At 42.3% G+C, this 144,179-nt stretch overlaps 4 protein-coding genes, 1 long non-coding RNA gene and 1 other non-coding gene across 12 annotated transcripts in view; all 6 read right to left on the bottom strand.

Annotated features, from left to right (window-relative positions):
- NSFL1C (NSFL1 cofactor) overlaps positions 1 to 6,197 on the bottom strand; it is a 24,366-nt gene extending 18,169 nt beyond the window's left edge. For both annotated transcript variants that reach the window (XM_003904953.4, XM_009216429.3), the window contains exons 1-2: positions 6,079 to 6,197; positions 3,692 to 3,789 (exon numbers count right to left, since the gene is read on the bottom strand). In XM_003904953.4, coding sequence (XP_003905002.1) covers positions 3,692 to 3,789; positions 6,079 to 6,183 — 203 coding nt within the window. In that variant the 5' untranslated portion in view covers positions 6,184 to 6,197. The remainder of the gene's footprint in view (positions 1 to 3,691; positions 3,790 to 6,078) is intronic.
- A 4,276-nt stretch (positions 6,198 to 10,473) lies between these two features.
- On the bottom strand, positions 10,474 to 31,406 carry SIRPB2 (signal regulatory protein beta 2). 6 transcript variants are annotated; one of them, XR_004179040.1, is made up of 6 exons: positions 31,085 to 31,360; positions 19,464 to 19,835; positions 18,038 to 18,379; positions 17,116 to 17,181; positions 13,585 to 13,662; positions 10,474 to 12,819 (listed from the first exon to the last, which is right to left on the bottom strand). XR_004179040.1 is itself a non-coding variant. In XM_031656637.1 (5 exons), exons 1-5 carry the CDS (start codon positions 31,242 to 31,244, stop codon positions 13,652 to 13,654), a joined length of 951 nt encoding a protein of 316 aa, XP_031512497.1. In that variant the 5' UTR covers positions 31,245 to 31,360; the 3' UTR covers positions 10,474 to 13,651. The 6 variants fall into 6 exon arrangements, 5 of the variants coding, with proteins under 5 accessions (XP_031512497.1, XP_003905004.2, XP_009214694.1 ...); XM_031656637.1 differs by having other exon boundaries at positions 10,474 to 13,662; XM_003904955.5 differs by lacking the exons at positions 10,474 to 12,819; positions 13,585 to 13,662 and adding an exon at positions 13,982 to 16,119.
- A 24,310-nt stretch (positions 31,407 to 55,716) lies between these two features.
- On the bottom strand, positions 55,717 to 73,763 carry LOC116270798. The gene is made up of 3 exons (XR_004179039.1): positions 73,459 to 73,763; positions 56,199 to 56,279; positions 55,717 to 55,875 (listed from the first exon to the last, which is right to left on the bottom strand). It is a non-coding gene; the product is annotated as an uncharacterized LOC116270798 (long non-coding RNA).
- Positions 69,377 to 69,480, bottom strand: LOC116270857. The gene has a single exon (XR_004179163.1). It is a non-coding gene; the product is annotated as a U6 spliceosomal RNA (small nuclear RNA).
- Positions 73,764 to 81,890: 8,127 nt separating the features above from the next.
- LOC101021900 (signal-regulatory protein gamma) lies at positions 81,891 to 105,570 on the bottom strand. Its single transcript, XM_009216433.3, has 5 exons — positions 105,115 to 105,570; positions 100,935 to 101,282; positions 98,695 to 99,042; positions 82,542 to 82,856; positions 81,891 to 82,309 (listed from the first exon to the last, which is right to left on the bottom strand). Exons 1-5 carry the CDS (start codon positions 105,185 to 105,187, stop codon positions 81,990 to 81,992), a joined length of 1,404 nt encoding a protein of 467 aa, XP_009214697.1. The 5' UTR covers positions 105,188 to 105,570; the 3' UTR covers positions 81,891 to 81,989.
- A 6,053-nt stretch (positions 105,571 to 111,623) lies between these two features.
- LOC101012744 (signal-regulatory protein beta-1) lies at positions 111,624 to 135,967 on the bottom strand. Its single transcript, XM_031656635.1, is given in 8 exon segments — positions 111,624 to 113,102; positions 113,706 to 113,820; positions 119,348 to 119,665; positions 122,498 to 122,507; positions 125,940 to 126,123; positions 126,125 to 126,187; positions 126,189 to 126,270; positions 135,410 to 135,967. Coding segments are annotated over 7 exon segments (843 nt in total). The 5' UTR covers positions 135,483 to 135,967; the 3' UTR covers positions 111,624 to 113,102; positions 113,706 to 113,707.
- Between the last annotated feature and the right edge of the window lie 8,212 nt (positions 135,968 to 144,179).

The raw sequence follows: 144,179 nt of genomic DNA, 5'->3' as shown, positions 1-144,179 counted from the left end.
GGGTATTCAACAATCTAGTCTTAAGGAGCCCCTGAGGTAATTTTGGCATACATTCAAGTTCAGAACCACTGTCTGGAGTAATGCTTTCAGTTACCTTCTGGCATGGGTGTCCTAGGGATATCACCAATTGCTGAATACTTTAGTCCTATGGTCTCTATAAATCAGCTAAATATCTCAGAAAGTTCAATTTTTCAATATTAGAACTATCTCCCAGGCTACTCTGGCATACTGAAGTGGCACAAAGCTCCTTCATCAGATGACATTTTCTGTTTTTAATCTGGTTACCCTAGCTCTGCCTCTCTCTGATGATGGAAATGCTCTATCTGCACTGTCCAACAGAGAAGCCACTAGTCACATTTGGCTATTAAGCATCTGAAATGTGGTTAGAGCAAATGAGTAATGATGCTTGCTTAATTCTAATTAATTTAAATAGCTAGTGGCTACCTTATTGGATAATGTAGTTTTAGAGAATCAGACAATGGTAGTCCCTGAAAGTTTCAAGTGTAACTTTTGCTGGATGAAAGGGGGGGAAAAAAGGAAGAAACTGTTACCTCTTGCTTGACCCTGCATACAGGGGTGGGAGGTGCTGGCAGGGAGGTAGCATGTGGCAGTAGAAGCAGCTTTGGACTTAGGCAGACTTGGCCGTGAATCTGTGGTAACAGTAGCTGTAAGTTACTTGACCTTTCTAAGAATTAGCATCCTGACCAGCGAAATGGTGAGCACCTTACCTACTTCAAAGCTGTTGAACAGTATCAGAAGAGAACACAGGTGAGAAATATGGCTAGAAGGATGGTGACTGCTCCTGAAATACTAGCCCTCCCACTTCCAGGAACTTACAATTTACTTGGGGAGAAAAATTAAGTATCAGGAAAAGAGTTCAGGGCAATGTGGGAGAGATGCCACCCAGTAGTATGTGGATATAGTCAAAGAACTGAAGGAGTGATAGTTGTGATTGGGGTTCTGTGGAACAGAATTATGGCATGCCGCCTGGTCACGGGGTTAGGAATAACACGCTCAACAGAGGAGTGGGGATGGAGATGAACATGGAAGGATGCATGGGATCTGTATAGGCAGAAAGCAAGAGAGTGGGCACACCTGACCAGGTGAGAGACTCAAACAAAAGCAGGAGAACCAAAAATAAGGAATAATTAGAGCACCAAAGAAATCAGTTTGGTTGGAACAAAGGATTTAAGAAATGAGGAAACGGAAGTCAGATTAGGAAGGTGGGTCCAGGGTAAACTCTGGAGGACTTTGAATGTCCACAAGAAGAGGCAGAACGTCGTTGGGGCTGAGAGCTGAAATGCTGAATGTAGAAACAACCCTACATTTAAATCTTTGTTTTACTAGCTCTGTGATCTTGGAAAGATACCCCAACTTCAGTGTCCTCATCTGGAAAACAGGAATAGTACTAACCTCAGTGCTAACAGTACTAACAACAGTACTAACCTCAAAGGGTTGCTGTGAGGACTAAAAAGGTGTTCATGTAAAAGCTTAATCCAGTGCCTGACTCCTAAATACTCAATAAATGGCAGCTGTTATTACTGAGTTTAAACTGTCTCCTATAGCAATGGTAACATTTTTATGTCTGTCAGCCCTTCGAGAATCTCATAAAAGCCATGGACTCCACAAAAGATACCTGCTAACGTGTACACAAACTTTTGCCTGTAATTTCAGGTATTAATAATTTAGAGACTTTCTCACGCCCATTCCATAGATTCCTCCTAGGGTTCTGGGGCTCCATATTAAGAATCCTTATTCTAGAGTCGGGTGTTGCTCTGAGGCAGCAGTGACAACATAAAAGGGTATGTGAGAAGTCGAAAGTGGGGGATGGGGAGAAGGCAGCAGCTGGCTAACTGTCCTGCAACACCCAGGTCGAAGCAGAGGCACATCCCACACAGAATTCCTCTGAGGTGCTAGCACAAGTTTGGCTTTTCCTGAGAGTGTAGTCCTAGCATTTGCTTTCCTCCTCAATAAGGACAACCATGCAACAGACTGCATCCTCCTCCCTCCCTTTTTCTTGTCTTCAGTTCTTTTCTAGGCCTACTACCAAGTCTGAGCCTTAACAGAGCAATAAAGCAATGCCTCTTGGACTGAATGTGTGTCCAGTCTTTTTACTCACTTCAGTTCTAATATTAAACCCTATGTCTTTGATTCTTTTACTTTTATGCCTATTCTTAAATAAACATACTTGTTGGGGAATAGACAGAGTAAACAAAACAGGTTGAGAATGAATGCTAAAAATGATAATACTAAAATTACAATAACAACACATACTGTGTTCTACTTGCTTGTGGTAGCAATCTCCTATGTGGTAGGCACATTCAATCTCCTAGGTGGTAGGCACTATCATTCCCAATTGACAGGTAAGGAAAATGAGGAACTGATACATTAAGTAACCTGCCCAAGGTCACAAAGCTTTTACTTAAGTGGCAGAGCTGGGATTTGAACCAAGGCAGTCAGGCTCCTGGGCCCATGCTAATAAACCACTGCCTTAATAGAACTTTGGGACTACTGGAGAAAAGAGAGGAGTAAACATGTAACTGGCATTAGAGACTAAGTTTCAATCTCTCCCCCTGTATAATTCTGACATGCCAACATCCCAACAACACCCTAAGGTGGCTGTCAAAGACTCATACCCCAGAAAATTAGCCATCTCTACTAGCAGCTGCAAGAACAGCACTTACCCTAACATGTCCCAAGCAGTAATACCCAGATGTGCCATCACCAATATCTCATAGGTTAGCACGTGCAAACAGTTACAAGATCACTTTCCTCCTACCTCTTTTCTCTGGATGGGAGTGAGTGAAAGAAGTTAATAAAGCAATGAGATCTGGGGTTAGTGCTCCTTCTTTAAAGGAAGGAAATATATTTTAAACCTCAGTTGCTTTTAGAGAGAAACATAATTTACCACTTCATGGCAAAGAAACACTATTGGTTATATTCTGGGGTTGAATTCAAACCCAAATAAAATTTCCTGGCTTTAACATACACTAGAGAGTAGAAGCAATCAGGCTAAGGCAGAGAAGGGAGACACCTCTGCCGTCACACTCTCTGTAAAGGTTCAGACACCTTTACAGGAAGCACCCCTGCCTGTCTCCTGGAAGACCAGCATTGTCTCACTCTGCAGAGCACAGGAGCATTCTGCTGTGGGAGCCAGGGAGGCGGCAACAGGGGATGCAAATGGGATCGCAAAGGTTAACACTGTTTTACCTAGTAAGACAAGGTCTCCCTAATCAACTTGGCCAAGGGTGGGTTACACAGGTTTATTTTGTACAAGACTTCTTAATAAGGTAATGGGCATCCTAAAATATCAAAACAGCTTTCCTAAAGTTATTTCGCCTAATCTTTCACATCTATAGCACCCTTGAAAGGAAGTTTTTTGGCTTTTACTTAAAAACTTTAGAGTTGCAGTGGTCATTCCTCATATTACATATGTAAAAGACCCTCAAAAGTCTTAAAAGTAGATTTGTGGTTTCCCCCAGAATTGAACCATAAACCACACCCAGTTAAAAGTCATGCATCTCTGTACTGGAAATGACTGAGGCTTGCTGGGAAGTACTACCCATTGACACAGTCTAACCTTCTCATTCAGACCTGGTCCACACGCCCAGGCCTGAACCCTCTGGTCAGAAAATAACTCCTCTTCACTGCTGGAAACACTCATGTAGCAATAATTGAAGTTGGCCCTTACCTGGGGGCTGTGCCTCTGGACACTGAACTGGGGGTTGCCTGCGAAATGGTCACAATGTCTTCATCCCCTCCGTCCTCATAAAAGCTCGCTAGCGCGATCTGAAACAGAGAGGTAGTACCTTGGGACCCTTAAACAGGCCTTCACCTAACACATATCTCCTCTGAGCACAAAGGAGTACAGACATGGCCAACACTTACAAGGTAGCTTGCATCCATGGGCCAAAGAAAATTAGACCAGAAGGTTAACAGCTCAACTGTTAGTCTTTGTGTCAACTGAAACAAATTCCACCCACTACGGTGAAAAGAAGGCAGTAAGAATGGCTGGGGTGGAAGACACTCCTCATTCTCATTTTATGAAGAAACGTGATCTAGTAAAAGTAGCACACATTTAGCGAGCATTGTGCCAGGTTGTTCTGAGCATTCTACATACGTTAATTTGTTTAATCCTCACAGAACTCTATGCTATTAGTACTATTATCATCTCATTTTATAGTTGATACAGAAGCACTGAGAATTAAAAATAATTTGTTCAAGTTTACACAACTGGTAAAGAGTGGAGCCAGGTTCCATCCCTGCTAGTGTGCTCAGGCCCTTACTCTTAAGTGTTTCCAGTACAGACAGGAGTCAGGAACTGTGAAGTCAGTCCAGGTTGCTACTTTTCCATTCTTTCAAGTTGTTTCCTAATCTGTGAAATGGGGGTACCTATCTCACCAACCTGCACAGTGGATGAGATAATCCATTACGATTTATGCATACTTGCATGCCAGGTCTACACATACAGAAGGAATATGGAATCTTTTGGTCATTTGTGACATCTCGCTCACCAACTCAACAGACAGGCATTTACTAATCACTTGCTTTGCACAAACACAAGAAAGCACTGAGGTCACAGAGATGAAACAGACATTGCTCCTGTCCTCAGGGTCACCAACTTTACAGGAGACAGTGAGCTGTCACGGGATAAAAGTAATCTGCTGGGAGGCAGTGTGCTGTCTCAGGACATGTAGTGAACTGGCATTCTCAGGGAGCCTACCTTCAAGTCCTGTTCCTGCCAGGCAAGTCACATGCATGAGTTTCAGTTTCCCCACTACAATGTGAGGCGAACGAGACAGAAGATCTGTTGGTCACAACACTGTGTGCTTTTATGTCTTTCAGGTAGAAACTTTTTATTTCTGCCCAGCACAGAGGCTTCCCATTGTGTCTAGGTGTGATCTAGGTGTGATGCTTTACCTAATTCTTATGTTTGGGAAGCAATTTACGTTTGGCAGCAGACCCAGTTCAAATTCCAACCCCACTACTTACTGGCTATGTGACCTTGAGAAAATTCTTTCCCCTCTGTGCTTCCAATTCCTCATCCATAAAATGGGTCTAGTCTTTACCTCACAGTGTTGCTAGGATTAAACGAATCATATTACGTAAAGTGCTTGGCACATGGTGGTTTAAAGCCTGGGCTCTGTCTGCTTGGAATCATACAGAACTGAGTTCCACTTCTACCTCTTCTGCCTGGTAGCTAGTGAGGCCTTGAGCAAGTTACTTAACCTCTTTAACCTCAGTGGCAAAATGCGAAGGTTAAATGACAAAAGACATGTAAAGCAGTTAGGACAGCGCCTGGCTCATAGTAAGTACTCAATAAATATTAGTCATCATCATCATCATCTACCTAAGACGAGGCTGGCCAAGAATATTTATGCAATTCTTTCTATAGTTAATTACCGAGTGCTTACTATGTGCCAGGCATTGTTCTAGGCACTGGGAATTCATCAGTGTACAAAAATCCCTGCCTCCTGAAGCGTAAGTCTTCTCAGCGAGTATTTAGTTTATACTTAGTACGTGCCAATGAACTACACAGTAATTTCCACGAGACTCCCATTTTACAGATAAGTTAACTACGAAAGGTGAAGAAGCTCCAACCTTGCGCCACCACCCCAGAGGTATTCTCCCAGCAATTAGGAAGGCGGGGCGGGGTTCAGCTCCCGGGCTGGACTTCGGAAGTGGAAATCAGCGGCCACCTAGTCCCGAGTGGGGCTTCACCCAAGAGCTGCTCACTCGGACCAGCTTGGCCTTCGGCAGACATTCGGCGCGGCAGCCACGCCCCCAGGCGCTCCCTCTCCTCGCCGGCTGCTGCAGTGCCCGAAGTGTCGCTGACGCCGCAAGCGGGAGAGGCAGCGTGAAACTGGCACGGCAGAACTGGCTGGGGCTGGCCCGCGTTCCCCCACTCCCAAGCCGAGCAGGCGACGCGTGACAAGCGGTCCCGGGACCATGAGGCCTGGGTCGGGCCGCGGTAGAGCGGGGATGACTGTGCGCTTCGGCCGCCGCGGGCTTAAGGCACCAGGCGCCCGTTCCCAGCAGTCCCCGGCCCACCCGACACAGCCCGCCTCGCGGCGCTACCTGCAAGTCCCAGCCGGCCGATTCCAGAAAGAAGCGGGCCCGCTCCTCCTCGGCGCCCGTCACCGCCACGAACTCCCTCAGCGCCTCCTGTCGCTCCGCCGCCATCTTCGACCAGTGCGCTTCCCAAAGCGCTCCGGCGGCCGCCGCGCAGCCCAAGCCCAGCTGCCGCGTTCCGCTTGCCGGTCGACGAAGCCCAGCCGGTGGGAGCCCGCCCGCAGCCCCGCCCCACGTGGTGCCTCACGCAAAGCGCTCCGTGCGGGAAACCCCGCCGCTCCGCGCCCTCTGGCGACTGCAGCGCGAACCGCAGCCTAACGGCGTGGGTGGGAGCCCGAAGGATGAGAGGCGGGGCGGGTCTTACATACACCTGTGGGCTGAAGAATCCCTGCAGGAGTCAGATTCCCAGTTATTCATTGACGCAGCCCTCATTTCATTAATTTATGCATTCGTTCATTCACTTACTTGTCAAGCATTTACTGAGAGCTATCAATGGCCCGATGTTTTTCTAGGGCTGTGGATATGGCAGGGAGCAAAACAAAGTCCCTGCTCCCTTGCTTCTTACACTCTGGGGGTAAAAATTCAGACCTTGAACAGGCTAGGCCTCCGCTCACAACACGTCCATGCCTCGCTGTCTCGCCCCGCATGAAAGACTGTCTCAGGGCCTGCCTGCAGGACCCATGAGAAATGGGCCAGTTCCTCCATCTCATTAGGGATCCGCTAGCTTCCTTTGCTCCAGGCGCCTTGCCCTCCTTGCTGTTCCTGGAACTTGCCAGGTATGGTGCATTTGCCTCAGGGCCGTTGCATTAGCTGCTTCTGTGCCTGGAGCACCTTTCCCTTACCGATGGGCAAGGCGCTCTCTCCGCTTTCTTTGGGGCTCTGCTCCAAGGCCACCTTCTCAGGCACAAACCTGTCTTCTGGGTCCTCAGCTTCTTTGCCATCTTGCCTCTTGCTTCTTGCCACTGTTAGGTACAGTAAGTTCCTCTCCAAAGAGTGGGCTTGTTCAGCTTACTTGTTCTTTGTTCTCTATTTTCAAAGCCTAACTTCCTCGTTCTTTGTACCTCCTTACCCCTAGTTAGGGTAAACAACCTTCCCGCGGGTCCTAACCTATAACCCACATCTGTTCCCTTGGATACCCTCGCTACAATTGCCAGTGCTATGGAAACTCTTCTTCCCGCCGAAACCGGTTGCCCTACCACTGTAGCCCACGTTTCTGCTCCATTTGAACTAGCCAATAGGGATTAGCTTAGATTGTGCAGTCCAGCCCCAGCCAATGGGAACAGGACACAGAAGCAGGGACTAACCGCATTAGGGATAAAAACCCCTTCTCTCTTTTGTTCGGTGTGCCTTCTTGCAGACCAGATGTGCGAGTGGCACCCTTCTGCAGAAGTGAATTGGCTTTGCTGAGAAATCTTTTACTTGAGTGCTCGTTTTCCTTGCGACTTCGAGCTTTAATTTCCAACACCACCATGGGACACTCTTCCCTTCCTCTTCCTCTGTCGGCCCCTGCTCATTCTTCAGCTCTCAGTTCAGGTGTCCCTTTCTCAAGGGGACCTTGAGAAGGTCTCCAGGCTTAGTCAAAACCCCTCTTAATCAGGTTATGAACAGCACAAAATCCAGTCTTCCTTCAATTGAGACAGTAGTTGCTTTCCTGGAAAATGTGGTGTCTTATTAACACTGTTCAAGAAATCCTTTAAGTTTATATGACAAACGAGTTAGGGTTTGGGTTAGGTTGTTAGGAGCGTGGTTGCAGCACACTAGGCCCTGGCAGGAGGCATGGGAGGAGGGTCCTTTCTTTGTGGTGTGAGACTCTCCTTTCTATTGCAAGGCCACCCAGCCCCAGCCCCGGTCCCTAGGCCGTACCCCTTTCATCATTGTGTCAACCCGAAATGCACCCCAAGTTTCCAGGAAATCCAAGAAGCTAGAGGCTCACTCTGGACCTTACGATTGGCAACCAGCAAGGTCTTTCTACCTTGGAAACTGACAATGACTTACGCCAGCTTAAAGATCTGCAGGTGATCAGCTCCTCAAGGTCCAGTTCCCTGGCTGGTATTGGAGCCATTGAAACTCATTGTCGCCCCCCTCTTCATTGTTGTGCCATCAGGGAAAGCTCTTTGTTTGGCCAGAGGGTCCCTGATCCCTCCTCTAGAGGCCTTGAGGGCATCCTTTCCCATAACACCACTGTCGTGGGTATCCGTGTGAAGAGACCACCAAACAGGCTTTGTGTGAGCAATAAAGCTTTTTAATCACCTGGGTGCAGGCGGGCTGAGTCCAAAAAGAGAGTCAGTGAAGGGAGATAAGGGTGGGGCCGTTTTACAGGGTTTGGGTAGGCAAAGGAAAATTACAGTCAAAGGGGGGTTGTTCTCTGGTGGGCAGGAGTGGGGGTCACAAATTGCTCAGTGGGGGAGCTTTTTGAGCCAGGATGAGCCAGGAAAAGGACTTTCACAAGGTAATGTCATCACTTAAGGCAAGGACCGGCCATTTTCACTTCTTTTGTGGTGGAATGTCATCAGTTAAGGCGGGGCAGGGCATTTTCACTTCTTTTGTGATTCTTCAGTTACTTCAGGCCATCTGGGCATATACGTGCAAGTCACAGGGGATGCGATGGCTTGGCTTGGGCTCAGAGGCCTGACAACCACCTGGCAGCTAGTGTTTATTGAGCACTTACTATGCCCCCAGACACTCTACAAAGAGCCTTAGATACACTAAGTCATGCATCCTATGAAGTGAGTTCTATTGTTACCATTTCCATTTTACAGATGGGGAAACCTAGACTTCTCAAGAGTTTTGAATCCAGGTATTACACAGCTCCTGAGTCTGCTTCTAACCACTACACCACACTGTCTCTCCTTAGGCTACAGGACTGTGCTGGTCACTTCCTATGGTTGGTTTCTGGAGGCAGCTCCAGATGACCTGACTGGAGTTTAAAGCAGGGGATGTGAGGGCATGAACTTGAAACTACATTACATAACACTTATCTAAGCGTCCTTAACAAAACTAGAGAAGGCGGTGCTGAAGGCCCAGCTTTAGCTCCACCCTCCTACATCCAACCACACCATCCCCCAACCTCCAGCCCCATCCCATCCCAGCCCTATCCCCAAATTCTACCACCACTACCACCTCCAGCCTCACCTCTACCTCACAGACCCGCCGCCAGCACCTGACCCACCCAGCCCCACTTTCCCTTCTAACTCCACCCTCAGTACTAAATGCACCCCCACCCTCCAAAGCCCACTTTCACTCCATTTCACCCCAGCCCCCCCCAGGCTCATCTCCATCTTCCCTCCCACTCCAGCCTCTCCCCAGCCCCTCCCTTTAATCCCATTTTCCACCACCTCCTGCCCCACCCCAGCCTTCCTTTGGCACCCCCTCTGCTGTGTCCTCACTGGTGGTGACTTAACTTTGGGCAGGAGCTGTGTGTACCCAGGACTGGTGTCTCCTCTGACCCCCTACTCCAGTCCCCTAAACACTAGACCCTCTATAGCTTAGTGGCCCAGGGGAGCTGCTAGGTGGAGCAAATGATTGATTTCTCAACTGACATTCAGACCTTCCAGAGGCCCCTATACATGGAAGCTGCCGGTACCACTCCCCCTTCTCTACTACCACTGCCGCAGCAAAGTTGGGACTATTCGTCTCTCTTTTCACAACATCTTCAACTAATGACAATAGTAATAAAATAACAGTACTGCCAGCTGGAGTATGGAAAGATGCTTGGTTGCATTAGTCAGCAGTGAGAACCAATGAAAGCTGCGATGAGATTCCCTTTTGCCTTATCCAACTGGTAAAACATTTACAAATCTGACTCTTAGAGTAGGCAGATAGCCAGAAATAAGCAGGCAAAGGAGCTTTTGGGAAAAGAAATCTTGAAGACTCCGTTCTCTGATAGTCAGCGCCACCCACTGGCAGCCAGCAAAAAGACAATGGCTACACTGGCCACTTCTGGCCTTGTTGTTGGGCTCCTCTGGCCCTAAAGGGAACTTATGAGGCCCTACCCAGAGATAACCTTGGTAGGGGCTTTCCCACTGATGAGCATGCGCACTCCTGCACTAACTTGCCCTACAGTAGCCTTTTGCTCATTATAATAATAAGCTGGGCATAGTGGCTCACGCCCGTAATCCCAGCACTTTGAGTGGCCGAGGTGGGCGGATCGTGAGGTTAGGAGTTCAAGACCAGCCTGGCCAATATGGTGAAACCCTGTCTCTGCTAAAAAAAAATACAAAAATTAGCCAGGCATAGTGGCACGTGCCTGTAGTCTCAGCTACTTGGGAGGCTGAGGCAGGAGAATCGCTGGAACCTGGGAGGCAGAGGTTGCAATGAACCGAGATCGTGCCACTGCACTCCAGCCTAGGTGACATAGCGAGACTCTGTCTCAAAAAAAAAAAAAAAATATATATATATATATATATATATATAATCAAAACACACCCCTGAGTGGAGACTTTAAATGCTAATGAGACATGCAATGTGTTTACTAGCATGTACAACCACAGAACATTCATGGCCAAAGTGACCACCTAAAACATGATTGTAAGTGACACTCACTCATGCCCCTTCACAAATAATCATGTAAGATTCTCATAAAGAGGGTCACCCGGCACCAGCTGCTGCTGGCTCATTCTTTCAGAGTGTACTGTCTCTTTAAATAAACACTGCTACTGCTATTTTTTGCCTGATGCTGTTTTCCAGCGGAACCAGCCCACCGGCTGTTTTCCAGCCAGGTCAGCCCACTCCTTTCTAGGAATGTACTCTCTCTCTCTTCAGTAAACTCTGCAACTTAACCTTTGATGTATGTCTCTTGGCTGAAATCTTTCTTCCAAGCAGACAAGAACTGAAGATTCCCGCACTTACCTGTAATGTGACCATAGGAAATATTGGCATAAGCATGAAACAACAGGAATTTTCCTGTGTCTGCCAGCAGTATATGTTGGCTTAATGGCATTGGGGCACGATTTGGCAAATTTAGTGGAGTTGAAGAAACACAGAACCTGTATAACCCTCCAGTTCTACTTGTGGGTATGTGCACTAGTGCATGCATCAGGAGACACAGTGAAACTGTCTCTATTTGGGATAGTGAGAAACTGGAATAACTAAGGTCTCCATCCATCAACAGAAATCACAAATGTAATATGTTGATACAATGGAATACTATACAGTTCTGAAGATGAATGAATTAGAGTTACAGGTAACCAACCTTGATATAACTCAAATGTTGAGTCAAAAAGCAAGGTTGAGAATGATCTGTGTAGCAAAGTGCCATTAATCAGTGCCATTTAGATAGAATTTAGAAACGTGTTTGACTAGACCTGGCATCCCCCACTTTCCCAGCCCAATGACATGTAGCTGCACTCTGGGCAGTGTGTCTTGTGGAGAGGATGGACTATTCTTGACCAGGCTGGCACCTCTTCTCACCCCACCCCGATACCACCACCCCAATACTGCAGCAGGGCTGCCATCCTTGGGTTGTCAGGATATAGGAAGCCGCTGTCAAATAGTGCTTGCTCTTCTTCTTCCTCCAGCTCTAGGTCTTACCTGTGGGGGGAAATGGAGGGTCCTCAAGGCCTGAGGAGAGTGGTGTGAATAGACCCATCTCTCACAGTGAGCTGTCACAGAGGCTGGGACTTTGGCAGCCTTGATGGGGGTTCCTTGAGGCAGGAGGAATATGGGACAAGAACCATGGGAAGAGAAGGAAAGAGCTGAAGAAGAGCTGCAGGAAGGAGAAAACAGAAGGGGAGGGAGAGAAACGGATGCCCTGATTCAGGGATCTTGGAGTGTAGCCATTGACATCCAGGGGTCAGATCTGAAGGCCCAGGCAGGACATGTAATAGTGGCCTGTTTGCCCTTAGTGGGGGCTGTGTCCTCTCTGTGGCATGCCCCCTGCTCTGTCTTTGGTGGGTCATCTCACCTGTGCAATGCCTGGGGCCCCAAAGCAGAAGAAGGGCTGGACTGAGGAGTTCTGTCTCCCATCCATTCCCCACCCTTTCTATCTGCGGTCAGCAAGTTTCCCAGAGTCCCCATGAAGGGCCTTAAATTATTCATCTTTTGTTATATTTGTCTTCTTTAGTGGACTTACCCCCACCTTGCTCCCCTGCCATGTCCCTATAAGGTCGCTAGACCCAAGCAGGGCCAACTTTCTATAGGATTTTCTAACCGAGTCTGTGGTGAATAGGGCTGTCTGGTGTCTGAAGTTGCCCGATAAGGGGCCCAGGCACTGTGGGCTGCCGTGCTCCTCGTCATGGGGAGTGTAGTGACTACAATTTACTGTCAGAATTGCATGACAATCACCTAATGAAATAATGTAACCGCAATTATTATTTAGGGCTTCTTACATGCCAGGTGCAGTTAATGCTGCACATATACCAATGCATTTTAGCCTTGAAACTACCTAATACGGGAGACACGCATGTTATTATCAGTTTACAGACAAGGAAACTGAGAGAAACAAACTCACCCAAGAGGTAGGTAGGAGAACTGGAATTTGAACCTGCACGGCCAGATTTCCCGGACTGTGTACTTCATCTTTGCCATGTAAGCGGTTCAGATGCTTCCGGCGTCTAATACAGGCCAGGCATTCTGCTTGGTGTTTGCTGTTCTTGTGCCAAGTCTAGCACGCTCCTGCCTCAGGACCTTTGCATTTACTGTTCCTTGTACTTTTCGGCTCTTCCCCTGGGTATCTGCAGGCCTCCCTTTCTCACTTCCTTCAGGTGTCAGCTCAAATGTCACTTTATCAGGAGGCCTCTTCTGTCCACCCTGCATAAAACAGTGTCACTTCTCCTTTGCTCTGGCAACTTCCTTCCCCCATCTCCTGCGTTGTGAAGGCCCTCAGCACTCAGTATATCTAGGGTTACTTGCTCATTGTCTGTCTTCTTTCAGGAGGAGGTAAGCTCTGAGACAGCAGACTTCTGTTTCATTCTCAGCACACTGATTAGGGCCTGGCACAGAGTCAGGTTTCAACCACGTTTCAGGATTGAATGAGGGTGGCTACAATAGTGGACCGTTAGCTTCCTGTCCCCAGCGAGCTCAAATTCTAGTAGGGACAACTAGCAACCATCAAGGAAGCAGACACACAAACCCACACACATACACACACACACAGACACGCACACATGCACACACTCATGCACACACGCACACATGTGCACACACAGGCACACACACAGACACACGCATGCACACCCACACTCACATAGGTGAACACACACACACATGTGTGCTCACACACACACCCCCACACACGTTTTCAGGTAGCAGTAAGTACTATGAAGAAAACTTAAGTGGCGTGGGGGAATGAGAGTGATGGAGGTGCTTTTATGGATAGAGTGGTCCAGAGAGGCCTCTTGAAGGTAAGCAGAGACTTGAATGAGTTAGGGAGCTTTGTGTGGTCAAAGCCCAGGGAGGTGCTGGAGCAGAGTCAGCTTACGGGATCTGGGGAGATGAGGTCAGAGGGGGCGGCAGGGATCAGCTCACGCAGGGCCCTACAGGGCGAGGGGGCTTGCAGGGGCAGATGGGACCCACCTCCAGTTAGTGGAGAACCAGCTCCATGCTTTTCTGCTGTTTAGCTTCCTGTGGCTGCTGAAACAGATCACTGCAAACCTGATAATTTAAAACAACAGAAATTTATTTTCTCATAGTTCTGAAGTCCTGAAGTCTGAAATCAAGGTATTGGCAGGGCCACGCTTCCTCCGGAGGCTCCAGGGGGAGAATTTCTTCCTTGATTCTTCCAGCTTCTGGTGGCTGCTGGCATTCCTTAACCTGTGGTCACATCGCTCCAAACTCTGCCTCTGTGGTCACACTGCTTTCTCTTCTTCTACATCGAAGCTCCTTCTGTATCTTTCTTGTAAGGATACTTAACATCTCTTTTAGGGCTCACTTAGATAATCCAGGATAACCCCCCACCCCTATCTCAAGATTCTTAATTTAATCACACCTGCATAGTCTTTTTTTTTTTTTTTTCCTTTTTAACATACAAGGTAACAGTCACAGGTTCCAGAGATTAGGACATGGATATCTTTGGGGTGGGGGTTATATTCAGCCTACCTTCCCTACCCTCTCTAATGTCTGGTAATTCGGTGGTTTATTCCATTCTCAGACTAAATTACTGTTCTCTCTGGCTTAGTCCAAGCTGTTTTTCTGTTTGTTGCAATGAAAAACATCTAGACTCATCTACTCCCCGCTATAGTGCTAACAAATGTTTGCCTGGAAGGAGAAAAGGGAATTTACATGTATCGAGTGCACGCAGTGCATACAGCACATAGTCGGCCCTCAGTAAATGCAGAATTGAATTGGTTCTTTTTTTTTTCTTTTTTTGAGATGGAGTTTTGCTCTTGTTGCCCAGGCTGGAGTGCAATGGCGCTATCTCAGCTCACTGCAGCCTCTGCCTCCCAGTTCAAGCGATTCTCCTGCCCCATCCTCCCAAGTAGCTGGGATTACAGGCGCCCGCCACCATGCCTGGATAATTTTTTATATTTTTAGTAGAGACGGGGTTTCACCATGTTGGCCAGGCTGGTCTCAAACTCCTGAACTGAGGTGATCCACCTGTCTCAGCCTCCCAAAGTGCTGGGATTACAGGCATAAGCCACCGTGCCTGGCCTTGAGTTGGTTCTTACACAATGCAGAAAAGTCCACATTAGTATCCTGGATGTTCTGTGATGTGAAGAGACTCTGATTAGTCACTAAGGGCGCACAGGGAGGGGGCAGAGGCCTCGGGGTTAAAGGCAGGTGTGTCTGACTCCTGGGCATAAACACTCTTCCCCATGTCAGGGCTTCTCAGTCCACTAGATGGTGGTAGCACCCCCCAGGTTGTGCCAACCAAAAACATCTCTAGACATTGCCAAAAGTCCCATGGGGACAAAATCACTCTTCTTGGGAACTACTGCCCCACATCATGCTGCCCTAGGGGAGGTGATGGTGGGAAGAAGTGCTGGCCAGCTAGCTGCGCATTAAACTCAGGTGTACCACAGGGCAGGTGAGAGGCTGCCTGTATGCCGCTGTGGCGGAGATAACTGGTTATCTCCTGATTTCTACCATCCGGTTTCTCTAGTGAAAACTTGCAGCCGGGCGCATTGCTGCCAGAAATAAAGACTACATTTCCCAGCCTTTCTTGCAGCTAGGTTGTGACCATGTGACCCCATTCCAGCCAAGTAGAGGTAAGTGAGGTGGCCAAGTTCCTGACTGTGCCCTTAAAGGGGAGGGTCCTGCTCCCCTTCCCTGCCTTCTTCTTCAGTCTGGCTGCCTAGAAGGTGGACCTGGTAGCAACGAGATCAATGAATCCTGGGTCTCAAAACCAGGGAGTCTCTGTATTGCTTGGCCTGCTGATGGTCAACTTTCTGGTTGATTTCCACTGGTTTAAGCAACTATTTAAGAGCTTTGTTATATTTGTTGAACCTGCATTCTAATATTACACCCACCCAAGCCAGCCATGAGGGGGATGGAAGGAAGGCAGGAAGGGGTGGGGAGAAGGGTGTAGATGGAGGAGCACAGATGGTCTGGCTGGTTGAGCTCAGAGATGCTTAGGGACACCTCCTGGGAAGAAGACTCTGAGTTGGATGTTGGAGGCCAAGAAGGATGTGGTGAGGTGGGGAAAGGGGCAGAGCTCACCAGAAAGGGCTTCAGCAGGGGCAAGGGTGTTGAGGAGAGACTGAACCAGAGACTGAAAAGCAAGGAGGTCTTGAACAGGCCAAAAGGAGAAAGGGAGACACTTTAGAGGGAAGCCCAGTGCAAAGAGGGGAATTTCACTGGGTGGACCAAAACCAGATGTAGGGATCTAGGAGTTCGTCATGAGGCCTGAGGGCATCTGGAGGCTGGGACTGGAGGTAGGGAAATGGTTGAGGAGCCCTGGCTCCTCTCCAACTCAGAGGATCCCCAGTCTTGGGCTGACCCCTCACTCTTGACCCTTGCTCCATGCTAAGGTGTTCATGGCTTCTGCTGGGTGTGTGGTCTTGACATCTTCTTGCCCAGGGCTCCTCCGAGAGGTAGCCAGAGCCAGGAGGAGTGCAGCCAATGTAATTGCCTTCAGCCCCAGGACCACAGGTGCAAACACAACCAGGAGGCCTGGTAGGCACAGGAGAGAGCTCAGGCGGGACCCATGGTGAGGGCCCCACAGCCCACACCTCAGTGCTGCCCATGGGCAAGGTCACATCCTGCTGCTGTATAACCTCTGGAGCTGTATCCTTTCTACATTGAAAGACGAGATCAAAGACCATCCTTCCCTCTGCCCTGGGCCCAGAGAAGGGTTGCCCAATATTCTACCTGCACCTGTAATCATCTCAGTCACACCCCTAACCTCTGCTCTTCCTGATTGCCTAATGCAATCCTCAAGGTAATCCTACAGTGTAGGATAGTGATCCAATTTTTATAGATAAGGAGACAGACCCAGAGTGGGGAAATGATTTTCTCAGCGCCACACGTGTTAAATAAGTCACGGGACCCAGGCAGTCTGGCCCCCATGAATGGTAGGAGCAGGGCCGAGCATCGGGAAGGCAAATCTGACCACGTCTATCACAAGCTCCCAGCAGATACTGAGAGCCCTCGAATGTTAACAGGAGATGTTCCAGGCACAATTCTGGACACTTGGCATGTGTGATCTCATTGAGTGCACACACAACCCCATGAAGTAGGCTCTCTGATTCTTGTCCTCTCCTCCCTAGTTCATAGAGTCAGATACCAGATTCAAGGGGCAAGAACCTGCGCATCACATTAGGAAGGGGCTCCACCCAGGAGGCTTAGCTACAAAGCCATGTTCTCCAGTGTTGCTGTGCATAGCCTCACAGCCCTACACTCAGATTCACAGGGAGCTCACCGCCTCTCAAGCAAAATTTCCCACTAAACAGTTACATGGCCCTGGCTATGAGAAAGTTCGTTATAACTGAGCTGTTATAACATGGTTCTCTGGGGTCCTAGTTCTGCAGTTGAGATGAAGTCCTGGGAGCTTTCTTGGTGGCAGATTAGCCCCAGGAGTCTGGGACTGCTCCCTTCCCATGACCAAGCCACTCATGGCCCCCTTGCCTGTGGGGGACTCATTGACTCCACTGAGGTGGGTACACTCACCTGTTGGAGACATCTCAGTTGCATGTTCACTGGTGAATTCTGCCTCTTGGGAAGAGGTAGATTTTGCTGCAAGGGAGAGAGGCTTTCTCATACTTCCCTTTATCTCCCACCACTTCCTAAGTCCTAGGAGCTGGGGTCTCTGGGATGAGTCTGCCAGTTTCTACCTGGGTGCGGGCTAGAAGTCAAACCCTGCAGCTAGGAAGGACAAAGTTAGACTTTCTACTGGAGCACCTTTTGAGTATGGACATGTCTAATTCATTGCAGTGTCTCCAGTACTTAGTACAGTGCAGGACACTCAACAGGCATGTAGTAGATGTTTGTTGAATTATTATTGTTACTATTATATTTTGAGATGGAGTTTTGCTCTTGTTGCCCAGGATGGAGTACAATGGTGCTGTGATCTTGGCTCACCACAACCTCCGCCTCCCAGGTTCAAGCGATTCTCCTGCCTCAGCCTCCCAAGTATCTGGGATTACAGGCATGCACCACCATGCCTGACTAATTTTGTACTTTTAGTAGAGATGGGGTTTCACCATGTTGGTCAGGTTGGTCTTGAACTCCTGACTCAGGTGATCTACCCACCTTGACCTACCAAAGTGCTGGGAGGTCAGGAGTGAGCTATGGCACCTGGCTGATGTTTGTTGAATTGTTAATGATCTATACAGAGTTCTGTGGCAACCAGAATGGGGAGAAATTAACTCTGCTTGAGAGGAGAAGGCTTTACAGAGGAGGGGCCATTTGTGCTGGTCCTTGAAGGATGAGTAGGAGTTTTCAGAGAAAAGGCGAAAGCATTCCAGGTAGAGGGAAAAACTTATGGAAAGACATGGAGGCTGGGAAGAACTGACTTGTTCGGGACATGTAGAAAAATTCCTCATGAATACCTGCTCCTCTCCCCCGACAACTCCAAAACCAATTGTCTCACCTTTCACTTTGAGCCTGGTGCCCTGTCCAGACAGGTATTGCCTGTTGGGTTTCCTCTGAAACTTTACACAGTAATAGGTGCCTGCATCCTCACTGGAGACGTTTTGCAGAAGAATGCTGAAGTCATTGTTGGAGGCCCGCACTGCTGTCGCCTTGGGGTGGGAGATGCCTCCAAAGTTGTAAATGGCCTCCCGGCTCACACCAGCTCCCTGGAACCACCTGATGGGTCCGGGGGGACCGTCTCCAAGCACTGTGCAGTTCAGAAAGACCGTGCCTCCAGTGGTCCCCAACACCAATTCCTGGGGCTGGATGATCCACAGGTCTGGTTCAGGGTCCCCAGCTCCTGAAGCCAAAGAGGAGGTCCTTGTTGGATTCCATCTCCTCTTCCATCGTTCACTCATTTCCTCCCTGGTGTTTTCCCTCCCTTCCTTCTTTCCAGATTTCTTCACTTGGCCACTCCCTGCTGCTTTCTTTATTACTCACCAGTTGACTCGTTCAGTAAAAAAGCTCTGAGTACCTACTACATACCAATGGTAGGACTGGGGAACATGAAACTCAGGAAGACACACAAGTGTCCAGCCCTGAAGCCATTCTCTGTCTTCCAGTGGAGACGGTCAAAAAATTGCCCAGAGGTGGAAACCCAGAAGACAGCAGGACTACAGAGGAACCATTATGGCTTGGAAGAAGCCAGTGAAACCTTCCTGAATCTGGCATCAAGTTAAAATGAACTCCCACGTACAGATACTCTCCATGTCACCAGTTTATGGGGTGGTTCCACAAGCATCCATTCTATTTAATCACCCGAATGACTCTTGAAGTACAAATTGTATTGCCTGTTTTTCAAGCATAGCACTTGAGGCATGTAGAGCCAGGGTAACTGACTTAAGAAGGAATTGCTATTCAATGACAGGCCCAGGATTTGGGTATTCAGGTCACCATAGGTGGACTTACAGATGCCATGATTGATTACTTGGGGAGTGTGGTAGATGACATGATCAGCCTCAGGTTTTGACTCTGTGCTTGTAATAGGGTACATCCACACTCTTACCTTGGCTGCATGGTGGAAGAGTATTCTTCCTTGTCCCTTGACTTGGAACTGAGCCACGTGACTTGCTTTAGCCAATGGGCTGTTAGCAGACATAATGTGAGCAGATGCTTGAGGTGTACTTGAAGAGTTGGGACTGGGCTTCTGCTTCTGCCATCTCTATGAGAAAAACATGCCTCACGTAGTTGCTACCTCTCCAGCCTGGGCTCTGGCATGAGACATGAGGAGTGGAACCACCCAGCCACATGTAAATATGCATACAAATATGTATTGTTGTATGCTGCTGCAATTTTGTGTGATACAGCATGATACAGTGGATAAAGGTGACTGTGCAGGGAAATAGACCGGAGCAAATGTGTGGTCTGCAGGGCCTGATACTCACCCTTCACAAGCACTGAGGTGCCTTCATCCGATTTCATTTCTGAATATTCACTCAAACCATCAAACCTCACACAGTGGTAGGTTCCAGTATGCTCCTTGGTGACATTGTGGATATAGATGGAATAATCGCAATTCAGTGGTTCTGATGTCCGTTGGATCATGGGCATCACCCCGGGGAAGGAGCCACGTTTAAAGTTATAAATTTCTTGTTGGTCCTTAGTGCTCACCTTGACCCATTTTATCATACCATCGGCATCGGCGCAGGAGCTGACCACCATACACCTCAGTAGGAGTGTCTCGCCTTCTGCCACCAGCATCGGGCCCTCGGGCTGTAACACCTGCCCGTCATTCCTGCTGCTCTGCCCAGAGGCATCTACAAAAGAGGAAGAAAGACCTTGCACTGGGCAGGAAGGACTTGGAGCACTAAATGACAAGCTTAAAACAATCAAACCATCATCTGGCCAAGAACAATGGCCCAGGACAAGACAGGAGTGTCATTAGAGAGGGAAGGGAAAGAGGGGACAAGATGGCTGGCTGCAGAGAGAGAACTGAGCTATGCAATGGAAAAACCTACAAAGAATAAATAACACTCAAGTGCTCACCATGTGTTGGCTCCTGCATGCATGATGTCACTTATTCTTCGCAATGCTCCCGTAAGGTAAACGGCATTATTCCCATTTTTCGACAGAGGAAACTGAGGGCCCAGAAAGGTTAGGCAGCTGTCCTAGGATCATCTGCTAGGATTGTGTCTCCCAAATGCACATGTTGATGTCCTAACCTCCAGTACCTCAGAATGTGACGTATTTGGAGATAGGGTCTTTAAGGAGGTAATTCAGTTAAAATGAGGTCATTGGGGTTGGGCCTTAATCTCATCCAACTGGTGTCCTTATAAGGAGAGGAAAGTTAGACACACACATACGGGGTAAGACCATGTGAAGATACAGGGAGAAGGCGGCCATCTATAGGCTGAGGAGAGAGGCCTCAGACAAACCAGCCCTGTAGACATCTTGATCTCAGTTTCCAGCCTCCAGAATTGTGAGAAATTACATTTATATTGTTCAAGTCACCCATGCCATGCTACTTCATTATGGAAGCTCTGGCAGACTCATACATCACCCAATAGGAGAGTGACAGGCTTGATTCAAGCCCTGTCAGCCTGTTTCTGGAGCTCTGGCTGTTAATCTTCAAATGCCACCCTTCAGAGACGTAGGTTTGTATGTTGCGGGGTTCAGTGTAAATACCCTTCCTGCCTCCTGTGAATTCTTCAGCAGACTGCAGTTCATGTTAATGTGTTGTGAAGTGAGTCTATTTTGAAGACAGGTTGAACTGTTGAGTGTGTCCTCAAAGTGCATACAGAGAAAGAGGGCTGAGGCCTCCCATGGGTGTTCTGGGTCAAAAACATCATCACATGTACTCCTTCTAACAATTCTGTGAGGTAGATGCTGTTATAATCTCAGTTTTAAAAACTTTTCCGTTTATTATTTATTTTTAATTTTTTTTTTGTAGTGATGGGTACTCACTATGTTGCCCAGGCTGGTCTCAAACTCCTGTGCTCGAGTGATTCCTTCCCCTTGGCTTCCCAAAGTGCTGGAATTACAGGTGTGAGCCACCATGCCCAGCCTATAATCTCCATTTTTGAGATGAGAAAGAAAACGAATGCTCACAGTGGTAAAGAAACATGAGGTGAACCATGCATTCAGTAGATACCATGTCCAGGATTTGAACTCAGATCAGGTGACTTAAGATTCTGCTCAACTCAAGGTCAGCAGTTTTGTATCCCGAGTTTCCTTTTTGTCTGTATTCCCATCAGCCTTTGTGAATAGCTCAGTCACACTCCACATATTTGTTTGCAGTATATCCTGGTGTTTCTCAGTCGTGAATGAGGCAAGGAGAGTAAGAAGGTGAAGCAAACATTCCCTTCTAAGAGGATCTAGGAAAGAGTTATGGAATTCTAAATTCTATTTCTACCTATCTTCAGCTAGGCATGTGCTGTTAACCACCAAGAAAAACTTTCTCACAATTGTGACGAAGTGATAACCGCATGTTGAATCCTAGGGATTGCTTTTCTCCTTGATGTCCTTAGTTTCAAGAAATTCAGCAACATCCACCCTCAAGCATTATTTGAGCCAGTCAGATCTGTTATCACTAATCCTTCCTGTTGTTTTTTTCCCTGGCCTCGGGGAATTTCCTCACACACATGCACAGAACTGTGCCCATCTCTCAGCACAGGGCTAAGAATGGTGCCTGTTCCCACTAGCCGTACTGGTAAAACCCATGATTGTCAGGGCACTGGGGAAACTCCACAGAAGAGAGTATGCAGCCCAGAAAGAAGTGTTCTGGTCCACCCAAGAAATCCTAAAAGCAAGGCCCCAAACGGATTTAAAAAAATAACATTCTATTGTGAGGCTTCTGACACATGTATAACTAGAAGTTATGACATCAGTAGAATAAAGACTGGGAGGGGAGAAATGTGAGTTTACTATTGTAAGTTTCTTTTTTTTTGGTATCCATCACCTGAGTATTTATTATTTCTATGTGTTGGGTACATTTCAGGTCCTCTTTTGTAGCTATTTTGAAGAACATAATACATTGTTATGAATTATAGTCACCCTACTCTGCTATCAAACATTAGAATTTATTCCTTTTATCTAACCGTGTGTTTGTACCCATTCACCAACCTCACTCTTAATCCCTCTCCCTCAGACCCATCACCTTTCCTAGTCTTTGGTATCTGTCATTACACTCTCTACTTTCATGACATCATTTTTAGCACCTGCATAGTTGTCTTTCTGTGTCTGGCTCCTTCTTTCTTTCTTTCCTTCCTTCCTTCCTTCCTTCCTTCCTTCCTTCCTTCCTTCCTTCCTTCCTTCCTTCCTTCCTTCCTTCCTTCCTTCCTTCCTCTCTCTTTTTCCTTCCTTGCTTCCTCCCTCCCTCCCTTCCTTCCTTCCTTCCTTCCTTCCTTCCTTCTTTTTTTGGAGTGTGATGGCATGATCTTGGCTCACTGCAACCTCCACCTCACAGGTTCAAGAAGTTCTCCTGCCTCAGCCTCCTGAGTAGAGCTTACTTCACTTAACATAATAATCTCCAGTTCTATCCATGTTGCTGTGAATGACTACATGATTTCATTATTATGATTTTTTAATGGTGGAATAGTATTCCATTGTGGGTGTGCTTGAGGACACCATATATATATATACACATTTTTTTTCTTTATCAATTCATCCGTTGACTGATGCATAAATTGATTCCATACATCTGCAATTGTGAATATTGCTGCAATAAACATAGAAATGCATGCACTTCTTTGATATATTGATTTCTTTTCCTGTGGATAAATACCTGTTCTAGGATTGCTGGATCATATGGCAGTTCTATTTTTAGATTTTTGAGAAATCTCCATACTGTTTTCCATAATGGCTGTACTAATTTACATTCCCACCAATAGCATATAAGAGTTCTCTTTTCTCCTCATCCTCATCTTTTTTTTCTTTTTTTTTTGAGAGGAAGTCTTACTGTGTCACCCAGGCCGGAGTGCAGTGGCACCATCTTGGCTCACTGCAACCTCCACCTCCTGGGGTCAAGTGATTCTCCTGCCTCAGCCTCCTGAGTAGCTGGGATTACAGGAACATGGCACTACACTCGGCTAATTTTTGTATTTTCAGTAGGGACAAGGTTTCATCATATTGGCCAGGCTGGTCTCGAACCTCTGACCTTAGGTGATCCGCCTGCCTCAGCCTCCCATAGTGCTGGGATTACAGGCATGAGCCACAGCACCTGGCCTGTTTTTGTTTGTTTGTTTGTTTGTGTGTCTCATTATGGTTTTGATTTGCATTTCCCTGATGAGTGATGTTGAGCTTTTTATCATATATCTCTTGGCCATTTGTATGTCTTCTTTGGGAAATGTTTATTCATTCCTTTCCTTTGCTCATTTTTAATTAGATTCGTTATTTGTTTGTTTGCTTTTTAAACTGTTGTTTGAGTTCCTTATATATTCCAGATATTAGTCCCTTGTCAAATGAGTACTTTGTGAATATTATCTCTCATTCAGGAGGTTGTCTCTTCACTCTGTTGATTATTTTTCTTCAGTGAAGAAGCTTTTTAGTTTAATATAGTCCTATTTGTCTTTTTTTGTCTTTGTTGCCTGTCTTTCTGAAGTCTTAGCCACAAAACATTTGCCTAGAGCAATGTCTTGGAGTGTTTTCTGATTTCTTTGTTTTGTTTTCCAGAATTATTTTGTATCTTACTGAGCTTCTTCAGTATTAATATTTTGTGTTCTTTTTCTGGGATTTTGTTCATTTCTTCTTCATTGGGATGTGGTATTGGTATAATAGACAAATGGCATAGAATACATAGACAAATGGTTTAATAGACCAATGGCATAGAATAGAAAACACAGAAATAAATCCATGTATTTACAGCCAATTGATTTTTGGCAAAGGTATCAAGAATATACATTCAATAAATGGTGCTGGAAAAATTGGATATCCATATGCAGAAGAATAAAAGTAGACTGCTATTTCTCACCATATACTAAAATCAACTAAAGATGAATTAAAGATCTACCTGTAGGACTTAAAACTATAAAAACTACTAGAAGAAAACAGGGAAGGCACTCCAGGACACTGGTATAGGTAAAGATTTTATGACTAAGACCTCAAAAGGGTCAGGCAACTAAGACAAAAATAGAAAAATGGGACTATATTAAACTAAAAAGCTTCTTCATAATAACAGAAACTATCAACAGAGTGAAGAAACAAACTCTTGAATGAGAGAAAATATTTGCAAAGTACTCACCTGACAGGGGGCTAATCTAATATCCAAAATATACAGGAAACTCAAATAACTCAACAGTTAAAAAAATCTCATTAAAAAGTTGGCAAAGGAAATGAATCAACATTTCTCAAAAAAAGACATACAAATGGCCAACAGGCACATGAAAAAAATGCTCAACATCACTAATCATCAGGGAAGTGCAAATCAAAACCACAATGAGATATCATCTTACCCCAGTTGGAATGACTATTAAAAAGGCAACAATAAAAAATAAAATAAAATAAAATAAACAAACCACCACAAATATATGCTGGTAAGGTTGCAAAGGAAAGGGAACTTTATACATGGTTGGTGGGAATGTAAATTAGGACAGCCACTATGAAAAACAGTATGGAGATTTCTCAAAAATCTAAAAGTAGAACTGCCATATCACCCAGCAATACCACTACTGGATGGCCAGTATGGAATACTATTTGGCTATAAAAACAAATGAAATTCTGTCATTTGCTGCAACATGAATGAAGGTGGAGTTCATTATGTTAAGTGAAATAAGCCAGGCACAGAAAGACAAACATCACATCTTTTCACTCATACATGGGAGCTAAAAAAATTGATCTCATGAAGGTAGAGGATAGAATGATACTTACCAGATGTGGGGAAGAGTGAGTGTAGGGAGAGGGGGATGAGAGAGATTTGTTAATGGGTACAAACATACAGTTAGATAGAAGGAATAATATCCTGCCATTTGATATCAGAGTATGGTAACTATAGTTAACAACAATGTATTGTACATTTTAAAATAGCTGGAAGAGAGGACTTAAAATGTTCCTAACACAGATAAATGAAAAATACATGAGGTGATGGATATCCCAAATACCTGGACTCGTTTATTACACATCCTATTCATGTAACAAAGTATTACATGAACCCCATAAATATGTACAAATGTTATGTATCGATTAAAAAAAGAGAAATTAGAAAGTATTTTGAACTGAATGAAAATGAAAACATAATATAAAAATTTGCGGGATCCCATTAAAGCAAGGGGAAATTTGTAGTATTAAATGCCTATATTTGGAAAGAAGAAAGGACTTAAATAAATTACCCACTTTCCACCTTAAGAAACTACAAAAAAGGCCAATAAACTAAACCCAAAGTAGTGAAAGAAAGGAAATCATCACGCTCTAAATGAAACTCTGTACAGAACACACACACACACACGCAGACACACACACACACAGAAAAAAATCAATGAGAAGAAGAAAATCTTTGAGAAGATCACTAAAGTTGATAAATCGCTAGTCATATTGAACAGAGGGGACACACACAGAAAGAATCTAAATTATTAAAATAAGGAATCAGATTGGTGATACTACTACAGATTTTACTCTTATTAATATAATAATAAGGGAATATTATGGAAAACTTCAAGTTATGTATGTTTGACAAACTAGGTAACATGAACAAATTCCTTGAAAAAGATACACTGCCAAAGCTTCCTCAAGAAGAAAAAGATAACCTGGTTAGCCCTATTATTTATTAAAATGTTTAATCTGTTGTTAAAAATCTTCCCGGAAATAAAGCTCCAATCTTAGAAAGTTTCATTCGTGAATTTTCCATATCTTTTTTCTTTTTTTTTTTGAGACAGCCGCACTCTGTCACCTAGGTTGGAGTACGGGGGTGTGATCTCGGCTCACTCCAATCTCTGCCTCCCAGGTTCAAGCGATTCTCCCGCCTCAGCCTCCTAAGTAGCTGCGATTATAGGCATGCACCACCATGCCCGGCTAATTTTTATATTTTTGGTAGAGGCAGAGTTTCGCCATGTTAGCCAGGCTGGTCTTGAACTCCTGGCCTCAAGTGATCTGCCTGCCTCAGCCTCCCAAAGTGCTGGGATTACAGACATGAGTCACCATGCCTGGCCAAATGTTCCATATCTTTAAGAAAGAAATAATACCAATTTTATACAAAACTTTTAGAAAAATTGAGAAAAGGAGTATACTTTTCTAACTGTTCTATGAGTCCCTGTGTTATCTTGAAACCGAACCCTTTTCCTTATGAGGAAAGAAAACCGATCTCTCTCATGAACATAGATAAAAAATTTTAAACAGCATTTTAGTAAACTGAATTCAGCAATCAGCAATATTTAGAAAGTATAATACATTATGATCAAGTTGAGCTTATCCCTGGAATATAAAGTTGGTTTAACATTCAAAAATCAATCAATGTAATTTACTGTATAACTAAACACACACACACACGCATATGCATGCACTCATATAATCATCTCAACAGATGCAGAAAAAGCGGTTTTCAAAATTGAACATGGATTCCTAATAATAACTCTCAGCAAACTAGGAAGATAAGGAAGCTTTTTCAAGTTGATAAGGGGCACCTGTGAAAACCCTACAACAACTATATCAAGCTTAGTGGTGCAAAAATGAATGTTTTCCCTGCTGATCAGGAACTAGACAAGGAAGCCTGTTTTTACCATTTCTATTCATTATTGTACGGTAGGTACTAACTGTGCTAAAAGGTAGTAGGAAATAAAAGACATCCAGATTTGAAAGAAAAAATAAAATTGTCTTTATGTGCAGATGACATAATTAAAATTGCAATGAAAATTTCTTAAAAAGGCTACTAGACCTAATAAATGAGTTTAGCAAGGTTGACGATAAACGATCAATGTACAAAATGATATGGATTACTATATACTAGCAATAAACCATTTGAAATTGGAATTTAAAAATTTCCAGTCATCAATATTATAAAAAATAGAAAATATTTAGCCAAAAATGTGAAGAAACTGCAAACTGAAAACTTACAAGACATTACTAAGAGAGAGAGAGAGAAAAAAATCAAGCCTAAATAGAGAGGTACACACTGTTCATATGTTGGAAGATTCAATATTGCTTAGATGTCAATTCTCTTAAGTTGATATATAACTCAATGCCATTCCTGTTCAAATCCTAGCAGGCTTCACTTTAGAACTGATATACTAAATCTAAAATTTATAGAATAGCCAAAACAATTTGAAAGAGAATAAAGTTAGAAAGCTAACACCACCTGCTTTCAAGACTTGGATAATGTTACAGTGATCAAGACAGTGTGGTATTGCAGAAAGATAGATAAACATACCAGTGGAACTGAATAGAGAGTCTAGAAATAGTCCATGCAAACAGAGGCAACTGATTTTTCAAAAAGAGATGAGGTCTCACCATGTTGTCCAGGCTGGAGTGCAGGGCTATTCTGGGTGTGATCATCATAGCACACTGCATCCTCAAACTGCTAGTCTCAAGCAATCCTCCTGAGTAGCTAGGTACAGGTGCATGCCATGGCTCCTAACTATAATTATCTGATATTTGACAAAGGTGCAAAGACAATTCAATGGAGAATGGGGAGTTTTTTCAACAATGGTGCAAGAACCATTGGAAATACATGTGGAAACAAATGAACTTTGGTTTATACCTCAAACTATATAAAAATTAACTCAAAATAGATCATATAAGTAAACATAAAATGTTAAACTATACAAATTCTAGCTGCAAACATGGAAAAAAACTTTGTAACTTTGGGCTAGGCAAAGATTTCTTAGATGTAACACCAAAATCATGATCCATTAAAGACAAATTGATGAATTAGACTTCATGAAAATTAAGAACTCCTGCTGTTCAGAAAACACTTGTAAAAGAATAAAAAGACAAGTCACAGAGTAGGAGAAAAATCTTTGCAAAGCATATATCTGGCAAAATATTTGTATCCATAATATATAAAGAACTCTCAAAACTCAATAATAAGAAACACACTTAAAAAATGGGAGTCGAATAGACACTTCACCAAAAAGGGATGCATAATGTAAAAAATGTTCAGCATCACTACAAGTCAGGGAGTTAAAATCACAGTGAGAGGTTGGTAATCCCAGGACTTTGGGAGGCTGAGGCAGGTAGATCACTGGATCCCAGGAGTTCAAGACCAGCCTGGGCAATATGGTGAAACTTTGTCTCTACCAAAACAAAAAAAACCAACCAACCAACCAGCCAACCAACCAACCATAAAAATTAGCTGGGCGTAGTGACATGTGCTTGTAGTCACGGTTACTTGGTAGGCTAAGGTGGGAGGATCGCTTGACCCAGGAAGATGGAGGTTGCAATGAGCCAAGATCAAGCCACTGCACTCCAGCCTGGGCAACAGAGTGAGACCCTGTCTCAAAAAAAAAAAAAAAAAAATCACAGTAAGATATTACTATATACCCATTAGAATGACTAAAATTAAAAAGATTGACCATAATAAGTGTTGGTGAGGATATGTAGGAACTGCCATCCTCCTACATTGCTGATGAGAATGTAAAATGGTACAACTCCTTTGAAAAACAGTTTGGCAGTATCTGAAAAACTTAAACATACGGCAACCATATGATCCAGTCATTTTATTCTCAGATATTTCCCTAAGAGAAATGAAAGCATATATCCACACAAAGACTTGTACATGAATATTCATAGATGTTTTATTTATAATAGCCCTAAACTGCAAACAACCCAAATGTCTGTCTGCAGGTGAATGGGAAAGGGTTTATCCATACAATGGATAGACATGAGAAGAAATGAACTATTGACATATGCGACAACATGAATGAATCTCAAAATAATTATATTGAGTAAAAGAAGCCAACCAAAAAAGAGTACAACTGTGTGATCCTTGTTATATAACATTCTAAAAAATGCAAACTATAGTGACAGAACACAGATCCATGTTTGCTTTGGAGACTAGGAGGAGTGGCAAGGACGAATCACAAGGAAAGTTTTGGGTTCTGGATACATTCATGATGCTGATTTTGGTGATGATTTCACAAGTGTGAAATATACCCAACACTCACAAAACTTACAAAATTGTCTACTTTATATATGTATGGTTTAATGTAGTCAATTACATTCAATAGAGCTGTTAAAAATAAATTATTTGTAAAGATGAAGCCTGTGTGTGTGAGGAGAAAGAAGCAATGGAGGAGAGGAAGAAGGAAGGACTCAGGAAGTCTTATCTCAGCTGGGAGTGAGTCTGGGGAAGTGAACACCAGGGAAGAAGCTGGAGCCTGCACTCAGTCCTGGTGCCCACACCCCTTCCCTCGCTCTCCCCTTCTGAGTCTCCTTCCATGTTGTCATTTGGGCTTTAGGAGGTGTCCTAGGAGGTTTGCCTCTGCCTTGTTGGTGGAGCTGGACCAACCCTGGGCTTCCTTCTTATCTATTTTCCATCTGCATCCTCTGCATTTCATGGTTCCTGTACAGGGGCTCCCTTTAAAAGCCTTATAGAAAATTTGTTAGCCCCAGTCTCCTCTACTACAAAATAGGGGCACTCATAGGACCTTTCTCTAGGGCTGCTGTGAGTATTAAATAGAAAAGTGGTGAGGCTCAACCCTGGGCCAGCTGCGTAATTTGTGAGGCCAAGTGCAAAACGGGAATGCAGGTCCCTTGTTCAAAAACTGTTGAGCAACACAGCAGAGCATTAAACCAAGCATGGGGCCTTTCTAAGCAGGGGGGTCTGTGCCTCTATATAGAGGGCACACCCATGAACCAGCCCTGACTCAGCTTGAGATGCAGCTGGACTCAAACCTTCCATCTGACTGGTTTAAGCAACTTCTCTTATTTTCCATCTATTCTATTCCAGCAATCATTGGGAATATTTTTTATTCTGGGGTAGTTTAGATTTCTGATTTCCTAGTCTAGTGCCTAAAACAGCAGACACTCAAAAGTACTTGTGGAATGAGAACTAGGAATTACGATTCATATCTTACAATTGAGGAAATCACCTCAGAGAAGTGAAGTGGTGTCTCGAGTCATATGGCCAATGCGTAAGGGAGCACCCAGGTCTGACCCCTCACCTGGGTTCTGCCAGGATCTCTCCTGGGGATGGCCACCCTGGAGGACCAAATATGTGATAGACACAATCTAGATCTCAGTAGAGCCTGGAGCAGGGGCCCAGATGGGCAGGAGATGGAATGAGCCCACTGAGAGCCAAGTATTCCTGCCTGGTAGATCAGACGGTTCTGGACTCGGAGACTGAGCTATATATTCAGGGGTCTCAAGACTCAGGAGCTAACCTGGCCTGCCCCTGAGTTAAAGGAGACATGGGAATGATAATAATAATCGCCAACAGTTATCAAATCTTTGTTATGCCAGGCTCTTATGGGCATAATCTTGTTAAATTCTCCTAAGAAAGTCACAAGGTGAGTCCTATTTTAGCTCCATTGTACAACTGGAAAAATTGAGGCTCAGAAAGAAGTTATTTAAACTGGTTAGTGGTGAGGTTTGAGCCCACTGAGTCTTAAGCTGAGTCAGGACTGGTTCCTGGCTGTGCCATTTATACAGTTGCACAGGGCCCTGTGCTTAGAAGGATCCCATGTTTAGTTTAATGCTCTGCTGTGTTGCTCAATACTTTTTGAACAGAAGACCACAGTTTTCATTTTGCAAAGGGTCTCATAAAAGATGCAGCTGGCCCAGGGCTGAACCTCACCACTTTTCTATTTAATACTCGCAGTAGCCCTAGAGGAAGGGCCCTTGAGTGTCCCTGTTTTGTAGAAAAGTCTCCTGGGGCTAAAAGAGCTGCAGCATCTGACGTGGGCATAGGAGCATCCAAGCTGGAAGCCAGTAGGTGTGAGCGCAGAGCCTGGGAGCTTATCACTTCACTACGCTGCTTCTTGGGACGCTGGGTCTGCCCTCTGCCGGAGACAGGCAAATTTTCAGTGTCCCCCTCTCTATCTTCATTGGGGTCAAGTTTCTCCAGGCATGCCAGAGCACTTAGCGCCCCTCTAGGGACTGATCAGCCGGGAGTGGACCCTGTTCTGTCCTAGATTCCACTTACCTGAGGGGACAAGGACCAGTACCAGCAGCAAGAAGCAGGGAGACAAGCAGGCCAGGCAGGCGGGGGCAAGCATCATGGAGCACATGGCATCTTCTGTGGTCCCCGACACTTGGGGCTCCTCTGCTCTTTGGTGAGTGTTGGAGTCTGAGGTGGGGCCCATGGACAAGGCAGTTTCTGTGTCTCTTGGCCACAGCTGTTTAGGGAAGTGTTTTCATTGCAGCAACACAAGGCTGTTGGTGCAATAGGAAGGAGCCCGGTCAAAGGGTTTCCTGCTTTTTTGTCTGGGCTGTGGTTCCTGTAATCACTGTGCTAAAACCTTGATGACCACTTGCCATAGGCTCCATCCTAGGTGCCCGGGAGGGAGGTGGGCAGTGAGGTCATAGGATGCACTCTGGAATCAGCTGGACTTTGGAGCAAACATTGGATCTTCCTCTTCCTGGCTGGGCAAGATTTCAAAGTCACTTGCCATTTCTGAGCCTTTGTTTCTTCATTTGCAGCATAGGAACAGCAGCAGTCCCCGCTTCAGAAAAGTTTTGGTGAGACTATGAGAAAGAATGTGTGCGAGGGCTATGTAAATGCTAAACATATTAACCATTTTTATTTATGTATTTATTTTTTTGAAACAGAGTCTCACTCTGTCGCCCAGGCTGGAGTGCTGTGGCAATCTCTGCTCACTGCAAGCTCTGCCTCCCGGGTTCACACCATTCTCCTGCCTCAGCCTCCCGAGTAGCTGGGACTACAGGCGCCCGCCACCACACCTGGCTAATGTTTTTTGTATTTTTAGTAGAGATGGGGTTTCACCGTGTTAGCCAGGATGGTCTCGATCTCCTGACCTCATGATCCGCCTGCCTTGGCCTCCCAAAGTGCTGGGATTACAGGCTTGAGCTGCCGTGCCCGGTCATATTAACCATTATTATTCATGATATGCAGAAAATAGAGGAGGTGACATTGCTTAAGAAGAAGGATTTATTATAAAGCAAGTCCCATGGGGGCCTCCTTTTAGCACTGCAGGGAGGGTACAGGACTAATTCCTAAAAGTATAATCATGGGCAACTCTCTCAGCTTCTGTTTCCTGGGGTCCGAGTGAAATACCCAGATTGTGCAAACATTTGTGTTTGTGGCATCTTTGTTTCCTGTAAGTGATCTGAACTTCCTCAGGAGCCTCCTGGAGCTGGCTATCGAGAAGGAAAAGCTTAACCTTGCCAATTCATGCAATCTAGGCAGTCTCTTTAGCCACACTGTCTGGGTTCAAATCTTGGCTTTACTCAGTCTGGCTGTGTGACCTTAGGGCAATCATTTGACCATTTTGTGCCTCAGTTTCCTCATCTGTAAAACAGGAATAAAAATATGGTAGCATGTGTGGGGTGCAGTAAGCACTCTATAGGCTTTCACCGTTGTCTTTTAGGTTAACTCAGTCTTTTAATTAACTCGGGGAAAAATACAAGAACAACTCAGTCTTTCATTATTTCACTTCCTCCTTCATGCTTCAGAAGGTTCTGGGTGCAAAAAAAGCTGAAGATTCTCCTGCAACAGGGTGGCAGGCCTTGGATCTGAGTATGTCCCCTGGGTCCCAGGGGTCTGGTGTCTACTATGAGGAGATTAGTCTGGCCTGGTCCCCAAGGACTTTGCACTGGGTCTGTGACTGGTCTTTTCTAGACTTTTGAGGCCTTGCATTGATACCCCTGCTCAATTCCATTACTCCCTCTACTTGTTCTCCTGTCAATGAGATCTATATAGTGAAGCTTCTTTGAAAGCGTCACAAGTCTAGATGATTCCACCAGACCCTCAGTACCTCCATGTCATTCTTACACGGAAACTTCTGAATCATCTGCTCATCTATGCAGATTTCTTTCTCAGCTATTTGTTTTTTTCTAAAGTTTCACTTACAAATAATTTTATTTATTTTAATAGGCAAGGCATTGTATTGGTTAACTATTGCTGCATAACAAACCACCCCAAAATTTAGAAACTTAAAAACTGTTTAGTTAACTGACGATTTTGTGGGTTGACAATTCAGTCTGGGCTCAGTTTGATGGTCGGGTCTTCTCATCTCAGCTGATTTTGGCTGGGAATGTTCATGCACTTGAGGTCAGCTGCAGGTTGGCTAGGTGGCTTTGTTACTGCAGCTGACTGATTGTTAACCTGGGTACCTCAGCTGTCCTCTATGTGGTCTCTCATCCTCCAGGGCACTCACTTAGGCTTGTTCACATGAAAGGGGCAGTTTTGAGAGAGAGTGCGAGGTACAAGGAAACTTCTGCCATATTCTTTTGGCAAGTTACAACACCAGACAGGATTCAAGGAATGGAAAATAGGCTTTGCCTCTTGTTAGGAGGAACTGCAAAGCCTAATTGCAAAAGGTGTGGATACAAAGAGAGGGTATAGAATTGTGGACATTTTTGTGATTTATCTGCCATGGGCATCTACAGAGTACAAAATTCAGAGGTCTCAGTGTCTCATTTACAGGGCTTCCAGACATTACTTTCCTTAGGGTTAACTGCAGTTACCAGTTTTTGAAGACATTCAATTTCTCTACTGTTTGTGATCTAGTGCTCAAAAGCCAGGTTGGACATGGTTTCTTTGTGATGTCGTGGACTATGAACACCCTGGGAAGCCAGGCCATGATCCTTTATGCTATAGGAATCCCTAAACTCCATTCCCACCCCGCCCCAGCATTTGGACCTCAGGACTGTGGGGTTGGCAGGACTCTAGCATCTCAACCCCTGTCTTCTCCCTCTTTTTCTTACTACCTCACCAGGTCATAAGGGGAGGAGTTCCCCTTCTTTCCCTTCTGGTAGGGACTTTCCTAACCTCAGTCCTCTTCCTAACAGCTGGACTTCTTTGTTCTAGATGGAATCCCTCCTGCTCCTTTCTCAAGACAACAAGTCTCACACTCTGGCTTTAGAATAGGAAAAAAGAGCTTCCAGGGAAGGAATTAAACTACGGTGAGGTGGAAAAACGCAAAAGGAAATAGTTAAAAATGTTATATCTGTCACATCATCTATAAAACACATGAAATGGGATTGCGCGTGAAGCACTGGCTCCCAGTAATTGCTCAGTAACCAGAAACAGTGGTATTTCTTCTGGTCAGTGTGCTGTCACACGAACCGTAGTGTCTATTACTAGCCTGAGTTAAGTTATCCTCAACAAGAGCACCCGAGGTATATATAGAACACAAGTCTACCCATACAGCTTTTCTTCCTTCTACTACAAAAATGGAACTTTGTTGAAACAACAGCTTTTTCATTGTTTACCATAAAATGGAAAACATACTATGCAAGCACAGGGAAAGCGTTCAACCTTAGCAGCAATCAAGTAAATACCAATTTTAAAAAGAGCAATACTGTTGTCTTTCCAATCAGCATCTATCTCCACTTTCTCTCTGCTCTCCTCTTTTTTGGAAGTTCTAAAAGCCTGGGAACTACATTTTCTGTAACTCCTTACCACCGTTATTCTAGAAGTTCTACCAAGGAGAGGTTCTTGCTTAGATTTGGAAGGTAAAAGGAGAGGCATGCTTGCTTCTCTAGCCATGAAGAGGGGGCAGATACGTGAGAATTGGTGGATTTAATTTACGGAAATGTGAGGTTTTGCAGTGCTCCCTGTCCTTTATAAATCACCTCTAAAGCACAGGCAGCTGGGATCATTAGTGGCAATTTCTGTGAGTCTCTCAGATTCCTGATTTTCCAAGAGCTACCAGTGAACTTGGGAGACAAAGCAGTGAGCATTTACAATGGTCTGGAAGCACCAAATGCCACAAGTCCCATGAGAACAAAGCTTGGCTTTTCATGACCTAACACGAAAGTCATCCAGCCTCATTTCTTCCCTTCTTTTCATTTAGGAGGAAGTGTTTGGTGTCTCAATACTAAAGCCTCTAAGGTCCTTGAACTTGATTTTCTGCTATTGGCAATTTGTCCTGCCTAATGGCTTGGTTTGCCTTTCTTGCTCCCTTTTCCTATTTCATGTCAAATCCCATGGTGTGCTTTTTGGTGTTTTTGTTTTAAATTTTTATTAAGGTCTGACTTACATACAGAAAAAGGCACAAACATTAAATATGTAGTTCGGTGAATTTTTAGACTTTTGCATCTGTATACTTCTGTGTAATAACCACCTCAAGATGTAGAAAGTTACTTCTTGTTTCATTCCATTCAATCTCTGGCCCCAGAAGTAACCACCTCTGATTTCTATCACCATAGATTGGTTTTGCTTGTTCTCGGAGTCTTCAGGTTTTTCCAAATATAAGATCATATCATCTGCAACCAAGGATAATCTGACTTCTTCCTTTACAATTTGGATGCCCTTTTTTCTTTCTCTTGTCTGATTGCTGTAGCTAGAACTTCCATTACTACACTGAATAACAGTGGTGAAAGTGGGTATCCTTGTCATGTTCCAGGTCTTAGAGGATAGGCTTTCAGTTTCCCTCATTCAGTATGATACTAGCTGTGTGTCTGTCATACATGGGTTTTACTATGTTGAGGTATAGTCCTCCTAAATCCAGTTTTTTTTTTTTGAGGATTTTTATCATGAAGGGATGTTAAATTTTATCAAATGCTTTTTCAGCATCAGTTGAAATGATCGTATGGTTTTTGTCCTTCATTCTGTTGATATGGTGTATCACATTTATTGATTTGTGTATGTGAACCATTCTTGATCATTGCATCCCAGGAATAAATCCCACTTGGTCATGATGAATGAGCTTTTTAATGTATTGTTGAATTCAGCTTGCTAAAATTTTGTTGGGAATTTTTGCAACAATATTCATCAGAGATATTGGCCTGTAATTTTCCTTTTTCTATGTGCTTTTATGTGGTTTTGTTATCAGGGTAATACTAGTCTCATAGAATGAGTTTGTAAGTATCCCCTCCTCCTCTATTTTTTGGAATAGTTTGAGCAGGATTGGTATTAGGTCTTCTTTAAATGATCGGTAAAATTCAGCAGTGAAGCCACTGGGTACTGGGGTTTTCTTTACAGGGAGTCTTTTTATTACAGCTTCAATCTCGTTACTTGCTATTGGTCTGTTCAGGTTTTGGATTTCTTCATGGTTCAGTCTTGGTAGGTTATATGTGTCTAGGAGTTTGTTTATTCTTTCTAGATTTTCCAATTTATTGGCATAAAGTTGCTCATGGAAGCCCTAATGATGCTTGGAATTTCTGCAGTATCAGTTGTGATGTCTCCTTTTTCATTGCTGATTTTATTTACTTGGATCTTCTTGCTTTTTTTCTTAGTCCGGCTAAAGGTTATTTCCATTTCATTTATTTCTGCTGTGATTTTTTTTTTTTTTTTTTTTTGAGGCAGAGTCTCTCTCTATTGCCCATGCTGGAGTCCAGTGGTGTGATCTTGGCTCCCTGCAACCTCCACCTCCTAGGTTCAAGCCATTCTCCTGCTTCAGCCTCCTGAGTAGCTGGGATTACAGGCACCCACCACCGTACCTGGCTAATTTTTGTATTTTTAGTAGAAATGGTGTTTCACCATGTTGGCCAGGCGGGTCTCAAACTCCTGACCTCAGGTGATCTGCCCTCCTCGGCCTCCCAAAGTGCTGGGATTACAGGTATGAGCCACTATGCCTGACCTCTGCTGTGATCTTTATTATTTCTTTTCTTCTACAAATTTTGGATTTGGTTTGCTCTTTCTTTTTCAGTTCTTTAAGATACATCATTAGGTTGTTTATTTGAAGTTTTTCTTCTTTTTTGATGTAGGCACTAATAGCTATAAACTTTAATACTGGTTTTGCTATATCAAGTTTTTGTATGTTGTGTTTTGGTTATCATTTGTTTCAATACATTTTTCCATTCCTTTCTTAATTTCTTCATTGACCCACTGGTTATTTTGGAGCATATTATTTAACTTCCAAGCATTTGTATAGCTTCCAAAATTCCTCTGTTATTAATTTCTAGTTTTACTCTATTGTGGTCAGAGAAGATACTTGATATTATTTCAATTTTTTGAATGTTTCAAGACTTGTTTTGTGACCTAACATGTCTATTCTTAAGAATGACCCATGGGTTGAGAAATAAAAAAGTATTCTGCAGTTGCTGGATGAAATGTTCTGTAAATATCTGTTGGATCCATTTGGTCTATAGTGTACATTATGTCCGATGTTTCATTGCTGGTTTTTTGTCTGAAAGATCTGTCCAGTGCTGAAAGTGGGGTTTTCACATCTTCAGCTATTATTGCATTGGGGCCTATCTCTCTCTTTAGCTTTAGTAATATTTGCTTTATATAGCTGAGTGCTCTAGTGTTGGGTGCATATGCATTTAAAATTGTTATGTCTTCTTGTTGTACTGACCCCTTTATCATTACATAGTGAGCTTCTTTGTCTTTTCAGTCTACACCTGTCTTTATAGGTGAAATGGGTTTCTTGTAGGCCTTGGCCTCCAAATGTGCTGGGATTACAGGTATGAGCCACTGTGCCTGGCAGGCCTTGTTTTTTAAAAAAAATCCATTCAGCCACTCTGTATCTTTTGATTGGAGAGTTTTTTGTCCATTTACATTCAATGTTATTATTGATAAGTGAGGACTCATTCCTGCCATTTTGTTATTTGTTTTTTGGTTGTTTTGTTTTGTAGTTTTCGCTTTCTTCTTTCTTTCCTTCCTGTCTTTTTTTTTTTTTTTTTGTGAAGATGAGTTTTTCTGGTTATATGGTTTAGTTTCTTGCTTTTTATTTTTTGTGTATCTGTTGTATGTTTTTTGGCTTGAGGTTTCCACGAGGCTTGCAAATACTACTTTCTAACCCATTTTTAAAGCTGATAACAGCACTGTTTGCATAAACAAACAGAAAGAAAATTAATCAGGACTTTATGCCTTAACTTCTCCCCACACCATTTTTAACTTTTTGTTGCTTCTAACTACATTTATTGTACCATGTCTTGAAAAGTTGTTGTAGTTATTATTTTTGATTGGTTCACCATTTAGTCTTTCTACTTAATATCAGAATACTGTATATACCACAGTTACAGTATTACAATATTCAGTGTTTTTCTGTGTACTTATTATTACCACTGAGTTTTGTACCTTCAGATGATTCCTCACTGCTCATTAACATTCTTTTTTGTTTTTCTGATTCAAGTACTCCTTTAGCATTTCTTGTAGGACAGGTGTGGTGTTGATGAATTCCCTCAGCTTCTGCTTATCTGGAAAATCTTTATTTCTCATACATATTTGAAGGATATTTTCACCAGATACACTACTCTAGGGTAAAAGCTATTTTTCCTTCAGCACTTTAAATATCTCATGCCCCTGTCTCCTAGCCTGTTAGGTTTCCCTGAAAAATCTGCTGCCAGATGTATTGGAACTCTATTGAATGTCATTTGTTTCTCTTCTCTTGCTACTTTTAGGATCCTTTCTTTATCTTTGGAAAAAGTTTTATTATTAAATGTCTTTGGGAATTTGATTATTAAATGATTATTAAAAGAAGACTTGAGGTATTCTTCTTTGGGTTAAATCCTCTTGGTGTTCTATAACCTTCTTGTACTTGGATATTGATATCTGTCTCTAGGTTTGGGGTGCTCTCTGTTATTATCCCTTTGAAGAAACTTTCTACCCCATCTCCTTCTCTACCTCCTCTTTAAGGCCAATAATTCTTAGATTTGCCTTTTGGAGGCTATTTTCTAGATCATGTAGGCATACTTTATTGTGTTTAATATTTTTTTGTCTCTTCTGACTGTATTTTCAAATAGCCTGTCTTCAAGCTCACTAATTCTTTCTTCTACTTGATCAGTTCTGCTATTAAAAGACACTGATGCATTCTTCAATATGCTAATGGCATTTTTCAGCTCCAGATTTCTGCTTGATTCTTTTTAACTATTTCAGTCTGTTTGTTAAATTTATTGATAGAATACTGAACTCTTTCTCTGTGTTGTCTTGAATTTCTTTGAGTTTCCCCAAAACAGCTATTTTGAATCATCTGTCTGAAAGGTCACATATCTCTTTTCTCCAGGATTTGTCCCTGGTTTCTTATTTAGTTCATTTTGTGAGGTCACGTTTTCTTGGATGGTGTTGATGCTTGTAAATGCATCTTCGGTGTCTGGGCATTGAAGAGTTAGGTATTTATTGTAGTCTTCTCAGTCTGAGCTTGGTTGTATCCATTCTTCTTGGGAAGGCTTCACTATATTAAAAAAGACTTGGTGTTATGATCTCATCTATTTCTGCTTTAAGAGGCACTCCAAGTCCAGTAACACTCTGGTTCTTGCAGACCCATAGAGATACTGTCTTGATGACTTCTTTCGGACAAGATCCAAAAGAATTCTCTGGATTATCAGGCAGAGACTATTGTTCTCTTCCCTTTCTTTCTCCCAAATGAATGGCATCTCTCTATCTGTTTTGGGTCACCTGGAGCTGGGAGTGGAGTGACACAAGCAGCTTGTGGCCACCACCACTAGGACTGTGCTGGGTCAGACCTGAAGCCAGAACAGTACTGAATCCCAAGGCCTGCTGTAACCACTCCCTAGCTATGGCCTATGTTCACTCAATGCCTTGGGGCTGTATAATCAGAAGGTGGCAAAGCCAGTCAGACTTGTGTTCTTTCTTTCAGGATGGCAAGTTCCCCTTGGACTCTGGGCATGTCCAGAGGTGCCATTTGGGAGCCAAGAACTAGAGTCGAAAACCTTAGAAATCTACTGGTGTTCTATTGTACTGTGGCTGAGCTGGCACTCAAACCACAAGATTCAGTCCTTCCCACTCTTTTCTCTTTTCCAAATGCAGAGGGGCCTCATCCCATGACCAACACCACCACAAGCCTTTTGGGAGTTCTGCCAGACTACCACCAATGTTCCCTTAAGGCCCAAGGGCTCTTCAGTCAGCTTGTGGTGAATGCTGCCTGGCCTGGAACTCACCATTTAGGGCAGTGGGCTTCCCTCTGGCCCAGGACAGGTCTAGAAATGCTATTCACCAGCGAAGTCCTGGAACTGGGGACTCCAAAACCCTACTTAATGCTCCATCTCACTGTGGCTGTGCTGGTACCTAATGTGCAAGACAAAGTCCCCCATATTTTTTCCCTCTGTTTTTCTCAAGTGGAAGGAGCCTTGCCTCATAGCCACCACAGCTGGGAATGTGCTGAGTCTCACCTGAAGCCAGAAAGTCTCACCCAAGTCCCTCAACATAGTACCTGGGTATTGCTGCTGGTTATTCAGGGCACAATGTCTCTTTAGTTAGCAGGTGATGAATGCTACCAGGACTGAGTTCTTCCCTTCAAGGCAGTGAGTTCCCTTGTGGCCCAGAGTGTGTCAATAAATATTATCCTGGAGCTAGGACCTAAAAAGGGGCCTCATGGTGCCCTATCCTGCTGTGGTTGAGCTGACATCCATGTGGGATAAGATGAGGTTTCTCTTCAAATAGCCTGATTAATCCTTTATTCTTTAATTCGTAGTACCCCCACACCCCTTTTTCCCTTTTCTCTTTTTTTCTTCCTTTCTGCCTTTGTTACATGCCCAGACATGCCACAGTATCAGGCGTTATCAGTACCAGCTCACGTTCCTTTCCTTATTTGGAAAGAAGACTTGCTCTCTAGCTCATTGCAGACACCCCATCCCCTTTCCCCTCTCTTCCTTACATACCCTCCTTATCTGAAAACAAGTTCAAATGTTATCCAACCGGGATTAGTTTAGATTGTACAGCCCGTCCCCGGCCAATGGGGAAAGGGCACAGGGGCAGGACTTGTGTTAGGAATAAAGGCACTTATGACCCTTTGTTTAAGTATGCTCATGGTGGCTGGCCAAGAAGAAGCACCCCTCTATGCCGAAGTAAAATTGCTTTGCTAAGAATCCTTCGTTTGAGAGTTCAGTTTCCTTAGGATTTTGAGCATTATTCCCAACATCCAAGATGCAAGACAAAGTCCTCCTCATTCTTCCCTCTCCTCTCAAGTGGAGGGAAGAGGTCTCTTTCATGAGCTGTGCAGCCTGAGGTTAGGGGAAGGGTGATGCCAGCACCCTCTTAGCTGCCCTGGCTGGTGCCTTAGTAGGTTGCATGTTCCCCCAGTCCACTGTCTCTGGGCCCAGTTCAGCACCAGAAGTTGCCCAGGAGTTGCAGCCCTTGGAGCCTAGACTGCCTTTCAAGTTTATTTAGAGCCCCAGAGTACTTTAGCCCACAGTGGAAAGGCTTGCAGGAACTGAAGTTCAGATCACTGAGATTGGATTAGCAATTCCCCTCTGGCTAAGGCTGTGTAAATGCTCCCTCTGTGGGTGGGTGTCAGCTGAGTTTGGTCTCATTTTGTTTTCTTTTATAATAGGGCAGCACTGAGTTCAATGCTTCACAACTGCTGTGATCTCCCTTTCCCCAGTGCACAGAAATGCTCTCCACAAACCATGCTGCCACTGCCAGGGGTTAGGAGAGGGGTGGTGTTGGCGATTCAAGGCTATTTTTTCTACCTCTTCAGTGCCTCTTTCAGTGATATGAAGTAAAACCAGGAATTGTAACTGCTCATTTGATTTTTAGTTTTTGTGAAGACTCTTTTATTTGTGTGTAGATAGTTGTTAAATTAGTGTCCTTCCTGGAGCTAGGAGGGAGATGATTGGTGGGGCCTTCTATTCTATCATCTTGCTCTGCTGTTTTTGTGTTTTCTCATTTATCTCTTTTAATTGAGGTATTTAATTTATTTGTGTTTAAAGTAATTACTGACATGGAAGGACTTACTATTTCCATTTTGTTAATTGTCCATATATATGGACAAGACATTCAATATATTTTAATATGTCTTGTCCAGTGGTTTTTGCTCCTTTTCTCCTTTGCTGCCTTCTTTTGCGTTTATGTTTTTGTACTGACATATTTTGATTCTCTTTTCAATTCTGTTTGTGTATACAGACAGTACCTGAATGTAAACACAGCATAAGATAAAAAGTTCCTATGACTTACAATGGAGTTATGGTTTCTACTGAATGTGTATTACTTCTGCATAATTATAGAATTGAAAATTTGTAAGTTGAACCTAAGTCAGGGACAGTATGCTGTGTTGCCAGCATTAAATGCAATTTTGACTTACAATATTGTTGACTTCTGATACGTTTATTGGTATGTTACCCTATCATAAGTTGAAGAGCATTGGTATTCTATGCATATTTTATTTGTCGTCACCATTGCAACTACACAAAGAGACTTAAAGTTATAGCAAGACATTTTAAACTGATAACAACTTAACTTAAATTGCATATAAAAACTCTACTTCTTTACATCTCTGCCCCCTTTATGTTACTGTAATAAAACAAATTACCTCTTTTTATATTGTGTATTCATCAACATAGACTTTTAGTTGCTTCCTATGCTTTTGCTTTTAAAATTCTATACCAAATTCAAAAGTGATTTATACACCTATGTTACAATACTTCCAGATTTTATATTTGTCTCTATGTTTATGTTTACCTGGTAGATTTATACTTTTGTATGGCTTTGTGTTGCTGTTCATCATCTTTTCACTTCAACTTGAAGGATTCCTTTCAGCATTTCTTTCAGGGCAAGTCCAATGGTGATGAATTCCCTCAGCTTTGTTTATCCAAGAAAGTCTTCATTTCTCCTTCATTTTGAAGGCAGTTTAGTCCTATATAGTATTCTTTGTTGGCAGCTATTTTTTGTCTCATCACATCCCACTACTTCTAGCCTACAAGGGTTCTGTTGAGACTTTAGCTGATGATTTAATAGGAACTCCTTTGTATGTGGCAAGTTGCTTTTCTCTTGCTGCTTTCAAGATTCTCTCTTTGTCATTTTTTTTTTTTTTTTTGAGACGGAGTCTCGCGCTGTGTCACCCAGGCTGGAGTGCAGTGGCGCGATCTCGGCTCACTGCAAGCTCCGCCTCCCAGGTTCAGGCCATTCTCCTGCCTCAGCCTCCGAGTAGCTGGGACTACAGGCGCCCGCCACCACGCCCGGCTAGTTTTTTGTATTTTTAGTAGAGACGGGGTTTCACCATGTTAGCCAGGATGGTCTCGATCTCCTGACCTCGTGATCCGCCCGCCTCGGCCTCCCAAAGTGCTGGGATTACAGGCTTGAGCCACCGCGCCCGGCATCATTTTTTTTTTTTTGAAACAAAGTTTCTCTCTGTCACCCAGGCTGGAGTGCAGTGGCATGATCACATCTTGCTGTAACCACAAATTCCTGGGCTCAAGTGATCCTCCCACTTCAGCCTCTTTTTAATTTTTGACAGTTTAATTGTGTCTTGGTGTAAATGCTTTTAGATTCATCCTAGTTGGAGTTTGTTGAGCTTTTTGAATTTGTATGTCTACTTTTTCCCTCAGATTAGAAAAATTTCCAGCCATTATTTTTTTTGAATAGGCTCCGTGGTGCCTTCTCTTTTTCATAATTTTCTTAGATTCTCATAGTGTGTAAGTTGTTCCATGATGTTCCACATAGTGTCCCATAAGTTTCTTATGCTCCTTTTACTTTTCTTAGTTCGTTTTTTCTCCTGTGTCTCAGTAATTTCAAAAGTCCTGTCTTTGAATTTGCTGATTCTTTCTTCTGCTCGGTAACATCTGTTGCTAAGCCCCTCTAGTGGATTTTTAAATTTAGTTATTGTATCTGCAATTCCAGAATTTCTGTGTGGTTCTTCTTCATAGTTGCTATCTCTTTTTTGATATTTTTCCTTTTGTTCATCCACTGTTTTCCTGATTTCATTTAGTTGTCTGTCTGTACTCTCTTTTAATTCATCTGACATTCTTATGACTATTATTTTGCATTTTGTTGTCAGATAATTCATATATTTCTTTGGGGTCAGTTTCTAGAGACGTAATGTGTTTCTCTGAATAGGCCATGTTTTCCTGTTCCTCTATGTGTCTTCTTATCTTCTCTTGGTACTTTGGTATTTGAAAACTCAGCTACCCCTCACAGTCTTTGTGGTCTGGTTTTCTACAGGGAGGACTTTCTCCAGTCAGCCTGGCTAGAGAATCTGGAGACCTGTCAAGCCTTCTCTGGGAATGCACCCTTTTGGGGCTTACGTGTGTAATCGCCTGACTGAAGAGGTTTTTCTATTCAAGCGCTCCCTCTAGTGTCTGCCTATGATGCTGCGGGCTGGCTGGTGCTGCAGTAAGCTGTGGTACTGAAGTTCCACCTGGTTTCTGTCTGTGACACTGCAGACTGATGCTAGACCAAACCAATAGCTCCACCTATTATTTATCTGTAATACTGCATATTTTGGTGCTAGATCAAGTCACGTTGATCATCTTTGTTTTCAGTGGCCTCAAACCTGGCCCTCATTCCTGTCAGCATTTAAACTCAGGCAAGATGGAAACTAGTCCTTGGGCAGCACCCCAAAAAGTCACAACATTGGATCAATGTTCCACTCCTTTCCCCTCCCAAGGAGAAGCCAGGAGTTGTGGTTTCTTCCCAATTTGCATGATTATTACTGATACTGAGCACCTTATAATATTTACCAAAGTAGTTTTTTCCCAATAAAATACTGCACTTTCTCAGAGCCATGGTGGGTACTTTCATTAAACTAGTACTTCATTTTTTACTTCATTACTCAAAGTAGCTGAGCAGTTTCTAGTGTACAACACAGTGACACAGATTTCCCTTGTCCAGGACTTAGAAACTGGTGCTAGATCCCTCCGTCTTGCTCCTTGGATCTATCTTCCACCCCAGGTCCTATGTAGCCTGGCTCCCACTTGGAGTTTGATTTCTTTCAATCACCCTGGTTTTATCCCCTGGTCAAGGTCAGCTTTAGTCTTAGGTCTCTTATCAGTAAGGAAGCAAGTCCCCTTCTGTCCAGTTTTCTACGTGATGTGATTGATTTGAGCTATGCTGTTTCGTGAGCATTGATCTGGTAGTCTCCCGTCACCCTGGGAAGCAACACTTCCCTAAAGCACCCTGAACACCTGGATTCCAACTATTTCTCTTTTGTCTGTTATAGAGCTGGGCTGGTCAGATTAAATATTTTTAGGCTTCATTTTGACATGCCCATGTATGCAGCGCTTTTGTTCTCACCAAATATTCAGGCATCATTATTTTGACAGCAGAATGTCTAGCTAGGAAGGACCTAAACACCTTCCCTACCCCGTGTGGGTGCGTGTGTGTGTGTGTGTGTGTGAGAGAGAGAGAGGTAAGTGTGTTATGGCGAGTGTGTGTTATAGAGAGGGAAAGAGAGAGAAGTGTGTTAAAGCTGTGATGGACTAGAAAGACCTCTGCTTCCGGTCAGGTGGATCTGGGTTTCAATCCTGCCTTTGGCCTGATGAGGTGGCGAGAATGTGGGCAAGTCATAAATCACCCCAGCCTTAGTCCTTAGTTTCCCCTTTCCTCTGCTCCGGAGGTGGTCATGAGAGAAAGGGAGAATGGAAAAGCAACATGGAAAATGACCAAGAAGCCCACCATCACTCGTATTGAATGAGAGACTGTAATTTTTATTACCTGAATAATAGGTACCATTACTGCCTCTTAGGAGGAATAATTTGGCAGATTTGAAAGGGCAGTGGTGAAGAAGAATGAAGCAGCTTTCTGCTTGAACCCTACTGAGTCCAGCATGTTCAGTAAACTGGCTACAGGGACTGGAACACAAAGGGAGACTGTTCAACAGGGTTGGATAAGCTTGACTCACATAGAAATTGGGGAGGGTTGTGTTATTTTGTATAGGCTTTTCCTTTCTCCCTCTTGTCTTGGTCTGCCATCTTAGTGGCCTTTGGGTTCAGCCTCCCAGCACCTTGTTCTGTGTACTTTATCCTACACACAGGAGGTCCCACAAGTAGGGTCGGCAGTAAAGGTGACCAGGGGCCGCTGATGTGGGCGGATTGGATGTGGCCAGTCATGGTGCCTGGGGCCTCAGGCTCTGATAACTGGATTTAAACTAACAAGGCAGGGACAGGGCAGGTGAGTGCTTGGAGCCAGAGAGAAGATAGAGAATTTCAACCCTATTACTCAGAAGAGGTGAAGCAAAGGGCAGCTCTTTCTTCATCTTCCCTCCCTGGAACCTGGTAATGACACATGACAATGCCCCACATCAGAGAACGCATCTTTCAGGAGCCAGGGAAATGATAGACATTGATCAGCCCTGGGTTTGAGGCCAGAACAAGTGCACAAACTCCTCCTTACTATCCAGTATTCATTGCTACCTTCCCAAAGAATGATTTTCATAAATATTGTGATAACTTCTAGCCACAGATCATGGGACCAGCTATTAGAGCTGGCAGGACTAAGGAATGTTCTCTGCAGCCCCAGACCTAGGGACTCTCTCTTCTTTTTCCCCCTCTGTCTTCTGCTCTCTATTCATCCTTCTCTTCATTTCTTCTCTCACCCCGATATGAGAGATTGTAGGGTGTAATCATTCATTCATTCAACAAATAATGAGCATGCACTATGTACCAGAACTATTTTTGGTGCTTAGAATACATCAGTGAATAAGACAGACAAAACTCACTGTCCTTATTAACTGAAGTATACATCCCAACTGGGGAGGCAGGCGATACACAATAATAAATAAAGTAAATAAGTTAATGATATAGTATCTTAGAAAGTGATAAGTCCTATGGAAAGAAATGTAGAACAGGGAAAGGGGGTTGGGAAAAGCAGGCGGTGAGGGGCTGTGGGGGCCAAGGTAAGAACTTTGGCTTTTACTTGCAGTGAGATGAGCAGCTATAGCAAGGTTTTGGGAAGAGGAGGGACATGATCTGGCGTTTGTTTGAAAGAATTCCTATGTTGGCTATAGGGAGACCAGTGAGGGCTAATTGCCAAGGAACAAGAGGATGAAAAGTGAATTTTGGCAATGGGGATAGTGAGAAGTAGTCAGATTCGAATATATGTTAAAGCTAACATAATCTCCTGACATAAAGGGTGTGGGATAAGAGAGGAGAGGAATTAAGCGTACCTCCTAGGTTTTTGGCTCTATCAGCTGGAGAGATGGAGTTTCTATCAGCCGAAATGGGGGAGTCTGTGGGTGGAGAAGATTTTTGGGGGATAAGCAGAAGGCCAGATTTTGAGATGTAACCTTTGAGATATTATTGGGCAGACAAATGGAGCTGTTGAGTAGACAGATGGACATGAAATTCATGGGGGAAGTCCCAGCTGGAGAAATAAATTTGAGTTCTTGAGCTATATTTCAATGGTATATAAGGCCATTGGACTGGACAAAAGTATCAGAAGAGAGTATGTGGTAGTTAGGAACAAGGGGGTTTGAACCAGACTGCCTGGGTTCAAACCCCAGCCAGGCACTTAGGAGTTCTGCAACCTTGGACAAGTCAATAAAATTTTGTGTCTCATTTTTTCTAATTTGCAAAATTAAGGTAAGTATAGATTATACCTCATCTGGTTGTTATGAGAGTAAAGCAGTTTATAACATGGAAAGTACTCAGAATAGTCTGGCATGCAGTAAGCTTTCAGTGTATGTTAGCTGTCTATCTGTTTTGCAATGATATGAATTGTTCCATGATACCTGAATATTACTTACCTAAAATATTTTTTTTGAAACAATCTCCTTCTGATAGAAAAGTTACAAGTGTGGGATAAAGAACTTTTATTCAGAAACATCTGTGAATAAATTGCTGACATATTGCCTTATTGTCCCTTGTTATGGCTTGGATGTTGGTATCTCCCCAAATCCATAAGTTATTACCTAATATTCAGTGTGATGGTAGTAAGAGGTAGGGCCTTTGGGAAGTGATTAAGTCATGAGGACTCCACCATCATGAATGGGATTAGTACTCTTATAAAATAAGCTGAAGAGAGCTCCTTAGCCATCTTTGGTCATGTGAGGACACAGCGTTTATCCCCTCTGCCATGTGAGGACAGGGAGCAAGGCGGCATCTTGGAAGACAGGGCAAACCCTCACCAGACAGTGAACCTGCTGGTGCCTTGACCTTGGACTTCCGAGCCTCCAGAAATGTGAGAAATGAGCTTTTGCTGTTTATAAATTACCCAGCTAATGGCATTGTGTTATAGCAGCCCAAATGGACTAAGATATCCCTGAATATCTCAGTGCGTCTTTCCTACAAATAAGAACATTTTCCTGCATGACCCCCAGACCATCGAAATCAGGAAATTAACATAGGCACATTATTACCATCTTATCTTAAGATTCCCTACAAGTTTTGCCCATTGTTTCAATAACATGTTTTTATAGAGAAAGGATCTAGTTACATTTAGTTGTGATATCTCTCTGGTTTTCTTTAATATAGAAAAAAAATCTCCTTTCCTTTATGACTCTGACACTTCTTAAAAGTATGCACCAGTTATTCTGTAGAATGTGCCTCATTTTGTATTTTTCTGATACTTCTTCATGACGAGAGTCAGGTTTTGGCAGTCTTGGCAGGAATATATGGAAGTGATGCTGTGTTCTCCTTGCTTCCGGTTAGAAGTCACATAATCGGTCCCTCTACTAATCATGTTCACTTTGTTACTTAGTGATGTCCTCCAGGCATCTCCACTGTATTCTTTTTTCCTTTGTAATAAGTATGTAATGTTAAGATTTTTTTCTTAATCCTATGAAATCCAGTTTGAGCACGCGCCCTTACCATGGTTGGAGAGAAAGTGAATAGTAGCTATTTTCCATAGCTCCCCGCTCCATTCTTGGATTGGATCATGGCACCGGGGCTGTTGCCTTCCAAGACAAATGGGACGAATTCTGGTTCTTAGTCTTTATGGGTCACTATGGCCATTGCTCTTTTTTCCAGGCCTAACTGGCCAATTTGAAGTTGGCCAGTCCTGCTGCCTGCTTCAGTCTTTCTATGACAAGCTCTTTCTTGGGGATATTTGATGAGCCTCTCAAAGTTCTAGTTCTTGAAGCCAAAATCTTCTCTGGCATGAATTCAGTACCTCACAGGCCTGGAAATGTCTAGGGCTTTGCATCCTAGCAGAGTGCAGTATTCCACAGCTCACTGAATTCACCATCCATTGTGGAAGACACCCTTGTTTGGGCCTCTGCTCAGCCAAATGTTCCTTCTGCCTTGCTAACGGAATAGCCATTCCACCCAGGAATGGTTTCAGGGAAACCTAGGCCCTTGCCCACCCCCAGGAGATGAATCTTCATTGGTCCAAGCCAGTTAAGGCAGCCAGTCCCCTGAGGCTGGGACACAAGTTGAGATTCTGGCCAATCAGATGTGAAGGGGAGTGGCCTGGAGGCCTCTGGGGAAAAAATTCCAGTAGCTCACTGTCTCTGTGCACAGAGAATGAATATGGTAAAACAGATAAACACACAAATAAACAAACAAAAAACCCTTGTATATGGATGAGTCCAATACTACCTTTATTAAAGCATCACAGAAACTACAGACTGGGGATTTTGAGCTTTAGGTTCTGAGAACCAGGTAAATAAATAATAAATAAATCTGAACTTTCCTTCTATCTGACTTTTTTTGCTTTTTCTTGCCAAGCCTGAGATCACCTCCATCAGGGACTCTGGGAAAAAAATGAGGGTTCCAAACGGTTTTCATGAAACTCATTCTTTTCTCTCTTTCCACATTTTACTAATGGAAGAGTATCAGAAATTTATAGGGATAAGGCACACAGGGAATTGGTGTGTTTTGCATGGTTAATGTAAACATCTTTTTTTTTTCTTTTCTAGCTTTGCTGAGATATAACTTATGCATATAAAATGTATAGTTTGAAAATTCGAGTATATTTACAGGGTTGAGATTCACTGGACTTTAGCGTGTAGGGGCTTCTGACCCGTTGTTATAAAACATGCCTGCTGGTGTCACTGCAGAGCTCTGGCAGTGCAGTTTTCAACGATACCTTTTCAGTATTGTATGTTTTTCAGTGACCAAATCAGGCAGCAGAAAAATGTGATGCATCTGCCTCATGGGAGGCTGTCACTGCAGAAACAGAGAGCAAATGCACCTTTAAGTTTTGAAAGCCGAGATCCAGATGGAAGATGCAGACGTTTGGAAAAATATGGGCTCTGCAGAGCCAGCCCCTTCCTCACCACTTACCCCTGACCCAGGCTCTGTCTTGACTACTTGAGGGGGCATTGCCCAGTTTGTGGGATAGGGGAGGAGTGCTCAAGAGAACCAGCACTGGTGGGCCCCTGACAAGAGTCCTACAACCTGCTCCCTCAAACCCCAGGTCAAATTTGGAGGAACTGGGGAGTTAGGAGAACTTGTGTCTTCCTTCCTTGTGACATGGTTCCTGGAGTTCCTGCTCCCAGCCTGGCCTGGCAGCAGAAGAGCAGAATGGGCTCTATGCTTGGCTTAGAGGGAGAGGACCTGAGACCATCTTGCAGAATTTTCTGGGGGTGCCAGAGTAGCCACATTTTCCAGTGTGCTTAAGAAGATTGTGGGTGGAGCTGAAATCCACTGGTGTGGAGAAGCTCTGTTATCAGAAAGAAGTTATTGCTAGAAGCCCCTATGTGGATCTACTGCCAAGAGCTTCACAGGGAGTGGACATCTTACAATCCTACAAGGACTGATGTCACCAAAGCACCTTAGACAACACTGGGGATGTGGAGGCCGGGGGACCCCGTTTTGATGGAGGAGATCCTAAATTGACCACGATTAAGCTCATGGGTAGGGTGCTTAAAATAGAAATTATGTTCAATTATGGAAAATTTTTAAAAAGTAATACTTTTGCATACCTGGAATTGTGGCTTGAGAGTTGTGTTGTTTTATTTTGATCATATCACCTCATACCTTTAGGACACAATTTCCACATTTGTGAACTAGGACTGGGGAGAAGAGGTTGTACAAAGTAGTACCAAAAGCTTTACTAGCTCAGATTGACTGTGATGCTAAAGGTGCAGTGGCTCTTAGATGTCTCACTGCCCACCTTGAATGCTTTCTGTCTCTGTTACTCTCTTTGCAGGACCTTCTCCCAGGTTCCATCGAGGCTACTGAAGATCACCAAGACAGACCAGGGTGACAGGGAACAAGGGGGCATTCCCAGCCCCTGCAGATATCAGATCTTTTTACCACCAGTTCAGACCATATTTTATTATTTTTAAAGTGATTTGTTGAATAAATATGCCAACAACTCTCAGTAGATATGAAAACAGAAAGGAAAAATATATCTATCATCATGCCATCTTGACAAATAAAAGCATTTTACCTTTCTGCTTTCTCTTCCAATCCATGCCTGCATAAGTATTAATACTTGTTTTGCACCAGAGCATGGAGACTGCATTGTATCAAAGGGATTTTGGGAGACCAGAAGGATGGAAAAGGAAAATCTGGAAAGTTTAGCTCTCCTGATTGGCTGCCCTGGCAACAGACCAAATGACTCCAGAAATAACTCTCCAGCTCTGACCTCTCTCCTGAACTTCAGATGCATCTGTCCGTGTGCCTACTTAACAGCTCCACTTTGATGACGAACCAACATTATATTTAACATGTTTAAAATGGAACTGTTAATTCAGTTCTATTTCACCACCAAACCCATCCCTCCACCTGTCTTCATCATCTCATCCATTGCTCAACCTTGTCATGAATCCATCCCCAATCCTCCCTCTCCATTGCCTTTCCTATTCAATCCCCAAGCAAGTCCTGTCACTTCCAATTTTAGGCTCACTTCCCATTAGTCAATTTCTCTCCATCTCTGCTGGCACCACCTAGCTCAGACCACCACATTGCCTCTGGATTTACTGCAATAACCTCACATTTGAATTTTCTGATTATTTGTTTTCCCCTTGTCTACTTGCTCCACAGAAGTCATGGTGATTTCTTAACATGTAAATATTGTACTTTGCTTGGTGTAATTTGCAATCTGGGCAGTGAGACATCTGAGCGTCTCTACCTCTGCAATGTCATCCCATTGTTTACATAAAATCTCAAAGTCTCCACTGTGACCAGTATCCCTGTGTAATCTGGCTCCTGCCCATACCTCCAGCACTGTCCCATGTCCCATTGCCCACACTCTCCAGCTTCACTGTTTCCCTACCACTTCCTGAACATTCTATGCTCCTTCATACCTTAAAGTTTGGCATGATAGGTTCCCTCCAACAAGAAGGTATTTCCCAGGCTCTTTGAAACTTCCAGATATCAGCTCAAACGTTCTCTTTTCAGAAAGGCTGCTAGCTTACCATTCTGTCTAGCTAGCAGCACTTAATTATTAACTCTGTGAAGATCTCTATCGTTGCAATCCCCATTATTTTGTGCACTCTTTTATTTTCTTCATAGCACTCATCACATTTGAAATTCTTTCTTTCTCCCTTGCTCCCTCCCTCGCTCCCCTGTATCACTCCCACCCTTCTTTCCTTTCTATCTGTCCTCATCAGACTGTACCCTCACCACAAGGGTGAGGACCACTTTTACCAATGCTTACTAATGTTTGCTCAGTGTCCATACAATGCTTGAAATATAGTGTGTGCTCAGGAATATGTGTGGAATAAACAAAGGCCTACCCTTCTTTGCAATGAACAAATATTCATCTGGAAACTCTGAGCTGGGCTTGCTTAGGACATGGGTGGTTTCCTTAAAGGGATAAGAAATCTTTATGTTCAAGCTGGGATTTTTCTGGCAGGTTCATTTTTCCTGTGGCTTCAAAGTATGCAACACCTGGGACATTCTCTGTGTCCTTCTTGAAATGTGATTTGGGGACATCCTCTATGTCCTTTTTGAAGCATGATTTGGGGAATGAGGAACTAGCTAAAGTTTTTGAGAAAATGTTATATATATCACACACACACACACATATACACACACACATTTTTGAGACAGGGTCTTGCTTTGTTGCCCAGGCTGGAGTGCAATGTTGCCATCACAGCTCACTCTAGCCTCTTCCTTTCAGGCTCAAGTGATTCTCACACTTCAGCCTCCTGAGTAGTTAACAGGTGTGTGTTACCACACGAAGCTAATTTTTTTTTTTTTTTGTAGAGACCAAGTCTCACTGCGTTGCCCAGGCAAAATACACCCAGGTCTTGAATTCTTGTTATCAAGTGGTCTTCCCGCCTTGTCCCTCCAAAGTGTTGGGGTTACATGTGTGAGTCACTGAAACTCCAAGAAAATGTTTTAAAAGGCCATTTTGAGCAAGACCTGAGAGGAGGCTGTTGGAGTGATCCAGGTAAGTACTGACAAGGGTCTGGGTGACCATGCAGATGAACAGGAGGGGACAGGATTAATGGGACTTGGAAACTTAGGGCACCTAGGGCACAAACTGTAGACGCAAGATGTATTGGTCCATTCTTATGCTGCTAATAAAGACAACCTGAGACTGTGTAATTTATAAAGGAAAGAGGTTTAATTGACTTACAGTTCAGCATGGCTGGGAAGGCCTCAGGAAACTTACAGTCATGGCAGAAGGGAAAGCAAACATGTACTTCTTCACATGACAGCCACAAGAAGTACACAGTGAAGGTGGGGGGAAGCCCCTTATAAAACTATCAGATCTCTTGAGAATTCACTCACTATCATGAGAATAGCATGGAGGTAACTTCCCCCATGATTCAATTACCTCCCACCAGATCCCTCCCATGATACATGGGGATTTTGGCAACTACAATTCAAGATGAGATTTGGGTGGGGATACAGCCAGACCATATCACAAAGTGTTATACATGCTGACACTGCCCTTGCTCAGGCCTCAGAATGAGTGTCTTACTTTTTGTTTCCTAGGAACTTTACCTCATCCTAGTCCTGGTCCTGCTTCAAGGGGGAGGTAAATTATAATTCTTGCTTCATGATACCCTCATCATTGAAGACAGCCAAGATATCCTCAAGGTTCTCAACACTGGAGCCCAGGAATGGGAATATTGAAGCTGAAGCAGCTCTATTGTAAGTAGAAAATTTTGAAAAGGAGATGCCTATCTGAGGGGGAATATCTCTGTTTCTGTGACTACAAAGGTTCAAAGTCACAATAAAACTAACAGAGCAGGATGTTTATCTCCTCTGGGCATACTTACCCTTTTACAAAAAGCCTTTTCTGTAAAAGACTTTCCTGGACTACACCATCTTCCCAAGCCTTCACAGGGCCATTTTGGTGCTTATATGATGAACCCTTGATCTACTCCAGGACCACATTTCAAACCTGGGAAAGGGCACACATATGTTCTTCCTTCCCATCGCCACCCATAGGCACCAAGTGGACTTTACTGTAGAACAGTCTGGCTGACAGGCCAGGAAGCAATGGATTGAGGATGGGCGAAGATCACCTTATCTGTGTCTAGAATGCTGGGCCATGTGGCTTCTTGGAGAGCAATGACAAGAGTTGGGTTTGAATCTGGATTTCTTGGTTCTACCACTCATTATCTAAGTGACACTGGTCAGGTCGCCTCACCTGCAAAATGGAGCACGGCGCCCACCTTGTAAAACCGGTATGAGGATGAAATGAGATACAACTGCACTTGAAGTCCCAGGCCCGTGGTGGCACCCAGTAACTGTTTTTCTTCCTTATATGGAACTGTAGAATGTCACAATAGGAAGGGAACTTGGGGTTCTCTAGATAATGTCCCTCCATTTATTTTTTTTTCCTTTGAATCTTAAGTACACAGAATTGTACCTATCATAAGTCATGCTGTATGATACTATCATTATTGACAATGCATGACCCTTTTTATTAATTTGTTTACCTACCTCTTCATCTATACAACTGTTCATTGGTCATTTGTCCACCCATCTCTCTGCCCATCCATCCATCCATCTTGTCCATCCATTCATCCATCCTCCCTCACTCCCTCTGTCCCTTCCAATCAACCATGCATCTATCTATCTACTTGCATACTTATATCAATTTTATATTGTTAATCTGTCAATTTAAAAAAATCTTAATATAAACGTTTGTGAAGCCACCATCCATCATGGAAGCTGGAACCTTCACGATAACTTCCACCTACCTTTATGTACTCCAATTTCTCATCCTTCTGTCCCCCTACATCCAAGGTCACTGCTATTTTTAATCTTGTGTTCCTTGTTCCTTTTAAAAATATATAGGTTTCATTATATTTCTGTGTATTTCTAAAAACTAATGTTAGCTGTTTTTAGCTTTATTAAAAGACTATCATTTTGCATGAAACCTCTGGGGCTTACTTGCCCCTATCAATATTGTATGACTAAAATTTATCCATGTTGCTGTGTGAAGCTGTGGTTAATTAGTTTTGCTTTCTATAGAATATCCCATTGTGTGAATGTACTAAGTTTATCACACATCATACTGTAGATGGGCATGTGGATTGTTCTCAGGTTTTGCTAATTTTAAACAATGCTTCCATGTACATATTAGTACATATTTCCTGGTGTACATGTGCAAATTTCCTTTGGGTGTAACCCGAGAGTGGAAGTGCCAAGTTATAGGGTATGTGAATGTTTAACACAGCAAAATTTTCCAATCTGTTTCCCAAAACAGTTGTGTCCATTTATGTGCCCACTAGTAATGCAAAAAAGATCCAGTGACTTCTTTATTTTTGGTATTTGAACAGGGACAAAATGACATCTCAGTGTGGTTTTACCATGGCTTTTCCTGATTACTAATGAGGTTGGCCATTTCTTCACATGTTTATTGGCCATAAGTGTTTCATTGAACTCAATTTTAATGACGGGGCTGTAGAGGTTTCATGGCAGAGCTTGGGTGCCCACAAGGGGCTTTCCTTGATGAGCCAGGAAGGAGCCATGAGAAATGCAGGTATCTATTTTTCTCAGGGTTGGAGCCTGTCCTGCCTCTGCTGGGTTTCTTGTTCAGCATCATGGACTCTGAGTCAGACTTTCCACAGAAAATTCATTCCTGGGTAGGGCATGAGAATCTGCCTCTCACTGTTGACCTTTCCAATCTAGGTGCTCCCTTCCTCTAGGGGCTGCAGGAGATAGGGAGGGATGGCCAGTGCTGTTCAGGTCTCAGAAGGCTGATGAGGCAAGAGAAACTGGGGAAGCAGCTACAGGCATCATGGCAGGTCCTCTTCTGAGGCCAGTCCTTCTGAATAAGACAGGAGGGACTGAGGGTCCTACGTCACTGTGGAGGACTGTCTTTGCAGGGTCTGTGACCTGTAGAGGAAGCAGGGGCTGAGGCACAGCCCATGATTTTCTCATACCTCTCCTTAGAGTCTACCTCAAGGGTGTTGTCTCCATACCAGTTCTCTCTGTTTCTTCCTCCCTAAGTGCCCTCTCTCCTGCCCTGACCAGGCTGACTGTGCGAGAGACAAAGGAAGGTCAAGGGGATAGTGGTGCAATTCTCAGGGACCCTCTGGATCAACACCCATTCAAGGTACAGGAGAAATGGGAGGGCCCCACAGCCTTCTTCTCACAGTGCCCCTGTCAGCTGGAGTCCCACCTTTGGGAGCCTAATCCCATCTGGGGTCCCCCCTTACCTGGAAGAAAGTCTCCTCCTAAAGACATAGATGGCAGAAAGTTCCAGCCAAGGAGCAGGAGGGAGTTGCACACAGGGGTACCTGGTGACAGAACAATGTCAGGATGAGGTTGGATCCTGTTTCCATTAGACCCCCAAGCAGGCTCAGCCCCACCTCTAACTCAGGTCGCAAGACTATACCCTCGTCTTGAGGAGAGTCACCTCACCTATATAAGCCTCAGTTTCCTTCATCTGTAAAGTGGGAATTATAACACGCATTTCAGAATGTTTTTATATCAAATGGGAGCACCCAAACAAAGTGCCTAATAGGTGCTTAGCAATTGTTGAATCTGAATGGCTTTTGGAGGATGGGTGGGAACTGGGGAAAGATATTTCATATCAGCTTAGTTATTTAAAGGAGCATTTGGTAAAATGAGTGGGTGGTCAGGATTCAGCTGATGAAAGCAGCACTTATTGCAGTTTGGTACTGGAGACACAATGCTCTAAAGAGGATGCCATAATTGTTGTCCCATGTTATAGATGATTCAGAAAGAGATGAAGTGACTTTTCCGGTGTCACACATGGTGAGCACAGCAAAGCCTGCATTTGAACCCGGCCTGTCTATCTCTAGGTCTGAGCCTTTACCTGCTTGGTTATTCTGGTCCTACTCTCCCAGACTCCATTGCTCTTCTTTGGGTCTGCTCAGCTGCCTGCTAGCCTGGACCAGAGCCTGGTTATTCTGCCACGCTTGGCAGATGAACTGTTTTTTATCTTTCCACTCTGAAGTGTTGACCAGGATATGATTGTCTTGGCTGAATGTGCCATCTGGGTTCTTGGTGGGGCCAAAGGCCTCACAGGTCTTGAAGTATCCATTTGTCTTTAGCCAGGCAATGCCTTTGGGGTAAAACCTTTGCACATGGCAGGTGAGAATGGCAGCCTGGAGTCCTAGGAGGTGGTGTGCAGAGATATTCACTGTGGGCACAACTGAAACAATAGCACTGCCTTTGTTAGTTTCTTCCTTTATGCAAAGCATGCTCAAGGGGTGTCCACACCTTTCTAGGCAGTGTGATGGGTTCTTGGAATACAGCATGAATCAAGACAGACATGTTCCCTGCCTTGCCTTATGGAACTCCCACTCTGGTGAGGAGGACAGGAAGGAAACAAAGCAGTCACATGACCCCTAGGAGAGTTCCAAGAGCCTACAATAGGGGCACTTGACCTGGTCTGCTGGAAGGCAGGTTAGGAAAGGGTCTCCAGAGGAAGTAACCTTTGAGTGGAAATCTTTGAGTGGAAATATGAAAGACGAGTAAGAGTTAACTCTATGTGGCAGACTGCGTTTTCTAAAAATGATGGCAGCATACCCCACATGCTTTTCCAGAACTCTGCTACTCTGCATTGGAGGAGGAGTCTATTTCTGCTCCCCTGGACTTTGTGACTGCTTTAATGAATAGAATTCAGTAGGGACAACACTGTATGACTTCTGTGGCTGTGTCATAAAAGCTGGTATGGCTTCTACCTAGCTCTTTCTTGGGACACACCCTTGGGACACAACCACAAGCTATAACTAGCCTATGTGGAAATGTTGGGGAAGCAGGAGCCTAGGACAGCCAGACTAATGCTACTTTAAGTTCAACTCCATCTTGGAACTAACAAGGCACATTCCTTGCTGGTCACCACCCACAGTTACAGGATATTTACAACTGAAGAAAAAGCCTAAAGATTCCTACAAAGACACATTTCTACAACAGTGGAAAGTCCACATGTCCCAATACCTATAACAATATATGTTTTCAATATCATCATAGTTATTCTTTGATGTACTCACACTCTAGAATGTCAAGGACAGTTTTCTTTAAATCAATAGAACAATACATTTTGTCATGTTGTCTGCTCACGTGCATGTAGACACAGCTTAGCTTAGCTTTTACATGGACAAGACGTCTTTATAAGAAAAACTTAAAACAAAGATGAGGCATTCCTCTGCTTGCTTTCTGAGGACACCCCGCCCTGTAAGTGAGTAGTTTTCAATAAACTATCTCTTCTCACTGTACTCTGTGACTTACCTTTAACTTCTTCCTGTATCAGATCCAACAACCCCCCCTTGGAACCTGAATAGGGACTCTTTTTCTGGCAGCAGAAAGATAATAAGGAAAAGCCCATGCCAAGAAGAACCAAGGCCCCAAGCCAACAGCCAGCACTAATGGTCAGGCATGTTAGTGAAGGAGTCTTCAGGTGATTCCAGCCTCTGAATTGTCCAGCTGAGGCTTAACCATCATGGAACAGAGCAAGCTGTCTTTGCCCAGCCCTGCTGGAATTCCTGACCCACAGCATCTAAAAGCATAATCATTTAAGGGAATATTGTGTAAATTTGGAATACTGGAATAAATTTGGGGATAATTTGTTATATACCCCTAACAATTGTGAAATATTAGGCAAAAGGGTTTGTGGGGCAGGAGGAAGGGGGTGCTGGGAGAGGGTAAGGGTGGGGATGGCATCTCAGCAGATGGATGGACCTGGGCAGAGGCCCTGAGTTTCCATGGACTTTAGAAAGAAGAGCAAAGTGAATGAGAGAGAGGATGGGTGAGTGAGGCTGAATTCATAGCCAATCTGGAGGCTGGCTATACTTATAGGTGCCCTGGGGGCACTTAAAGACATTCTAAGGCCTACGAACATTATTTTAATACAATTAATTTCCAGATCCTGAACCCTCATAAAACTGTTTACTTATATTGATCTGCCTGAGAATGAGCATCAGGGCCACTTTCTTTTCTTACCTCCGGTTTCTCAATTTTCCTTCTCCCATATCACAAAAGAAAGGCCTTCCTCCCACACTTCCTGAATCTAGCTATGGGGCATTGTCCTTAGTGTAAAGACTTTGGGATGCAAAATACTTTATATTGCAAATACTGCTGGCCAGGAAGCCTGCTTTAACCAAAGCACCATCAACTCCCCCATCTACCTCGCCAAACTGCAATTCCAATACCATGTTAAAGGCTATTTTAATAATTACTTATCAAAAATTTTTATACATTTAGATTGTTTGGATCAATTGTGTAATTCAATCCAAAAGAATGTTTTTTGACACTGAGAGTCTTATGGTCATAAAAATTTTATTTTAAATTTCAATTTATAGATGTGGTTTTGCTTGAGTTCTGTGTTCTCATAGTTCTCTGTGATATGTATCTGTATGATTTTATAGTCAATAAAAGATTTTCCAATGTAAAATATGTTACATTAAGGTAAAATTCTTCATGGGAGTTAGAATGGAAATACAGCATTAGGAAGTAAAAGGAATGATATAAAATGCCTGATTATTAAAGAAGAGCTTCTTTATGTATGTTTAAATGGATGATGGTGGAAATTAAATTATGATGATTTTTTTTTTCACTGAATATGTTTTGGAGTGATGCAACATTTGTAATACTCCAGGAGTTATGCTCTGTGCAACTATTTAAGTTATAATGAAAAATCTTAGATGTCAACTTTAAAATATATGATAGACTACATGGTTTTTCACAATTATTTTAGGGAAATGTGCACAAAAGTGCTTGAATATCACAGTTGAACATCCCAGTAAGATTTTTTTTTTCCCCCAAGAGAAGTGATGAGCTACTGTAGGGTTTTAAGCAAACGAGAGACATGATCTGGTATCGTTTATAAAATCCCCTTGGCTGCTGGGAGTTTGGGGATGGACTGTAGAGGGCAGTGGTGGATATTAGCGATCAATTCGGAGGCTCTTGCAATTGCTCAGGTAAGAGATGGATGTTGGCTTGAACTTAAGTATTAGTTTAAATAGTGGCAGTGGAAAGAAATGTATGAGTTCAGGAAATATTTGGGAGTGGTATCTGATAGAACTTGGTGATGGGTTGGGTGAAAACAGGCTTCTGGCTTAGATGACTTGGTTGATGGGGAATGTCTTCACTTATACGGGTAGGACAGAAGGAGCAGCAAGCTCTGAGAGGGTTGGGGGAGCAGCACAACGCTCATCTCTGAGCTGACCATGACTGAACCACCACTCTTGGGAAAGGTGGGGTTGGGTATTGCCTTTCTCTGGTATCTCTGCATAGGTGGTTCTTACAGGAGGCAGCTCAGAGGTAGTTATCTGAAGAGGTTTAACACTGGATTCAAATTCCAGCATGCTTACTAAAGAACCCTGTGACCTTGGGCAAGTCACTTCACTTTTCTGGGCCTCAGTTTCCTCATCTGAATGAAGCAAGGACACACAGCTGCCTCTAGTTTCTCTGGGATGATTGATGTGGAGGCTAGAATTCACTTTCCAGGCTCGAGCTCTCTTGTGGTATCTTTTGGTTAAGCAAGACAGACTTCTATTTTGGGATGGAGGCGTTTGAGTAATGAGGAACTAGATTTTTGACAATGATACCATAAATTATCTCCCTTATGGGGTTGCTGTGGAGACTATGGTGCTATTAATGGGTCTCCTTGGTTTTCTCTGGCTGGAGCTGGAGAGAAGGAAAGATGGAGTTCTGGACCCCTGGAAGGAACTTCACCCATCTGCAGGAGGTAATTGAGACTACACTATGCTGAGGTTGGTGGGGGGCAAAGGACAGTACAGGCCCCTGGGGAAAGCCCCTTTGAAGGCAAAGGCAGATGGACTTGAAAAGCAGTGAGGATAATTTCCTTTGCCTTTCTTTCTATATTTCTGCAAAGTTGGATTCAACACAACAGCCTGGACTTGCTCTCAGGAAATAAACAACGGACTCTGTCCTTAAGAAGTAAGAGCCAGAAAGGGCATGTGTGTGTAGCCTGCCTTGCTGTTTCTCCTGTTGCTGGGTGAGTTTAAGAAGCGTGTTTCAAAGGTGGTGACTGGCGGCAAGGCAGTGGTGGCATGGTGGTTTGAACAATGGTGTTGGGAGTTCCCACGGAGAGTTCAGGTGGGAGGAACTTCTTTGCTGTGAAGTCCTAAGTGATCAGGTCACTGCCCCTCTCTTGCCAGCCTCTTCCTTTTCCATGCACTCACCCTCTCACTAGGCCTCAGCCACACTGGCTTCGTCTTTGCTCCTCAGACATGTCTTGCTCCCCACGGCAGCACAGGGCCTTTGCATGCTCTGTTACCTGTGCCTTGAACACTCTGCACTTTGCTTGGCTGACTTCTTTTCATTCTCCATGCCTTGGCTCAAACATAATTTCTTCAAAAAGGCATTTCCTGAGTAAACTTGATTTCTCTCCTTTTCATATATTTCAGCAATTTGTTCTTTCTCTTCATAGTAAATGTGATGAATCATAACCATATAGTTGTTTGCGTCTTGGTTGATTGGGTTCACATGACTGTAAACTCAGCAAGGCAGAACCAGGTTTGCTCGGTTTACCATGGAATCTCTAGCACCTAGAATGATGCCACCACATAGCAGATGCTCAGCAAAAACCTGTCGAATTAGTGAATGAAGTTCCACCTCCCAAAGACGTTAGAGGGAAGGGAGCTCTGAAAGAGAAGAACCCGATCATGGCATTATGTAGAAGGAGGATGGTCATATAAAACAGGGAACCTCATCATCACCTCACTGCGGGTTTTGTGAGGAATGAATGGGAGGATGCAGGTGACATGATTCAAGCAGGGAGCCTACAGTGGTCACAAAAGGTTGGCCCTATTTGTGTGGGAGGCTAATCTTGGAGAAATTGGGAGACGTTCACATGCCTTCTGAGGGGGCTCTGCAATTCACTGTGAGCCAACTGGCAGGTGACCTGGGAGTGGAGTGAGGAGAAGCCAAGGGTCACTGTAGCAGTGCTGATGACGGTGTAGGAGGAAGCATCTGCAGGTGAGGAGACCTGGGTCTGAAAGGCTGGAAGCTCCATGCCATTTTTGAGTCATTTCACATATATGTTTTTGGCAAAGAAGCCAGTTGAGGTGCAGGTGAGATTCACTAGTTGGCCTGGGCTATCCCTGTTGGAGTGGCCAGAAATCTTTGGAAGAGAGGGCTTAGCTTTGATCAGGGCAAGGGTGAAGAGAAGAAGGAGAGAGAAGAGAGAGAAATGAAGAGGGAGAGTTACTCTTTAGCACAATAATCACCCTCATGGTTCACTCTGCTTGACTTCTTGCCCCAATCTCTCATCTCCAGTTTTCTCCTCTTCATAAACTTTATCATTACTCTTCTTGTTATAACGGCCAATCAACTGACCTCACTGACTTTACCTCTCAGCTCTTCCAACCTACAGTTGGAAACCAGACCGTGGTGATCTTGCTAAAATGGAGATCTGACCGTGTTATTCCCTTGTTCACCTTCCTCCTGTCCCCTCTTATCCTCCCTATCTTCTTCCCAAAGTATATTGTTTAAAATGTCACATAAGGTATACCCCGAAAAACAGCAGACCCCTGGTTTCTTCTCCTTGCAAGTATTATAGACCAACAACTTTTAACTATGTTAGCGGATTCTTTGGGCATATCTCTCTGCATTTCTATGTTGATACTAACATACTTATACTGTTATTTTCAACTTTTCTCATTTTTTTTCAGTTTTATGTAGTATGGATCTACCTACTGCTATGGAAGATGATGCTTTAGCTCTCTTACAGCTCCTTCTACCTGCCATCCACATTTCTCCTCCTCAAATCCTCCTATTAAAGATGCATAATAATTTTTTGTTTTATCAGTATTCAGCATTTATATTATTATGACCAAATGAGCATTGTTCACAATTGGGCCATGTAATATATGATAATTATATTTCCTGTCTTATACAGCTTTTTGTTTTCCGATGAGGTTTTTTAACATGTATTTTTAAATTTTTCGTTTTTGTGGGTATGTAGTAGGTGGATATATTTACGGAGTACATGAGATGTTTGGATACAGGCATGCAACGTGTAACAATCAAATCATGGATAATGGGGTATCCAACCCCTCTAGCATTTACTGTTTTTGTTACAAATAATAGAATTATACTCTTTTAGCTATTTTAAAATGTACAATTAAATTATTATTGACTGTCATCATGTTGTTCTTTTAATAGTGTCATAATTTTCATTTGCTTCATTTTCTATGAACAATTCATCTTATGACAAATTCATCCCCAAGCTTTCTGCCAGATTTCCTTCATGTTTGAAACTACGAAGTACTGCACTGGACTTCCCTTTAGGGTACATGTATATTCAGGAGTACACAAAGATTTTTCAGGGGATTGTATAGACTTGAATTAAAACATCTTTTTATTACGATAAATTTGTAAACATACATAAAAACAGAGAGAAAGTATTCAGCATGGCATTTTAACAGCTATCAACAAATGGCTGATCCTGTTTCGTCTACACTTCTCCCATCAAGTGCTGGGTTAGTATTTTTTATTGTATATATTTGAAGTGTACGACATGATGTGTAGCTACATATACTTAGTGAAATGATTACTACAGTCAAGCAAATTAGTATATCCAGTATCCCACATAGTTACCATTTTTGTGTGTAGTAAAAGTATCTAAAATCCTCCCTCTTAGCAAATTTCCAGTATACAGTACAACACTATTAACTATAGTCCTCATGCTGTACATTAGATCTCTGGGTTTATTCATTCTACATAACACATTTTGTACTCGTGGACTTCCATCTATCTCCCCAGTTTTTCAACTTCCCATCCCTGGTAACCATTGTTCTACTCTGTTTCTGTATATCCAAGTTATTTTGTTTTTTATATTTTACATATAAGTGAGAGAAATTAAAAATAAAATTACCATGTAACCCGGCAAGGTTTTTTTCAGGTACATACCCAAAGAAAATGAATTCAAACCTTGTAAATGTATCTGCACCCCCATTTTATTGCAGCATTACTCACAATAGCTAAGATACAGAAACAACACAAATGCTTGTCAATGTATGAATGAATAAAGAAATTGTGGCATATGTATACAATGGAATATTATTCAGCCTTAAAAATAAAGAGATCTTGCCATTTATGACATGGATGAACCTAGTGAGCATTATGCTAAGCGAAATAAGCCAGACACTGGATTTCTTTTTTTTTTGTTTTTTTTGTTTTTTGTTTTTTGTTTTTTGAGACGGAGTCTCGCTCTGTCACCCAGGCTGGAGTGCGGTGGCCGGATCTCTGCTCACTGCAAGCTCCGCCTCCCGGGTTTACGCCATTCTCCTGCCTCAGCCTCCCGAGTAGCTGAGACTACAGGCGCCCGCCACCTCGCCCGGCTAGTTTTTTGTACTTTTTAGTAGAGACAGGGTTTCACCGTGTTAGCCAGGATGGTCTCGATCTCCTGACCTCGTGATCCGCCCGTCTCGGCCTCCCAAAGTGCTGGGATTACAGGCTTGAGCCACCGCGCCCGGCCGACACTGGATTTCTTTAAGGTAAGTACCAGACATGATATTATTTCATTCTTGACTACTTCAGCATGTAGAAGAGTTAAGAATTCCTTTTTTAAAACAACCAAAATGCCATTATTATACTTAAAATTTAATAGTAATTCCTTAATATCATCTAACATTTGTCAACAGTCAAATTTTTCTGCTTGTCTCATAAATATAATTTTACAGTTGGTTTCTTTGAATGAGGATCCAAATTAAAGCCATATGTTACATTTTGTTGATGTCTTTTAAACCTCTGTTAATCTAAAGGAGTTCCACTTCCTCTTTGTTCTCTTGCCATTTATTTGCTGAAAAAACCAGGTCATTGACTCTGATGAATTGCCCACATCCTGTACTATTTCCCAGTTTCCCAACTGCATTCAGCTGCAGACGCTTGCAGTGGTAGTGGGCTTGATAACATGCCCTTTATTGACTGGCTTCACCATTCCCTACTGGTGTTAATTGCACTCAAATCCTTGTCTTAGGGTTGTCTTCTCACTGAACCTATCTCTGTGTTTTAAAGTCCCTTGAAATAATTAGTCTTTGTTTAGTTAAGCCATGAATATATAGTTAGATTAATTAGTTTTACTTTAGAGTTAGTAATTTAGATTTTTAGGATTTTTTTTCATTTTGGAATTTGTTTATCAATTATTTAAAAATTCATGTGCTTACAAAGTCAAAACGTAAGTCACAGCACATTCAGAGAAGTCTGGCATCCCCCTTGTCTCTTCCATTCTGTTCCCTTTCTCCTTTACATGTAAATTTTTAAATTATGATTTTAGTTTATTCCTCTTTTTCTAAAAAAACAAGAGACAAGGCCGGGCGAGGTGGCTCACGCCTGTAATCTCAGCACTTTGGGAAGCCGAGGTGGGTGGATCACGAGGTCAGGAGATCGAGACAATCCTGACTAACATGGTGAAACCCCGTCTCTACCAAAAATACAAAAAAAATTAGCCAGACGTGGTGGCGGGCGCCTGTAGTCCCAGCTACTCGGGAGGCTGAGGCAGGAGAATGGCGTGAACCCGGGAGGCAGAGCTTGCAGTGAGCCGAGATCGCACCACTGCACTCCAGCCTGGGTGACTGAGCAAGACTCTCTCTAAAAAAAAAAAAACCCCAACAACAAGAGACAATACCCATATGCTTGTATTTCTCACTCTTGTAAACATAAAAGGTAGTGTGCTCCACACACTCTTCTATATATTGCTTTTCCTGTTTAATGATATGCTGTGGGTCACTCTGAAGTGGTGTGCTGAGTTCCTCCTTATGCCCTTTTAAAGTCACATAATACCCAATGTGCGGCTGTACCATAAGCTTACTCAGCTTTTGCTCTTACAAATAGTGTTGTGATGAAGAGCCTAAGGATAAGTCATCCTGCACTTGTATTGGTAGATCTTTGGGATACATTTCTAGAAGTTCAATTGTTGGATCATGAGGTAATTTTGCTAGATATTGCCGAGTTCACCTCTTTATGAGTTATATGATTTTGCATTCCTAACAGCAAAATATGGAGTACTTGTTTTGCCTTAGCTTACCCAATTGTTACGCTGTTGAACTTTTGGATTTTTGGTCAAGTAGATATGTGAGAAACTGTGTCTCAGTATAGTTTTTAATTTGCATTTCTTCCTATACAAGGATGGTTGAGCATATTTTTATATGTTTGAAACGTTTGTATTTCATTTTCTATAACTTGTCTTTTCCCATTTATTGCCCTTAATTCTAAAAAGATGACTTTTTCTTCTAAAATTTTAGAAGCTTTCTCTATATTAGGGATTATTTTTTGTTTATGATGTAAATTGCAAAACAGTACACACACACACCTATACACAAGTTTCTTTTTGTACAATGTGATCAAAATTATAATTTTTTAATCTTTCTGCATTTTGAGTTACAGTTGGGAAGGTTTTCTCCATTTTTAGGTTATAAAAGAATATATATATATATATATATGTTTTCTTTTAGTACTTAAATAGCTTCATTTCTTACATTTAAATCTCTGATCCACTTGGAATTTATTTTGGTGTGTGGTGGGAGGAACTAGATAGATACATTTCTGGATTTTTCTGTGCTGTTCCATTGGTCTATTAACTCTTCAAATGATCCAACACCACAGTTGAAAAGTCTCTTTTTTCTCCACTGACTTGCCTTCATACTTTTTTTTTTAAAGCAATCAATTGACCATATATATGAATCTATTTCTAGAATCTCTATTTGGTTCCATTGATCCACTTGTCTATCTTGATGCCAATAACACACTGTATGATTACTATAGCTCTACAATAATTTTCTGTTCATGACAGATGTTGATCTATAGTTTTGCTTTTCTATGATTCTTTATCTGTAATGCTGGCCTCATAAAATGAGAAGCCTCACTTCCTCTTTAATTTTCTGAAATAATCTGAGTAAAACTGTTAGTACTTCTTCCTCAATTGTTTGATGGAATTCCTCAGTGAAGTCATCTGGGTCTGAATTATTCTTTGTGGGCGGCTTTTTAAACTACAAGTTTAATTTATTTAACAGATATAGAGATAATTAGGCTATTTCTTCTTGAGTGAGCTTTAGCAGTCTATGTCTTTCAAAGAATTTGTCCATTTCATCTAAGTTGTCAAGTTTATTGGTATAAAGTTTTTCATAAAGTTCCATTATAATCTTTTTAATATCTGTGGAGCCTGTAGTAGTGTCACCTCTCTCGTTATTGATATTGGTAATTTGTATCTCCTTTCTTTTTTCCTGATTAACTGTGTGGATATGTGTTTATTACTTTTATGAATTTTCTCAAGGAACCAGCTTTTGTTCCTATTGATTTTTTCTATAGTTTTTCATTTTATATTTCTGATTTCTGCTCTGTTCCTTATTATTTCCTTTCTTCATTTTTTTCCTACTTTTTGAAGTCTCTGAAAAAAACCTTTCTTCTGTCCTAATATAGGGATTTAGTGCTATGAATTTCCTGCTAACTACTCTTTTGGCTGCATCCTACAAATTTGGTATGCTATGTTTTCATTTTCATTCAGTTAAAAATATTTTCTAGGCCAGGAGTGGTGGTTCATGCCTGTAATCCCAGCATTTTGGGAGGCTGAGGCAGGCAGATCACTTGAGCTCAGGAGTTTGAGATCAACCTGGGCAACACAGCAAAACCCAGTCTTTACAAAAAAATACAAAAATTAGCTGGGCGGGGTGGAGTGTGCCTGTAGTCCCAGCTACTCAGGAGGCTTAGGTGGGAGGATCACTGAAACCTGGCAGGTTGAGACTACAGTGAGCCGTGATTATGCCACTGCACTCCAGCCTGTGAGACAGAGTGAGACCCTGTCTCAAATAAATAAATAGATACATACATACATAAAATACTTTCTAATTTTTCTTCTGATTTCTTTTTCGGTAATGTGTTGCTCAGAAGTATATTTAGTTTTTAAATGTTTGGAGATTTTCTAGAGGTATTTGCTTTTTAAATTTAATTTCTATGACTACTGAGGGTTAAATTAAATAAAAATTAAAATGAAATAAATAAATAAATTTAATTCCATTGTGGTCAGAAAACACACTTCACATGACTTGATTTATTTAAAACTTACTGAGACTTATCTATGGCTGAGAATACAATCTATGTTGGTAAATGTTTCTTTTGTAGTTAAAAAGAATGTGTATTCTCTTGTTTTGGGATGGAGCATTCTATAAATATCAGTTTGCTCAAGTTGGCTTATAGTGCTGTTCAAGTCTTCTACATCTTTACTGTTTTTCTGCCTCCTTGTTTTACTGATTATCGAAAGAGAGGTGTTGAAATCTGACTATAATTGTAGATTTTTCTATATATTCTTGCAATTCTGTGAATTTTGTTTTATGTATTTTGAAACTCTATTATTATATGCATCAACATTTAGAATTGGTATATTTTATTGATTAATTTTTGATCAGTTTATTATAAATGATATTCTATATTCTCATAATTTCTTTATCCTAAATATACTTTGACATTAACGTAGGCATTCCATATTTTAAAAATTATTGTTAATGTTGTATATATTTTTCTGTCCTTTTATTTTTAATCTATTTGTGCCTTTATTTTTGAAGAGAATTGATCCTCTGCAGGCAGTAAATAGTGGGTCCTACTTTAAAAAATCTAATGTGAAAATCACTTTATTTTAATTAGGGTGTTCAAACCATTTACATTTAATATGATTATTTATATGACTAGGTCTAAATCTATGATCTTGCTACTTACTAGCCTCATCTCTTCTTTGTTCCAGTGTACCTCATTTTCTGTCTTCTTTCAGATTGATTTTTATGATTCTGATTTATCTCTTTTGTCAGTTTATTAGCTGTTACTCTTTGTTGTGTTATTTTACTGGTTGTTTTGAGATTTCTGGCATATATTATTAACTCATCATTATTTATCATGAGTGATAAGATATCACTTCACATATAGCATAAAATTCTTACAGTAATATATTTCTATGTCTCTCTTCCTGGTCTTTGTGCAATTTTTCTTACACATTTTACTTTCCATGTATGTTATAATCTGTCAAATATATTATTATATTTGCTTTGAACAGTTGACTATGTTTTAAGTACATTTAAATGTACTTTAAAAATATTTTCCCATATTGTTACTATTTCTCTTGCTTTTAATTTCTTTGTATATATCCAGGTTATCTGGTATCATTTTACTACTGTTGGAAGGACTTCTTTTTAATATTTCTTGTAGTGCGGATCTGTTGATAATGAATTCTTTCAGCTTTTGTATGACTGATAAAGTCTTTATTCTTCACTTTAAAAATTGTGGTAAAGTACACATAAGATCTGCCATCTTAACCATTTTTTAGTGTACAGTTCAGTGACATTGAGTACACTCACATTGTTGTGCAACCATCACCACTATACATCTCTAGAATGCTTTCCATCTAACAAAACTGAGAAAATATATGGAATGCATCACAAATTTGCATTCCATCCGTGTACACAGGCCATGCTAATCTCTGTATCGTTTCACTCTTAGTATCTGTGCTGCCAAAGTGAGTACTTAACTCCAGCCTGGGCGACAGAGCAAGACTGGCTCAAAAAATAGATAAATAAATTAAATGCTTAATTAATTTATTTATTTTAAAAGATATTTTTGCTAGGTAAAAATTCTAGAATGACTTTTCAATTATCGTTTTCGTTTAAAAAAATGCTTTAAATAGCCAGGCACGGTGGGGCATGCCTGTAATCCCAGCATTTTGGGAGGCCGAGTGGGGGTAGATCACCTGAGGTCAGGAGTCCGAGACCAGCTTGGCCAAAATGGTGAAACTCCGTCTCTACTAAAAATACGAAAATTAGCCAGGCATGGTGGCAGCCACCTATAATCCCAGCTACTCCGGAGGGTGAGGCAGGAGAATTACTTGAATCTGGGAGGCGGAGGTTGCAGTGAGCCAAGATCATGCCACTGCACTCCAGTCTTGGTGACGAGGGTGAAACTCTGTCTCAAAAAAAAAAAAAAAAAAAAAAAAAAGCTTTAAAGATGTATCTTAAGCTTGCATTATTTTTGATGAAAAATCTCCTGTCTTATTTATTTTTTGTTCTTTTGTACTTAATATTTCTTTTTAGGGGGCTGCTTTTAAGATATTTTCTTTATTGGTTTGTGCATCTTGGTTTGTGCTTGGGGTTCATCGAGTTTTTGGATCTGTGGGTCTGCAGTTTTCATCATATTTGGAATATATGTGACCATTATTTCTTCAAATATTCTTTCTGTCCCCTCTTCCACTGGTATCTCCAATACATATCTATTAGGCCACTTGAAATTTCCCCATAGCTGCTGATTGATGCTCTGTTTATCTTTTATACAGCTTTAATTTTTTTGTCTTATATTTGAGTGTGGCTTTATATATTCCATTTCTATCTCTCTATGTGTCATTTTTAATAGTTTCTGTTGTTGTGGCTTTAAGTTCATTAATCTATTTTCTTCAACGTCTTATCTGCTATTAATCCTACTCAGTCTATTTTTCGTCTTAGATATTGCAGCTTTCATCTCTAAAAGTTCAATATGGATCTTTTAAATGTTTTCCATGCATCTACTTCACATATTCAGTTTTTCTTCTAGCTTCCTGAATGTACAGAGTATACTTATAATAACTTTAATTTCTTTGTGTACTAATTCTATCATCTGTCTTTTCTGGTTAGTTTCGAATGATTACTTTTTCTTATTATGAATCACATTTTCTTGCCATTTTCATGCCTGGTAATTTTTTATTGGATGCCAGATATTGTGACTTTTACTTCATTGGGTACTGGGTATTTTGCCTTTCTATAAATATGCTTGTGCTTGTTTTGGGACATGGTTAAATTACCTGGAAGCAGTTTGAACTTTTCATGTTTTGCACTTAAGCTTTGCAAGGCAGGCCTCCAGCATCATTTGGTCTAGGGCTAATTCTTTTTCCTTTACTGAGGCAGAACTCTTCTGTGTATTCTACCAGATGTCTCTGAATTATGAGTTTTTTTTCACTCAGGTTGTAAAGATCAGGCACTATTCTTAGCCTTGTGTAAGCTCCGGAAATTTTTCTCCTCTGGCCTCACGTACTTTTCTCATGTACATAATACACTTTTCAATACTTCACTGAATATTCAAGGGGGATCTTTTACAGATATTTGGAGTTCTCTCTCTGCTCTTTGGTGCCCTACCCTAAAAACTGTAGCCGCTTGGCCTCTGTGGACATCCAGGTCCTTCTTATCAACTCAGGGAGAACTTCAGGCTCCACCTGAGTTATCTCTTTCTGTATGGTGGTCTTAAAGCCTTCTCAGAGAGAACTTTTGGGGCAGCCTTAGGGCTCACTTCATTTGTTTCCCATTTCACAGGGATCACTGTCCTTTGTTGCCTGGTATCCAATGTCTTGTCTACCATTGTTTTAAATAATTTTCCCAGAGTTTTAGCAAGAGAGTAAATCCAGTCCCTATCACTATTTTGGTAGAAGTTGCCCCAAATATTTAATTTAATTTTATTTTGCTATTGTATATGTGTTTGTCTTTTTTCACTGTATATTCTAACTGGTTTTTCTTTGTATATATGAAGGTTATTGATTTCTGTTTGTTGATTTTATAACTTGCTATGTTACTTAAATTATCTTGTTTTTTATAGTAGTTTAATGTTGATTCTATTAAGTTTTCCAGATATCATATCATCTACAAAGAGAGATAGTTTTCCTACTTCCTTTGCAATTAATATGCTTTTTGTTGCTCTCTCCTTTTAAAAGCATTGACAAATACTTCAACGTAATGTTGAATACTGTTAGAAATGATGGGCATGAGTTTGAAGACTATTTAAGTATTCTACTGATTCTATCTTTTGGAGATGTCCCTAGTAATGTCGCAAGTCCTTCTGTTCTGGAATGGCCCAGTGGCCATTTCTATGCCTCCTGCACAGCTGTTATCTTAGGGTTTCCAATCCCCTATTCCTAGTTCTCATTCTTACCTTTTTTGTTTGTTTGTTCGTTTGACTCCTATTTTGGTAAAGCACAAGGGGATATAAAAAGCAATTCTTGATGATCTTGCAAACTCCATAGATTGGCTGGGTAAATGATTTTAGCTTGGAAATAATTTTCCCTAAGAATTTTGAAGGCACTATTCCTTGTGTTCTAGGGTCTAATATTGTCCTTAGGCATCTCATGCTGATGTCACTCACAGTGCTTTGTCCATAATTTGCTTTTTAGTTTCAATTCTTTAAAATTGTATGACATTCTCTTTGTCCCCAAAGACTACCTACCATTCTCTTTGTTTCTCCATGGCTGTAAGGTGCTAAAATTTGAAAGTCCCCTAAATTATCGTGATGTATGTTTCTGTTTCTATGGTTCTGTTACAGTAAATTATCATACTTATTTTTTTAAAGAATCATAATCATTAATTCACCAATACAAGTATGTCTGAACTAACTGTTGGGCTTCCCAGGCTTTCCTTTAATGAGTGCTGTTTAGAGTATCGCAGGGTTTGTCTTCGGCCATGACTGAATCAGCCAGGATCAAACCCAAGAATATACAGAACTTATAGAAATACAGAACAAAATTTAAGAAATGTAGGAATTACATATTCTGTATCAATAATCTACATGTGATTGTTATAACTTTCTGCCTCAATAAATTTATCATTCATATCTTATGGCAATCTATGGTTCCATGCTTTTAAGATTATGTTTTTAAGTTTAATTGGTTGTAGTATCCTGAGTACTGATGATATATAATAATATAATTATTATTATACAGCAGACACTCTTCTAAGTGCTTTCCATTTATAAGCCCATTCATATTTATAATTCTTATAACAAATCTATGAAGTGGATACTATTGTTATCCCTACCTTAAACACAAGGACATTGAGGCACAGAGAATTTAACATTAAGAATCTTAATTAAGAATTAAGGTCACATAGGCTGGGCATGGTGGCTCATAGGCCTGTAATCCCAGCACTTTGGGAGGCTGAGGTGGGAGGATCACTTGAGGTCCTGAGTTCCAGATCAGGCTGGCCGACATGGTGGAACCTCGTCTCTACTAAGAAAAATCCAAAAAAATTAGCCGGGCATGATGGCCTATAATCTCAGATACTCAAGAGGTTGAGGCACAAGAATCGCCTGAACCTGCGAGGCAGAGGTTGCAGTGAGCTAGGATCACGCCACTGCACTCCAGCCTGGGCAGCACAGAGAGACCTTGTGAAAAAAGAAAAATAGAATTAAGGTCACATAGCATGTAAATGGCAGAGCAAGAAGTTGATCCCACGCCATCTGGCCCTGTAGTCTACTTTACTCACTGTGCTTTGTGGGCCTTTGGAAGCTGTAAGATTCTAAAGAGTTAGGAGTCTACTGATAGATGGCCCTGGGGTTACATTTCACCCTGCTTCTTCACTGTGACCTCTCACTATCCCCATCTTCTATTCATAATCTTGGCACAGGGGCTAACAAAGGGGGAGCCTTGGGCTGGGCTCCCAGGGATTGTAATTTGTTTTAGGACAATGTGCTGGATTTCTAGGGATCTGTACTCACCACGCACAAACATCTAGGTGCCTGGTCCAGACTTAATCTCCACGTTAAGCTCCCTTTCTGGAATTTCACACGGTAGTAGGTGCCGGCTCTGCTGGCATGATGCTGCAGATATGGATGGAATAGTTCATCTTGTTTCTCTTTGTGATGTCTGAAACAGTTCTTATCCAGGGGAAGTTGCCTTCCTTTTGGCTGTAGATTAATTCCTGGCCTGGTCCAGTTCCTCTGAACTGCTGGATGGGCCCTACAGGCAATAGGGAGGTCACAGTGCAATGACCAGTCTCCAGCTGTGACACAGTCTCCAGCTGTGACTGACACGGACTTCTCAGGCTGAATCCCCTGCAGCTCCTCCTCACCTGCCACTCCTAGAAGAACACAGGTCAGCTCCAAGCTCCAGCTGGGGCTGAGGCTGCGGTCCAGGTGCCTGGATTCAGATTGCATTTGAAGCCCCATTAATTCTTTCTTTCCATATCATGTATTAGCTTTTAGGATGGTCACATTTCTTAACTGGGTATCAAGAGAGACATAGAGACAAGACAGACAGACAGCCCTTGCTAAGGACACAGTCAGGAAGTCACAAGAGAAGACATACATCTAGAAAAGATGTTCAACAACCCCGGTAATCCCGTGAAGTGCATAGTTAAACCACAAACAAATTGCTAACCTCCATGACAGACTAGCTGGAAAAGTTTTTCAAAAGATGTACACAGGTTTCAGCACATGAAAGTTAGAGCACATTTTCAGGCTGCAATAAATACTAGAGGCAGGCTGGTACCAAGGCAGGCAGAGAGGTCGATGAAACAGAAGAGAGAACCTAGAACTGGACCCAAGTAAATAGACAGATATACTGTACGATCAAGCTGGCATTTTATGTCAGTGGAAGAAAGCTCTCTTGAAGAAGGCAAATGAAACTCCTAAAAAGTAGCTGTCTCCAGGGAGCCAGATGAGTATGGGGCTTTTCTTGTTTACTTGTACGTTTCTTCCCTGTTTGGATTATTTTGATAGCAAGCCTGAAATACAATAAAAATAAAATAAAATAAAATAAAACATATCTCCCTCCTGCAAGCTAAGAGCAGCCACAATTTTTAGAATATTAGCTTAGCAAACATGAAAAAGATTGCCAATTTTCTGTGTTGCTAAGGGTGTGGTGGTGAGGCAGGCACTCCCACACACTGCTGATGGGAATAAAAATTGACACAATCTCTCCAGATGGCAATACAGCATTATAGTCATGATCTTATGATCTATGTACCTGTGACAAATCCATATTTAAACAAGTAAAGTGGGGAGATACTTTCACCAAATCTGTTTTGGTCACAGATGTTCAAAATACCCCCTGTCCATTGCTGCTGCTTCTGTGCTGTGTGTGGTGAGATAACGTATTACTGATATTGAGACACTCACGTTTTATTGGGAAATGGTTTTTGAAACCAAAAAACACTTTTGAAATGCAATTTCCCAATAAAACTCACACTCTTTGACTTAGTAATTCCTCTTCTAGGGCCTTATTCAAAAGAAACAATCAGACAGGGGTGAATATGCTTTGTAAAGGAATGGCAATCATAGTATTTACAATCTAGAAAAGTTTGATGTAAGGCCCATGTCCAAGAATAGGAGTGAGTTAGAAAAATGATGGTACAACCACAAAATGGAAAACTATGTAGTGACTGAACTGATAATGTTGATGTATATATTGGGGATGTATTGATGATGCTGCAGACACATATATATTTACATGGAAAAGGATCCCCCAATATATCACTGAGTAAAAGAACGAATAAATCACCATGTTTTGTGTAATCCTATTTTTGTTAAAAGTTCGGTGTATATAGAAGCAGCACAGTGAAGAGGTCAAAGTAAGAGCTAGTGGAATCCCATTGACCCAGGTTTCAATACCTCCTCTACTGCTTGATTGCTATAGTTTAAATATTTGTCCCCTCCAAAATTCTTGTAGAAATTCAATCCTCAATGTGCAATATTGAGAGATGGGGTCTTCAAGAGGTGATTGGGTCGTAAGAACTCTGCATTATTTCGTAAATTAATGGATTCATGGGTTATCATGGGAGGGGAACTGTTGGTTTCACAAGAAGAGAGAGAGAGACCGAAGTACAGTATGCTAGCATGCTCAGTGCCCTCACCATGAGATACCCTGTGCTGCCTCAGGACTCTTTAGAGAGTCCCCACCAGAAAGAAGGCTCTCACCAAATGTGGCCCCTTGACCTTGAACATTTCAGCCTTTATAACTATAAGAAATAAGTTCTTTTTCTTTATGCATTATCCAGTTTCATGTATTCTATTCTAAGCAACAGAAAATGGACTGACATTGATGAAAATAACCTCCCTGAGGCTCTGATTTCTTATCTATGTAATGTATACAACATGGAAAGTAAAACTTCTTGTGCAATTTTGTTGTGAGACTGAAACCTGAAAATCTTTGAGAAACCCTCAGGACTGTGCTTATAGAAGGACTTCTGTGAAATGCACTTTCCATTTTTAACCACAAGTCCAGTAGGCTAGGTTCCAGCCCTGACAACCTGGTGATTCTAGGAAGCCCACACCCTTCTGTGGCTTTTAGTTCCTTTTTCTACCAAGCCTGATGGACTATTCTCATTTCCCATGACTTTTGTGAGTTCTAAGTGAAGACATAAACTTGCCAAAGACACAGAATGAGTGGTGCAATGGCCTGATGCAGCAGGACGATTTTCATGTGCTCATATTCACACTTCCTAAGCCCTAAAAGGCTGTAACAGCCAGAGTTCATGTAGGTGGTTCTGTGTGCTACACGTTACTCCAAACACTTAACTATATTAATTAACTAGTTTGATTCTCACCACAACTTTATTGGAAAGGCATTATTGTTTATCCTGATTTCACAGACAAGAAAAGAGTCACAGAGAAGTTGAGTAACTTTCATAGTCAAACAGCCTACAAATGATGAAACTTGGATTTGAACCCTGGCCTGTTGGCTTTTTTTTTTTTTTTAGATGCCTGTGCTTTTCACCACTTTATTAGGTGGAGTCTAAACTGAGTTGTTAACACCACTGGGAGAAGGATGGGCGCCCCTCCTGACTGTCCAGATCAGCTTTGGAGAGAAGGGAGTAGACAGGCAGGAGAAACGCCCACATCAAGAACATAATCCTAGGTTACTGAGATTCTGGGAGACTTACTAGTCTAAAAAGGACGAATTAGCATTTTTTTCTAATAGTTCCACATTGTATGTGTAGTACTTGTTATCTATCTATCTATCTATCTATCTATCTATCTATCTATCTAATCTATTAATCACCTATCCATCTATGTGTATTCATCTTAATGACAGCATCCCTGCCTCCCTCCTGGGGACGGAGGAGTCAAACGCTGCTCCTCTACTTCTTCCCTCAGGATGGCATCAGGTTCTGCAGGTCAGGCCTATGGGGTCGTGGAACCTTCACAGGGTGTCAGGGGTGTAGGAAGTGAGAGGGACTGGGCACCCCTGTCACGGGGAAATGCCTGGATAGGAGAGAAAGCAACCCCTCCAAGCGATAAGAATTCTGGAGGGATTTGTTTTGGAGACACATGTTATAAAACAAACTGTTTAGGGAAGTGTCTTAAAGAGGAAGGGGCAGCAAAGAAAGAGGCCCTAGAACAACAGAGATTCATCTGCCCCACTGCAGGTGGCCAAATGATACGGCCGCCAAACTCAGGAGAGCATCCCTGCACCATGGTACCTGAGGGTGGGGGCACTCCCCTGTGAGTCCCAGCAGCCAGAGGCAGCAGCAGGGATGGATGAAATCGTTTCTGTTGTTTCTCTCAGGCAGGGCCGAGAGGCAGGGACGGGCATCGTGGTGGACCCTGGAGCCTGCTCTGCCTGTAGGTCTGTTTTGGGGAGGTCCTGGATTCTGCTCTGCTGAGAGAAGCAGAACTATATCTTCCATGATGTAAGAGGAAGTTACTATGATGGGAGGAAAGGGCTGTGGGATTTTGACAGTTCCAGTTTCTAGATTATGAGATAGGAATCAGACAAAAGCTAAGAAGTTACTGATATAAGGGTCCCAAGGTGCTTGGAGGGGGCCTGGCAGACACCCTTAGTACCAAGACTCTGCCTTTTGGGCCCCTCACTTTGTGTCAGGTGTGCTGGTGACCCTTCCTCATCCAGGAGCCCAGGAACAGGGTCTGTCATAGAGAAAGGTGTGTCCAGCCTCCTGTGATGGTCCAAGACCTGGGCTCAGATGAGCTGTGCAGCTAGTCAGGAGGAGGGCTCCTGGGAATGGGGCTTCACAGGTGTGGGTCCCTGTTTTTCCCCACTCCAGAGGTGTCAGTTGTGAAAATGAGCCTGAAGCCACATCTGATGGGAGGCTTTGGCTCTTCAAAGTACACTTACAGGGGAAGTGGCTTTGAGTGAGCAAGGAGTTAGATCTTGGGAGGAGGAGGATAGCTTCTGTTTTAGAGGAAAGGGAAGAAACCTGTGTGTGTTAAGCGGGAGGTGCAGGGCCTTACGGTGCTCATACTGTAGGAACAGTGACATGCAGAAACACAGCTGGGAGGAGGAGGGGTATCTCTTTTGTCTGTCCCTAGTCTGGGGCCATCTCTTGGGAGAAGGGAGTGGAGGAGCTGTAGAAATGCTCACACCAAGAATGCATCTCCTCTCCTCCTTCTGAGCAGCAGCCACCTGCACATGAAATCACATCCAGAGCCTCTAGCCATGAGCTCATCACTTCTGTGGGCCCAGTGCCAGACACTGCCTCCTGTGACTTAGTTTCCCCACTGCTCCCGACCCCTGCCTCCTTGCCAGTGGCTGACCGGATGTTGGTGATGTGAAGGGGTGGAATGAAAGGGGCCAACCAGCGATGGGATTTGATTACTCTGTAGCATGATGAGTGTCCCTCTCCCCTCGACACCTTATTCTAGCTTGTTAAACATTTTTTCTGAGAGGGATTTCTTGACAAGGAACTGGTCAGAGTGTTCCATTTAGCACTCATTGTTCTAACTCTAATCTCTGTCTTCCTGATGACAATTCTATTCTCCAGAGCTGATTTCAACAAGGTCCCTCTTCCCTCATGCTCTTTGACACTCTTCCCATGGAGATGTAGGCATATGTTACCTCCCGCTGAGTCTGGGCAGGCCTGTGACTGTAACAGAAGCTATGTGATGTGACTTCTGAGGCTAGACCATAATAATTCCCTGTACCTGGCTCTCTTGGGATGCTCATTTTTGGAACCTTGCCACCATGCTATGAGGAAGCACAAGCTAGCACGCATGAAGAGATCACATTGCAGGGACACATGTAAGAGTTCTAGCTGACATCCCAGCTAAGATGCAGCCAATATCCATTATCAATCATCAGACATGTAAAAGAAGAAGCTTCCAGATGACCCAGCAGTTGAATCATCCCCAGGTGAGTTTCCTAACTGAGACCCCAGGCAACATATAGCAGAGACAAGTCATTCTCGTACCCTGTCTGAATTCCTTACCCATAGTGTCATTGATCATAATAAAATGCCTGTTTTTTTGACCTTGTGTTTTGGGGTGTTTTGCCATGCAGCAATAGTAACTAGACAGCACCCTTGGCAACATTTTCCTTACCACCACTCATTAGCTTCTGCCTCCTTCACTGGACTTGCCGTTCCTTTTTGGCAGGAACCACTGAATACGGGGATTAAAAGGCAGGCTTTGGGGCCAGAAGGAACAGTGGGTCAGAATCTTGGACTTAGGTGGTATTTGCATGGAAGTGGGCAAGCCATTCACATGCCTATGCCCTGCTGTCTGCTAAGCAACTACAGAGCATAGTCATCACTCACATACCATCAGCTCTTTTTTCTGTGTCCTCATCTCAGTGTATGTCATACATTGAGATGGGATTTGATTGTTAAACCAAAAAACCTTGGTGTCATTTTTGATTTTGATAACTCCTCCCTTTCCCAATATCCTTTAATCTAAATACATCTTTAGTCTGTTCGGACCACTATAAGAGAATACCATAGACTGGGTGGCTTCTAAGCAACATGAATTTATTTCTCACGTATCTGAAGCCTGGCAGGTCTAAGACCCAGAAGCCGGCAGATTTGGTGGTTGGTGAGGGCCCACTTCCAGGTTCATAGACAGCTTCTCACTGTGTTCTCACATGGTGGAAGGGGCAAGAGAGCTCTCTGGGGCCTCTTTTATAAGGACACTAATCCCATTCATGACTCTACCCTGATGACTGAATCACCTCCCAACAACAGCCTTCCTCCTAACACTGTCATATTGGGCATTAGGATTTAACATATGAATTTGGAGGGGACAAAAACCTTCAATGCATAGCGATCTTAAATCCTCCTGCATCTTTCTCTCCACTGTCATCTCTGGCTTGGACAGGCTACCATTTTGCCTCCCTTACTCTTTCTCTATTTCAGTCTTTTCCTTACACTGTAGTCAGAGTGATACTTTTAGAAATTTAGAGAAATCTGACCATGCTTCTCTCTGGTAGTGGCTTCCCACTGTTCTTAGGGAAAATAAAAGATTTTTCTCTTGTTCCTGACTGATCTGGCTCCAAATGCTTTGCCAGCCTCAGCTGCTAGCCCTTTCACTCCCAAGATGCTGCTCTTTCTTCCCTGAACTTCAGATGACCACTCCCTTCTCCTTCTTTTTGTAGATAAACTGAGAGTGCCCTTAGTACCTTGTAAGAATTGTAATCAGATGTTTATGTTGGAAGTCTTCCTTACTTGCTAGAGCACACATCTCAGTGAGAACAGAGGTTGGCTTAACTCTCTTTCCCAGTGAGAATGCTCAACAGGTGTTTTGTACCCAGGAGGAAATAGCCAGTGGATTCATGGTAAGTGTTCACAGTGACCCCCGGTGTTTGGTCTCTGATCTAGCTCTCCCCAGAGGCATTAATGCCACAGGATCCTTATCTGTTCAGGGATCCCACAGTTGCCCTTTCTTTTTTCCCCTTTTTGGGGCTCCCTCATCCCTGGAAACCCTGGGAGCCTGACACTGATTAACTAAACCACAGTAGTAGCCTCACAGCTACCTCATCCTTGATCTCCACTTGGTCAGGACTGGGTTCTACCCTTAATTTTGGATGCTCCCTTGGATGGATGTTGCTGGAGGACAAAGAGTTGATATCTAGCCTTGTGAGATGAGACATTGCCTCCTCCTTGGGTCCTAATCCCCTCTCCTTTCCTGAAGACATCTTTTGCAAATGCTTGATCAAGTCCCTCTTCCCCCATCACCACATCTGAGATGGAGCTTCTTAGTGTATTCCAGGAAATTCCTGGGGAAGTAAGAGTGATGTGCTCCTCTCTTGCCGCCAGACGAACCTGGGCACCATGTGTCCTTGTGGGCTCTTCTTGGAATGACTTCTTCCCTAATGTTAGCCTGATCCCAGACCAGGCTGTGGCCACAACCTTGTCCTGCCTCCCTGGACCTCCCCTCAATTTAAAGTTAGGCCATCTACTTCCTGTAGAATGGAGGGTGAAGACTCCATCACCAGCAGCACCTTGTGGCCTAGGAGGAGAGTCACAAAAGGAAGGGTGGGCAACAAGTATCATCAGAGGGCACAAGGGGGTCCATCCTCCAGGACTTTCACTTTCCCATCTGAGGCTCCCAGGGCCCATCTTAGACAACGGTTCCCATTGCACTATGCCTTGCCAGCACAAATACCTGAGACAGGAGCCCAGGTGAGAACACACGCATCTCACACTGCTGGGCTAGGCCTTGTCTAGGAAAAAGGAGGCAGCTCCAACCATTTAACTACCTTGTATTACCTTGTTAGCACTCAGCATAGTCCTATGAGATGGGTATTATGATTTCTATGTTGCTGAGAAAATCAAGGCTCAGAGATTTTAGAAACTTTCCAGGATCACAAGGTAGTGAGAATCAAACTCATGTTTGTCAAACACTGTGCTCATCCTTGCTGCCCCTCTGAATCAAGAAAGGGCAGGAGATCCAGACACCCGGGACACCCAGAGCCTGGAGCCTGGGAGAACACCACCACATCAGGGCACAGAAGGATGTGTCTACACTGACAGTAAGTGGAACGTAGATGTGTTCCTATTGAGAGAATTTCAAGGCTGCTCTGCTCAGCACCAGGAAGGACCTGGGTTTAATCAGAAAATGATAAAAACACTAAAAAAATCTCCTGGCAAGAAACCATTAAGATCATTCAAGGAAACACAGGCTCCCTGTCTTGGCAGGAGTTTCAGACATTATTTAGTCCTCTTATGACCTTGTACCTTAAAATCCTAGTACCTGAAATCCTGTTTGAGACCTTAAAAGAAAGGGCAACAAATAATATATAAGAGATCTCTCTAGGGAGTTGGATTGGGTGTACTTGATTCCTAATAGAGATTTAGTTTTTGATAAATACCTATACGATTTTGGGTTGTGTGTGTGTGCGCGCATGCACTTCTGTGTGTGAGGGAGAAGGAGAGAGTGAGAGTGTGTGAGTCAGCAAGAGAATGAGAAAGAGAGTGGGCTTTGCTTTCATAATTTAAACTTTTATAAATCTGAAAAAGAACGTTTTATGGAAAGATGAAGGAGCCTCCTTAAATAAATCATGGAGGCCTTGCTATTGGCTACAACTGAGACCTATCCAGGTGAGCAGAGGCCCAAAATGTCATTTTTACAGTGATCTTCTGCCATCCGTCTTGTTCCACCTGGCAGGTGAGCATAGTGTCCTCCTCATGGTCACTGTTTTCCACCAGGATGGAGCTCTGCATGCTGTACAGTCCGTCTTTGCCCTTGGTGGGGGTCAGGGTCTCATCTCTCTGGGAGACACTTCCATCCTTCAGCCAGGTCAGTTGCATGTCTTGGGGATAGAACTTCTCTGCCTGGCAGGTGACATTCATCTTGTTATTTGAGGCAGGGTGCTGAAGAATGGACACCTTGGGTGGAACTGAAATAGCATAGAACACATGCTCAGACGTCATGAAACAATCAGATCCATCTGCTTATTGCTTGGTGGCCATTTACTTAGCACCTACTTAGTATGTCGCTGTGCCTAGCACATAGTAGATGTTCGGTAGTTGGAATGACCTGTTATTATTTAAGCCTATTCCCTGGAGCAAATTTGGGAAGAACTATGCTCCAAAGACACGTGAAAGCCGGGTACATGTGGTGTTACCTACCTATTATGGTCTCAGACAAATCAGCCTTCCCATGAAGAGGGTAATGCAAGCTCCGGTGGTACACACTGCAGGTAACATGAGAGTTTAGGTCATCTAGAGCTGGGACTACCTCCGTGGTACTGATGATTTTGTAGGCATTGCTATTCTTTAACTGAACCACGTGGGTCTGGAGGGATGAGAGTTTCTTCCCATTTTTGAACCACTTCAGGGTGACATTTCTGGGATAGAAGCCGTAGGACATGCAGCTAAAATTCACAGTCTGCCCGAGCAAGGCCCTCTCCAAGGGGCCTATTACCACAGGGAGAGAGGGTGGAGCTACAAGAAAGAAGATGAATAAACAATTAGTGTTGGTAAGCTATAAAGTATTCTATGTGCCTTATAAAATTTTAATTCTGACAAGTCCATGATTAGGTATGATAATGTCCATTTTATAGATAAGGAAATTGAAGCTAGTAGAGGTAAAATAAAAAATACTAGCAACTTGCAAAGCCTGGACCGGAAAACAGGTTTATCTGACCACACAGCCTGTGGTCTTGACTCAGGTGACACTGTTTCTCTGTTCAGGAGCCATATTCCTATATCTTTCTCACTCTTGGTATTGATTACTCCTACTTACCCATTCTCATTTAATAAGGTTTAGACAACAAGGAATAGAAGGAAGTGTTCTTAGCCTAATGCTTATCTACCAAAAATCCTAAAACAAAATATCTTTAATGTGCAACTTTACAAGAATGTCCTTTAGTCAGCAACAACAGGGTACCTACTCTCATTGTATCTATTCAATAATGTACTGGAGATTCTGGCCTAAGCAATGCAACAAAAAGTGATGAATAAACAATAATTGAGAAGAAAGAAAAAATATAATGTCAACTGACACAGAAAACTTAAGTGAATCTATTTGCTGACTAAAAAACTGATAGATTAGAAAACCAAATGAATAAAAATTTTTAAATTATTATATTTGACTGAACCCGGAATAAATTCCAAACAGATTAAATTCTTAAATCTAAAATTTAATAAAACTATAAGAAGGAAAAAATAAGGGAATATCTATATGTCTCTGAGGTGGAAAAGAACTTTAAGACAAGATCCTAAAAACACAACTCATTGAGATTTGTAAAGTTGACTTTAAAGATTTATAAAGGTAACTATAATAAGGGTCAAATTATACACGATGAGAAACATAAACAAAACTTAAAAGCAATCAGTAAATAGGAGAGGAAAGGAAGTAATACATATAAGGTAATGTGAATGAAACAAAAAGCAAGCATAAAATATAGAGGATCAACAAAACCAAAAGTTGCTTCTTTGAAAACATATAATTCTCTGGTGAAAATGCAGAGAGGAAATAAAATATTGAGAAAGAGAGAGAGAGAGAGAGAAAGAGAGAGAGATACAATCACAGATGTGCAAAAGGGGCATTACTATAAATCTTGCAGGCATTAAAATGATAAAAATTGGATATGTTGAATAGCTTTTGCCAATATAAAATATAAAATTTAGAAAAAGTGAAAAACTATCTGGAAAAATGTAGCTTATCAAAAGTGAATAAGAAGAAATAAGAAACCTGGGCAGTATCAAAATTATTAAAGAAACTGAATCAGTAATTAAAAAAATTTTCCTGTAATGAAAATTCTAGATCTAGATGACTTCACTGGAAAGATCTGCCAAACATTTATGTAATGAATAAATTTTATCTTATGTAATCTTTTCTAAAAAATAGAAAAAGCAGATAGACTTCCCAACTCATTTTTTGAAGATAGCATAACTTCAACAACAAAATTCCAACAAGAATAATATAAAGAAAACACATAGATTATTATCTTACTTCTGAATATACGTTCAAAAATCCCAGACAAACTTCAGCAAACTGAATAACACACTATCACCAGAGTGGTTTTATTTCAGGAATAAAAAGTTGAATTAATATTAGAAAATCAGACTGGGAAACATGGCAAAACCACATCTCTACAAAAAATACAAAAATTAGCCAGGTGTGGTGGCATGGGCATGTAGTTCCAGCTGCTGGGGAGGCTGAGGTGGGAGGACCACTTGAGCTCAGGAGGTCAAGGCTGAAGTGAGCTGAGATTGCACTGCTGCACTCCAGCCTGGGTGAAAAAGCAAGACATGGTCTCAAAAAAATAAAAATAAAAATAAAAAAGAATATCAAATAATGTTATTCATCACATTTCCAAATTGAAAGACAGTAGAACCATATTACCATTTCAATAGATGCAGGAAAAACATTAAATGTTAATATTTACGTTTAGAAATTATTTGTAAACTAAGAATAGAGGTGAATTAATCTGATAGAGATAATCCATTAGATTGAACCATATGCAATTGCTATTTTTATTATATGAAAAATGATATAATATAGGCAATATATGGTTCATCCTAATTTTAAAAATACAACAAACATTGTAATCAAAGGTAAAACATTGAAAGCTTTGAAATCAAGTTGGTGTAATCTGGCTTGCCACCAGAAATTAAATCCAATCTTTTATCAGAGATTCTAGTTTGCTTAAGAAGTCATAAAGGAATATAAAACATATAAAGATTAGGATGAAATACGTTAAACTGTTATTATTACTACATGATACCATTGTGCCTTAAGAAAGGTCAAAAGAATCTATAGACAAATTTTTTGAAATAATATGAGAATTTAACAAGTTTGCTAGGTACAAAATCGATGTAAATTCAATTTTAACAAACATTAGAAAATTAAAAACATTTTTAAATGATCTCATTTATAATAATATTAAAAATATAAAGCGTGGAGGAATCAATCTGATAAGAGGTGTACCATGTCTATAGTAAAAACTACAAAACTTTATTGAATGACATTATAAAGGATTTAATGAATGAAAAGACATACCATGTTCATTGATAGAAAATAATATTGTAAAAATAAAGAAATGTATGCGTAGGCATATATGAAGATACAAACATTTGAATTATTCCCAGTTGATAAGAAGTCAGTGTAATCACAATTAAAATCCCATAAATTGTGTGTGTGTGCATATGTGAGTGTGTGCTGAACTTGACAAAGATATTCCAAACTTTTCATGGAAATGAAAACGGCCAAGCATAACCAAAAAGAATAAGGTGGGATGACTTGTTCTACCAAGTACTAAAACTTATTACAGAGCTGTAGTTATCAAGATAGTGGTGTTTGAAGGAACGAACAAAGAAAACATGGAAAAAATTAGAGAGCCCCAAATCAGATCCATCATATGAATGCTTAATTTTTGACAAGTTTGCACTGCAGAGCAGTGAAGAAAAGGGAAATTTTAAAAATAAATGAAGTTGGAACAATTAGATATTCATATGGGGAAAAATAAAATCTCATATCACAAATATGGGGATTCAGACTAAATGTGAAAGGCAAAACTATAAAGCTTAACTATAGGAAGCTATGTAAGAGTATGTCTTCAGGATTTAAAGGATTAAGGAAAGATTTCTTAAACAAGCACTGAAAGCTATAACCATAAAGGAAAAGGTTGAAATTTTGACCACACTAAAATCAAACCTTTGTCACTGTTTTATTAAATTGTTGTAATGGATGCTTTTATTACTGGGTTTCAATCATTTTTATTTTTCTGACATAGGGATTTAAGGCTATAAATTCCAAGTACAGCAGTAACTACATGCCTCAAGTTTAGTGTGCAGTATTTTAATTATTATTTAGTCCAAAATATTTTCTAGTATCCATGATAATTTCTTTTTGATAAATCAGTTATTTAGATCATTCCCCAAATTCTTAACATATGAGGATTTTCTAATTATCTTTTTGTAAATATGTATAGTTTAATTCCACAATGATCAGAACACATACTTATGTAATTTTGATATTTCAAAATTTGTTGAGACTTGCTTCTTGACCAAGCACATGATTAATTTTAGTTAATATTTCACATGGGCTTGAAAAAGATATGTGTTTTTCAGTTGTTGGGTGCAGTGCTCAATTACATCAAATTTGTTAATCACATTGATCAAATCTTTTGTATCCTTACTGACATTTTGCCTGCATGTCCTCCTAGTTACTGAGAGAGTGGCTGTGGTAGTCAACCTTTAAGATGATCTCCAGCTCCTGGCATTCACACCACTATGTAATCCCCTCCCCTGGATCTAGTGACTCACTTCTAATGAAAAAGTAAAACTAACAGGATGTCACTTCTGAAATTAGCTTATAAAGAAATTGTGACTTGTATCTTCTTCTTCCCCTCTCTCCTGCTTCTTGAGGAGAAGCAGCTGCCATGTTGTGAGCTGTCCTATGGAGAAGCCCATGTAGCAGATATCTGATGTCTTCAACCAGTTGCCCGCAAGGATCTGAGGCCTGCCAATAAACATGGCAGTAAACTTGAAGTGGATTCTTCTCCAGTTGAGCCTTTGGATTACTGTACTATTGGTAGACACCTTGATTGCGGCCTTACAAGAGACCTTAAACCAAGGTCTCTCAACCTAAACCATGTCTACAATCCTGACTCACAGACAACGTGAGACGATAAGTGTTTGTTGTTTGAAATCACTTAAGTTTAGGTAATTTGTTAGATGACTAATACAGATTGGTTAATAATCTGGTACCTTAATTGTGAGAAGGCAATGTGAAAATGGAACACAGAGAGATTTAAAGACACTGGTGTTGAAGATTTAAGCTATGCTGCTGACAGGCCAGTGATGCTGGCAGCAACCAGAAGCCAAAAGAGAAAGGGAATATGCTCTCTCTTAGAATCTCCAGAAGGAGCAGTTCTGCTGATGCCTTGATTCCAGTCCAGAGATATTGATTTCAGACTTCTGGCCTCTAGAACTGTGAGAGACTAAATCTGGTTTTTAAACAACTTTATTGCGATGTAATTCACATACCATACAATTCGCACATTTAAAATGTACAATTGCAGATATTTGTTTGTAGATATGTGCAACCATAACCACAGTCATTTTGAACATTTTTATCATCTCAAAAAAAACTCCATGCCTTTCATGTAATAACCTCCATTTTCCCCATCTTTCCACCATCCCCCAAATCATAAGAAATGTTCTGTCTTTAATCTACTTTCTGTCTCTATAGATTTGCCTATTCTGAGTATGTCATATAAATGGAATTATTTTTAAAAAGTGATTTTTTTTTATTATACTTTAAGTTCTGGGATATATGTGCAGAACCTGCAGGTTTGTTACATAGTTATACGTGTGCCATGGTGGTTTGCTGCACCCATCAACCCGTCATCTACATTGGGTATTTCTCCTAATGCTGTCTCTCCTCTTGTCCCCCACCACCCAACAGGCCCTGGTGTGTGATGTTCTCCTCCCTATGCCCATATGTTCCCATTGTTCAACTCTCACTTATAAGTGAGAATATGTGGTGTTTGTTTTTTTTTGTTCCTGTGTTAGTTTGCTGAGAATGATGGTTTTAGCTTCATCCATGTCCCTGGAAAGGACACGAACTCATTCTTTTCTATGGCTGCATAGTATTCCACGGTATATATATGCCACATTTTCTTCATCTAGTCTATCATTAATGGGCATTTGGGTTGGTTCCAAGTCTTTGCTATTGTGAATACTGCTGCAATAAATGTACATATACATGTGTCTTTATAGCAGAATGATTTATAATCCTTTGGGTATATACCCAGTAATGGGATTGTTGGGTCAAATAGTATTGTAGTTCTAGATCCTTGAGGAATCACCGCACTGTATTCCACAATGGTTGAACTAATTTACACTCCCACAAGCAGTGCAAAAGCGTTTCTATTTCTCCACATCCTCTCCAGTCTCTGTTGTTTCCTGACTTTTTAATGATCACCATTCTAACTGGCCTGAGATGGTATCTCATTGTGGCTTTGATTTGCATTTCTCTAATGACCCGCGATGATGAGCTGTTTTTCATTTGTTTGTTGGTTGTACAAATGTCTTCTTTTGAAAAGTGTCTGTTCATATCCTTTGCTCACTTTTTGATGGGATTGCTTGTTTTTTTCTTGTACATTTGTTTATGTCCTTGTAGATTCTGGATGTTAGCCCTTTGCCAGATGGATAGATTGCAAAATTTTTCTCCCGTTCTGTGGTTTGCCTCTTCACTCTGATAATAGTTTCTTTTGCTATGCAGAAACTCTTTAGTTTAATTAGATCCCATTTGTCAACTTTGGCATTTGTTGCAATTGCTTTTGGTGTTTTAGTCATAAAGTCTTTGCCCATGCCTTTGTCCTGAATGGCATTGCCTAGGTTTTCTTCTAGGGTTGTTACAGTTTTAGGTCTTACATTTACATCTTTAATTCATATTGAGTTAATTTTTGTATAAGGGGTAAGGAAGGGGTCCAGTTTTAGTTTTCTGCATATGGCTAGCCAGTTTTCCCAATACCATTTATTAAATAAGGAATCCTTTCCCCATTGCTTATTTTTGTCAGGTTTGTCAAAGATCAGATGGTTGTAGATGTGTGGTGTTATTTCTGAGGCCTCAGTTCTGTTCCATTGGTCTATATATCTGTTTTGGTATCAGTACCATGCTGTTTTGGTTACTGTAGCATTGTAGTACAGTTTAAAGTCAGGTAGCATGATGCCTCTAGCTTTGTTCTTTTTGCTTAGGATTGTCTTGGCTATACGAGCTGTTTTTTGGTTCCATATGAAATTTAAAGTCATTTTTTAAAATTCTGTGAAAAAAGTAAATGGTAGCTCAATGGGAATAGTATTGATTCTATAAATTACTTTGGGCAGTATGGTCATTTTCACGATATTGATTATTCCTAACCATGAGAGTGGAATGTTCTTTGTTTGTGTCCTCTCTCCTATTTCCTTGAGCAGTGGTTCGTAGTTCTCCTCGAAGAGGTCTTTCACATCCCTTGTAAGTTGTATTCCTAGGTATTTTATTCTCTTAGTAGCAATTGTGAATGAGAGTTCACTCATGATTTGACTGATTGTTGAATTATGGCATATAGGAATGCTTGTGATTTCTGCACATTGATTTTGTATCCTGAGATTTTGTTGAAGTTGCTTATCAGCTTAAGGAGTTTGGGGGCTGAGATGATGGGGTTTTCTAAACATACAATCATGTCATCTGTAAACAGAAACTTCCTATCTGAGTACGCTTTATTTCTTTCTCTTGCCTGATTGCCCCAGCCTGTACTTCCAATACTATGTTGAATAGAAGTAGTGAGAGAGAGAGGGCATCCCTGTCTTGCTCTGGTTTTCAAAGGGAATGCTTCCAGCTTTTGTCCATTCAGTATGATACTGACTGTGTCATAAACAGCTCATATTATTTTGAGATACATTTCATTAATACCTAGTTTATTGAGTGTTTTTAGCATGAAGCAGTGTTGAATTTTATCAAAGGCCTTTTCTGCGTCTATTGAGATAATCATGTGGTTTTTGTCATTGGTTCTGTTTATATGATGGATTACGTTTATTGATTTCCATACGTTGAACCAGCCTTGCATCCCAGGGATGAAGCTGACTTGATCATGGTGGATAAGCTTTTTAATGTGCTGCTGCATTCGGTTAGCCAGTATTTTATTGAGGATTTTTGCATCAATGTTCACCAGGGATACTGAACTGAAATTTTTTTTTGTTGTTGTGTCTCTGCCAGGTTTTGGTATCAGGATGATGCTGGCCTCATAAAATGAGTTAGGGAGGAGTCCCTCTTTTTCTATTGCTTGGAATAGTTTTAGAAGGAATGGTATCTGCTCCTCTTGTACCTCTGGTAGAATTCAGCTGTGAATCCATCTGGTCATTGGCTTTTTTTGGTTGGTAGGCTATTACTGCCTCAATTTCAGAACTTGTTATTGGTCTTTTCAGAGATTCAACTTCTTCCTGGTTTAGCGTTGGGATGGTGTAAGTGTCCAGGAATTTATCCATTTCTTCTAGATTTTCTAGCTTATTTGCATGGAGGTGTTTATAGTATTCTCTGATGGTAGTTTGTATTTCTGTGGGATCAGGGTGATATCCCCTTCTTCATTTTTTATTGTGTCTATCTGATTCTTCTTTCTTTTCTTCTTTATTAATCTAGTCTATTTGCTTTGTTAGTGTTTTCAAAAAGCCAGCTCCTTGATTCATTGATTTTTTGAAGGGTGTTTCATACCTCTATTTCCTTCAGTTCTGCTCTGATCTTAGTTATTTCTTGTCCTCGGCTATCTTTTGAATTTGTTTGCTCTTGCTTCTCTAGTTCTTCTGTGATTTTAGGGTGTCAATTTTAGATCTTTCCCGTTGTCTCCTGTGGGCATTAGTGCTATAAATTTCCCTCTAAACACTTTTTTAAATGTGTCCCAGAGATTCTGGTACATTGTGTCTTTGTTCTCATTGGTTTCAAAAACTTATTTATTTCTGCCTTAATTTCATTATTTACCCAGTAGTCATTCAGGAGCAGGTTGTTCAGTTTCCATGTAGTTGTGCAGTTTTGAGTGAGTTTCTTAATCCTGAGTTCTAATTTGATTGCACTGTGGTCTGAGAGACTGTTATGATTTCCATTCTTTTGCATTTGCTTAGCAGTGTTTTACTTCCAATTATGTGGTCAATTTTAGAATAAGTGAGATATGGTGCTGAGAAGAATGTATATTCTGTTGATTTGGGGTGGAGAGTTCTGTAGATGTCTGTTAGGTCTGCTTGGTCCAGAGCTGAGTTCAAGTCCTGAATATCCTTGTTAATTTTCTGTCTCATTGATCTATCAAATATTGACAGTGGGGTATTAAAGTCTCCCACTATTATTGTGTGGGAGTCTAAGTGTCTTTGTAGGTCTCTAATAACTTGCTTTATGAATCTGGGTGCTCCTGTATTGAGGGCGTATATATTTAGGATAGTTAGCTCTTTTCGTTGCATTGATGCCTTTACCATTATGTAATGCCCTTCTTTGTCTTTTTTGATCTTTGTTGGTTTAAAGTCTGTTTTATCGGAGACTAGGATTGCAACCACTGCTTTTTGTTCTTTCCATTTGCTTGGTAGATCTTTCTCCATCCCTTTATTTTGAGCCTATGTGTGTCTGTGCCTGTGTGATGGGTCTCCTGAATACAACACACCGATAGGTCTCGACTCCTTATCCAATTTGTCAGTCTGTGTCTTTTAATTGGGTCATTTAGCCCATTTACATTTAAGGTTAATATTGTTATGTGTGAATTTGATCTTGTCATTATGATGTTAGCTGGTTATGTTGTCCATTAGTAGATGCAGTTTCTTCATAGTGTTGATGGATTTTACATTTTGGCATGTTTTTACAGTGTCTGGTACTAGTTTTTCCTTTCTATATTTAGTGCTTCCTTCAGGAGCTCTTGTAAGGCAGGCCTGGTGGTGACAAAATCACTCAGCATTTGCTTGTCTGTAAAGGATTTTATTTATCCTTCACTTATGAAGCTTTTTTTTTGACTGGATATGAAATTCTGGGTTGAAAATTCTTTTCAAGAATGTTGAATGTTGGTCCTCACTCTCTTCTGGCTTGTAGGGTTTCTGAAGAGAGATCTGCTGTTAGTCTAATGGGCTTCTCTTTTTGGGTAACCCAATCTTTCTGTCTGGCTGCCCTTAACATTTTTTCCTTCATTTCAACCTTGGTGAATCTGATGATTATATGTCTTGGGGTTGTTCTTCTTGAGGAGTATCTTTGTGGCATTCTCTGTATTTCCTGAATTTGAATGTTGGCCTGTCTTGCTAGGTTGGGGAAGTTCTCCTGGATAGTATCCTGAAGTGTATTTTCCAACTTGGTTCCATTCTCCCCATCACTTTAGGTACACCAATCAAACGTAGGTTTGGTCTTTTCCACATAGCCCCATATTTCTTGGAAGCTTTGTTCATTCCTTTTTGCTCTTTTTTCTTTAATTTTGTCTTCACACTTTATTTCATTAAGTTTGTCTTCAATGTCTGATATCCTTTCTTCTGGTTGATAGATTTGGCTCTTGATACTTCTGTATGCTTCATGAAGTTCTTGTGTTGTGTTTTTCAGCTCCGTCAGGTCATTTGTGTTCTTCTCTAAACTGGTTATTCTAGTTAGCAGTTCCTGTAACCTTTTATCAAGGTTCTTAGCTTTCTTGCATTGGGTTAGAGCATGCTCCTTTAGCTTCAAGTAGTTTGTTATTACCTACCTTCTGAAGCCTACTTCTGTCAATTTGTCAAACTCATTCTCCATCCAGTTTTGTTCCCTTGCTGGTGAGGAGATGTCATCCTTTGGAGGAGAAGAGGCATTCTGGTTTTTGGAATTTTCAGCCTTTTTGCACTGGTTTTTCCTCATTTTCATGGATTTATCTACCTTGATCTTTGATGTTGGTGACCTTCTGATGGGATTTTTTGCATGCTCATCCTGTTTGTTGATGTTGATGCTATTGCTTTCTGTTTGTTAGTTTTCCTTTTGACAGTCAGGGCACTCTTCTGCAGGTCTGCTGGAGTTTGCTGGAGGTCCACTCCAGATCCTGTTTTCCTGAGTGTCACCAGTGGAGGCTGCAGCACAGCAAAGATTGCTGCCTGCTCCTTCCTTTGGAAGCTTCATCCCAGAGGGGCACCTGCCAGATGTCAGCCAGAAATCTCCTGTATGAGGTGTCTGTCGACCCCTGCTGGGAAGTGTCTCCCCATAAGGAGGCATGGGGGTCAATGACCCACTTGAGGAGGCAGTCTGTCCCTTAGCAGAGCTCAAGCGCTGTGCTGGGAGATCCTCTGCTCTCTTCAGAGCTGGCAGGCAGGAATGTTTAAGTCTGCTGAAGCTGCACCCACAGCTGCCCCTTCCCGCAGGTGCTCTGTCCCAGGGAGATGGGAGTTTTATCTATATGCCCCTGACTGGGGCTGCTGTCTTTCTTTCAGAGATGCTCTGCACAGAGAGGAAGAATCTAGAGAGAATAAGTGATCTTTTGTTATTTTATTCTTTAACTTAGCATATGATTTCAAGGTTTATCCATGTTGTTGCATGTATTATTAGTAGGTCATTCCTCTTCATAGTTTAATAATAAACCACTGTATGTATAGATCATATCTTGCTTTTCCATTCATCAATTGATAGATGTTTGGATTGTTTCCATCTTTCAGATAGTGTGAGTGCTGTTATAAACATTTGTGCACAAATTTTTATGTGAACATATGTTTTCATTTCTCTTGAGTAAATACCTAGGAATGGAATTGCTGGGTCATATAGTAATTTATGTTTGACTGTTTTAGGAACTGCCTATCTATTTTCCAAAGTGGCTTCATTTTGCATTCCCACTTGCAGTGTATGAGGTTTACAATTCCTCTACATTCTCATAAACATTTGTTATAATTTGATTTTTGATTTTAGCTATCCTTATTAGTGCAAAGTTTTATCTCATTATAGTTTTGATTTGCATTTCCCTGAGGACTAATTATGCTGAGTTTCTTTTGATGTGCTTATTGGCAATTTGAATATCTGCTTTGGAGACATTCTTTATGTATTCTAAATTCAAGGCCTTTATCAGATATGTACTTTGCAAATATTTTTCCCATTCTTTGGGTTATCTTTTTACTTTCTTGATAGTGTCCTTTGAAGCATAAAAGGTTTTAATTTTTAAGAAGTCCAATATATCTATTTTTTCTTTTGTTTCTCATGCTTTTGATATTATGGTTAAGAAGCCAATGCAAAATCTGATGTCATTAAGATTTATCCCTATGTTTTATTATAAGAGCTTTATAGGTATTTTTAGGCTTTCAAACCATTTTGAGTTAATTTTTGTATATTGTGTGAAGTAGGGGTTCAACTTCATTGTTTTCTGTGTGTGGCTACCCAGTTGTTTCAGCATTATTTGTTGAAAAGATGCTTCTTTCCTCATAATCACACTTGTTGAAAATCAGTTGACCACGACCACAGATACATGGGCTTGTTTCTGGACTCTCTCTTTTTCATTGGTCTATAGGTCTATCCTGTTCCAGTACCATATTACCTTGATTGCTGTGGATTTGTAGTAAGCTTTTATTTTTATTTTATTTATTTATTTTTAGAGATGAGATTTCACTATGTTCACCAGGATGGCCTCAACCTCCTGTCCTCAAGTGATCCTCCCATCTCAGCCTCCCAAAGTGGTGCGATTATGGGTGTGAGCCATTGCACCCAGCCAGTAGTAAGGTTTGAAAGAAAAACCTGTGTTATCTTACTTTATTTTTCAGGATTGTTTTGGCTCTTCTGGGTCCTTTATATTTCCACATGAATGTTAAGATCAGCTTGTCAATATCTACAAAAAAGTAGGTTGGGATTCTGATAAGGATTTTGTTGGATCTGTAGACCAATTTGGGAGAGTAATGCCATCTTAACAATTTTAAATCTTCCAGTCCATGAAAATGGGAAAATTCTCAATTTATTTACATCTTCTTTCATTTCTTTCAACTTTTTTTGATAGTTTTCAGAGTATAAATTTGCACTTCTTTTGTTAAATGTATTTTTATTTTTAGTGTTCATTACAAGTGTGTGGAAATGTAATAGATTTTTGTATATTGAACTGTATTCTCAAGCTTGCTGAACTTGCTCAGTAGTTTGAATAGTTTTTTAGTGGGTTCCTTAGGATTTTCTATATACAAGAACATGTCATTTGTGAATAGAGATAGTTTAACTTCATCCTTTCCAATTTGGATTGTTTTTATTACTTAATTGTCCTGACTAAAAATTTTGGTACAATGTTGAGTAGAAATGGTGACAGGAGACATCCTTGTCTTGTTCTTCATCTAATAGGGACAGCTTCTAACCATCCTCATTAATTATGACATTGGCTGTGGGTTTGCTAAATATGATGTTAGCTGTGGGTTTTGCATCCGTGTGCTTTATCAGGTTGATAAAGTTCCCTACTATTCCTAGTTTTTCTAGTACTTTTTTAAATAGAAGAATTTTAGATTTTACCAAATTCTTTTTATCATCTTGTGAGGATTATGTGGTTTTCTTTTTTATTTTATTGATATTGTGTTGTATTAAATTAATTGACATTCAGATGTTAAACCAACCTTGTATTTGTGGGATAAATCCCACTTGGTCAACATGAATAATGCTTTTTTTATGTTGCTGGTTTCAGTTTACTAGTATTTTCTTAAGGGATTTTTGTGTCCATATACATAAGATATATTTGGTCTGTGTTTTTTTCTTGTGATATCTTTGTCTGGTTTTGATATCAGGGTAATTTTTTGTTACCAATTTAATCTATTTTGTTGTTATAGGTATCTTGAAATGCTCTATTATTTTTGGGCCAGTTTTGGTAATTTTTGTGTCTTCTAGGAATTTGTCTTTTTCATCATATAAACCTAGTTTATAGGCACACGTTTTTTCATAGTATTCTTTAATATTTCTTTTTATTTCTGTAAGGTTACTTATAATATTCCTTCTTTCATTTCTGATTCTAGTAATTTGAGTTTCCTTTTTCAATCTTCAGTTCAGCTAAATAAATAAACTTGGGAAATTTTCAACTATTCTTTCTTTGAATATTTTTTCTGCTGTTTTCTCTTTCTCCTCTCCTTCTGCTATCCCTATTACATGTATGTGGTGTGCTTAATGATGGCCTACGTTTCTCTGAGGCTCTGTTCATTTTTTAAATGTTATTTTCATTTAATTTTTCTCTGTTCTTCAGATTCCATAATTTACATTAATCTATTTCAAATTTGCTAAATCTCCTTCTTAAAATCTACTGTTAATTCCCTCTAGGGCAATTTTTCTTTCAATTGTTATACTTTTGAATAAGAAAATTTCCATTTGGTTCTTTTTAATAATTTCTATCTCTTTATTGATATATCTTATTTGATGCAACATTATCATCTTACTTTCCTATACTTATTTAATCATGGTTTGTTTAATCACGTTTCTTTGAATATATTTGTAATGGTTACATCAAAGGCTTTGCCTGTTAAGTTTGACATCTGGTGGTCATAACAAGCAGTTTCTGATACCTTTTTTTTTTGGTTTGTTTTTGGTATATGTGTCATATTTTTCTGTTCTATTGCATGTCTCACTTTTTTTGAAACTGGACATTTTACATAATATATTGTAGAAACTCTGGATATTGATCTCCCTCACAACCACCAAGGCTTGTTATTGTCATCTGCTTGTTCAGTTGTTGAGTGACTGGATGGATTATTTTGGTACAGTTGATTCCTCTTCTTTACCATGGGGTGTAGGCTTTGACAAGGAAAAGGGAGGTTTTGGTTCAAATATCAGACTTTTACTTTTCTTCCCCAGTTTTAGTAGTTTAAAAATTATTTCTTCATTTATGATATGCCCTTAATACTATTTCCAGAGACTCTAAATATTTTTTAAAAATGATTTTCACCAGTTTCCATGGAGTGGGCCCTTGGAACTTCTTGTGCTGTTATGCCACCCATAAGGGTCTATTTCAGTTGTTTTAAGCTGTCAAATTTGTATCCATTAGTTACACCAACTACAAGAAACTAATACATAGCTAAGTATTTTAAAAATATATATAAACATTTTTATTTATTAAGAAATGGCATAAGTTTGGTACATTTCTGACTCAGAACATTTGAATGTTAATAAGGATATTGAACTCATTCACAGTATTCTCCCTCTAAACAGCTGTCATGCACTCCTACACCTCCACTCTAACTAGAGACTTCTTATTAAGAAGAAGGCAAAGCCATAAACCCAAAGGGTTCTGAGAAGAGTCTACTGGGGTTCCAGTACCCATAGCCTGGAAGACAAGCCCATTAGCCTTTCAGAGGCTCAACTTCCTCATCTGATAAGGTAGGGCGTGGACCATGTGATGGATGAACATATTTTATTTTTAACCTGCTTAGCATTTGTTCCATTGGGTTGACTGCTTATCTCTCATGGCATCTCATCTCCCTAGCAACAAAGAATAAAATGTTGACAACAAGGCATACAAAAGGCTAATATGGATAGTTCCCTAGAACTCATTTGTGAAGGTTGGTAGGAAAAAGTTCTCTTTCCACATCGGTTGTAAGATGGGGGAATGAATATCAACACTTTCTGCATTTATTTTCACTATCGTATACTGAAGATTTTTATGCAGCAGGAAAGAACAAAGCCATGAAGAGATTAGACAATGTCAGAGAGCCGTAATCTTGGTAACACTAAGCCCTAAATCCAATGCTTTAGTCCCTGGTTCCAAAAGTTCTGCCTTGAATACTGTGAGTAACCCAGAATTCTCTGCAGGTACAAAATCAATCAACTCATATTTTTGGTTGAAATTAATGCATTTGATATTCTCTCTTGTAAGTAAATGTTCTTCACTAATATAGAGCATACTGGACTGGGTCCAGACAGCCCCACCTCTTTATTCCCTACTATGTACACTCCTGAAATCTCCCTAAGTTAGGTTCCTCATCTGTACAGTGAGTACAAGCATCCAGCAATTCAAATGTTGCTATGTAGATAATATAGATGAAATGTTTGGAATATAGTAGATGCCCAATAAATGTTAGCATTATTGTATGACCAATTTAATAATTTCTCAGGCTGGATATTGCCCAAAGTTCACACGGCACCACAAGTAGCAAAACACTAAGAAAAAGGCTTTGGATGCAGAAAACATAGATTTGTACTTGCAGTTCAACACACTACAACACATTGTGGGATGTGGGACCTTTATTATTCTTGTAGCCCTTAGGACATTGTTGATTTAAGCAAATTGGCTTAGCAAGGAGATGTTTTCTTTCACATTATTAGAAGTCCAGAGGTGAGATTGGAACAAGGAGCAGTATGGTTGTGCATATTGTCAAATCTACACTGGTTACATAGCTGCATTCATCTAGACTTTTTCTCAACCTTATTCCCCTCATAGTCATAAGATGCCTGCTTAAAGAACCTGGAGCAACACAATTGCTTGTTTCCAGCCAAGAAGGGGAAGAATTGCTTTAGATTACCAGATTTCTCTGCAAGCCTGTATTTTTCTCTGATAGACCCAAACTGGCCAAGTTCATCCCATATTTGAGTAAACCTCTAGCAGGGAACATGGAATTATACTAGTTGGCTTAGGTTAGTCATAGGGGGTGGATTGAATATTGAGAAATCAACCAAAATAGCTCTCATCACTCAGCACTCAACCTTTTGAGTCTTTTTTTCTTCCTGTAAAATACCTAACTCACAGTTTGCTGAGAGAATTAAAAAGATCAAATGTATGTTGTACCTTCAATAATATTTGGCACATAGCAATTGTTGAATGAATAGAAGACGTAACTGCTGAGATGATATTATACTCCAGGGGGTATGAGATATAGGAGACATACTGACCTGTAACAAACACCTGAGTGCCCTGACCTGATTGGTACTCCTCGGTAGCTTTCCCTTTTATGAACTTCACGCAATAATAGGTGCCAGCATCAGCAAGAGAGATTTCATGGATGCGGATGGAAAAGTCTGTGTTGCCAGGCTTGTTGGTGTCTCCAATCTCTTTTACTCTGGGAAAGTGACCTTGTTTGAAATTGTAGATTAATTTCCGGTTTGGCCCTGTTCCCTTGAACCACAAGACAGGTCCATTTGGTAAGGTATCTGGTACGCTGCAACTCAAGATGATTGACTCCCCAGTTGATACAGTCTGCGACATCTCTGTTTGTTGCACATGGAACATATGTGTGGCTCCTGGAAAGAAACTGAAAATCATTTCTCATTTCCCCTTCTCTGACTTAAGCATGGGTACAGGTCATGGTCGGGCCTCATTCATTAATTCTTTTAACGACATGCATAAATGCCCATGCACTGAGTAAAGAGAGGCCTTTGCACATGGAGGCAGCTTCTCCCCAGAGTGCTGAAGGAGGGGAGTTAGTCCAGAGGACCAGATGTATTCCTCCTCAGTTCCATTCCTCAGCCCTCAACCACGGTAACGGGAGGACAGGGAGGGAGAAGGGGGAATTATCAATGGGTAATGTTCATGGAGAAAGGCTAGTTCCCCTATCCATCTAATTGCCTAGAGTCACTCGGTACATTTGGAACTGGGTTCAAGTCCTGTCCCTCAACCCCACATCTCCACTGAGTTTGGGATTGGCCTTCCTCTCTCCTCTGAAGGGTGATTATTCTCTGAATTTGTAGAGAAGTTCATGCTGTGGAGAAGTTAAAACAATTAAAGAATGAGGTGGTCATGGCAACAGCATATAGTTCCACTGCTTATCTCTTCAAGAGAAAGAAGGGAGAGGGTTTCCTTTCCTTAACAAAAAGAGATTAGAACCTCAAGGGCCCTCTACAGTTTTGGAGGTTCTAACTGGCCACCCTTTACCCTCCTACACAGTCATCATCACTACCCTACAATGTGTCAGGTCCTGGTGATAATCTCTCCTATTAAGCTTGGTTGTCAAAACCACAGACTGCCTAAGGAACAGGTTAGAGAGAAAGGGAACTCCTGGTTGGCAAGGCCAGGAGGTAGTGTGGGAAAGCAGTCTGCATTGACATTATGTAACTTAAGGGAAACTTGTGGATTTTCCATTGCCATTTGGGCATTATGGAATGTGTCTGGATTCAAGGGAAACATTACTGGGAAGGTCAGTTCTCCTGGAAGAATAGAGGGACACCTAATATCACTGTATTTCATGACGTTAATTCAGGGGTGGTGAGGAGAAGGAATTACTGGTTATCCTGGGAATAAAAATACTTGGAATGAAAGAACAGTGGGGCTGGGCGTGGAAGTCTCAGGACAGACCTGGGAAAACTCAAGTGTCAGGAAATGACTCAACCCCTCTGGGAAGGCTTTCTGCAAAAAAGACTTTGGAGAGATCGATACACAAGACCCCTCCTTCTGGTCTGAGAATTCCCCAACAGTGCCAGGCCATGGTAGGAGATCACATCCACTCATTGACTTGTATGGGGAATGGGAATGTGATCTCAGACTGGACTGTGGTGACCACTCAGGTACTTGCTATCAGGCCCCAATCACATTCTAGTTGGTAATGGGAAGGTGAGTGGGATCATGGAGGCATGTAGAGAGTCTGCCTGCCTGAAGAGCCCTTTGTTTTGGCCCAGGAGATACTGGGCATTTTGGGGAAAACTTCACCTATGTTGATATTCTATCAGAAGCTAAGATGTGGCTGCTAGCATCTGTGACTGGAAGTTTGGGGTCATGAAATAAGTCATAATATACGCAATGCATATACCTGGGCCCAGGTTTCTTCCTAGAACCTTAGAAGTCAGTCAGCCTTCTAGGGCCCAGTTTTCTTACCATTTAGGCCATGCAGTGCACACATGTAGTTGCACTTTGCATACCCAGTATCTTTTTATTTTTAAGTGTCTCCTATGTCATGGGTTCTGGTGGGGTTGGCATCAGGGAAGGATGTGGCTTGTCAACATAGCTTGATTCAATATTTGGCACAGGTTGTCCAGAATGGCTTACTAGAAAGGCCATTGGTAGAAACCTAGTCTACAGGGTAGTTTGTGGATAAAGGAGCACAGCATTCAGTATGTAGTGATGATTTGGTACACGGTGAAGGATTTTAAAGAGTCATCTTCATAAACCCAGGGAATAAAGTGCATCAGGCTGTGCTCACCATTCACATACACGATGGTGCCTGGACCAGAGAAAAACTCCATGTCAGGGTGTCCTACCCTTAACTTCACACAGTAGTAGGTGCCAGCATCCTCTGGCAACACGTCACGGATGCGAATGGAATAGTCAGTTTGATCGACCATTGTGTTTTCCACCGGAGTTACTCTGGGGAAGTGGCTTCCATTGAAACTATAGATTAATTGTTGTCCTGGCCCAGTGCTCTTGAACCACAAGACAGGCCCTTCTGGGGACAGAGCAGACATATTGCAGGCCAGGGTTAGGACATCTCCAGGATTGACTGACACTAAAGTCTGAGGCTGGTTCACCTGGAACTCTTCATCTGAAGTTCCTGGAAAGAAACGTGGAATCATCTCTCATGTTCTCTGTCTTGGCTCAAGATGCTCTGAGGGTCTGGTTATAGGTCAAGGTGGGATCTCAATATGATAGTTTTATTTCAGCATCATGTGATGGCACCAGTCATATAAAAATTACAATGCTAGGTGCCATGTGAGGTGAAGGGGAGGGTATCAGTGTACAAATAGGAGAATGGCACTTTCCTTCTGCATTGGGGCATGAGGATGGCCTGCAATATATTAGGCACTAAATAAACATATTTTAAATAAATATATGAATATATTTTTATTAAATGAGAATATACAAAATATAATTTGGGTCAGATTTTTCTAATTGTCTCAGAATCAGGGATACAGCCCCTGCTAAGGACAGTACGTTGATAACCAACATCCTGCATACGGAGTGCATATGGAGTGACCTGCATATGGAGGCAGCTCCCTCCAATACCAGGTCTTCTATGGTGTGAAAGGCCACTCATTCACCTCTCCCAGAGTAAACACTGAGGCATGCATTCTCAGTGAAGTTACTATTTTCCATAAAAGGTGACAATTGGTTTTTGGAGTATGGGAATATCTTAGATGTTACAATGGTTGGTTTGTCAATGCTCAATCCTACCCAATAAAATCTTATTCCTTACTAGTTAATTGCTCTTGTCACGTGTTCTTAGGTATCACACAAGCCACACTGACATTGAGTTCATGGCAGATACACAAAATGTCTCCAAGAGAAGTTCTACAAAATTGCAGTGTTATTCATGATAGCCAAAATATAGAAACAACTGAAGTGCCTATCAATGTATAAATGAATAAAAACGTGATTATACACACACACACACACACACACACACAGTGGAACACTATTTATCCTTTAAAAATCAGAAAATTCTGTCACTTATGACACCATGGATATTATGGTGTGAAATAAGCCAGGTACAGAAAGACAAATACTGCATGATCTTGCTTATATGTGGAATCTCGCTTATATGTGGAATCCAAAAAAGTCAAACTCAAAGAAGTAAAGAATAGAATGTGGTTACCAGGGTCTGGGGTGGTGGGGAGTTGGACAAGGAAATGGGAGATGCTGGTCAAAGCCTATAAAGTTGTAGTTAGACACGGGGAATAGGTTCTGATGATCTATTGCACAGCATGGTGATTATAGTTAATGCATACTTCAAAATAGCTAAAAAAGTAGATTTTAAAAGTTCTTACCACAAAGAAGTGATAAGTATGTGAGGTGATGGATATGTTAATTAGCCTGATTTGATCATTTCACTGTATATACATGTATAAGAACATCACATTATACCACATAAATATATACAATTGTTATTTGTCAATTAAAACCAAAATAATATTTAAAAACCCACCAAGTTGTACACCTTTAAAAACAAATAAGTTCTACAAAACAATGGAGGACTTTATTTTTGTATGGTTTTGCAATCTTACTAAGTGTATTCCTTTTCTATTGCTGAATAACAAATTACCACAAACTTAGTGGCTGAAAACAACACATATTAATTACTTCACAGTTTCTGTCCATTTGTAATTCAGGTATGGCTTAGCTGGGTTCTCTGCTTCAAGGTCTCACCAAGCTCCACTCAAGGTGTCAGGTGGGCTGTGTTCTTATCTGGGGGTTTGACTGGGGAAGTGTTCATTCTAAGTTCACTCAGGTTGTTGATAGAATTCAGGTCTTTGTGGTTGTAGGACTGAGGCCTTCAACTTCTAGGGGCTTCCCTCAGTTCCTTGCCACGTGGGCCTTCTCACAGGCAGTTTTCAACACGGCTCCTTGCTTCTTTAAGGCCAGAAGTTGCAAGAAAAACTCTAGTGTGATAGATCTTATACAACCTAACATACTTGAGGGGGTGACAGTGCATCACTTTGGCCATATTCTATCAGATAGAAGCATGTTACACACAACACACAGATAGAAGCATGTTACCTGAACAAAGAGATTTGCAACAGACATGGCCACTGGGAGATTTTGTCAGAATTGGGGGCCATCCCAGTGTAGTCTTACATAAGAGTGGGATAGTTGGGAGTCACCTTACAGTCTGTGTGCCACACCCAATAAGTACAGTTAAAAATTCAAGTGAGTTTTACTAGCTTTCAGTGTCTTAAGTTAGCTTTTACCTAAATATTTTTAGTCATCCTTAACTCTGCATTGAATAAAAAGAGCAAGCTTTATACTTACCCTTCCTATGTATAAAGCACAGACAGATATAAATGCAGTACATAAACCAACAAAGAATATATCTAAGTTATTAAAATTTCATGTTGAGGCTATTATGAGTTGAATTGTATGCCTCTGAAATATACGTTGAGATCTTTTTTTTTTAATTAATTAATTAATTAATTTATTATTATTATTATACTTTAAGTTCTAGGGTACATGTGCATAACGTGCAGGTTTGTTACATATGTATACTTGTGCCATGTTGGTGTGCTGCACCCATCAACTCGTCAGCACCCATAAACTCGTCATTTACATCAGGTATAACTCCCAATGCAATCCCTCCCCCCTCCCCCCCTCCATGATAGGCCCCGGTGTGTGATGTTCCCCTTCCCGAGTCCAAGTGATCTCATTGTTCAGTTCCCACCTATGAGTGAGAACATGCGGTGTTTGGTTTTCTGTTCTTGTGATAGTTTGCTAAGAATGATGGTTTCCAGCTGCATCCATGTGCCTACAAAGGACACAAACTCATCCTTTTTTATGGCTGCATAGTATTCCATGGTGTATATGTGCCACATTTTCTTAATCCAGTCTGTCACTGATGGACATTTGGGTTGATTAATGTGACCTTACTTGGAAATAGAGTTGTTACAGAGAAAATCAAGTTAAAATGAGGTCATTGAGGTGGGTGCTAATCCAATATGGTGCTTGTTTTTATATGAAGTGGAAATTTGAACACAGAGACAGACATACACAGGAGTAAGATGATGTGAGGATACAGGGAGGGTGGTGCCACCTGCCATCCAACAAATGTTTGAGGCTACCACTGCCAGAAGCTCAGAGAGAGACATAGAACACAGTCCTCAGAAAGAACCAACCCTGCCCACACTTCAATTTTGAGTGTCTAGTCTCCAGACCTGTGAGAAAATTAATTTCTGTTATTTAAACCACCCAGTTTGCAGTACTTTTTAAGAGTAACCAAATACAGTGGCAACAGAGAAATAAAAAACTGAATTTCACAGAAAGAAGTGTAAAACATGCCAGGGGCCAGGCGTGGTGGCTCATGCCTATAATCCCAGCACTTTGGGAGGCTGAGGCGGGTGGAACTCTTGAGCTCAGAAGTTTGAGACCAGCCTGGGCATCATAGTGAAACCCCATCTCTACAAAAAAAGACAAAAATTAGCTGAGTTTGGTGGCACGTGCCTGTAGTCCCAGCTACTTGGGAGGTGGAGGCATGAGAATCACTTGAGCCCAGGAGGTGGAGGTTGTAGTGAGCCAAGATCGCACCACTGCACTCCAGCCTAGGTGACAGAGTGAGACCCTGTCTCAAAAAAATAAATAAAAATAAAATAAAATAAATTACACATCCTTTGATTCCAGAGGCTGGAGGGTGAGAGCTATGTTGGGTGCTGTGCCCAGCCCTGTGACCATAGGTGTGAGTCCTTTACCTGAACAAAGAGATTTGCAACAGACATGGCCACTGGGAGATTTTGTCAGAACTGGGGGCCATCCCAGTGTAGTCTTCTGAGTTCTGCCTGTTCTGGGATAAGACGAAGAAAACTCTCCCAAAGGAAATTTTATGGGAACAGGTGAGGGAGAGTTCACTAAACAAGAAGAGGGGAGAACCCACCACACACACACAATAAGGCCCCACTCACCTGCCAGTTCAAGCAGCAGATACAGCAGTAAGGAAGGCAGAGATGGGTGGAGTGGGGAGGCAGGGATGGGCATTGTGGTGAAACCTGGAGCTTGCTCTGCCTGAATGTCTGTCCTGGAGACGCGCTTGACTCAGTTCTCTGAGCAGAGAGGACAGTTCTTGCCTCTGTGATGTCAGAGGAAGGGGATTGTGATGAGAGGAAAGGTCAGGGGACTGGGACACTTTTTCCTTTGTGATTATAAAATTGAACAGACAAGGTTGCTTCAAGCTAAGAAGTTGCTGCTGGAAATATTTAGCATTGCTGGGACTGGGAGTCTTGACACCCACAGACTTATACTCCTTCCTGAGTTTTATCCGATCTCAGAGGTTCTCCCCAACTTCATGGCCTTTGCCTATCTAGGAGCCTCAGATACACAGGCTGGACCAAGGCCGCAACCTCATGATGGGCATGTGTGGGTCTAGCTCCTGCATGAGCTCAACATCTGGGCCTCTCTGAGCTGCACAGCTGAAGAAAGAGACAAGATATCTATAGCCTCACCCACTTGATAAGAGTTGAACTTTACAATGGATGCCCTTTCTTCCACTCCAGAGTTGTCAGAGGTAAAAAACAAGCAATATCTGCTGTGGGCTCTTGGCTTTTCTGTAGGTCCCTCCATACACTACTAGGAACTGCTTCCTTTTTCCTTCCTGCAGAGGAATCAGGCGTGGCTGAGAAAGATATTCAAGTTGTGAAGGTGATGATGATTTGTGCTCTAGAGGATGGACGGGGCCTGCAGGGAAGGCGGAGCTGTGGGGAACGCTCTCTAGGAGGGAGAGTGACATGCCTACAAACACCTGGGAAGGTGAGGGCTGCCTCTCCTGCTTGGGCTGGACCTGGGACCAGCTCTCAGGGACGGGATTGGAGGAGCAGAAGAAATGCTCCCAGAAAGAGGGAGGAAGCAGCATGTTGACATCCTTCTCTCTCAGCTCTGGAATGGGTTCTCCCTAAGCACAAAGGTTGCGTTCAGGGACCCTCAGCCCACATTCAGCTGGTGACCCTCTAATGTCCAAGCATCCATAGGCAGGCACGGGCTGACATCCTGTTTCCCCATTGCCTCCTCATGACTTGTGCCTCCACCTCAGGGACCAGCTAGATGTCAGGGCCAGGAGAGGTGTTAGACCCTCTAGGAAAAGAAAGCAAAGCCAGGCTGGCACGTTCCCTCTGAGATGACAAAACTCCCCATCCCCTGGTGATGTCATCATCCTATCCCATTGTCCTGAAATGATGAATTCCACAAAGGAATTCCAATCCATGGCCCCTGCTTGGAACTAGACAGGAACATTCCTCCAGCCTCCTTCATCCTCCCCTTCCCCTACTCTGAGGAATCTTCTCACCTTTCATTAGACTCTAAGTTCCTTGGAAAGTCAGTACTCACAGGTCAGTACCCAAGAGTGCCGGCTTTTGAATCAGATATAATCTAGGTTAAAATCCTGAATCCACCCCCTAGGAGCTGAGTAATCTTGGGGCCATGATGCAGACCTGTATATCCTGCAACCATCTTGACATCTTCATTTATGTGTGTGTGTGTATATGTGTGTGTGTGTGTGTGTGTGTATATATATATATATATATATTTTTTTTTTTTTTTTTTGAGACGGAGTTTTGCTCTTGTTGCCCAGGCTGGAGTGCAATGGTATGACCTCGGCTCACTGCAACCTCCGCCTCCCGAGTTCAAGCAATTCTCCTGTCTCAGCCTCCTGAGTAGCTGAGACTACAGGCACCCACCATCATGCCTGGATAATTTTTGTATTTTTAGTAGAGACAGGATTTCACCATATTGGTCAGGCTGGTCTCGAACTCCTGACCTCAGGTGATCCACCTGCCTCGGCCTCCCAAAGTGCTAGGATTAGAGGTGTGAGGGTGTGAGCCACTGCACCTGGCCCCTTTGTATACCTTAAATATTCAAGTTTGAGTTTCAGATCTGCACTCACAAACCTTATCTTCTCCCACACCATGCCTGTTTGGTATTTGGTACCATCATCTATGCAGTTTGTCAGACCAGGAAGGGACTCAGGTTCTGTACCCTCACTTATCCACTTGCTACCAAGTAAAAGGGGGTCGCTTCCTGATAGGCTAGAAGCCAATACTGTGACACCAGGCTTTTGAGAAACGAAAAGATTTTTATTGCAAATTGACTAACAGGAAGACAGGAGTCTAGCTCAAATCTAGCTCCATGTGCTAGCTTCAAGGCAGTAGCTTTATTAGAAAAAGTTTCGGGGGTGGATTCTGGGATTAGTATGATTTATGAAAGGAAAGGGAGGGTCTGGAAAGTCCTTGGGCAGGTACGGTTATCTCTCCACACCTCTTCACAGGTCCCATGTGCAAAACCCTGGGGCATTATTATGAAATATGTGGTAGAAATTCAGGCTGTGACATCAGCAAGCTCATTCTGAGCAAAATCTAGTTGGCCATATTGGTTGCAACAGATTTTAGTCAGTTTTGTTATCTTACAAGTGGAGGAAGTTTCAGCAGTTTAGCAAGTTTTTTTTTTTTTTTTTTTCTTATCTGCTATCCTGTAAACTCAAGAATTTCTGTTAGTAATTGGTTTCTTTAACTCCTTGGGGGCATAGTTTCACACTCATATCTTGCCCCTGCCAGGCCCTATTGGATTTACCTCCTAAATCCCTTCTGAATTAATCTTTCTCCATCTCTATCATCATCTCTTGCCTGAATAAAAACAATTGCCTTCTCACTAGAGTATCCCCATTTTTATTTGCCCCCTATAATCTCCTTCTCCTTCTTCAGCAGACTGGTCTTTTTACAACATAGATTTAATTATGTCCCTCTCTTGAATAAACATGTTTGTGGATTCTCATTAACCTGGAGGTACTATAAACAAGGCCTTCTTCCGTGACTGACTTGCTCCCTTAGAGATGAAGGGATCCCCACCTTTCTGATATGTAGCACAGCCTCACTGTCCCACGCTGGCTTTCCTGGGAGACAGACTCTGGGGTGAAGATGAGCAAGTAGGTTTTTTTTCAGGGAGTACTTTTAGGATCAACAGTTGTGGACGGGAGAAGAGGGAAGCAGGATTGGGGAGAAAAAGAAGCTGGGCTGCAATGAAGTCCCAGTGAAGACCTCAGCTGACCTTGCATGGAGCCTGGTACTAAGACGTTCCTCCAGAGTTGCTCTGAGTTAGGATAAGAGAGCTGGGCCTTTATACGACTAAGTTGATGAGTCCGATGAGAGGTGGTCTGTTCCCAGATATGACCTAAGCAAGGGTTCTCCCTTCAGCTGAGACAATCCCAAATAGGGCTGATGCTGAGGACCATCTCCATAGCCAGGTGCCTCTCAGCATCCATTACACTCCTCTTGGGAACAACTTGTTCCTGTGAAGACTTGGGCTCAGGACATTATTCACTCACTCATAGTCAGGTCCTCAGAGCTATCCCAGCTCACCCACATAACCCAAAGTTTTCTGATCTCACTTGGTCTGACCTGGGTTTTACTAATGGGAAAAGTTTAGGGTGAGCATCACGGGGGACTGAGAAGCCACTTTCTCTGGGATCTGAGTGCCTAGGTCTGGGGTGAGCTCTGGTAGGGGACAGAGGAAGGACGAGAGGAAAGGAAACTTCAGGCTTGTGAAGTGAGATAAAACTTTGGAATATTTACAAAGTCTCCCTACCACACATTTCTTTGCATTGCTCCCCACGGGGTGCAAGAGGCAAATAAAACCTAGCTGAGGACAAGACGTTAATTTTTTTAATAGACTTAATTTGTTAAGGACAGTTTTAGATTTACAGAAAAATTGAGCCCTATCATTAGCATCTTACGTTAGTATGATAAATTATTGTAATCAATGAACCAATATTGATACATTATGATTAATCAAAGTTCATAGTTTATTTAGATCTTTTCTTTTTACCTAATGTCCTTTTTCTGTTCCAGCATCCCATCCAGGATACCTGTTACATTTACTTGTCATATTTCCTCAAGCTTCTCTTGGCTATGACAGTTTTTTAGACTTTCCTTGATTTTGATGACCTTGACCATTTTGAGGAATTCTGGGCCTGATATTGCAGGATACCTCCTTATTGAAATTTGTCTGATGTTTTCCTCATGATTAGATTGGGGTTGTGAGTTTTGGGGGGAAGGTAACAGAGGAAAAGTGTCATCTTCATCACATCATATTAAAGGTACATATTAGTGACATGATTTATGATTGTTAATGTCGATTTATAACTGTTGATGAACTCTTGATCACCTGGCTGAAGTTGTATTTGTCAGGTTTTTCCACTGGAAAGTTATTTTTTTCTCCTTTTTTTCATGCTGTACTCTTTACAAAGAAGTCACAATGCACAGCCCACACTTCAGGAGTGGAAGTTATGTTCCACCTCCTTTAGAGTGGAGTGTATAAATAAATTATCTGGGACTTTTCTGCACTGGAGATTCTTCTCTTCTTCCCCATTAATTTATTCAATCATTTATCTATATCGGTATGGACTCAGATATTTATTTTATACTTTGGATTATAACTCATTACTACTTTACTTATTTTTTTTGCTGACAGTGTTCCAGTTTTGTCCTTTGGGAGCTCTTTCAGTTGGTTCCTGTGCCCCTTTGATGTACTCCAGTCATTGTGGGTTTTGGTTTTGGGGTTGACTTTGTTTTCTTTTTAGCACTTTCTTACTTTCTAGAGGATGTTTAATTTTTGATGGAATGTTTTAAACAGAAAGAAGAGAGAGTAGTCTTTAAAGAAATAGCTTGAGAATACAGCACACAAGCCAAGTGATCAAATGAAGAGAAGTTTTCTTTTGAAATCCAACACCTAGTAGAAACCAATGGCCTCAATGATGTATTCACTCATTTTTAAAAATTGACAGCCTATTATATGGCAGACACAGTTCTGGCAACTGAGGATACAGATAATCCTCCCCCACCCCCAACCCGCCACGATAGAACTGACATTCTATTTGTGTAAGATAGACAAATACAGGCAGTTCTCACTTTGGTGCTGACATGCATGCATGTTACTTACCATAGTTTAGTTAAGTAACATCAGTCCCACAACACAAGTCTCGAAATTTAGGTGCCATAGTAAATTTACTGTAATTTGCATAGACTGCAAATTTCTGGGCTAGCTCTTCAGTCCACAAATCACCATGGAAATAACAAAAGCTCGTCATGATCAGTAACCAGTCATGCTGCGTCTTTCAAAGTCTGTTGGTGATTGGTCCTTATGAATCTCCTACTTATACAACAAAGCCTATAGTTGGATTGCCTCCTTGTCTCCCAGTGATGAGCCCATATGACATTTTACACAAATGAATAATTGAAAGAGGAATTTTGCAACCAAGATGACATTACAGTGAAAAAATGAGAAGTGAAAATGCTGCAAGTGAGGTTCAAATTGAATGTGAGTGGAATTCTAGAAGTACAAATAATTGACCATGGCAATGTAGACCCTGATGCAGGAACTTCAGATAGGCAGCCAGAGGGAGGTAGTAAAGACAAACTCCCACAAATGGGAGAGGAGTGGTAACAAAAGGGCTGAAGATGTCCCAAAGGTTGAAATACTAGCAAAAATCTTCACATGAAAGGACTTTCTGGAGTGATTTCACAATATTGAAAATGCAAGGGATAACATGTTGGAAGCTAGTCCAAACTTAGAAAGATGGAAAAACACGAAGGTATAATAGAAATGATGCTTCCTGGTTGGGCATGGTGGCTCATGCCTGTAATCCCAGTACTTTGCGGGGCCAAGGCAGGTGGATCACCTGAGGTCAGGAGTTTGAGACTAGCCTGACCAACATGGAGAAACACTGTCTCTATTAAAAATACAAAATTAGCTGGGTGTGGTGATGCATGCCTGCAATCCCAGCGACTCAGGAGGCTGAGGCAGGAGAATCGCAGGAACCAGGGAGGTGGGGGTTGCAGTGAGCCAAGATCACGACATTCCACTCCAGCCCGGGCAATAAGAATGAAACACCATCTCAAAATAAATAAATAAATAAATAAAAAGAAATGATGCTTGCTCCGTGTATTAGCCTACTCTCACACTGCTATAAAGAACTACCGGAGACTGGATAATTTATGAAGAAAAGAGGTTTAATTGACTCACAGTTCCACAGGCTTAACAGGAAGCATGACTGGGAGGCCTCAGGAAACTTACAATCATTTTGGAAGGAGAAAAGGAAGCAGGGACCTTCTTTACATGGTGGCAGAAGAGAGAGAGAGAGAGAGAGCGAAGGGGGAAATGCCACACACTTTCAAAAAACCAGATCTCATGAGAACTCACTGAGATCTTACAAGAACTCACTGTCACAAGAACAGCAAGGGGGAAGTCCGCCCCCATGATTCAGTCACCTCCCATCCCACAACACATGCAGATTACAATTTGAGATGAGATTTGGATGGAGACACAGAGGCAAACCATATCACTCCATATCAGAAATATACAAGAAAAAGGCAAGCACTCTTCCAACTACTCTTGATACATTTTTACAAAGAAATAACACTTGAACTCTCAATGTTTCTAATGCTTTGAATTGCAGTGCACAAATAAATATTTATTTCATTATATTTTCATTGTCCTCTACATTTGTAACTGAGAGTGTGAGAGTTTCTAATATTTTGACAAAAAATGGTAAAGGTCACAAACTGATAATTGTTTTTCTAATTGGATATGGAGAATGCTTTCCTAGGTTTCAGGTTGCACAGTCATTTTTGCAATCCTGCACCGCCATGAAAAGTGAGAGCTGCCTGTATTCAGCATAATACTTATGTAAATAAGGGCTAAAGAAATTAATTAGGATAAGAGAAATGAGAATGCTGGGACAGAGAAAAGAAATAACATTTTCTACAGGGTAGTTTATAGAAGGTGCCTTTAATAAAGTGACATTGAGCAGAGACTGGAAGGAGGGAGAGTGGGAGCCATGTGGCTGTGTTGGGGAAGAAGCAGAGAAGTGATATGATTTGACTTTTCCAAAGAATTGCTGTGGCTGAAAAATGAAAGCCAGAGGAGTGGTCCCAAAAGAGATGATGCTGGTTGGGACAGGGAGTGGTGGTGGAAGTGAGAAGTGTGCAGATATGGATGTAACTCAGAGGTGTCCTGCAGCAGGCTTGGACTGGCCCTTGAAAACCAATTGTTAAATTTCAGGAATTTTGCAATCTGGTTGTTTAAGTGTTGACAGTGTGAAATTGGTCAGGTTGGGAGTTATTACACTAGAGAAATTGGCAAGCACTACAAAACAGCTTTTGGTTTTTCCCTTTCAGAAAGTCCACTGTTAAACATTTACCATCGCATGTAAGTGGACATAGGCATTTTGTAGGCAGAATTGAATACGAGTTGTAAAGGGAAGTCAAGGAGGGCTCCTCGATGTTGGAGTGTGGCAGCATTTCTACCATGAGCAGCAGGACTGGGAAGGCTGCAGGATGCTAGAAGAAATACTGTTCCCATCTCAGAGAGAGAAGGTAGAGCTTCTTTCTTTTTGGGTTTGAGGGATAGCATGCTTGGACAAAGAGGAAAGAGAATCATTTTTTTCTTAAAATCGGTATAGGGGTTCATGTGTATTCAGGAGGCAATAGAGAACCTCAACAAGGCTGGGGGAGTTGGAGGGGGCAGGAATCCAGAAGATGGGATAACTCTTGAGAGCCTGGAGAGCGTCTGTGGTTTATGGTCACTCCCAAGGCGATAGATGGGAGGAGTCCTGGTGTGTTTAGATTTGGCGTGTTTATCACCTTCTAGGGAGGTGACGTGAGTCAGTGCCCAGAGCCCAATCCCGTGGCCCCTGCTCAGGACCATGAATGGAGACACTGCTCTGGGGCATCAACGTCTTGTGAAGGAGCAACAGGAGCCTGTGGGCAGGCAGATGTCATGGGAGAGGAGGCGTTTGGAGCTGAGTCTGGAGAAACTTCTCGCTGGCTCCTTCTCTCATGTTGAGCCTCTCAAGAAAGGAAGGAGGCAGCAGAGACTGAGGGTCCCACATGGCAGGGGAGGAGCAAAGGAGCTGTGGGAAAACACATCCACATTTATTCATCTGCTCATCATTCAAGAAATGCTTCTTGAGAGTCTGTTATGTTTCTGGGGCTGGTCTCTTGGGATGCCTGTTCTGGGGGGACAGGCAGGCCTCAGGTAGGACTCTGCCAGCTCAGCCCTCCTTCCAAGTCCTGATACCCCCTCCTCCCTCCCTTCCACTCAGACACACAGAGGATCAGAGCAGGAGTAGCCCTCAGAGCAGCCCATCTGGGGATTCTCAACATTACTCTACAAGTGGGGATTCCTTTAGCCCCATGGAGTCCTAGCAGTGGCCTGGAAGGGACCACCCACTCAGTTGGCCCTCACTTAGATCCCTCTGTCCACCTTTTCCATGAGACTACAAGGGCACTGGGGACACCTTTGAACCCCCTTGAAGCATCCCAACTCCTGCACACCTCCTGTGGGTTGGGAGTCCCACACAGGGTTCCCTGAAACTCTTAGGTATCATAAAGGAGCCCTGTCACCTTCTGTAAACTTCACTGACCCTGAAGCTGCATGGCAAGTGAGCTGGGCCCTCCTGCTGGCCTTGCCCTTCTCAGCAGCCCTTGGTCAGTCCTCCCTCTCCCACACTTACAGTCAGGCCTTCTGTTTCCAGCATATGTAGACGGCAGAGACACCAACCACCAGTAGCACCTTGGGGCCCAGGAGGAGAGCTACGAGGAGTGGAGCAGTAGGAGCCAGTGCCAGGCCTGGAAATCAGGGAAGAGGAGGAGCCATGAGAGGAGCCACCTGGGAGCTCATCTCAAGAGCCTCCACTTACCCCATCTGAGGCTACCTGGGCCCATCAGTGCTCTGAGGCTTTTGAACTTGCATCCTGCTCTGGCTTCCCTGACGCCAGCCGAAAGCAAAGGCCAGGGAAAGTGGCTCCTCATTCTCACTCACCCTGTCCCAGGCTGTCAGCTTATCCTTCTGGAGGGAAAAGGTGGAGAGAGTGTGTACTCAGGTGTTCATACATATGGCAACTGGATTCCTCACTTGATCCTCACAAGCCTGTAGGGCAGGGATTATTATTCCATTCTGATGGGAAACTGAGGCCAGAGAGTTTAGGGAGTGCCCGGAGATTAGTGGGATCCAAATCTAGGGGAGCCCATCATTATGTCCCCCAGGGTGACTCCTGAGTCCAAGACAAGTCCAACGCCCCAGGGTCATAAGAATGATTAGGAAAGGGTGGGCAGGTGGTGTGAGGATGGATTCAGAGTGAGAGAGCTGCGTGCTGCCCTTCTTAGCCCCAGGAGCATTTGGATGACCCCATATTCTCATGATCTCAGGGAGCCCTCCAGGGACAAGAACTAATGAAACCTGTTGGCTGGAAAAGACCCTGGTGAGTCAGGGAAAGGGCCTCATGCTTGGGAGGGCCTCAGACATCATCTATCCCACCTCAACCCTAGTGCAGATGTCATCTGAAATTTCTCTGTTGGACACAGAGAGTCAGATCTAAGGAAGCACATGTTTGGACTCTGCATTTTTTAAATAAGGGGTTTTGGCTGTTAAAAGTAACAAAGGTATTATTTTTTTCTCTTTTTTATAAATTAAATGGTGCTGGTGGGTCCTTAAGGAAGGAAGGGAGACCTCAGCATCTGTGGCCGCTGGGGTGTTGCAGGCCGGCAGTTCTCAGCTGGGTGGTTCTCTGGGGCTTTCTCTCCCTTGAGGAGAGCTGCATTGCCCAAATTTACTCCTAGGGGGGAGCCCATGTGAGAGATAGACTGCATTGGGAATATGAAGGGCTATCCCCTCCCCTCAATTTAAAACAACTCTACAGGACCCTCCAGCCTTTGGCCTCTCTGCAGGAGCAGCTCTGTGTTTGTCCTGCCTGCACTGTGGCTCAGCACCTCCCTCCTCCTACACTCCTGCCTCCTCATTCGCTGAGGCATGTTGACCCCGACAGCACTCTAGGATGCTTCCTGCATTCCTTTATCCATCCTCAGTTGGCCTCCCAGAGAAACCGACCTTGGGAAGTGGTTTGGAAAGCAGACTCTAAAATATAAGTTTGGAATCTGATTACTCATCATCTGGCAAGGAGGATCCCAGGGCTGGTGGTAAGTGGGGCTGGACAAGCCCTAACTTGCTTTTGTGTTGCAATTGATAACATTTTCACTGGCAGTAAACTGGGATGGTGTAACCCCAGGAAGGAAATTCCTTGCCCTCAGCCTTTTGAAAACAGATTGGGAAATGGTCCTTATAAGAACAAAGGTGTCAGCTGTTGCTGGGCATGAATCCTTGGAAGAAAGACAATGAGAAACTAAGAGTGATTGATCATGAGTTAAGGTTCAGTGCTGAAGCCAGAGGACTTCTTGGCAGCACTGTAGATTCTTAGTTTTTGGAGCCACAGGGCAGAAGGAATAGAGGAGCGGGTCCTGGGCATCATAGAAGAGTAGCAGAATCACAGTGGAGGATGAATCTCAGTTTCAATGGCTGCTATGCTGGGGTAGGGCCCTGATGGGGAAGTTGTGGGACCCTGAGATGTGGGAGGAGACATTTGGGTCAAAGCACTCAAAGATTGTCAGTTAACTTCGGAGTTGCTGGGGACAATTGCAGTAGCATAGCTACTTGTCTCTATAAATATCCTCCCCAAGCCAAAAGAAGAAACAAAAAAGGAAAAGTAAATTCTACACAATCCAGGCTGTAAATATTACTTGAAGAGAGAAGGCCAAACTGCAAAATGACTGTGAGTCAAAAGGAACACTCACCTAACCCTAGTGCACAGTCTCTCACTAGGCTCCCACGCCACTGATGCAGCACATCACAGAAGGCATCAGGCAGTTTGCCTGCCAGCCTAGACAACCTAAAATGCATTTCCAGACTTACTATATGAGCCAGGATGCTATGTCAGACACACTGAAAGCTCCCAAAAATGGCAGCCCTGGTCTGAGCGCCAGTGGGTGGTTGGAAGTCTAAGGAAAAACTCAACCTTGTCCAGATGGTACAGAATCATCTCATCCTGTGCTACCTTGACAAGTACAACTATGAACCCAAGAAATATCATGAGGAGCAGGCATAGGAGAACTTCCAAGGTTGAAGAGCAAGGTTAAGAACCTAACGACTGAGGAACAGCCCAGCAGCCAGACACCAGGGAGCCAACCCCCAAATACCAGCCCCCAGCCATGGAAAGTGATGAAGGGAGGACACAGAAAAGAGGAAGTCTCAAGTCAATAAACATAAACTCCCACTTTAAGAAACTACAAAAAGTAGGGCAAAGTAAACCTAAAGCAAGCAGGAGTGATAGGAATTAATAAAAAAAAGACAAAAAGAGAGAGCAGAACAGATAATGAAACTGAAAACACAAAAACAATACAAAAACCCACTGAAATAGAGTCAATCTTTCGAAAACACAATAAAATGGGAAAAACCTCTAGCATGACTGAAAAAAAAGAAAAGAGAAATGGCACATTTTCAGTATTAGGATGAAACGTGGGATACCATTGCAGACCCTGCAGATACCATTGAGTTATAAGAGGATATTGTGAACAACTCTACACACATAAATGTGACAACTTAGATAAAATGGACCAAAAATTATGCAAAGCACAACTTAGCAGGACTCACTCAATAGGAAATGAAAAGTGTGAATAACCCACTATTAAGGAAATTGAATCTATGATTTTAAAATACCCAAAAATATTCCTGAGGCCCAGATCTTTCATAGGAAAACATAAGCATTTAAAGATAAATTAAAACCAAATTTGATACACAGGGAAATGGAGCTGAAAAGTTTTGGTAAAATTTGAATGTATACTCCATTTTAGATGATATGAGGAAATTATTTTAATAATTTAATGAAATTTAGTTATTTGAATGTTTAAAATGTCAGTGGACAATGACATTGGTTTTGTGAAAAATATCCTTGATCACATGATCACTCAAGGTGCAACTGTAGGTGCATGTGTGAGCAAGTTTTCAGCGGACGTGACTGCACCTTCCGCACATCTCTGATGACTGGGGACATTGGCAGGTGCATGTGTGAGCAAGTTTTCAGCGGACGTGACTATGCACCTTCCACACATCTCTGATGATGGGGGACATTTTTTCTCCTCTGTGTCCTGTCTTTACTCTTCCAGCAGGCAGGGACATGAACAAATCAGTGACTCAGCACTGACCAGGAGATGATGCAAACATCATACTGTTTTGGAAGGAACCTGAGTCCTTATTCTTATTTTCTGGCGCCTCAGGGCAGAAAGAATAGAAAATTGGGCCCCGGCCATCATTGGAAGAGTAGCAGAATCACAAAGGAAGATGAATCTCAGCTTCAATGGCTTCTATGCTTACATAGGGCCCTGCTGGGGAAGCTGTGGGACCCTGAGATGTGGGAGGAGACATTTGGGTCAAAGCACTCAAAGATTGTCATTCGACTAGAGGAGAGGGTCCCCCTCCTGGTATTATATGAGAGGGAAATAAGACATTTTTTGGTTATAGAGAGGGTAACCACTGGCCAAATTCAGGTCCTTGGGACAAAGCCCAGCAGAAGGGGAGAGTTTCTCTAATTAGCACAAATTCCCAATATAGCCTGGTAGTGAGCCTGTCTTCAGGGACTAGATTTACCATCATTAGTTTGGACCAATAACCTGATGTAATGGCCAGAAGTCTTCAACATCATCCCTCATCACTTCCTGAGTCCTGGTTTCCCCTTTGGTAAAACTCCAAAGTCACTGGGTGTTTGAAGCAGGAAAGGAGATCAGAGATGAACAGGAATTTGCACATGGTCCATGCGCAGAGTGACTGGGATTATTGTTGGTCAAATATCACCATCGGAACACAGAAGAGGCCTGTGCTGTGACCAGGTCACCTGGGGGCCTGCTCCAGGTTTCAATTTCACTTGTCTTTCTGAAATTTATACAGCAGATGCCGGAGACTGCTGGGTGAGGTCACAGATGCGGATGGAAAAGTTTAGGATAAAACAGAGACAAGGTAGAGGTTAGAAAGTGTAAAGGGGTAGGTGGGGCACTGATGAGACATGCAGAAGAAGGCGAGACACAGAACTTCATAAACAAATGCATCGCGTCCCTCTCTCCTTTTTCCTTTAATGTATATTTACGCCAAAAGATTGATCAAGGTGTGCATCAAACTCTTGATGCACAGTTTCTCTTGTAGATGAGTTTTAAGGGTGTCTGCAAGTTGCCAATTGTCACCTTGAACCTTCTAAGTAGTAGTGACCCATGGAGTGTAGGATTTGGGGTCGTGGAGCTGACATTAAAATTTTGCTTTATATTTATAGACTTCTAGCTTATTTTATGACAAGCATGAATACTACTTTTAACATTAAAGAAAAAGACAAAATTTAAAAATGGGAAGTAACCACACCATGGGTGACGTTTGAGTCCTGCTCCTTCTGGTGCGCTGAGATCTCCAGGGTATGGCTTTTGCTGACCGCTGGCTGCCCATCATGCTCCACCTGGCAGGTGAGCACCACATTGTCCCTGTGGGCACAGGTGTTCACCAGGAGCCAGCTCGTCCAGTTGTAGGTACCATCCTTGTTCTCTGTGAGGGTCGAAGCTGTTTCTGTCTGAGACACATTTCCATTCTCCAACCAGGTCAGCAGGAGTCTCTGGGGGTAGAAGTTGCTCACCTGGCAGGTGATGTTCGCCTGGTTCTCTGCCCTCATGGACTGTTGAGTAACCTCCAAGAAGGGTGGAACTGAAACAGCACAGGGCAGAAGCTGTGACCTTGTGGCACAGACAGATCACAGGGAGGGCTCCATAACGTAGCTCCCACCACCACAGTGAGGGCGTCACCAGGACAGTGCTAGGCAGGCAGCATGTGCTCAGACATTGAGGGTGCTCTTTGCATATGAGTGAAATTACTAAGCACAGTGCCTGGCACACAGTAGGTGCTGAAGGACTGGTAGCTCCTACTAGGCTAAGAATGAGTGATATCTACAAGCTCCACCCCTGGCATACAGTTGGAATGTAAGAACTGTAGCAAAATCAGTGAAATCACCAAGCACATAGGGATTTGGCTCCTCGTAGGTGCTCACTAATTGTAGTTGCTCTTGGTGAAATAAATGAAACTCTCTAGCATAGAGCTTGGCACATGGTTGCTGGCTCCCTCACAGCTGCCATTAAAATGAAAGTAAGTGACCGGCACACCTAGGTGCATGGCAGGTGGGCAGCATCGTCAGGGATTAGATTCCAGGCCATTCAAGATCTAGAGCAGTAGCCTGTGGAGAGGGGAGTGGGCTTGGCAGCCAGGTGTGGGCTTAGGCTGGCTGTGAGGGTCCTCTACCTCGGATGGCCTCAGACAAGTTGGCAGTCCCACGAAGAGGGTCCCCCTGCAAGGTGACGTGGGCCACCTCGCAGATGACTTGAGAGTGAACGTCTCTGCGGGTCAGCACCACCCTGGCTGTGCTGCGGATGCTGTAGGACACGCTCTTTACTGCGGGGTCCACGCTGGTCTGGAAGTCTGAGAGCTCATTCCCATTTTTGAACCATTGCAGGGTGATGTCTTTGGGAGAGAAGCCGTGGGACTCGCAGGTGAAGCACACTGTGTGCTCAGGTGTGGCCCTCACTGCGGGGCCCGATACCACAGGGGCAGAGGGTTTGGCTGCAAAAGAAGCATCGATAAACAGGAGACATGACTGAGATGACCATCACTAACGATAAGCGTGTGACACGTTAAGAACCTTCTGAGACGTTCGTTTTTAATCTCTCTAATAATGTCGGGAGGGCAGTCTCCTTGTCTCATTTTACAGCTCAGGCCACAACAGCTCTGAGTGGTGAGAACCAGCCCATGGTCAGACAGTGAGTAGGGGCAGGTCCCAGAGGGAAGTCCAGGCTGAGTTCACAGTCCTCTCCACACAGGGTGACTTCCACCAATCTTGGCATAGGAACAAAATTACTGACTGGTCTCCCTCCTTGTTAATAACTGGTCCTAGCCAGCCTCCCCCGGAGAGCTCACCAACCTCAGAGAGGGCATTTATAGAAGCCAATGTCAGGAACAGTGGCAAAGTGGCACCACCATGGGAGCTGCAGCCAGGCTGCTTAGCCCAGGAGAGGGGTGGCCTGGCACACCCAGTTCCTCATCTGCAAAATAGGAAGACGACATTTCTACTTCCTGGGATGTCGCCAGGATTAAATGGGGTGATGGAAGTAGTTCTGCTCTGGATCAACACAGAAGATGCTTCTCAAAATTAAACACAGATCTATCTTTAACCCAGGCTTTACAGATACACAGAGGTCTCTCTTTAGGTATTATACAAATATGAACCGTTCCATATTTTTATTCTTTTCACAAATATTTCATTCTGTCACATAAAAGGCATTAATTAAGGATAAAGCTTTAATGTAGAACCCACAGTTTGTAAGAGCATTGGAATGACACCTGCTAAAGGTCAAGCCATAGTACGTTGCCGTAGACCTGGATAACAACTAACTGAAGCCAGCGTCCGTGGGATTTTGATCTCTCTCACCTGGAGTACTTTAATTAAATAGTCAATGAGAACAGGTTTGCAGTTTAGGATTTTTGACCAGCTAATGAATTGTTCCCGAAAACAATATTTTGTGAAAGCCCCCTATAAAAAACCTTTCCTGCGTTTCCATACCGGATACTATTCAGGGTTTTGCTGACTCAGTGTATTCAAATTGCACCTCTTTATTTTTCCAATAAATGCTCTTTCCTTTGGCCTTCCTAACCATCATTGTTGTTGTTGTTGTTGTTAGTAGCTCTAACCTGCTGCAAGTCCTACATTTGAAAATAGGAAATTTGTTTTTGGCATCCGGATCTTCAGTTAGGTCAGGTTTGGGTCAAAAACAAGAATCGCTGAGTTCTAAGAAAGCCAAAGGGGATTAATTTTTTCATTGTTAATTAATTACAAGGGACAAAGACCCAGGCCACACCAACAGGCAGAAACCAATTCTGGGCCCTGAAAGCAAACACACTGGAGAATCAGATCAATGAGGCGGTTTCTCCCTGTAGATGAGTTTTAAGGGTGTCTGCAAATTGCTAATTGTTACCTTGAACCTTCTACTGTCGTCTTAGAAAGCACATATTACACATGTTTGCCTTTGCCAATATTATCTTGCTCCCTAATATGCATGAAATATTTTGAGAGCACAGTAAGGAGGGTGTCACTTGAAGATGTCAAGTCTTTGAGATACCAGCAAATGGGTGTCCCTAGAGGGCTGAGAGGCTGTCTTCAGTTCCCATTTATTGAGGGCTTCTTGGCCGCCTGACACTGGCTGCTCTCTCTGTACCTCTCAGCACTTTAATCCTCCCTCCATTTCTTAGAGGGGGTCCTCATGTGAGCCCTTGTGTACAGCGAGACTCTGAGAGGATCCTTGCTGGCCAGGGACCAAAAGTAGATAGAAACCACACCCTGGGAAGATGAGCTAGGGTAAATGCAAGTGCATAGCCTGGCATGTAGTAGGTGCCTAATAAATAACCCCTGTGACTGTAATCATGAGGTTTGGTCATTACTGCTACTGGAGCTGCATAGCAACAGAACAAAGAGGAGCAGAAACACCAACGAAAGGCTCAAACCCTACTCACTGCAGCTGCCAGAAAAACCCAAATGATAAAAGGAGCAGCGACCACCATGTTTAGTGAACTGGCTTTCAAGTAAGATCACAGGTGAAGCTGGAAGCATTTTGGAAGAAGGAGGGAAAAGATACCTCAGTGACATCTGGGAGTGCTGAGGGAGGGAGGCTTCTGGGGCCAAGGAGTGAGGATTTGCTGGGCCTCCAGCACCTGCTTAGATACAAACGTTTTCAAGACAGAAGGTTCCCCAGCACTGAGGCTGCATCTGAGCGAGGCTTTGTCCCAGTCTCCTATCTTGGGCCCTGAGCCCAGTAGCACGGGAGGGGTCCTGTCCAGGCTTCTGGGGCCTCCCTGAATGTTCCCAGCATGTCTGTTTTGAAGCACCCATGGCCCAAAAAGCTGTTCTCAAAGCCCCAAAGCCTGGGGCACCGCTTTTGCTAGGGGGCTGTGTGTGAGAATCTTCTGGAGCCATTCAGAACTTTAGATGCCAGGCCCACGTTAGACCAATTAAACTGGCATTTTTAGGGGGATCCTGGGTCCAGCTTTGTTAACTTTTTTTTTGAGAGTTTTCCCAGTGATTGTAATGAGCAGCCAAGGTTGAAGGCCACTGGACCCCAACCCAAACCCCATTTATACTTGGGGCCTAGTGATGCCCTGACCTGTCTGAGGTCACACAGCTTCACCCTAACAAGCTCACATTTATTGAGCATTTACTGTGTGCTTGTTGATGCCCTAAGCATTTTACACGACCTCACTCCTTCAGACTCTGCCCAGTCTGTGAGGTCAGTGTTACCATTAAAAGGGTGGGGACATCGAGGCCTATGGTGGCAAAGTGTCTTGTCCCAGGTGGCAGAGCCAGGAAGAGTCAGAGCTGGGAAGAGGCCCAGGCAGCTGGGATACTGCCCGTGCTCTCCTAACGATCGTTCTGCAGAAGCTCAGTAATAACCTGAACAACATCACCATGAGGGGCTCTGTGCACATCCTCTGCAATCCTCACAGAACCCGGAACGGGGCCATGATAATCAGCATCGCACCGATGGGGAACCCAAGGACTCAAGGGAAGGCAAGACTGGCTCAAGATCACATGATCTTGAAATAACACCTCACTTTGGGGGTGCCTACAGTGTGCTAGGTGATTTACAGAGAGAACTTTAAATCCTTTCCACTTTCCTAAAGGAGTCCTTGATTGTCTCCATTCTACAGATGAGGAAACTGAGGCTGAACAAAATGAAGGCACTGTCTCCTCATCCTCCATGTGTCCCAGTGGGCATTTCCTGTGTCCCACCAAGCAGTTACGTCCATTAACAGAGCAAGTGTTTTAGGTTCTTGAGCCCCAACACTGACAGCCACCTCAGTTGTCCCCTTGAGATTCTAGACATCAGGCAATGTTAGGGAGAAGCCTCCTGTCTGGGTGCCCAGGCCTGCTTACCCTGCAGCCATAAACAAAAGAAAGTGGGCTCCTGACAGCCAGAGGGGAGAATCTAAACTCTTGCTCACATGGTCCCCAAACACTCTCTAGGAAATGCCTCATCTCCTCATCCTTAGTCCTCAGCGCCATGAGCGGGCAGATATATGCTCTGCTGGGCTTCAGGAGGCTCTACTCTGTTCAATGGATGCTGCTGAGTGAAGGAGAAACAGCGTAACATGAGGGGAGAGTCCTAAATGCTTCATGTATGCTGAGACCTGTGCTTTAGGAACCAGCTTGGCATATGATGGGACACATGCAGGACCTTTTTGATGGGAGTGTAAAGCCAACCCCTCCTACCCCTACAGGGTTATTGGTTTGTTTTTAACGCTTTGTGCCATATCACTGAACAATGCAAGAGTTTAGAAAGAAGGTTGGAGCATTTCTCCACACTTGAAAAACCACAGCTGAGTGTTGCAGAGACAAGGGCTGTGAGTCAGGCTGGGGTGTTCCAGCTTTGTCTCCCTGACCTGGTCCCAAGTCAGTTCTCCTCTCTGATCCTCAGTGTCCTTATCTTTAAAGGAGGTAGCAAATGGCTCTTCCCTCATAGCACTGGTTACAAGGAAACTCTGGCACAGCCACTGCTCTCTGGCCCCGTTCCCCGCCTCCCTCCTTTCTCATCTAACTCATCATTTAGGCTGAGAGCGTGGCAAAGAGGAGTGAGCACTTTACTAGGAGTTAGCAGATCTGAGTCACACCTGAGCCACCACTGGCTGTGACTGCCTGGGCTGGGGAGGCACCACCTGGAAACTTCAGTATCTTTGCCAATATTATCTGCACAATCAGGATAAAGTCACCTTCCCTAAGTTGAAGGGTTACGAGGAGCTGATTTCAGACATTACTAGGCAATGCACATTTTCATGCACATACATGTACATGAAAGCATCATGTTTTATGCTTTACATATACACGTTTTTTAAAAAAGCTGTTAGTAAAGCTATGTGTCTTCTGGAGGTTCTGTGTTTTGCCTTTCCGAATTCCAGAGGCTGCCCACATTCCTTTCTCACAGTTACATCTTCCCATCACTCTAACCTCTTGCTTGCATCCTCACAAGTCCTTCTGCAATAATTAATCTCCTTCCTCTTTCTTGTAAGGACATTTCTTATATATTGTGTACACCCTGATACCAGAGCCAGATGTTAAAACCACTGTCTTAAAAATGTTTGAAGTAGGGTGAACATGGTGGCTGATGCCTGTAATCCCAGCACTTTGGGAGGCTGAGGTGGGCGGATCACCTGAGGTCGGGAGTTTGAGACCAGCCTGAAAAACATGGAGATACCCTGACTTTACAAAACACAAAATTAGCCAGGCGTGGTGGCCTATGCCTGTAATCTCTGATTGCTATGTCATCTAGGAGGGAAATTGGGCAATAGTCTCAAATATGAAAACACACTATCCTCTGACCTAAGAATGCCACTTCCAGTAGGTGTCTCCCGCCTGAGTAGGGTGACACATGTACAAGGTCATCCACTGCATGATTGTTTTAGTGGCTAATGTGGGAATAACTTACATATCCATCAACAGAAGACTGTTTGATATTTCCATAGATTATTTTTCAGCTGTAAAGAAACTGGAGCAGCTCTCTATGTCCTGATGTGGAATCTTGCTATGGAGTGATAGGGTGTACGTTTGGGAGAAGTTTTCCAATCACCAGCGAGCTTTAGTGCCTGAATGTGAGGTGCGTTGTGAACCTGTGGGAAACTGATGAAAAGAGAAATGCTGGCTCTCTGACCTGTGGTTCTGTTTGAGGAGCTTTTATTGAGCACCTATGACGCACCCGGCTCTTCTATGGAGACAGTATCCAACACTGGGGAAGGAAGGAGACTGCCTCGATTCAGACATGGACTCTGGCTCCAATTCTGTCACTAACTGGCCCTGTGACCATGGACAAGGCCCCTGTCATGTCTTGGCTTCAGTCCCATCTGTAAAGGCTGGGTTGGATGGTCTGAAGTCTTCCTGTGCTACATTCCAGAATTAGGAGTGAGGACGCAGGGCCTTGAGCCCCGGGCAGGAAAACCCCAAATAAGCCTTGCTGCTGCCTATATGGGGAACCCCTAAGTCACCTGAAGCTGTGCGACCTCCTTCCTGGAGGTGAGGGACATTCTGAGACGACGCAGCCTGCCTCGAGCCCATGGTGACTGTAGCCCAGTCCCCGAATCCCACAAGGGTTTCCTCTCTAAATGGACCCACAGCAAATCCCAAACTTACTGGCATCTCCTCCCACCAGGCCATCAGATTCAACAGTGAATGTGCCCTTCCAGGAATCTTCCCCTCGTAGGGTGTTTCTGAAGATTGGGCTAAAAAAGAAAAAACACGATTTACCCTTCCATGCCTGGATGGATTTCTCCTCATTAGAAGGGAAGAGAATGTGTTTGGTGGGGAAGAGCTTTGGGCTGTTTCCATTCACTGCTCTGCACAGCATCCAGGGCAGAGCCTAGTGCACAGTGGGGTCTCAGTGAGCGCCTGCTGCATAAAGCATAGCGAGACTCAGCCACCCTCAGGGGAAGCCTTCTCTGGAGGCAGAAGGCATAGTCCAGACTTGTGCCTGGGCAAGTAACTCAAATTGTCAGTTCCCTCATCTGTGAAACTAAAGGGCTGGGCCAGCTTTGGAAAGACAAGAGCTGTAGAGAGCCACATGACTGGGATGCCTTCTTTCCATCATTTACAAAACCAAGGGATTTTGAACGATCATTACCATGACATCTCCAAGCCCTCAACTCACGCGGATCCGGAGAAGGGGTGACATCAGATCATGAAAATGAGCAGCCACCACCACACCTGATTGTTGCTCCAAGAATGGATAATGTACCTTCGACTTACCGTCACACACCAGGGGACAAAGGGAGGCCCACGGGCCACCTACCACGCATTGCAGACAGCTTCAGTGCCTGCTCCAGACTTCAACTCCACATTGGGGCTCCCTCCGAACTTCACAGTAGTAGGTGCCGCATCTGCTGGGGTGATGTTATTGATGCGCGGATGGAAAAGTCCGTATATTTCTCTTGTGGGTCTGGAACAGGTGTTACCCGGGAAAGTGGCCTCTCTCTGACTGTAGATTACCCCTGCCTGGTCCAACTCCTCTGAACCACTGGATGGCCCCACAGGGATCAGGGAGGCCGTGAGTAGTTCAGAGTGGCCGACTCTCCAGCTGTGACTGACACGGACTTCTCAGGCTGAATCACCTGCAGCTCCTCCTCACCCAACACTCCTGAAAAGGAGCACAAAGCCGTCATTTTTTCATCCTTATGTGATCCTCTGTGTTTCCCCAAGTGTTTATCAATGACTTTCATTGACTGGGTGTACACTAGGAGCAGGTCTTGAGCTCAGCCCACTACATGCATTATCTCATTTAAGCCTCACAACTGGCCTGTAACATAAGACTGTAATACAAGCGAGGACACTGAGGCACAGAGAGAGGTTCACTTTCCTTTTCCTTATTTTCTTTTCCTCTTTCCGTTTGCTTTCTTTTCTTTTCTTTTCTTTTTGAGACAGGGTCTTGCTGTGTCTGCTGCCCAGGCTGGGGTGCAGTGGCTCAATCACAGCTCACTGTAGCCTCAAACACCCAGGCTCAAGTGATCCTTTCACCTTGGCCTCCCAAGTAGCTGGGACTACAGGTGCGTTCCACCATACCTGGCCAACTATTGCATTTTTTGTAGAGTCACAGTTTCACCATGTTGCCCAGACTGGTCTCTAACTCTTGGGCTCAAGCAATCCATCTGCCTTGGCCTTCCAAACTGTTGAGATTATAGGCGTGAACCATTGCGCCTGGCCAAGAGGTTCAATTTCAATGTAGAGCTTTGAGTTGAGGACCTGAGTAGAACTATTGAGCCCTTCTTGAAAGTGCCATGTTTTGCCAAAGATGGCCTCCAACTGTGGCTACATGGAGTGTGGCACTTTTTGTATCGCTGGATTGGGTGGGGCCCTGTGACTTCTTTAGACCCTTGAGTTTTGAGCAGAAGTGATGGGTATAATTTGTGGGTTGTGCATTCAACTGCAAGAGCCTCTATGGATCAATTTCTCCCTTCCAGAGACCCACAGGGCTCTGACGGGGCCTGCTCCATTGCCTGGATGCGTGAATGACGGTTGAATGCAGAACTGCCAATACACACTGAATATGTAGCTTTCAGTAGAAATACAACACTGTTTTAAGCCCCTGGTAATTTTTCACCCATAGCATAATCACATTACCTAAGTTTCCTAATGCTGATGTGACAAATTACCAAAACTTAGTGTCTTAAAAAAATGTTACATTTTATAGTTCTGGAGGTTAGAAGCCCAAAATAGTGTTACTGGGGTACAATCAAGAAGAAATGATAAAAGTCAAATACATAAAGATAGAGAATGAAACAGTGGTGACTAGGGGTGAACTTGGGGGAGGTGATGGGGAAGTCAAAAGATACAAAATTGCAGTAAGTCTGACAAAGAAGTCCAGAGAATAAATTTGCAATCTGTGGGTTTTAGTTAATAATGTTGTATTGAATTCAGTATTTTTGCTTCAAAAGCACATTTTAGGTGCTGTTGACATAAAACACATGCAGCATAACTATGGGAGATGATGGATGTGTCCATTTGCTTAACTTTAATAATCATTTCACTACGTATATGTATACGTATATGAAGGCATCATGTTTTACACCTTCCATTTCGACAATTTTTAAAGAGCTTTCAGCAGAGCTGTGTGTCTTCTGGAGGCCTTTCCAAATTCTAGAGTTTTCTCATATTCCTTTCTCACAGTTACATATTCCCACCACTCTAACCTCTTGCTTGCAACTTCACATGCAAACATCCTGGAATACGAGGATGTTTCAATGTCCTTCTCCAAGAATTAATCTCCTTCCTCCTTCTTATAAGCACCCTTGTGATGTATTAGCTCCACCCTGATACTAAACCCAGATGTTAAAATCACTGTCTTAAAAATGCTGAGAGGTAAAGGAAATAATTGATGAAGAACTAAAGGAATATAAATGTCTTAACAAAATGAGAATGTAAGGAAAGAGAAATTATATGAAGAAATGAAACAAACTTAGGAATTGAAAGTACAATAACTAAAAGTCCACTAGAGGAGTTCCCTAATGGGTATAAGCAGGTGGAAGAATAATCAGAAAACTGGAGGATGGAATAATTGAAATTATTGAGACTGAGGTATGGGTGGAAAATGGAATAAAGTCTAGAGCACAGAATCTAAGGGAATTGTGAGACATTATCAAATGTATCAACATACACCTTACTAGAGTTCCAGGGAGAAAAAAGAGAAAGAGAGAAAGGAATAGAAGATTACTTGAAGACATAGTGGACAAAAATCTTCACAAACTTGATAAAATACAGGAATCTACGAATTTAAGACACAGAAAAAACAGAAGTTGAACTAAAAAATAAACTCAGAGACCCACACTAAGACACATTATAACCCACCTGTTGAAAACTAAAGTCAAAGAGAGAATCCTTAAAGCAGCAGGACAGAAGCGATTCCTTGCATACAAGAGACCTTCAATAAGATATTCAACTGAGCTCTTATACAAAGCACTGAAGTCCAGAAGATAAAGGGTTGGTAAGTTCAAAACGTCAAAAGAGGAAAAACATATCAATCATGAATTATATACCCAGCAAACTGTCCTTCAAATACAAGGGACAAATTAAGACATTCTCAGATAAACAAAAGCTAACAGAGTTCATGACCACTAAACCTTACCTACAGGAAATACTAAAGGGAGTGCTTCAGGTGGAAATGAAAGGATGCTGCATGGTAACTCAAAGTTGTATGAAGAAATAAAGATGTCCAGTTATGTGTACATTTTTAAAGAATCATGCTTCAATATCCCACAAACAAGCTGCGAGCACCCTGCCCAGGTGACCAGGTAACCAGTATTTTAAAGCTGGTCCCGGCCACAATTCCTCTTTTTGTCCTCCCCTACTGTGACCTAGTGACATTGAAACACTCTAGTAAAACCTATCATGGTTTTTGCTTGTGTCCCTCACCTTGACTCCCAGTAAAGGCACTTGCCCAGGAATCCCATCTCTCTTGCCTACCCATCTGCTTGATTGAGCCTACTCCTTGGGAGCTCCTCGCACATGGCTTCCTTCATGGCCTGCCCTTCTCCCTTCTCTAGGAACTGTGAATATGCCTCTTCATATGAACTTTTCATGGCCATGCTAGAGTGATCCTCCAAGATTCAACCAGCAGGAGTCACTCTAACATTTTCAATAGTAATGGCAATGAGGATGGGATCATTCTAAACTCAGGTGGAAAGTTCATAGGAAATGCCTTTGACTCCTCATGACTTACAGAACTGCTACTCTGACTGGCTCCACAATTTTAGAAGGATTTTTACCCTGATGACTTTCTTGTACTATGCTATGTATAGCTTTGTGTTGCCTTTTGGAGTGCTGCCATGGCTCTCCATCCTGAAGCAAGGATCCTGTTCCAGTATCAATAATGACATCCACCTTTCTTCAGGAGCACAAGTAGATATAACATTGGTAACACCTCTTCAAAGAAGATTCATGTGATATGCATATTAATGTCACATAATCCAGCATCTGTAAGTTTTTTTTGGGATGCCCGTGGCAACATATTTACAAATTTTACTTACAAATTAAAATCAACGGGTACTCCTGTTAGTGTCTTTAAATGAATTAACAAACAAAAATATCTCTTCTCTGTGGAGTCTTCAGCGATGTCTTTCATGCCTCTTGGAGTCTCTAGACCACTCATGATGGCTATATATTTCCTCAGGGCCTTGATGCAAAAATAATGTTCTTTGTGGCCTATGTTATACTCCATTAAAACAACTGACTGGTTACCTACTAGAATCTCCTGACTTGGAGTCCAGATTTAAGGATAATATTCTCCTGTTGCAAATCATTAACCATAAATTGTCCCACAGGCCAGGCTCTGCTCATCTGAAATGACACCCATTGAAATTTAAACTTCCACTACAACACAAAACTAAAATCACTGCCAGGAACAGCTGCACACCTTTTCTGTTGACAGTTGACATTATTACTACTTGGTTTGTTGATGCAACAATCCTCAACCAAATACTAGCAAACTGAATTGAGCATCATATTAGAAGAATTATACAATACAAGCAAGTGATATTTATTTCTGGAATACAAGGATGTTTCCATGCGCAAATGACCAACAATGTAATATATCATATTTATAGAAGAAAGAGAAGAAACGCATGATTAACTCATTTGATACTGAAGACCGTTTGACAAATTTGGAGATCTTTTTATGACAAAAACCATCAATAAAATGAATATATGAAACTTCTATAAAATAATAAAAGTCATATACACATACTTTATTTTCACTTATCGCTGTCTAATATACTATTTTATTTGCCTATTTATCATGTATATTGATTACTGTCATTCTCCCCAGTGGAGACAAGCAACAAAAGGGCACATACTTTTTCTTTTTCATTCAACAATGTTCTTTGTTAGGTCCTGGCACATAGTAGGTATTCGTTAAATATGTGTATAATGTGCGAATTGCTCAGTGGAACATTTTCCCAGGAGACTAAATATTATATTTTAAGTGAATTGCTTTTATGAAATTTGCCAGAAAATGTGTTTCCCATGTGGGTGAATTGGTGAAAAAATATTGAGTTGTATACACGCAGAAATCAGAAGAGTCAAGGAGAAGAAAACCACAAACCCTTTTCACACCACATCACCTTCTCGCCCTCATGAGCAGCACCTGCAGAAATTTTATGGAATAAGATCAAGACCAAAAGTGTTTGAGAAGAGCAATGGTGAAACCTGTGATCTCTAGAGTCAAAGTGCCTGAGTTCAAATCGTAGCTCTACCAGTTATCAATGAGTAACCTAGGAGCACTTTGTGCTTCTGTTTCCTTATTTGTGTTGGAGGGTGAACTTGGAACTTGGATATAATGGTTACCTGAGGTCAGAAATGTAAGCGACTTCCCACAGTATCTGGCTCATGGTGGGTATTCAAAAATTGTAAAGTTATTACTTGGTAGATTTCCTGAGGCTTGGAGGCTTCAATGGACATTAGGTGATGATATGGATATGGACATGGATATGAATATAACGATAGATATAGATAATATAGGCATGATTCTCTGTTACTTTTATCCCCTTCTTTCTTCTTCACCCCTACCATTAATGGAAGAGTGAACTCCAAGAGAGGAATGCGCAAAAGTTCTGTTTTGAGGGAAAGTGTATTTTACTAAGAAGTCTGCTTACCTGTTGCTTAGCTTAACAGATTGGGGGATTTTCAGGGGTAAGGTGACTGAGGTAGAAAGGAGGGAGAATGACTGGGCAACAGAGGAAATCAAACATCTCTTTAATGTGCTTTCCTGTAGACCAAAAAATGAGTTGAAGATTACAGTAAGGGAAGTCTTACTACTACTACTACTACTACTACTACTACTACTACTACTACTACTGCTGCTGCTCTGTGTTTCCACATGATCAAGTTAGATTTATCCCAGGAATTCAAGGATGGTACAACATTCATAAATCCCTAAATGTGATACACTATTTCAACAGAACAAGGGACAAAAACCATATGAGCATACAACACAGGCAAAGAAAGCATTTGACAATATTTAACATTTTTTAATGATAAAAACTCTCAAGAAATTAGATATCAAATAAATGTTCCTCAACACAATAAAGGCCATACAGGACATATCCATAGCAAACATCATACCCAATGGTGAAAAGTTGTCAGTTTTTACTCTAAGATCAGGAACAAGACAGAGATGTCCACTCTCAAGATCTCTATTCAACATATAGTATCAGAAGTTCTATCCAGAATAATTGCACAAAAGAAGTAAATAAAAGTCATTCAAATCAAAAAGGAAGAAGATAAATTATCCCTGTTTGCATATGGCACTGTCTTACATAGAGAAAACCCCAAAATCTCTAAAAACTTTTAGAATCAACAAACAAATAGGCCACAGATATAACATATGAAATCAATGAGTAAAAATCAGTAGTTTCATACACTTACAGCAAATTATTGGGAAAAGAAATCAGTAAAACAATTTTATTTACAATTGCTACCAAAAAGGATAAGATAGCTAGGAATGAACTTAATCAAGGAACTGAAATACCTGCACACTGAATAACTATAAAACCCAGATTAAAAAAAGAGAAAACAAATAACAGAAAGATACCCATGTTTGTGGATTGGAGAATTACTATTGTAAAATGTTCATACTACCCAAAGAGATCCACAGATTCAATTCAATACCAGTAAAATTTCAATGAAATTCCACAGAAATGGACCAAACAATCCTTAAGTTCATATTAGCCATAGAAAACCATGAATAGCTAAGGCAAGTTTTAGCAAAAAGAGCAAAGCTGGAGGCATCACACAGCTTGATTTCAAAATCTTCTAGAGTGCCATAGTAATCAAAACAGCAGGGCGTTGGCACAAAAAGAGACACATAGACCAATGGATCAGACCAGAGAGCCCAGCAATAAATTCACACATTTGCACTCAATTGACTTTTGACAAAAAGGTCAAGAAGACACAATGGGGAAAGGTCAGTGTCTTCAAAAAGGGGTGTTAGGAAACCTGAATATCCAGGTATAGAGAAATGAAATTAGACCTCCGTCTCATGCCACATACAAAAATCAACTCAAAATGTATTAAAGACTTCAATGTAAGATCTGAAACTGTAAAAGTACTAGAAGAAAAGTTCCATGATGTTGGTCTGGGCAATGAATTTTTGGATACGACCCCCAAAACACAGGCAACAAAAGCAGAAATAAATACATGACACTACAACAAACTAAAAAGTTTCTGCACAGCCAAGGAAACAATCAACAGAGTAAAGAGACAACCTACAAAATGGGAGAAGATATTTTCAAACCATACATGTGACGAAGAGTTAATATGCAAAATATGTAAGGAAGTCAAACAACTCAATCATAAGAAAACAACCGAAGTAAAATATGAGCCAAATAGTCATTTCTCAAAAGAATACATTAAAATGGCCAGTCAACATAAATAATATCCAACCTCACCATTCTTAAGATAAATGCAAATTAAAACCACAGTGATCTATCATCTCACACTTGTTAGAAGATTATTATTTAAAAGATGATAACTAGTGTTGGAGGGTATGTGGAGAACAGGAAACCCTTACACACAGTTGGTGGGAATGAAAATTAGGCCATCCATTAGTGAAAACAGTATGGAGTGTCCTCAAAAATTTCAAAATAGAATTATCATATGATCCAGCAATCTCACTACTGAGCGTATATCCAAGGGTAATGACATCCGCATGTCACAGAGATATCTGCACTCCCATGTCCACTGCAGCATTATTTACAATAGCCAAGATATGGAATCAACCTAGGCGTGTATCAACAGATAAATGGATAAAGAAAATGTGGTCTACATACATACACAGTGGAATTCTAATCAGTTGTACAAAAGAAGGAAATCCTGTCATTTACAACAATATGAATGAACCGGGACGGTATTATGCTAAGTGAAACAAGCCAGGCACAGAAAGATAAACACCGCATGATCTCTCTCATATATGGAATCTGAAAAAGTTGAACTCAAAGAACTAGAGTAGAATGGTGGTTACCAGGGCTAGACAAGGGGTGCAGTTGGGTAAGTATTAGTCAAAGGACACACAATTTTTTTTCAGATAGGAGAAATTAGCTCCAGATATCTACTGTACAATATGGAGTCTATAGTTAATAAGATGATTTATATCCTTCAAAATTGCTAAGTGCATAAATTTTAGGAGTTCTCACCATAAAAATTGTCAGTGTGTAAGATTATGCATATGTTAATTAGCTGTAGTCATCCAGAAATGTACACGTCATAATATGTTGTACATGAGAAGTGTACTTTTCTCAAATCAAAATAAAAAACATTTTCTTAAGCTTTAATTGAAATTAAAGTTGGAGAAACTGATAAAAAATGAAATCTCATGTGTGTGTGTACACATTTACAATCACTTATATGTATACATGCAGGGATCTCTAACCCCCCAGGCTGTAGTTGGGTACAGGTCCGTGGCCTGTTATGAACTGGGCTGCACAGCAGGAGGTGAGCAGCCACTATGTGAGCATTATTGCCTGAGCTCTGCCTCCTGTCACATCAGCAGCAGCATTAGGTTCTCATAGGAGTGTCAACCCTATTGTGAACTGTGCATGTGAAGGATCTAGGTTGTGTGCTCCTTATCAGAATCTAACTTATCCCTGATGATCTGAGGTGGTACAGTCTCATCCCAAAACCATCCACCCCACCCACCCACTCTAGGTCCTTGCAAAAATTATCCTCCATGAAACCAGTCCCAGGTGCCAAAAAGATTGGGGACCACTGCACACGTGTGTGTGTGTGTTGGTATCTGTTATGGGCAGAATGTGTCCCCTAAAATGCATGTGTTGAAGCTCCAACCCTAGCACCTCAGAATGTGACTGTATTTGGAGACAGAGTTTTTAAGAAGCAATTCGGTAAAATGAAGTCATTGGGGTGGGCCTTAATCCAATATGAGTGACGGTCTCATAAGAAGAGGAGATGAGGACACAGACACATACACAGAGGGAAGACCATGGGTTGAGACACAGGGAGGAGATGTCTTCTACAAGCCAAGGAGAAAGACCTCAGTAGAAACTAATCCTGCCGACACTTTGATCTTGGACTTTGGCCTCCATAACTGCAAGGAAGTAAATGTCTGGTTTCAGCCACCCAGTCTGTGGTTCTTTACTACGGAAGCCCTAGGAAAGGAATATAGGCCCCAATAAGCAGCAAATGCAGAACTTCTTAAAGAGGAAGAGGCGACCGAAAAATGGGTGGTAAGACTCAAGTCACAGGGGAGGAAGGATCACGGGGGAACACAGGACAATGTAAGGAGCACCCTTAGGGAGGACGGTGGCTGAACATCCCTGGGAAACACTGCACCTCTGCCCAACTCAAGAAGGCACCATTTCAGACTTCACTTCCTCTGGGTGTTGAATACAGAAGGCTGGGTCTGGAGTCACACAGCCCTCTCAGGCTCTCTCTGAGCTTGCTCTGTCCTTGGGTAGGTTGTTTGGCCCCAGAGTCTCAAGACTGGTAAGGATATAAATAATGATTGTTCTGTGTTAGTCAAATGAAATAGATCAAAATGTAAGTAACTGTGGTGGTGGTGATTCAATCATCCTGTGACTCTGGTAGCCAGCTGCCCCTGGTAGCCAATCGCTGATCCACAGAGAAAGTGCTCAGCTCCCTGATTTCCTGCTCTGAGGCCCCATCTTTGGCCTTCCTTGGCAGCACTTGTGGTTGTCTGGAATCCCCAAAGGTCCAGGGGCAGGGCATTGCCACGGCAGCAGAGAGAAAGGGTTCTAGCCCAAGGCAATGCTTACCTGTGAGTCCCAGCAGTAGAGTCAGCAGCAGGAAAGGACCAGGAGGGTGGGGCCAGGAGGCTGTGACAGGCATCTTGGAGACCTCAGGAGCCTGCTCTGTTCAAACGTCTGTGGTGGGGAGATGTCAGGCTCTGCTCTGAGGAGAGAAGACAAGCCCCGCCTCCCTCGATTCAAGAGGAAGTGGCTATGATGGATTGGGACAGTAACTTGCTTTTAGATTGTGACATAGAAATCAGGCACAGCAGGGAGCTACAAAGCACAGAGTTACTCGTGCTCCATTTTCAGGAGAATCAGACAGGCTGAGCAAAAATAATGCTTCCTCCTCAACTGAGGCCTGTGTTCTCTCCACATGGCCGCCTTCCCCATCTTCAGGTCTTCTTGGTGATTTGCCAGCTGAGGGTCTTGGGTCAAGAAGTTCTGTGGTTGTGATCTGTGCCCTAAACTCTCCATCTTAAGACCCTAGGATGTGGTTGGCTTGTTGCTTCATTCTGCACCAGCCTCAACCAAGTGCTATTCAGCAGGGGGCAGCAGGAGGGATCACAAGGACCCTCTTGATGTTGAAGAGGACACAGGTCTGCTTTTGAAATGATTCTTTATTGTAATCTTTTTTTTTTTTTTTTTTTAGACGGAGTCTTGCTCTGTCGGCCAGGCTGGAGTGCAGTGGCCCGATCTCTGCTCACTACAAGCTCCGCTTCCCAGGTTCACACCATTCTCCTGCCTCAGCCTCCGGAGTAGCTGGGACTACAGGCGCCGGCCACCACGCCTGGCTAATTTTTTGTATTTTTAGTAGAGATGGGGTTTCACTGTGTTGGACAGGATGGTCTCGATCTCCTGACCTCGTGATCCGCCCGCCTCGGCCTCCCAAATGCTGGGATTACAGGTCTGAGCCACCAAGCCCAGCTATTCTAAGCTTTTACTGATATAACTGGCGAAACGTAGCCCAAATTCAGTCTAATCTAGACTTTGGCACTTTCATGGGCTTGAATCCAGTAGAAGAAATCATTTCTCGACTTCTTCCAGGAGAACCAGTAGTTTTAGTTTAGTAAGGATCTGTTTTGTGGGGTGAAGTGAGAGTTGTGGGTTATGGAAAAAGGATAGGGTTATGATTGGGGGAGAATATGGGGGACAGGTTCCTGAGGCCATCACATCAACTTTAATATCCTTTGTTCTGCACAGAGGACCTACAGGATTCACCACTGTGTTCAGATGGGAAATGGGGAGAGAGGAAGTATAATTGCCCTGACCAAGAGGGCGTACTAAGGAGTTGGGGAAGTCATTGCACCCACGTACACTCAGTTTTGGTCTCTAAACTCGGCGTTATAAGTATTTCATTGCAGTGTTTTAGTGGCGATTAAAGGAGAAAATGACTGTACCATGCCTGAAACCCAGTAGGTTATTATTGATGCTAATGGTGCCAGGTGAAGAGCGGGAACTCAAATGGTGCTTTTGAATGGATCCCTACTGCATGATGAGTTGCCCACCAGTGGCTTTCTCCCAGCAACCCAGGCCTTCTGAGACCCAGATTATATGATGTACTTGGACTATCCCTGCCACTCTGAGATCAATTGCTTTCTCTTGGATTCTCTGCATCCTGCTCCTTATAATCCACAAATTAATTTGTCCTCTCACTATTCTCAGCTGTGTGACTTTCAAGAAGACATTGACTTCTCTGAGCCTTATTTTGATTGTATGTAAATGGAAGTTATAACATGCACCTACATGCACCTTGTAGAAATGTGGTAGAAATAACATAAACCATGAGTGCTTGACTCATAATTAATTTTAACCAAAAAATATGGCTATAATTTTTTTTATGGGAAGGGTTCACTGCTTTCCTGCCACAGTTGTGCTTTAGAAAAACCACCTTGTTAGGAGAAATGGTTGTATCATCTATGACTAAGAAAGGCCTGTCTGGAAGCCTCCCTGTCACCTGCTGGGTTTTAGGTCCTTCATCTGTTATTGTCAAATGAAAGTGTAAAAGTTATCATATTCTCATTCAAAGTTCTGTTCAATGTGGCACATGTGCACAGGTGAAATCTTCCCGTCCTACTCTATACCAACAAAAATGAAAATGAAAAAGGATAAAATTATGTTAATCTATGTCAAATTACACTTAAAAACTTAAGACAATCGTCTTTATGTGACGTGAAGGAATAGTAGCAGTTATCATTTACTAAGGATGTCCTGTGCCCCAGAAATGGTGTCAAGCATTTTATGTCAGTTGCCTCATTAATTCATCACTCTGACTCCATCTGGTAAGCACTGCTATTAACCTACCTCCTTTTACAGGTGAGGAAACCTGAGGTACACAGAGAGTAACGGATTTCCTCAAGATCACTCAGCTTTTAGAACTAGAGCATAGGGTGCCACATGCCACAGACTTCACTTTTAATGTTTGCACTATGACATCTGTCATATGAAAGGAGAGACATCCCTCAGGAAGAAGCAGAGAAGAAGCCATAGCCTCAATTAGGAACAGCCCCCATAGTGAGGCTGTGGCAGGTGCCATGCTCCAGGAGGCCCTGATAACCCCATCACATGGGGTGGGGCATTATTTCTGGAAAGACGGCAGCGCAAGAAGGAATCACTGAAGATTTGGGGAACAGCAGCACCATGAGAGATAGCTAACCCATCCAAGAACAACAATAACTTAAAAACATTAACAGCAATCAAGAGAACTTCACAACTGAGAACATATGAAAAAATAAAATATAAAAAGGTCTTTGAAATAGTATACATAGGAACCTTATAAAGATAGCAAAAGGGAAGTAAATCCATAAAACAACATCAGGCATGTATGAAACAGGAATAATCAGGCATGAAGTAACAGGTTTCTTGGAGCAATAACCGAAAAAGAGACTTTGGAAATGAAAACATAATTACTGAGGACAGTTTTAAAAAATGTAATAGGTTGACTAGGTGACAATATATACGTAAGTAGTAAGTTATTGGGTTGGGGGATCATGTGGGGCAATCCCTTAGGATTCAGCACAGACGCACCTAAAGAGAGTAATGTAAATAGGTGTAAATATAGGAATAACAAAACATATCTCACAAAACGTGTCAAAAAAGTTCCTAGAAACAACTGAGGAGTTGAGCGCTTGCAGAGAGGGTGGCGGTGCCCAGGGCTGGCTCTGAAGGCACAGTGATGATTGTACTGAAGATATTTCACTGTTTGATTTAGATGGGTAGACAACTAATAGACCAAGGAAATCTAAACTCAGACATCCAGTGGCATCACTCTTTCTTTAATGATTTTGAGTCAGTGCAATCGCCGTCTATTTTCTCCATGAACTGCCCAGAAGTAGCTTTCTTGCCTGTGTGGTGACAATGATCTCTTTGTCAGGTGGCTTTTGCGCAGTGAAGAATGTCACCGGCAGAGTAATGATTGGACTATGTTGGTGGAATCACATTGATGACAATGGAAAGGGCCATTGGGCATTTGAGTCGTGGGAGCCATCCTCTTAAGAGAGTAAAACTGTCTTAGAGGCTGAAATAAGAATCTTCTGGTTGGGACTAATGGCCTGTCCATGCTGTGAGTGATATTTGCCTTTAGTGTGTGATTTGATTTGGCTCTGTGTCCCCACCCAAATCTCATCTCAAATTACAATCCCCACGTGTCAAGGGAATGACCTGGTGGGAGGTGATTGGATCATGTGGGTGGTTCCCCCATGCTGTTCTCATGACAGTGAGTGAGTTATCACAAGATCTGATGGTTTAAAAGTGTTCGGCAGTTCCCCCCTTACTCTTTCTCTCTTCTGCTGCCATGTAAGACATTCCCTGTTTCCCCTTCACCTTCCGCCATGATTGTAAGTTTCCTCAGGCCTCCCAAGCCATGCAGAACTGTGATTCCATTACACATCTTTTATTTATAAATTACCCAGTCTCTGATAGTTTTGTTTGTTTGTTTGTTTTTGAGATGGAGTCTCACTCTGTCACCCAGGCTGGAGGGCAATGGCATGATGTCGGCCCACTGCAACCTTCGCCTCCTGGGTTCAAGCCATTCTCCCACCTCAGCCTCCTGAGTAGCTGGGATTACAGGCACCCACCATCATGCCTGGCTAATTTTTGTATTTTAGTAGAGACAGGGTTTCACCATGTTGGCCAGGCTGGTCTTGAACTCCTGACTTCAGGTAATCCTCCCACCTCAGACTCTCAAAGTGCTGGAATTACAAGTGTGAGCCACCACACCCAGCCTCAGGTAGTTCTTTATAGTAGTGTGAGAACGGACTAATACAATGCCCTCTTCTCCTTCAGAGTAAACACTAGACATGATCGGATTTCTTAAATAGAGGGAGAAAGTTTATGTGTTTTATGATGTTGGGGCGCAACCTAAGAAATTCTTGACTTTGAACCTTTTAGATCTCAGTTTATGTTGCAACAAAAAGCGTTGGCTTGTTTTTCCCACTTGATAACTTTATTTGAAACAAATGAAAGTAGTTTTCATATTAAGTTTTTATTTTCTTTCCAGCACTGGGGGCTAGAAAGTGTGTTGTCACTACAAACGTCCAAATTTATTTAATGGTATACAGAGGTATGCACAAGGTCATGTAATATCAATATATCCCAAATTAACCAAAGTGTGTTTATTGATATACGTAATGAAGGCCTTTGCTATTTGATCCATAGAACATAGGATGTTCTTAGTGTATCTCAAAACTTTTATGTGTTTACATATTATTTCTGTAGATTGTTTTCAGAAGCAAGTTTTGTTTCCATGGTATGAGTGAGCACAATGGCTTATGTGTAAATTAGAAATAATTGTTGATTTTTAATATATACTTCACGGTAAAATGTCTTAGACATACACAAATGAGTAAAAAGCAAATTTAGTGAATTGGTATTACCTAGTTTCTAAAGTTTTGTTTATTTTCATTTGTAAGAAGTCATTTACTTAAGGCCCAATTAATATAAATGAAATTATCATAGTTTGTGTTTAAGAAATACCCAGAAATTGTGCTGTTCTATTTATTTTATGAGGGTAACCAGATTTTACTCTGGAACCTCCTGGAGCTCTTTAATGCTCTTTGACCTAATGAAATTTATCTTTTATTACTAAAAACACATTATTCTTATATTTTAATGAGAATAATCATTTACATACTTCACATAATGAGGAAAGACATTTTGTTTCATGAATCTATATTTTTTCTTACTATAATCAGAATGTTATAGATTATGCATTTGTATTAATGGTATTTCTTAAAGCAGTAGATTTAATTATAAACCAAACCAGCCTAGAAACTATTGTAGGCATCTGTAAATTGTGTGGTAGGTACTATAAACTTAGTGGAGTCTCTTAATCAGGAGATTATGTTGTGAATACATTTGTACATTGTTAAAATATATTTCAAGATGTTTTGCTGATTTTAACAGATGTCTTTATTGGAGTGGTAACTTTGAAGGTGCAAAACTTTATATTTGTATAAAAGTCTACTGTTTACAAAGCAAAAAAGAAAGAAAAACCCAGAAATATTAATATCTAAAGATACATAATTTAAGGTAAAACACACCAGTGGTTGAAAGAGGAATATTTCCTTCCATGAAAATAGCAATTGGCTTGGAAGGCGTGAGACATAAAGTTTCATGCCTCCAAAAATCATAGTTTGGAATATACTACGTATATTCATGCCTCCAAAAATCATAGTTTGGAATATGGGACTCCAAAATTGATACAATAGGCCAGGTGCAGTGACTCACGCCTGTAACCCCAGCACTTTGGGAGGCCGAGGCGGGTGGGTCACCTGAGGTTGGGAGTTCAAGATCAGCCTGACCAACATGGAGAAACCGTGGCTCTACTAAAAATACAAAATTAGCCGGGCATGGTGGTGCATGCCTGTAATCCCAGCTACTCGGAGGCTGAGGCAGGAGAATCACTTGAACCCAGGAGGTGGAGGTTGCAGTGAGCCAAGATTGCGCCATTGCACTCCAGCCTGGGCAACAAGAGCAAAACTCCGTCTTAAAAGAAAACAAACAAACAATTTTTTTAAATTGATGCAATAGTGTCAGGAAGATGGCAGGATCTGTGCTTGGAGCAGCAAGTTGCCTTCCCAAGGAAGGAACTGTCAAGGAGTTCTCAAGGAACTCTAATCCTTCAATAAAGATATGCTAGATCCATAGATGCTTATTCAAGTAAAAAATTTTCGTGGAAATCACATGTAGAATTCAGTTTCAACTTTAGGTTGACTTGGTACAGCATGGATAAAATTTGAATATTTGAAAGAACTGGGAGCCTGGAATCCATGAGCTAAAATTCCCCCTTCATCTACCATATTTCACTCCCACTCACGACATTAGGTGCAGATGACCAGGGAAGACTTTGGGACACATGAGGAACTGGGAGCCCATGGACGCTTCCTCCAGAAGACTAAAGATTAAGACGGTGGGCTTAGGAATTAAAACCTCCTAGTCTGAAATCAAGCTCTACCAGCTCCCAAGTGTGTGATCCTGCGGATACTATTAACTTCTCTGTTTCTTGAGTTTCCTCAGCTGTAAAATGGACATAATAATCACACCAACCTCATAAGATTGTTATGGGAATTAAATGAACTAATATATGCAAAGTGCCTAATAATACCTGACTGTGTCCCCAAACCTAGATATTCAGTTTTGCTATTATTATTATAGCTATTAGTTAGACATTATTGTTATTAGGTAGAGTTTTAGTAATAGTAACAATTTTAAAAAACAGGTCCTCTGCCCTCAAGGATTTATGATGCGGTGTGACAACTTCGGCCAGTGTCTAGGGGAGGTGGGGGTACCATGGTGGTGAGCTGAGGTCATGTGCTTAGCCCTAGAATCATGGGTGCTGAGGTCGTGTGCTCAGCACCAGGGTCATGGTGCAGCCATGGCCTCTGGGGGAATCACTATGACTAGGGCAAGGTGCATCCTAATTAGGGCCTACATAGATGCTCATAGAAAAAGTGCTCCAAATCTTGCCTCATGCTGGGATAAGAGACAAGAAAATGCTCCCAAGTGGAAATCTAGGGGAACGGGGGAGATGGACTGAGAGGGAGAGGAGACATCACATAGAAATACACCTATGTAGAGCAGGCTGCACACAACTGTGAGTCCTACGAGCAGAGGAGGTGGCAGGGCCTGTCCAGGCGAGCTGGGACACAGGGCTGGGGATATCTGTCTGAATGATTGTCATGAAGAGACCTCAGACTCTGTGCTCTGCAGGGGAGGAGAAGCCCCGCCTTGCCATGATGCCCCAGGAGGGAAGTTGCTGTGGGAGGAAGGGGCCATGAGACTGGGGCCATCCTCCATTGTGAAAGAGGAAATGAACACAGTTGCCACTGCTGGGAAGTTGCTGACGTCTGTGCTTGGGGTTCCCAGACCTGGGAGCCTTGGACAGTACTGGAGAGAGGTTGACTGCCACAGAGCCTGCTCTATATCCCAGAGACTCTCATCTCATGCCAGGGGTCCCATGACCCATCCTAATTTGAGAGCTCAGACCTATAGGGTTCTGTAGCCAAGGACTGAGCTTGCAGCTTCAGAGACCATAATTCCAGGTGTGGCACATTTGAGGGCTTGTGGCTACAGAAGCCTTTGGGGATGGAACCAAATCTCCTGGGTGACCCCTACAAAAAGTCTCTCAAACCAACATCAAGTAACAAATCAAAAAACAACAACTCCTCTTAGATCTGTCGGGAAGAAATGAGGTCACAGGGCAAAATTAGAGAGACAGACAGGGTGATACGGAGAATTACAACTTCCTGAATTGGAAACCTCCATGGGAACGAGTGCTGGGGTCAGAAAACCTGCACCGTGAATGGTGAATTGTTGTAAGTTTAGTGAGGGCCAGTCTGAGTTAAAAACTCAGGAGAACCCAGTCATGGGAGCTCCCACACTTCTGCGAATTTTACCCACAGCAGCTTGATTGGTCCTCACAGTGAGTATGAGAGAAATATTCAGTAGTGCTTCCTGAAGAGGAAGGGGAAAGGGGACCGATTCAAAATATAGCAGTGTTTTCATCATCTTACGCTTGTTCCACATCAGAAATACACAAGAAGACAAGCACTGTTCCAACTATCCTTGCTATGTTTTACAAAGAAATAATAATTTAATCCTCAATGTTTCTAATCCTTTGAATTACCATGAACTAAATATTTTTCCCTTCTGTCTACATTTGCAACTGACGCATTATATTTTCTAATATTTTGATAAATATTATGAGGATCACAGAGGAGTCATTATTTTCCCCTTTGGATGTAGAGTTGCTTTCCAGGGTCTCAGTGTTTTCAGTCATTTTTATAATCTTGCACTGCCATGCAAAGTAAGGACTGCCCTGTATTTAGTATAATACATGTAATAACATAATACAGTGTTAAGGAGAAAAGCTAATCAAGTTAAGAGACATTGGAAATGCTAGGGTGGAGAGGAAAATGGATATTTTATGTAGGGTGGTTTACAGAAGTTGCCTTTAATAAACTGAAGGACAGAAGAGAGTGAGCCATGCAGCTGTCGCGGGGAAGAAGCCGAGGAATGACAGGATTTGACTTTTCCAAAAAATAACAGGCTGGCCGGGCGCGGTGGCTCAAGCCTGTAATCCCCAGCACTTTGGGAGGCCCGGACAGGCTCCGCGAGGGTCAGGTCGAGACCACCTTGGCTGACACGGTGAAACCCGTCTCTACTAAAAATACAAAAACTAGCCCAGGCAGTGTGAAGCCTGTAGTCCCAGCCACTGGGAGGCTGAGGCAGGAGAATAAGTAAACCAGGGGCCCGGAGCTGCAGTGAGCTGAGATCCGACCCACTGCACTCCAACCTG

This window comes from Papio anubis, chromosome 16 (assembly GCF_008728515.1).
Source record: "Papio anubis isolate 15944 chromosome 16, Panubis1.0, whole genome shotgun sequence".
In the NCBI taxonomy this organism is placed as follows: domain Eukaryota; kingdom Metazoa; phylum Chordata; class Mammalia; order Primates; family Cercopithecidae; genus Papio; species Papio anubis.
This window is presented reverse-complemented; position numbering and strand designations above follow the sequence as displayed.

Bases quoted from the DNA above. Each gene is read 5' to 3' on its own strand.
- SIRPB2 (XM_021921172.2), bottom strand. From the start codon at position 31,244: ATGGGCCCCACCTCAGACTCCAACACTCACCAAAGAGCAGAGGAGCCC. The intron at 19,836-31,084 runs GTAAGTGGAATC...CCTCTTTTGTAG, and splicing joins ACTGGTCCTTGTCCCCTCAG to ATGCCTCTGGGCAGAGCAGC. The intron at 18,380-19,463 runs GTGAGTATCAGG...CTTTGGCTTCAG, and splicing joins CACCTCAGTGCTTGTGAAGG to GAGCTGGGGACCCTGAACCA.
- LOC101021900 (XM_009216433.3), bottom strand. From the start codon at position 105,187: ATGCCCATCCCTGCCTCCCCACTCCACCCATCTCTGCCTTCCTTACTG. The intron at 101,283-105,114 runs GTGAGTGGGGCC...GTTTCTTTCCAG, and splicing joins TCTGCTGCTTGAACTGGCAG to GAACTTCAGATGAAGAGTTC. The intron at 99,043-100,934 runs GTGAGCACAGCC...GTTTCTTTCCAG, and splicing joins CACCATCGTGTATGTGAATG to GAGCCACACATATGTTCCAT.